Below are 144,179 nucleotides of genomic sequence, written 5' to 3'. Positions count from 1 at the left end.
TGAGGTTCTACATAGCATTTCCCCTTAGATGCTGCTTTTATGGGTGCAGGAATGTTGTTTTTTTATACTGAAGAATATTCATACAATTAATCTCTTACCTGCATTTTGAAATGATGCATTCTCAGGAGTCACAATGAGTTCCTTCATTTTCCCACCTATTCTGCATTCATGTGACAAAATGGTGGTCACACGAATGGGCCCCCCATAGCGTAAGTCAGCAAGCTGTCATTCTGCCCCCCCCCCAAAAAACCCTCCAATTTGTTCCTAGTATTTTTAAGATGTCACTTTTTAACATTTAGGGTTGTGCCTTAGGGGCCTTTTTGTCACACTAAAAATGGGCAAAAAAAAATTGCTGTGCGATTGCTCTTCCACCTCAAAATCGGAACTGGTGCCAGCTTTTTGCCAACTTGTCCAAACAGCAGATTTGGGTGGCATAGATTGGAAAAATAGACTCATGGACAGCAGGCCTTCCACGAAACAAGCCTGATACGAAGCACACTCCTGAACTGAACCAAGCTGAGCCCATCCGTACTCAGAATGCAAGCTACGTTGACATATAATTCTTCTTCAAGGATCAGAGGAAGAAAATGAGAATTATAATTTTCCTCCCATCTTTCAGAACTATTTACTCCTTTCCGTCGCTCAAAAAATGTGCCGAATTGAAATGATATATTTAAGTTCATCCTCTGCATTCATTCAATATTAAATTGCCTATTAAAGTAGAAGCGGCTTAATGAGGCTGACCTCATTTCCCCTCTTCTCAATCACTAAAGGGAAAACTATTCAGTGTCAATCAGTGAGTATTCTCTGAACTAGATTAAGAATTAGGTGCTGTTTGTGACAACAAAAAAAGGCGTTCTCTCCATGTTCTGGTTAGCATTTTAAACGCATAAGCGGATAGTTAAATAGAAGGGAGGGAGAGCTGTTATACATTAAAGTCCTACCTCAACGCCCCTCAGTAAACACCAGTATGGGTATTGCAACACTTCTGAAAGCTGCACTGGCTTTAGCTTTGATGTCGCTCCAGGGACAGTAAGTTCCACTATCAGCAGGAAACTGAGAGTGTCTTTTTAATGTGCTCCTCGTTCTGTTGCCAGGGACATGGAGGTATAACATGCTGTGGGAATTCTCAAAGCTCCCTTCTCCTTGTGGATTGTTTGGGGACCTGCTGTCCCGTCCACCCCCCCCCCCACATCTGCTCCATCTATAAGTGGGGAGCCATTGACTCACAGATCATGTATTCTAGATGATAATGCCCAAGATCACTTGCCTTGTTTGTTGTATTTTTGGCTTCATAGGACGCACCTAGTTTTTAGAGGAGGAAAACAAGGAGGGGGGGGGGATTCTGAATCAAATGTTGTACTAAACTACCGTATTTTTCGCTCTATAACACGCACCTGACCATAACACGCACATCGTTTTTAGAGGAGGAAAACAAGGGAAAAAACATTCTGAATGAAACAGTGGATGTATCATTTTTGTGCTTCATGCTGTGGCCACAGACATGTGATCTGATGGTGAATTTGGGGTGACCCAATGCAAAAATCCTGAGAATCCCTGTGGATCCATGCTTTGTAACCACATTTTTGCACCATTGCAGCCAACAGTGGGTGTGTGATTTTTGGGGGGCAGGCTGTAGCCATGGACATGCTATGTGCTCTGATGGTGAATTTGGGCTGACCCAATGCAAAGATCCTGAGGATCCATGTGGATCCATGTTTTGTAACCACGTTTTTGCACCATTGCAGCCCCAGGCAACAGTGGGTGCGTGCTTTTGGGGGGGCAGGCTGTAGCCATGGACATGCTATGTGATCTGATGGTGAATTTGGGGTGACCCAATGCAAAGATCCTGAGGATCCATGTGGATCCATGCTTTTTAACCACATTTTAAGTGGGGAGGGAAGGAAAAACACAGAACGGACAAGGAGCACGAGAGGGGTGTGCAGAGAAGCAGCTGGCTAAGAATGCAGGAGAGGGGTATAATGGGAGGGAGGAAAGGAAGGCAAAAGTTTTCCCTCACCTACCCACCCAAGCCAGCCATCTCTCTCTCTCTCTCTCTCTCTCTCTCTCTCTCTCTCTCTCTCTCTCCCTCCTGCATGTTTTCAGCAGCACCGGAGCACAGAGACGACACTCTGCTTTCCCCTCTGCTTGCCTGGAGGGGAGGGGCTTTCCCTGCTCTTTGTTCTGTTTGAGCAAACACAGCAAGGAAATAGAGGTGGGTGGGCAGTAAGACCCTGAGGCAGAATGCAGGAAAGCAGCCGCTTCTTCTTTTCAGGTTTCCCTTCTCTGAGACGCGCGATTTGATTTTTGCCTGATTTTTTTTGCCTCCCCTCACGCCATTTGGCTCCAGGGGCCACACATTCACTCAATAACACGCACAGACATTTCCCCTTCCTTTTTAGGAGAAAAAATCTGCGTGTTATAGAGGGAAAAATACGGTATTTAATAAACTGCCAGTATATCAGCATAATATTCCAACCATGTAAAGTGAACAGCAGTCAACAGTGGTGTTAAAAACCATCATCACTGTCATTAACAAATGAAGAAACTTTATCCCCTAGTAAGGGGGGCAGGCAGTGGAAATATATGAACTTCCCACACTGAGTCCCTTAGATCTAAGGACTGTATGGTTTGGCCCTACACAATTATTTTAATAAAGCCAAAAGAAGTGGGACTTTCTTCCTTTTTGTTCATTGCAGAGAGCTCTGGGGGCTTTCATATGAGGAAGAAATCTGATTCAATTCCCATTTAAAGTCAAACCTACCTAATTCACACCTTCGTACATGACACAAGGACCAAACCACAGCTGCCCTTCAAATTTCAGACTTCTGCAAAGAAAGGCACCACATAAGAAGCTGCCTTGTTCTGAGTCAGACCATCAAGGTCAATATTTTCTACCCTGACTGGTAGTCAGAGTCTTGAACCGGGAACCTTCTGCATAAAAAGCAAGTTCCCTACCAGTGAACTGCAGACATTTCCCCACAGCTAGTAGCTGCTGATACAGTGGGCCTCACTGACAGTGTGATCCTCTATGTATAATTTGCCTGATGGTCCTTCGCAAGCCATCTAAACCAATGGCTATCACCCTCTCCTGGCAAGATGGTGCACTGAACAACTTCCAAGTTCTAGTAGTATACGGAACAGAGTAACTTCCCCACACTGTGCATAATTTTGTAAACCTCTGCCATGTTCTCCCTTGACTCATATTCCCTCCCCCCTCCTGCTTTTTAATAAAGGAATAATTGCCTCGCTGCAAGTGGTCCACAAACTGCCCTCCTTCCACTCCTGGGCAGAAGGACCAGGAGGGCAGGACTCCCCAAATGCAGAGATCTAAGTTACTCTTCAAAGGGTGTGTGTGAGGGGATTATTAAACTATTAAGTCCAGAGTCTAAAATTATCTAACTGTACCACTGATCGTGGCACCAAGCACGCTGCCTCTGCAATGATGCCGCAAGTCAAACACTTGGCATTATCCGGTCTTGTTTATGTCTCATTTGCTGAAGGGATTGATAGATTTAGCACTTCACTGGAGAAATGCATCTGAGGGTAAATAATTGATCGTAATTTTGCCCTGGTTTTGTCTAATGAAGATGTCACTGTTTGGCTGGTGCATTGGCTTTCTGTTAGAAGCAGAGCATCAGTTGATATTAAACTTTGCAGTAACCTTCTTGGAATGGATTTCTGACTCTGGGATTCATTTAATAAACCCATTAATCATTAGCTGTTCCAAGAAACCTGACAAGCTTTAGAAAAGAAATCAGAAGCCTCTTAGGCCTGGATACACTTGAGCACATCGTCAACAGCAGCAGTACAGAAATGACTCTGTATTCAGAGAGAAGCTGTCAGTCTCCTGTAGGAACAGAGAAACAGACAGAAGGATGGCAATCTCTCCCCCCCCCTTCCTGTTGTGCCCCACTGTCTGCCTCTCAAAATATCAATCACTGAGTGAATCACCAACATCCTAGTTAGTTAATGCATTATTTTTGTCCTGATCTTGTTGAAAAATTCAGCCAGATGCTCTGATGTGTCAGCTCTCTCCCCAGAGGATTCGCAGAACTTTGTCATAGTGAGCATCTCGACCAAGACAAAAACAATTGTTTCAGCCTCCTCTAGTGCACCTACGGCAAAGTGCTAAGATTTATTGTCCACCCCGGGGAGAAAGCTGGTCAAATAAAAATGTCCATTCAAGGTGCTGCAAGAGCCCACAGTATTCTTTAAAGCCCGTTGAGAATGATAAAGATTGCCCCTTCCAAGATGCTCTCTTCCTACTTTACTGACTGGGAGGGGCTGACATTCTGTCCCTTAATTTGTCTAATCTACTACTGGCTGAAGTACATTAGATTAAGGTAGTCATACATTACAAGCCTGTGCTTCTCACTTTGAGAATTCTTATGGAGTCTTGTCTCTAATATGATTGTTAGGGGAGGGGTAGTTCCTCTGGTAGGGGACACATTGTGCTCCTTCCACAGTAGTTTGTACATCTTTTGTGCCCAACCTGCATACAGCTCTCACCTGTGGTTACTAGAAGCTCTCAGCATGCAACAGCGACACACACTGGGAGCAGCTTTGACTGGCCAGCTCAACCAGGTGAGGGTAGCCAATGGGTGAGTTAGGGACATCCCCTGCAAGCAAAGATGCTCCAGTGGATTGATTGGACAAGACCAATAGTGATCCAATGGTCAAGAAGATGGTTTCTGCACGTGCTGAAGAGGGAAATGAGGAGCGTATGGGATTTGTCAAACTGGGAAGGTAGCCCATCTAGGGAAGGAAAACTAATCCTAAACTTCCACTGCTTTGTGGAACATCTTTGTGAGAAGAAAAGGCTAAGGAGTAAACCCTACACAAATCCAGAGTGGAGTCCCTAAGGCAGTTGGGTGGTGCCTCGTACACTGTAAAGGTGGTGTCTCCCCTTCACAGTAACACTCCAGCACAGTCAGCTTGGTATTTACAGTGTTTATTACATATGTACAAGAAACAGCTACAGTTCAGAATTACACATCTGAACCCGTTGAGTCAGATTCGGAGAGTGGCTTCCTTCAATTCCCGCACAAACAAAGTAGGCGTGCGAATCGCGCATCTTTGATTCTTATGTTTCATTTCCCTCCTTGTCTGTGCTGATGTGAAATCCCCTCCCTTCCAGAGTCTGAGCTCCCTTCCCGAGCCTCTGGGCGGTTGAAGGGCTCTGCAGCATCCCTGAGCCCTTCCTTCTCCTGGCTAATCTCCACCCTCTCTTCCGCTTCTTCTGTCTCTGGGCGGTTGAAGGGCTCCACAGCATCCCCAAGCCCCTGCTCCACCTCTTCTGTCACTTGCTCCTCCGGGTTCCATCAACTCCTGCAGCCAAGCTGGTGCCGAACATATTGCTCTGGTTTCCTTTGGACCACATCAGAGAGGCCAAGAGAGGGTTCTTGTCATCTGAGCAACTCAGGATGTCCATACACAGTGCTCAGGATTGTGCCCTGGGCAGTGCTATTTCTCTAGAAAAAGAGGTGGTGGAACTGACCATGAACACCTCCCTCGTTCTCTTAGAATGGCAATGGTGACCACCTGAGAGGTGCCAGAACCGAGTTCCAGTGAGTTCCAGCTGGAAAAAAAGCCCTGGCCCTGAGGATATCACTTCGATGCTGCTAACGCAGTGATTTGACTTCACCCCCGGAGGTGCACTCCATTGTCTCTCAAGACATGTTAGTTTACTCCAGTTCCCATCAGCCGCAGCCAACATGACCCATGGTCCTGGATGATGAGAGTTGCATCCCAGCAGCAACTGTGGGGCACCATACTGGCTACCCCTTTTCTACTAGGTCCACTGAGGCTTTGATTCCTTGACTTGGAATGGTACTAACCAGGAAACTAGCAGTGCTTTTCTTGGGGGATGGAGTCCAACACATTTGCTTTAAATTCTGGAGGCTGGAGATTGGGCCACCCTTAGAAGATGGCACGTGATGATGGCCATATCTCAACAAGAAACTCCCCGCAACATTGCAGCTCCTCTGGACGCATCTGCACTTTTCCACTCTCAAATTCAGGTTCTCTCTCTCATATTCTATGAGGCTATGTTGATACGAGGGCAAATTATGCAAACAGAAATGGTTCCCACTAAACTCTGGGTCAGACTAGATGGAATGCAAGATGCTTAAAGGCATCCCATTACCTGTCCCATATAAACAGATGGATGTCGCTGACTCCTATGGGGAAAACTTAAATGTAGTTCTTAAATCCTTAGCTATAATATGGACTAAACCTGAACCCAACCCTTGCCATTGGATGATCCAGTCTCCACAGATGGAGCCCTTGCAGAGTGCAGATGTATTCAATACATCTTTGTGAAAACAGGAGAATTTTGCATTTATAATATTTATATTTTTAGCCCATCCTATGCAAATACATACCAACTATCCCCAGCCCTGGGTTTTTTAAAATGCTTTGTTGAATGAATGCATCTTATTCCCAAAAATGTTTTTTCACAGGCATATTTTCGGTGGACTTTGGAGTCTTCTTCACGTGTTCTTTAATGCACCAGTTTAGTGCTGTGCCAAAATCTGCCCTGCCAAGTTTCTTCCTCTGTGAAAGAGACTTCCACTTTTCGACCTCATTTTCAGAACTCTTTGGGGGGTTTTGAGCTTTATCTTTGTGAGGTAGCCAAGACTGGTGTGTTTATTTTCCTTTCCAGTAAGCATTTCTTCAGCTCTCTACAGCCTCCCCAGCTGCCCACACTTCCTGACCTGAAAAACCCCATAGGAACAACTGCCTCATAATGTCTTCCCCTGGGCTTTAATTGGAGCATGAGCACCTGGGGAGGCTGCAGACCACATGCCATCAGCGAGATGATTTGCAGCATGAAAGGACACTTGTGGGCACCCCTCAGCCACTTCAAAAGCAAGGTAAAGAGGACAACAACACACAAAAAACCCTACACCCCAGCCATGATAATTTCTCTGGATTTTTCTCTCCCCAGTGATATTTTCCAAAATGCAGTTTACCTTCTCATTAATTGATGGAGATTTGGCCAAGAAAGACAGAAGCAAGCAGTGAAGCAGCAAAGGCAGTTGCACCTTGTCAAGAGACAAGGCAGATCTCTGCGAAATGTGTTGAAAGGCTGTCCGTGGTGCAAAAGGCTATTGAGAAAATGTAGTGAGGGCTGTATGAGGAGGGTGCTGGCTTCAAACAGTGACTCACTTCATATGCTACCCATTTCCCCCCTCAAAAAAAAAAAAAAAGAAGAAGAAGAAGAAGAAGAAGAAGAAGAAGAAGAAGAAGAAGAAAAGAAAGAAGCTACATTAACGCTGTTGGAGACCGGGGACAATTTTTCAAGGCTTTAACATCATTCAAGGTGACACCTGTCACTGCTCCTCAGCATCATAATGAATTCAAGAAATAAATTTAAAGTATCATCTTTGGCTGACTTTTGCACGGCTGCCTTCGGATGGCGACGCAGCCTCCCCCTCCCCTGCCATTTAATCAGATGGAAACCAGATGGCGGCCCCAGATAAAAATATGGAAATGTTAAAGGAAGGGGGGGAGCAGACGCCTGCACTATGCCCTTGTTTCACCCTTCCTCTGTTTCTTCCACTGTTGTCTTGAGAGATACAAGGTAGAAACCTGTTTGTTACCACAATTCATCCTGGGCTCCAGAAACAAAACAAACTAGCCCATTTCACGTTTCCTATGGCTGGTTCACACAACCAGTTCTGGAGTTTGTTTGTTTGTTTGTTTTAAAAAGTGTTTGGGACAGGAAGATGGAATATCTGCCTGAATTTATTGTACAGAAATGAAGTCAATATTAAGTGCTTGGCCTTGCACACAGATCCCAAGTCATTGTGCCACTGTTTCACAAGTGATTACGGTGGTGTAGCAAATAACCCCTAATGACAACTCCCAATGGCTTCCTGTAGTTACTAAATAGCACCAGAGATAAAATAGTCCCCTCCAGCACCCCATAACATAGCTGACAGGAGGCCAAAAGCCAGTGTCTCAATACAGTACTAATCTCTAGACCCAATCCTGCAGGTAGGATTGGAACCACTGGAATACAGCGCCCCAAGTTCCTCATTCCCCAGAGCCAGTCAAGGAGGATACCATGGTGAATGATTTCAAACACTAATGAGAGATCAAGAAGCAGGAGCAAGACAGCACTACATCTGTCCCACAAAGGTCATCCATCAGGATAACCAAGGCTGACTCAGTTACGTGGGGGAACAATAGCCAGAGTTGTGTGAGAGAGCTGGAAGCTGGAGATGGAGACATGCCTTGCTCCGTGCTGGATCAAAATATTTTGGGGTGTTAATGCTGTGAGGCCCTCCATCCTATGCTCAGGTTGCATATATGTGTAAATAAAACCATATATCCTAAAGACACCGCAGTCTCCACTGACATTCATTCCAAGGAAACTGAACCCTGGGCAAAGCGTTTGGAACCCCCGGAGAATCTCACCACTCAGAGAATGGGGTAGCATGTAACAGTTTTCTCCTTTGTTTCAGGAATGGACATATACATACAACCAGCAAGTCCGCTTCCAGAAGCTATGCTTATCAATACAAACCCTCTTTCCAGGTTCACAGGTGGTACTCTTACCTTGCAAAGAAGGGGATGGCAAGCAGGTGAGGCCATTTCCCCCACAAAAAGACTGAAATCTTTCTCTCTTCCAGTGTACTTTACTAGCAGTGATATGAAGTTTTTTTCTCACATCATCCTACCAAAGTATCCTGTATAGGAAAGTCAGCCACCCAAAATAATCCATTCACCATATTGTCTAGACAACCTAACTGTGGCAAAGGAACACAATGCCTGTGAAAGGAACACATGGTGATTGAGACCTGCTCACCGGGACATTATCAGAAATCATTTGGTCTTGCTTGTTAGTCTTGAATCTTGGAGCAAATGAATTGGTGAGACCATCCAAAACCAAACCGAGGGGCCAAATATTGGCCATATAGACATGTTGAGATATGAACTGGATGTGTGGAATCAAGGAGCAATTGATATACCTTTATAAAATTATGCATGGCATGGAGAACGTAGATAGAGAAAAGTCTTTCTGCCTCTCTCATAACACTAGAACTCATTAACACACAATGAAGTTGAATGTTGGAAGAGTCAGGACTGATAAAATAAACTTTGGATCTCCCTCAGGAAGTAGTGATGGCCACAAACTTGGATAGCTTTAAAAAGGGATTAGACAAGTTCATGGAGATAAGTGACAACTAGCCATGTTGGTTATGCTCTGCCACCAGAGTCAGAAATAGTATGCTTCTAAATACCAGTATTTGGAAACCATAGGAGGGAGTATTCAGAGTAGAACCCGGGAAATTGATGAGCATAACTAAGTTATGTCCATTACTTTCAATAGGTCTAACCTAACTTAGGTATAACCTAGCTGAATATCAGTCATATAGCTGATGCACTACAGTTGTGGAAACCAAAAATAGATAGAGGGAGTGCTAGCCATTATTATTATTACTTCACAGACCATAGATAAGTGTTTTTCCAATCTTGGGGTCCCAGATGTTGTTTGACTACAGCCCCCATAGCCCCTACCTATTGACTAAAGTAGCTGGGGATGATGGGAGCTGTAGTCCAACAGCATCTGTGAACCCAGCTTTGAGGAACATTGCCATATATCTTTAACTACTGTAGCTCAGTGGGGGCAAGGCATACTGAATTTAATCTCTTTGCCTTTCTCCTTTCTCTTCCAAAAGCGATGGAACAAAGTTGGTTCTCACATTGAGCACATGGCCACACGTTACTGCCTGGACACTGAAATGGTGGGGGACACCAACGAGAACATGAGGGAGGTCGTCATTAACCCTTGTGAGAGCACGGCAATGAGCCAGCGATGGGAGATGGTGATGTCCTGACCACGTCTGCTGACAACGCTAGCAAGCTCAGCCAAGAGGACCTTTGTTGAGAACAGCCAAGGCTGCTGTCCAAGCTTGGGGGTGGGGTGGGGCTTGCCTTCTAGCGTGGGGCAAAAGCCAAAGAATAAGGACATACAGCTGTGCCTAGGTTGAAGAAAGCACACAAGTGCTGGCTCTGAGAGCCATAGCAGAAATTCAAGCCAGGTGGGACTACACATACATACAGATAAGAACACAACTGCTTAATCTGGAAACATTGTTCAATGACCCTCATCTGTTAGTTGTAGCAGAAGTCGCTCCTCTCATTTTTGAGAAGGGAACCTGCTGAAATCAGTAAAGGCGGTAATTTATTGTCCTCATTGATAAGGTGGTGGGAAAGCCTTGGGAAATAATAAGTGGGAGAGCAGCTTCTAGCAGCTGAAGGACAGGGAGGAGGAAAACCAGGCCTTATGGGAGCAGAGAAATGGATATGCTGGGATACAGCAGAAAAGGCTAACTAATCTTGCACTTTTGATTGATGTAACTGAGCACAACTTTGGAAGCGTGCTGGAGTAAGCTATATTGCACATTATAATTTGTATTTGATTCACGCACTTGTTGTGTGCTAGATATTGTATATGCCTGGAATGAGAAAGTGTGTGTGTGTGTGTGTGTGTGTGTGTGTGTGTGTAGGGGTTTTGGGGAGTGAGAGAGAGAGAGAGATGGATGATATCTGGGAGCTGAGGTCAAATCTAATATGTGTGTAGAAGAGAGGAACTGTTTACACTACTCTGTCGCTGCACAAGGCTTACTCGAGGGTTTGGGTAGACCAAGAAACCACCAGTTTCTCCCTTCACTGGCAATGGCTGGAGAGAGACATGGTGCATTCTTACTTTGCACAGGGTCTCACATGCAGCATGTAACTGGTTCCCCGTATTCACACACTTGTGGGAGAGCACAATCCTTGACTGCACATGGGACAGGATGAGGCATAAAAGAGATGCTCTCTTCCTCCAATTTTCCCATTTGCTCCATATGCATTTAGTGGTTCTCGTTGACAGCTTCTGAGCTTTGGAAAGTGGCCTGCTTTGCCAAGCTGTAGCACTGGCTGTTCTGCTTTCCTGTTGAATTCCACATCATGCAGCAACTATGCCACTGAGACCAAACACTTGTGGTGACGATGGCTGTTTCTCAGAGCCTTGAGGAGGACAAGAGAAATCTAGCATTACCTATGGGCACAGTATGTGATATTGTATCACCCCACTGTGGTCTCTATTCTTTTGTTGAAAATCAACCAAGCCCTGCAAAAGTGTTGGTCTAGAGACCGTACTGGGGCCAAAATGGTTGGGGGAATTTACTATAGTTCACCCATGCACAAGCCATGATAGCCACAGGTTCTAGAGTGACTGGACTGGAGTATGGGTTTGAACAGTCTGGATTAGGTAAGCAACACTCCAAGTCCTTATTGAAATGCAGAGTTGGACCTCTGGGACAACAAACCTGTATTCACAGACCAGTTATGAACTGGATTCTCGTCACTACTGGCAATGCTAGCATCATCATGCCACCTTCGACTCTGAACAGTAGGATCCATCTTATATGCGTATAGTGAGAGACTTGAGTCATGCTTCTGTATGAGAGGGCTGTTTAACACTGTACTTTTTCCCATCTCAGGGGGTCTTGGATGAGCCTAAAATCACCTACTGGTCCTCTGTAATTGTAATTTGTCTCTCCACTGTTTAAAAACCTTGGAATAGGGGAAATTTTCACATGCATCATAAAAGTAATATTTTGCTATTTGAAGACCAACGTCTCGTGTTTTTTCTCTTATGAAAATGCAATAGCTCATGCAGGTGTCTTGCACTGGTAAAAGGGTGAAGAGCGTGCAGCTCTTCTTCAGATACTTTTCTGCAACTTCACTTATAATGAGCAGCCTTGCCATCCTCTAGCACTGTTCTGTGCCCCCTCCCCCAAATCTCAGAAATGGTGGTGTGAAACAGCTTTTTGGAACACCACGAAGATGCTTTAGATGCTGGCTGTTTTGTTTTATTTAAGAGTAGCAATTTTTCACACAAAAACAGCTAGTTAAACATGACCAGCAGGTGTTATGTTTACGACATACATATTATGTAAATCACACACATCTAAATATTCATGTTAGCGCTGGCCTCCTGCCTTCAAATATATTTCTGACAGGATCCTTAGTACAGTTCAGGCTCCTGAAACAAGCCATCCACAAACTTTAACGGAAGGGTAAAGGCTAATGCTACCTTTAAAGAGAGCTTGGGTAGATAAATTACTTTAATGATATAGGCTCAGACGTAATGCAGTTTTGCCGAAGGGAAATGCGCTTGGAATTATGGACCCGAAGCATATGTGACCAAATGAGGGGGATAGTAGAAGGGGGAAAAACACAACACAACTCATATGTTGCAATGTCTCACTATATATATATACGAAAGCAAATATATATATATATATATATATATATTCCCATCTACAATTTAGGGCAAGACTTCAGAACTGAAATAGACTTTACAGAATTATTTATACAGACATTCTTCACTATTTCTAAGGCTCAAGGTGAATTACAATTACATTTTCAAAAAATCAATCAGTTTAAATTAAATAACATTGTATTTATCATCTGAATCTTCTGCCCATCCTCTAAGGACCTCAAGGAAATGGCAATGGGCTTATTCATCCATCCATCCATCCATCCATCCATCCATCCATCCATCTATCTCCTCACTCCAGGGGTGGGGATCCTTTCACTGCCAAGGACCACATCCTGTTATAGACACCCAGGGACCACAGGCCTGTGGTGGGCATGGCCAGAGGCAAAACTGGGTGGAACAACAAGTGTAGATTCTACAATGCACACTCACACATCCCTATCTTTCTGTGATGGCCTGGGATTCGGACTCGGATGCTGAACCTGAGGGATTCCAGCCTGAACAGGTTTCCCCGCCTCCAGAACCAGCTGAGCCGGGGCTGGGGCATGAGCCTGAAGAGTCCTCACCTGTGCTGGATCCTCAGGTGCAGGCTCCAGCTGAGTCTGCTCTGGCTCCTGAGGTGATGGAGGACCCATTGCCTGCAGGTGCTCCACTCTCAGCCCTGTCAGAGGAAGCTGAGGTTGCCTCTGGGTCCAGTAACCCTCCTCCAGTCTCTCCTGAGCTGCAGAGGCTCAGGGCAGAGAGGCGGAGGGAACTAAGTTCCTGCAGGAGGAGTGCTCACCTCCACGCCAGGAGAGGCGAGTCACCAGAGGATAGGGGATGACCTATGCCTTGGGGCAGATAAAAGCCGGCCAGCCCCAGTCCTAAGTTGTGGGAGCAACATTGTTGGTTGCTAGTTCGAGCCTGAACCCTGTCCTGCGTTCTTGCCTGCGCTTCTGACCCGCCCTGGCTCCCTGCTTGGAAGCCTGTTCCTGACTTCACCCGACACCCTGCCCTGCACCCAGCTTCAGCTACTACAGACTACCTCCTTATTGCACCTTTGACCACGGACCAGACTTGGACCTCGCCTCTCGGGTAACCCATGGGACCAGCACACTTTCCTTCATCTAGACAATCAAGAAGAAGTACCATAGTTCAAGGGCACATTCCAGTCCATCAATAGGACTCAGGGGAGGTGGGGTGGGGAGAGTCCAGACAGATAGGCAGAGAGGCTTTGAAGTTAACAATTGGCCCCTGGCCTTGAGGTTTCCCACCCCTGCCTTACAACACCCCTGGATGGTCAGGTAAGCTGAAAGAGACCAGCTGAAGGTCTCTCAGGGAGATTCGGGGCAGGGGGTGAGTGCGTGGGAAAGGTTGAACATGAGATAATTTGACTCCCTGATGCGAATAACCCTCCAGGTATGTCAGCCTCCAGGTCCCTTCCATCCCAGCCAGCACATATAACAGAGATGAGGGGAAGGAAGAGAACCACATTTCTTTAGATCGGCCTTTGTTTCACGCAAATTCAAGAGGATATTGACACACTCTGGGTGGAAAGGAAATACTGAAGCATGGAAGCATTAGCATTATGTGACATATCATAGGTTGAAACATGAATAGCTTCTGAACAGAAACTTACATTTCCTTTAAACATCCCTGTGGTGGCCATCACCAGAGAAAAACAAGCTACTTAGTCAGGATAATATCCGTTTGGGAGAATGGCCAGCATGATTTGTGGCTGTTTATTATATACACTCAAAGCGAAACCTTGATCCGAACGCCAGCTTTATGCATTCCTTCTATGCAGAGGCCGTACATCCCAACCACTTACCACATTTGCAATGGATCTTTAGCTTGAAAGATCAAAGCCATTGTAACCCAAAATTGATTTTCCTCTACAAGAGTCGTCCGAAGCAAAAACCAATTTGGCTTGTATAAAGTGCATTCAGCGCAAGGAGATATACCTGGTATCACCTTTTGAAGCTGTTTTTTTGCCCTACCATGAATAACAAGTGGCACAATAAGGGGGAAATTCTTACAGCCGATCTGATCTCTACCCATCCATGAGATAACACTGAAACTCAATGAGCTTATTTGCTCCAGTTCAAGACTTGGGTGTCGTATTTCATAGCCAAGTGGTGTAACCCAGGGTTGTGCTGAGTGAAGAATCTCATCCTCAGACTGTGTTTAAAATCAGTCTCATAACTAATATCCATTGGTAAACTTCTCCTTTATGAATTAGCCCGATCCTTCTGACGGTCTCATATTAATAGCCACTATGAAACCCTGCAGCCATAAATTCTGTGGGCTGCATAAGTGTTTTGTGATGAACAACTGTCTTCAAAGTGCTGGATTCACTGCCATTCACTTCACCAGATGACTCTGAGTTCTCAAGTTTGGGCTTGTAACATACCCAGAGGTTCCCTTGAATGATTGTATACCTCGGATCATGAAAAGGCTGGAGAAAAATACTCTGTTCCCAGAAAAGATGTTATTTCTGGTGTATTGGGTGTACCAGACAATGGATTTTAATGAGCAGCATGTAGAACATGACTTTTATAGCCAACTTGAGCTGGGGGGGTGCATTTAAACCTGACAACCAATCTCTTGCAAGCAGCTAGAGCTATAATTAGATTTTAAGATAATTAGATTCCCCCCCCCCACACACACACTCCCAATAGTAACAAAGAAAGCAGGGAGTTAGAGGACTATAGTTTTAGCAGCTTTGGATAAGGACAATTTCTGACATAACTGGTAAATATCAGTCACTTTGAGAGGTGGGAAGTTCCATGGGTAACTGGGACCTTATGCCAAGAGGGGTAAGGAATGCCCCACCAGCACAAAGATTCATGACTAGAGCAAGGCAGACAGTTTGGTGTAGTTTTTAGTGTATTGGACTAAAACATGGCAAACCACTTTCAAATCCCCACTCAGCCTGCTATAGTGAGATGCATGACATTTCTATTAAGATCATAGTGTTTTGCCTAAATTTGCATCTTTATCTATAAATTAGCATGTGGATGTTTTATGCAAATGTGCATCCTTTTGGGATGGCCCACTTCCTCTTTTTGGGTGATGTATACGTGGCCACCATAACGCAGGTTGACATGACCCAGTTGAGGAAGGAGAGTGTTGGCTGTGTTGGCTGGAAGCAAAAGGTTTACTTGGATCTTCCTACTGGGTCCCTTGGGGGCAAGAGTGAACAGGAAAGTAAGGAAAACATTTGTGGGAAAGGGCATAGCTCAGTGGCAGACGGCCTGCTTTGCAGGTTCAATCCTCAGCATCTCCAGGGCTGGCTGGGAGAGTCTCTGTACCTGAAATCCTGGAGATCTACTGCCAGCCAGTGTAGGTACTACTGAGTTAGATGGACCCAATGGTTTGACCCAGTATGAAGAAGCTCCCTCTGTCCTTATTTGCCTCTGAAAACAGTTGTGTGGTCCTCCCAATAATACAGCACCACATTCCTTCCCATGTGAGCCACCAGTTAACTAATAAGGAGAGCCATAACTAAATAAATAAAGTGGCCAATATTTTCTGATGGTTTTGGAAATAAACACACCAGCAGGAGGGAAGCTGGCTTTGGATGCCTAATTCATGTTGTCTTTATAATCCTAGCTATAGTTTCAGCAGCGCTAGAAGATGAATTACCCACTCTAACCAACACACCGATCAACATGGGGTTTATTAGAACCAAGCTATCATTTAACAATGTCAGGAGCATATTTATTATTAAGCAGAATGCTCCACAGTCTAAATGGAAAGTCATTACTTCTCCTCAGATGTTGAACAACGCTGTGTGTTTATGCAGTCAAGCGGCCAAGATGGTGCCGCAAGAACACAAATCCTGGGCCTCTCCTTTGCTAGAGTGCTGGGCTCTTATGCTAGGCTCTGTCAGAGGCAAATAAAAATTCGGCGCTACATTATTTTAAAACATAACCATATGCACAACAGTGAGCAAAGTTGTACTTTGTTTTCTAATTATTTTGGGTTTAAAATACACCAGGGATCCGTAGAGTAGAATTCCTAATATTTAAATACACCCACATAGAGGAAACAAATATAGCAATCAAAAGCACATAATAAATACAAGCCTCTCACATTGCAAATTTTGATCCCTATTGTTTTCTGAAGGAAAATGAAGTCTTCTTTGGCGATCACTTGTAGCCGAGTAAGGTTGTCTTCCATGAACACGGTTTTAACAGTGAGTCTGCAAGTGACTGTGGAGACCAGTTCTGGATCCACATGTCCTTCCACAGTGGGGACATAGATTTCTGGGCGGGAGTTGATCACAATGAGGGTTTTCCAAACATGCCTTCCTCTTAGCGTGTTTCTCCCTTTAGTCCTGAGTTCGATCATCTTCAAAACCCAAGACACCTTTGGTAAAGGCTGTTCTCCAATTGGAGCGCTCGTAGGCCAGTGCTTCCCAGTTGTCAATGTTTATACCATATATTTTTAGATTTGCCTTGAGAGGGTCTTTAAACCTCTTTTATTGACCACCAGCATTGCACTTTCCATTTTTAAGTAACAACAGAAAAGACAGAAAGCCTCAGCTCCGGCTGGGGGCAAGAGAGGCCATCAATGTCCCAAAGGATGACCTGAAAGCAAGGTGTATGAAGTCCATTCCTTCACAGTGGTCAAGTGTGTCTGTGAATGATTGACCTAATTGGGAATGTTTATAATCAGGTGCCATGAGCTTTAAAGCAGGTATTGTTGGACTCCTATCAGCCTCAGCCAGCTTTTTTCACAGCTGCTGCACATTGGGTCAACGTCTTCATTGAGCTGTCCACTGTAACCCTGAGGTCTTATCACTGGTCAGTTGCCACCAGTTCAGACCGTTTGGACATATATGTGCATATGTGAAAAGTTATCAGATATCAGCTGGGAGCTGCAGGGCAGGCACTGACTGGAAAGGAGGCAGTTTTTCTACTCCAAAATCGTAGCAGATGCAAAGTGTATTGAAAGCAGGCTGAAGTATAACCATCCCGATAACATCAACATGAGCACAAATCATGAATGCACAATCAAAAGGACTTCTGGAGGGGCCCCATGTGCCATTAAGCGACACACTAGCCCAGGAAAGAGAGCGAACAAGAACGGAAATCACCACTGAACCAACAAAAATACTACCACCATCAGTCTTCATTCCACCGAGCAGAGATGGTGCTAGCAAGTGCAAGCTCACCAGTTCGAATGGCTGAATGACCTCGGGCTGACAAGATTCATGAGCGCTCTGATGAAATGGGCAGTCGGCGCTGGCTTTTGACTCTTACATTTCCCTTCCCCGGATGATCTATGGAGCTTGGTCATGCCATCACTCCTACCTACCTTTACGAGCAAGATGCCAGGGGATGTTTTGAATTATGGCTGGCTGGTTTTCAAGCAGTATCTGAAGGTAACAGGGAGAGCTAAGGGCATTTGGCACAGCCGGAACATCTAAAGAGAATAGTTTTTTAACGCAACCTTGCAGATAGAGCCAACGCACATGGATGGGAGGCACAGCTGGTGTGTTGGCTGATCAGCAATGATCAGACCTGCAGTCCAACAACATCTGGAGGGCCACAGGTTTCCCCATCTCTCTGTTTGTGCAGTCACACAGATACACACACTCTATCCCAGCAGCCAGCAGTGGAGCAAGGTGGGTGCAGTGGGGGTGGCCCACCCCGGTGTCATCCCTGAGGGGGGGGTGTGACATCAGCACAGGCCACCCCCCGGGATGCTCCCCACCACTGGCACCCCCCCGGGACGTGTGCCACCACTATCCCCACCTCTGCCCATCCCTATGGGTGCCACACAGCACACCCTGTCCCTATGGGTGTGGCACGGCACGGCACAGCACACCCCACCCTAGCCCCTATAGGCGCTGCGCGGCATGGTGTGCCCCACCCCTATGGGCATGGGTTCACCCCGCCCCTGGGTGCACTGCCCCAGGTGCCCAAGAGGCTGCCCAAGAGAGCCAGTGTGGTGTAGTGGTTAAGAGCAGTAGTCTCGTAATCTGGTGAACCAGGTTCACGTCTCCGGTCCTCCACATGCAGCTGCTGGGTGACCTTGGGCCAGTCACACTTCTCTGAAGTCTCTCAGTCCCACTCACCTCACAGAGTGTTTGTTGTGGGGGAGGAAGGGAAAGGAGAATGTTAGCCGTATTGAGACTCCTTTGGGTAGTGATAAAGCATGATATCAAATCCAAACTATTACTACTACTACTACTACTCTTCTTCTTCTTCTTCTTCTTCTTCTTCTTCTTCTTCTTCTTCTTCTTCTTCTTCTTCCACCACTGCCAGCAGCTGCCATCTTGTGGCTACCTTCCTCCACATTGCCACTTTTCTTGAACACCCTAAGCCTTGTCACACACTTCCACTTGCCTGGCTGCTTTCCCCTGGGAGAACCCACTGTTTACAGCTGAATCAGATCAAACATCATTTTTTCTGCAGATTGATGTTTCTTCTGATTCAGTGGTAAACAGTGGATTTTCCCGGGAAAAGTGGCAGAATGAACAAAAAACCCTGCTTGGACCCCATACCTAAGAAGCATGGGACAAATGGAAAACGTCTCAGACCATGTTTTCTAGGAAGTGTGGACAAGTCACAAGTTCTCGTGAAAGATGAGTCCTGGGACAGTTACTCTACCACCATGAGGCTTGGCTGTTTTTTGAGCTTCCTAATGTCTCTGGACATCTGGATTGTCAGTAAGAAAGAGTTCTAGCACAGGAAGGACGGAAGAGCAAAGGAAGTACAGGATCAAAGGCTACCTTTGGCCACCTCATGAGAAGAGAAGACTCCCTGGAAAAGACCCTGATGTTGAGAACGATTGAGGGCACAAGGGGAAGGGGATGACAGAGGATGAGATGGTTGGACAGCGTTCTTGAAGCTACCAACATGAGTTTGACCAAACTGCGGGAGGCAGTGGAAGACAGGAGTGCCTGGTGTGCTCTGGTCCATGGGATCACGAAGAGTCGGACACGACTAAACAACTAAACAATGACAAGGCCATCCTCAAAGGTAGTTCCTCAGAAAAAACCCATGTCTCAACATGCTAAAACCTAGCAAAGTTTTGGGTGCCAGGCCATAGCCAGCCTCACCAAATAGTGAGAGACATGAGTTTCTGGAGCCAGAGCTTGAGGTACAAACCACAGGCCACACAGAGCTGGGGACAGTTTTGACCTGGTAGCTTTTATATCATCATCATTATCACCACCACCATCAAATTTGTAATCACTGCCCTTCACCAGCAGGTGTCTAGGCAGAATTAAAAATAAAAAAGTTGTAACATACTACAGTGACGAGAACCTGCTCGCTATCAGTAAGAATCAGTCTCACGCAGAGATGGGTTGAAGAATTCTTGCTGCTGCAGCAGCGGCTGCAGTCAACATTTTATTGTGTGAACTCAAAAAGATACAAATACAGGGAAAGCAACTTTTTCTCAGGCAGCAGATAAGGACAATGCCATGCCATCACACCAGGCCACGTAGTCGATCAGGCTATGTTACGTGGGCCAATCATTTGGGACAGCATGAGCTGTCCACGCATTGATCATGCTCCAAGCGGGCCTCCTGCTATGAAATCACCTTGCAACAATAAGAACTTTGCTCATGCTCTTATGTACAAGCAATCATTTTCCCACACTACAGTCACAGGGGTAGGTGTCAAGGGCCAGAGGTGCATCTTCAGCATTCACTGATAGCTGCAGGAGGCAGTGGAAGACAGGAGTGCCTGGCGTGCTCTGGTCCATGGGGTCACGAAGAGTTGGACACAACTAAACAACAACAACAACTTTTTGCCTCCAGTTTATTAGCCTGTTACATCACTGCAGGAAACCAGAGGGAATGTCAGCTCTGCCTCTGCCTCTCAAGGCAGTCTGTTCTACTGCCGAACAGCTTTTGCCACCAGGAAGTTTTCCCAACATTTAGCTCAGAGCTGTCATTTCCATTCTTCGATAGCCCGGCCATTTCTACCACTTCCTTTGGGCATTCTGAAATCAACCAACACAAGCATTGACAAGCCCCCACTCTTAATACCCTTTTGTTCTCACAACAACCCTGCAAGGTAGATCACCACTGTACACCTGCAAAATGAAGACAGAAAGACAGTGATTTGCCTAAGTACATACCAAAAATCAAAATCAAGCAATAATAAAAATTCCACTGCAGAGGTGGAACCAGGTATATCCAATGCCAGGTGTTGGCCCACATTGGGTCTTGTTTCTCAGAGTTTCAGGGATCGTAGAATCATAGAGTTGAAAGTGACCCCTGAAGTAGCCCAACCCCTTGGACGATGCAGGATGCAACAACCCTCCACCTCCTTAGGGGTGAACAGCTCTTACCATTTAGAAAGTCTGCCCAAACGTTTAAACAAAATCTACTTCGCTGCACTTTTCACCCCCATTTAATTGGAGTCCTGCTTTCTGAAGCAACGTACAGATGACAATGCTCAGCATGGCTTCAAAGCGACGCAAGAGGGCCAGATATGTGGGACTTGAAACGCCAGGAGAACTGCAGCCTGATACTTTGCTCGTGCTGCTCTTTCCCAACCTGCACCCTTTGCTTATTCTCAGGGATGCTTCATAAAATTATTGCCCATAGTCCCCACCCACCCACTTGAAGTGAACAGTAGGACACCAGCCTGAACAGGCTTCCCTGAAAGATGTTCTCCTCTTGCTGTGGACTGCGACTCACATCATCTCCAGCCATCGTGGCCAATGGCTGGAAATGACAGGAGCTGTAATCCAAAACATCTGGAGGGCACCAGCTTTGGAGAAGGGAGAGAAACAGGCAGGCAGGGAGGGAGGCTGCTGCGGAGCATTCTGCATCTCATGATCCTACATTGCTCTTCATTTTGTTGGCTCTACACACATGCAGTGTAAAGACGTCAGAAGCATCCATATCTTCCAGTACATATGCACCAGTGGGGAGGTGGATCTCTCATGGAGGAACATCACAGAAACAAACAAAAAGTTGGAAGGTACCCTGAGGATCATCTGATCCAACCCCCCTGAAATGCAGGAATAAGTGATTTAATCTAAACAAAAAAAATTCCTTCCAGTAGCACCTTAAAGACCAACTAAGTTAGTTCTTGGTATGAGCTTTCGTGTGCATGCACACTTCTTTGTGTGCATGCACACGAAAGCTCATACCAAGAACTAACTTAGTTGGTCTTTAAGGTGCTACTGGAAGGAATTTTTTTTGTTTTGACTATGGCAGACCAACACGGCTACCTATCTGTAACTGATTTAATCTAGGCATGCATTTCAAGCAGTTGCTTTTCTGAGCAGGAATTGCATAAAGTGTAAAGCAGCCCTCATTTTTTCACTAAATCACAGGAACATAGGAAACTGCTTTATACAGTGGTACCTTGGGTTAAGGACTTAATTCATTCTGGAGGTCCGTTCTTAACCTGAAACTGTTCTTAACCTGAGGTACCACTTTAGCTAATGGGGCCTCCTGCTGCCGCCGCGCCGGCTTCTCATCCTGAAGCAAAGTTCTTAACCTGAAGCCCTATTTCTGGGTTAGTGGAGTCTGTAACCTGAAGTGTCTGTAACCCGAGGTACCACTGTATGGAGAATTGTCTCCACCTCTTTAGTGCGGCTTGCACTGACTGTCAGTGTCTCAGACAGCGACTCTTTCCCAGCCCTACCTTGAGATGCCAGGAATTGAACCTGTGACCTCCTCTTGCAAGGCAGATGCTCTGTCCCTGAGCTACGGCCCTTGCCTGCTCTTCTCCATGTGTTTCCTTCTTATCTCTAGTAGCCTGTTTCACTACCACCCGTGAGCAATTGCTTCCACAATGCTCCCTGGCTTCCCAAGGCTGATCAGAGGCTATCTCAACAGAAGGAACTGTGGTCCAGGCATGATCGACACCTCTTGCACTGTGACAGCTTGGAGTTGAGCCATGCATAATCTTTGCATTAATTATGTCATTACAGTTTAATTGTAGCAATTAACATGCGCTTCACTTTCTCAGAAACCATCACTGTCATTACATAGATTTCCTGTTTAAGTAAACACGATCATTCATGTTGGAAACCCACCACTCAGCATTGGCAAGGCATACCCAGTCCCTGGAAACACACTCTGCCCTGCAGAATGAACATTGATGCTCTGAACAACAGGCTGCCACATTGGCCATTGTCATGCAGCCAGCCATTCATGGGTGGGCTTTTCATACAGCAGTTATTGCTCTAAGGCTTCAATTCTAAGGGAAGGGATTCCTTGGTGGTACAGCATCTGCCTTGCATGCAACAGGCCCCCGGGTTCAATCCATTGCATCTGCAGGTATGGCTGCACACATCCCTTCTCTGGAACCCTGAAGAGTTGCTGCTGCTCAATGTTGTCATTACAGAGCTAGATGGAGCAATGGTCGGATGCAGTATAAGGCAGACCCCCCCCCCCAGTGTCCTTATGGGGTCTTTAAAAAGTTAAGGTAAAGGACTCCTGACAGTTAAGTCCAATCTCAGATGACTCTGGGGTTGCAGCGCTCATCTCGCTTTACAGGCCAAGGGAGCCGGCGTTTGTCCACAGACAGTTTTTCCGGGTCATGTGGCCAGCATGACTAAGCCGCTTCTGGCGAACCAGAGCAGTGCACGGAAACACCGTTTACCTTCCCGCCAGAGTGGTACCTATTTATCTACTTGCACTTTGACATGCTTTCGAACTGCTAGGTTGGCAGGAGCTGGGACCGAACAACAGGAGCTCATCCCATCATGGGGATTCGAACCGCCGACCTTCTGATCAGCCAGCCCAAGAGGCTCAGTGGTTTAGACCACAGCGCCACCTGCATTCTGTGTACTAGGATGTAAATCCCATGGAACTAAGCCAGGCTTCCTTTTGATTCGTTTTATAAACTGTACCCCAGTCAAAGCTATCAAAATGGTGTACAATATGATAAAAGTACCATATAGTAATCATCAACTAGGGGAGAAATTCGTGTCTGATGAGTTACAGCCTTGAAGGACAATGCAAGGAGAGCCATCATTTGTGTGATCCTATTAGCAGTTCATCATCAGAAATGGACCTAATTTGGACTTCTAAACTAGCCTGCTTATATTGCCCATAGTGCCCCCCCAGCTCCCAATATTCCGCCCAACTCTTCCAAAATTGTGCCGCACTTTACAAGCCTGCAAGTGTCACATGCAATCTTTTTGTCCTTGGCACCTGAAGGGTAACTGGGGTCAAGGAGATCAATTCTAAGCAATGCCATTGTCTCAAAAAGGTCTTCTCTGTAGTGGCACCCCAGCTATGGGACTCATTTCCTTCTGGAACACAGTTGGTGCTGGTTCGGGTGAGATTCTGATGCCACATAAAGATATATCTCTCTTGCCCATATATTGCTGACCATTAGAGCTTGAGCTGGTCTGATTATTGTTGCATTCATTCTGGTTGTTAAGAGTGGGCTGTTGTCTATTTTTCTTGTGTCATTATATGCATTGTGCATTATATGCATACTGCTATGGGATGTATCCTGCTATGGGATTGCTATTGCAATGAAGAGCAGGTGATAAATATTTCAAATTTTAAATAATCAGGGGAATTAGAATATTTATTTAGCAGATGTTAGGTGGACTTTAGCTGACACAACTGAAGAGTTAAAACTGATCATTCAAGGTACAGATTCTAAAATTGTTGTTGATGTTTAGTCGTTTAGTCGTGTCTGACTCTTCGTGACCCCATGGACCAGAGCACGCCAGGCACTCCTGTCTTCCACTGCCTCCCGCAGTTTGGTCAGACTCATGTTTGTGGCTTCAAGAACACTATCCAAACATCTCGTCCTCTGTCGTCCCCTTCTCCTTGTGCCCTCAATCTTTCCCAACATCAGGGTCTTTTCCAGGGAGTCTTCTCTTCTCATGAGGTGGCCAAAGTACTGGAGCCTCAGCTTCACGATCTCTCCTTCCAGTGAGCACTCAGGGCTGATTTCCTTAAGAATGGATGCATTTGATCTTCTTGCAGTCCATGGGACGCTCAAGATTCTAAAATAAACATGCGTAAAAACACATTGGAGGGGTGCTGTTGGCACAATGCTATAAAGGGAAATTATCTTACTGATTTTTCTTAAAAGTAGCCGTAAGCTTCAAGTAAACATATATGACCACTTGACCACTTAGACCTGCAGGACTGGGACTTTACAAGTTCCACAGAATGTTTATGCATTCGCATTTTATCTGATCACCTCCCAGCTTAAACTACAAGAAGGAGTTATCTTTCTGATATTTATTGGTCTATGAACTCTATAAGTGGTGGGGAAAGGATAGGTGCATAGCAAAAGTTTGTGCAAAGGAGATCACAGTCACTGGATCTAGCCAGGAGGAACATTAACTGGTCATGCATTGACACCAACTAATGCCTGGAGAGCTAGTTGCTGTTAAAAGCACAGCAACAGGGAAAAGAGAAAAAGTTGGAAATAGTACAATACAATAGTGAAAAATTATATATATATATATCTGTTTTGCTAACTGTTTAAAGTGCAGTTTGAGCCTTTCCCGCATCCCATTCGGAACCCCTGTTGCCATTTCCCTCTACTGCATCCATCAGGCATAAAACCACAGCATTTATCTAGCTGCGGGAGATCATTATCTGGTGGCAATCTTCTTTATACCATTGCCATTATCTCTTAAATAAGGGTCAGTCATCCAGCTGCCTGGAGATGCTCTCTGTCTGCCTAGAAAGTAGCGTCGTTGATTTAAAGTCAAGGACTCTTCCTCTCATTTGCAAACATTTTTTTAATTGCGGTTTGCAGATTATGGCGCCACAAACATTTAGGCTGGAGGTTGCTTTCTGCTGGCAATTGTCCCGCTGAGAATTCTTCTTATTACAATTGTCGAATTCATTAGAAGCGTGCTTCCATAAACACACATTCAGTCAACATCGCTGCCAATCAACCGTTTGTCCTGATGATGTCATTGCAGTTCGACAGACGGCATTTCAGAGCATTGTCATGCACCGCGGGGAAGGACTTGCCCCTCTGCTTTGAAAGCGGTTCCTAAGAAAAGCAGCAATTACAGAACTTAAGTTGTCGCGTTAAGTCACCCAGTGATGAACATTTATGCCACACATTACCCGCTTTATAACCGCCATTGTTCTGTGACAGTGGTTACCCGCTGTACAGATAATTGCAGAACAAACTCCATATTCCAGTTGACACCCTTTCTAATTACATCTCACCTTCATTAGGCTATTAAAGTGATAGATGCTAGCAATTACATTGAACCCCAGTGAAAACACTCCATCTGTGACTTGCCCTGACTACAACATGAGTTATACGCCCAGGAGACCTGCAGAGCTCTGCCAACGCAAGAAGAAAAGGAACAAACAACCCAGATGCTCTGCTGATGAAATGGTTGATGGCTCTAAATTTCATTGCTGGGGTCAAACACTGTTGCTTCTCTGGACTCGCAAGCAGAAGAGTCTTTTCTTTTTAATTAACCCTGAATGGGAAGTGGATCAGAAGTATACCTGAGAGGAACACCTGTCAAATGAGGTTTGAACATTGAGCTCATAAGCATGTTTCCTTTTTTCTCAGACTCTGAAACAACAGGCCATTCAGCCGTGAAGGACTGGGCAATGACATTACTGAGGCTGTCTTGGGAGTGATTCACACAGTTACCACTCGCTTCTTCACACAAGCATCTAGGTTCCATTCTTGGTTAGACACATCCCTGTAATGGAACCACGTGTGAGATTCAGCCATACATGACTTAGGGGTGGAGGAGAACATTGATTCTGTTTGCATTCAAAGGTGAATCAAGCTGGTTAACACCTTCTGAAACAACATGAGAACTGAAACACAACATCCTTCAAAATGCATACCTCTCCAAACTTTGCAGTACGGTTCTCCAGCTGAGTGATGTGTAAAGTGAGCATATATAAATGCATATATTACTGGGGGGGGAAACTGCTGGGGATTATCTTAAAGGCTGTAGCCAACAACCTTCCTTTGTAAAGGCAATTAGCTTTCAAAACATTTAAGGAAACAGGTCGAAACTCCTTCTAGAAAGATGACATTTCTTTCTCCATCTGCTCCAGTCTCTTGAAGATGACATCACACAGCTGTGTTTGTGAAAAGAGAAGCAGCCTGTACTTTTGAGGGAGGCATGATACAAGTTGAGGGCCAGAGAATAAACATGTCTGAAAGAACTGGAGGTGTCTGTTGAGGTGTGAGGCTGTGAGCCTCCTCCTATGCTTAAGCTGTAGATTCATCAATAGATGCAAATGTTACAAAATGCCACAATCCTCCAGTGACCTCATTTCAAAGGAAACCAACCCAGGGTAAGTGCTGTGCCCTTGAAATGTCTCACTGCTCAGAGAACTGGGGTACATTTAACAATATCTGCAACCATCTTGCACCAAGCCAGGTTCAAGGTTCTTGTAGTAATTTACAAAAGCCTGAACAACTCAGGGATTGCCTGAACTCTTATATGCCAGCCCAGACACTGAGAGTATCTGCAGGAGCATCTCTGGTTGTTGCCTGAATTGGTGAGGCTCATTTGACAAGAAGAAATCAAGCCTTTAGTGTCATCGGCTCAGTCCTGTGGAACACTCTGCCACTAGAGATTCAGCAGGCGCCTTCTGTGCTGAAAACTTTTCCATTTCATCAGGCCTATGCAGGAAATTAAGAATACATCCTTCAATAGTGGCTAATTGATGTCTCTTTTTAAAAAAGAATATTTTATTGGGTTAGAAAAGCACATACATCAGACTACTCAACACTGGTTGGTTATAACGTTAAAATGTGTTATAAAAATGTGACACCAGAGGGAGCTGTAGAGCATCAATCTATCTTCAATGGGAAATTGCATTTAGAGCTATACAGTAGTACCTCGGTTTTCGAACCTAATCCATTCTGGAAGACCATTCGAGTTCTGAAACGCTTGAAAACCGAAAACTCAACAGTCGACAGCTAGGCCTCAGGATCTTGCACTCAGTGGAAGCCACATGGCATGTTCGACTTCCGAGGCGTGTTCGAAAACTGAAGCATTTACTTCCGGGATTACAGCATAAACCAAAATGTTCATCAACGGAGACGTTCGAAAAACAAGGTATCACTGTATTACTTTTTTAAAGCATTTTTGCAGACTAGTGTAGAGCCAGCCATTGTCTCTATTTTCAGATCCTAAAGTCCCTTTTGCAGATCACATATATTTAATGTGAGATTTTAATGCTGTTAAACTTTTCATTGTTTTTATTGTACCGTTTTTACGTTTCATTGCTGTAAATTGTTTTGATATTCTTTATGGCCCAGCAGTATATAAATATTTTTATAAATAAATAAACACTACGATAACCATATTAGCCTATGCTGTACTCTACATTGTTCTGTCTGACCCTCATTCAATTGACACATATGGTGGTGTGAACGAGCCGCACGCCAGGGATAAAGCCAGGTGGCTAAGATTGAGAGTTAGAAGAAAGGGCCGAGGGTCCAGCCTTGCATCTTTGACCAATGTAAGATCCCAAACTCAATATGTTAACAAAAAAATTCCTCGCCACAGTTTGCTAGGTGGGGAGGTGCCTTGTGCCTGATAAGATAGTTTCTTGCCAACCACATTACTCAGGAATATGGTGCATGAGAACTCCTGTCCTAATGTACTAATGAAGGAAGGGAGCAGATGCTGAGAGATGGCTGATAGCCCAGCTGAGAATAAGAAAGGCCCTATTCTTAGCTACAAAGGCATTATATCAGCTGCCTGCCTAATGCACAAACAACTGACAAATTGAGCTTAAAGACCATAACTCAGGGCAATCAGCAGGAGCACATTAGAAAAAGTGCTTTTGCCAACAATTTCCCTTGAAAGAGAACATTAAGGCAACCAGGAAGGCCCTGGCTTCAGTCAAATTCTTTGCCCTATCTCGCTCCTTTCTCTCTGTTTTATATCACATGTTGAGACCAGTTGGTGGTTTGGCTTTTTGCCTCCAGCTAATAGAGACAGAAAGATAAGAATCTGAGGAGTATTGTGAGCATGCGGAAACATTCAGCCTACTTCCGCATGACACACGTAACAGATCCACTTGCTTCTTAGCTTTGCTCTAAAACCACAGGTTGACAAGGAGGCGATGACTTCACCAGGAAGAAACCTAGGGGCCCCTCCAGACTGGTGGTTGGTTGGTCTGTTTTGTGGGAGTGGGCGTATTCTGCAACATGTCATTGATGCATCTCAGTGGTGGATTTATATTTGACCACTCTTATATCATTCTGGTTTATTAATTGTTCTGTAATGCTTCGCCAGTTTTACCACATTGTTGCCATCAGGAGGGACACTCTTGTGGTACAACACAACAAAAACAGGACAGAAGACAACAACATGGAACAAAGCTATTTCAGCATAAAGCTATAGGGCAGCCTTTCTCAACCTGTGGGTCCCCAGATGTTGTTGGACTACAACTCCCATCATCCCTGAGCTCTGGTCTTGATAACTAGGGATGATGGGAGTTGTAGTCCAACAACATCTGGGGACCCACAGGTTGAGAAAGGCTGCTATGGTGTATACACTGTTTGGAAACAAAGTGATATGAACATCTCTATTTTTTTGCAGGTACAAACTGAGTTCCGGCGAGTTCCAGCTGAAGAAAAGCCCTGCTCTTCCCCAAGCTGCTTTTACTTATAGGGAGGGAAAATACAGTGGTACCTCGGGTTAAGTAAATTCGTTCCAGAGGTCCGTTCTTAACCTGAAACTGTTCTTAACCTGAAGCACCTCTTTAGCTAATGGGGCCTCCTCCTGCTGCTGTGCTGCCGGAGCCCGATTTCAGTTCTTATCCTGAAGCAAAGTTCTTAACCTGAAGCACTATTTCTGGGTTAGCGGAGTGTGTAACCTGAAGCATATGTAACCTGAAGCGTACGTAACCCGAGGTACCACTGTAGATAGGAACTTTACCACTTGCCAATGCATAGAATACATGGTTAGTTTTTAGGATAGCCTTTTCTCAATGACCTCTAAAACAAGGTCCAGTTGTGTCATGTCTGGATGTAGCAGGAGAGAAGTAATAGGATGGAACACCTTTTTGCTTCTCCTGTGGTAATAGTGCCAGGTGAATAATTTATAACAAGAAGCTTTTCTGAGGGAATTCACCCTTCCTTCAGGCATGTTGGCATGTTGACCCTCTTCTCGTTCAAGCATGTCAGTCTTTATGTGCATTTGACTTGTTCTCCTATCTGCATTCATCAGGATGTTGTATGTGTGTTTTAAAATGACACTGTAACCTCGTTGAGGATCACATACCATGAAAAGCTCTCAGTGTTAGGCACGGCCAAGTGCCAGAGGGAGTGCTGATAAGGAAAAGTCAGTAGCAAAGCCAATATTTCAGGGGAAGATATGGCTATTGATGACTACTACCCTGATGTTCTAGCTACGCTGTCAGAGGCAATATGCTGGGAGTTGCAAGGGAGGAGAGTGCTGTCGCACTCAGGTCTTGCTTGTGGCATTTGGTGGGCCATGATGAGAAGAGAAGAAGAAGAGTTTTGGATTTGATATCCCGCTTTATCACTACCCGAAGGAGTCTCAAAGCGGCCAACATTCTCCTTTCCCTTCCTCCCCCACAACAAACACTCTGTGAGGTGAGTGGGGCTGAGAGACTTCAGAGAAGTGTGACTAGCCCAGGGTCACCCAGCAGCTGCATGTGGAGGAGCGGAGATGTGAACCCGGTTCACCAGATTACGAGTCTACCGCTCTTAACCACTACACCACACTGGCTGGTGGACTAGATGGGTCTTTGGCCTGATCCAGCAGGCTTCTCTGTAGCTCTTATTCTGTAAGAACAGGCCAGCTTAGAATGGAACAAACACCAACCCCATTTATTGGGGTGGGGCAAAGATCCCTCAACCCCTAGCACAGAGGTTTTCAACCTTTTTGAGTCTACAGCTTCTTTGATCAACCACATGTTTTTCTGTGGCATCGCTGTGGCGCTCAGGAGCCCCGTTACATCACCCCTTGCCTGCAGAGCTGGCAGCCTCTCACCCTTTTTTGAACACTCTCCCTTGTGGAGTGTTCCCTCAGTCTCCTCTGCCTGGTCTCTGAGCTGCCCCACCCCCACCTCAAATAGAGGTGCCTCCTCACACTGCCCCACAGGGGCCTGGGACTTGTCTGTCCATTCCCAACAGCAAGGGCTGGATGACTGCCTGCCTAGGCTCCCTCGCCTGCTCACTCTGAGGCCATTTCAGCTCCTGGCAGCCAGCACCCCCTGGCCAGCCCAGAGGCACCATTTGCCCGGGGAGCTTGTAGCCAGAGGCTGCTGCAACAAACAGCCATGCAGGTCTTGGGGAGGCAGAGATGCATGAAGGCATCAGAGGAGGGGGGAAGGAAAGAGCAACAGTCTAGTGCTGCCTGTGGCATCCCCGACCACCATTGAAGGCACCCCAGGGTGCCACAACACATTGGTTGAGAACCACTGCCCTAGGAGTTGGCTCCTATGTACAGAATTGATTATTAGGTCCGAAATACATAATTTGTGGGGCTGAAGCAATTGAATATGCTCTTTGGCATCAATTTTAATGTCCCATTTATAAGGAACCAAGTTCCAAATACCTAGATTAGTTTTGTCTGGAACAGGCTATTGGTCCAATAAACAAAATAGAAAGGAAAACCAATAGCTATTTAGGTGGCATTGCGTAGACCTGAACAACCTGCATATCTCAAACTGTGGAAGACCAGGAAAGGATGGCATGGAATAAACTACTTTGATAGTCTCCTGTTCTGTTAAAGCATCCTGAATATGGTCACTCCCAGAAACAGGTAATTTTTTGGATGGAGTATGGATACTCTTCTGTTTCTGCAATGGTAAAGAAAAATCCACTCAGTATAAAAGCCATTTAGGGCTGCCTGTCTCAGGTAAATTCATCGTTGTCTTCATAGCTCAGAGTTAATAAGAAGAGTCTTTGTGCTTTGCTAGCGGGCTGTAAGGAAATCAGAAAGCTCTGCCGGAGAGGAGGAAGGTCATTCTTTGTTCCTGGAAGAATCTGATCCATCTCAGGCTGCTGTGTTTCTTCTTCAATACCTTTTCCCGTCACTCATTAAAACATGCATTGGGGAAAACACATTACAGCTTGACTCTCTGGTTAATGGCTCCAGGAGCTCAGGTTCAGTGCAATGTAACAAATGTAGTAAATTACATTCAGGAAGGGAAGCAAATAAGGTTTTAAGTGTCTTTTCGATTGCCACATGTGGAATGGGAAAGGGGAGGAATAGTCTCCTCGTATCACTGGAGGGGAAGTCCCTGCAGTACAAAGGTGCAAATCCTGTTTCTTCCTCTAAAAATGACAAGCTTAATATTAAAATCAGGATGCCTGTTTCTCAAGGTAAACTGCAAGACATGCTCTTTTATAAAGTATGACACAAAAAGAAAATGAGACTAGGCACTTTGGAGTGAGGGTAGGAGAAGGAAGAACACTTCCTGCCCTCACTCTGACATTTTCTGGGTTGGAAGTTGCATTTACATTAAAGGATAATTTCAGCCAGCAGCAATGGGAACATAATCAACACTGTTGGGAAGTTCATCCATTTTTGTGCACCCCAAAATTGCTGTCTCCAACTTCCTGGCCAATGATTAATGTCAGGGCAGCTACTTTGGTTCAGTACCAGTTCCTAACATCTCGATTCCACTTCAGAAGTAAGACCTGATAGACTCAAGCTATAAACCCACAGAATAAATTCAGATGACAAGAACTTTGGAAGTATTCCTACTTATCAGGCAGAGGCCATTTCCTCTCCCCCCGACCCACTTTTCTGCTCTAGACCACTCCCTTCTGAACCTGTTTTTCAATGGATTATATTAAACATTTATCATCCTTCCTCAAACTAATAAAAATGTTACACACTGTCTCAGGGGAACCACAAAACCATTTAGCTACAGAGGCTTCCTGTTTCCTTCATATTGTTTTTGTAAGAAGATCCTTGTTAACCCTATTTACCTGGATGATGGCACAGCATCATTTAGTCAGGCGCATTCTTCTTGGTCAATTATCAGCCCCTGCTTCCCCTTTCAAAACTTGGCTCCCTTAGATGTTTTCTATTGTTGCTGTTGTTGTTGTTGCTGTTGCTGTTACTCTCTTACCCTTTACGCTAAGGTCCCAGGACAGGTTACAGCATATGGCAATTTAAAATACAGTTCAGAACAGTTTAAAAATTACAATAAAAATATGATCACAAAAAACAGGGTGGATACTGAAAATATGCCTCTAGGGTATCAAAGACCAGGGTGAACTGAGCAGGGGACAAACCCACTGGTCCCACTATCCATGTCCTCATGTGCAACAGACACATCTGTTTCACCCATCTGTTTGATTGTGTTTGGCTGAACGTGTTTAGACATGTCCTCGTGATCAGAAACCCAGATAAGTTATGAAGCCTGGGAGGGGAGAGGTTGGGACCTGACCATGTCCTACTACTCTTCTACACCCTCGTACCTATGGGACCGCCTCTTCTGGTATGCCCAGCAGAGGACCTTAAGGTCCATAAATAGCAACACTCTAGAGGTCCCGGTCCCTAAGGAAGTCAGATTAGCCTCAACCAGAGCCAGGGCCTTTTCAACACTGGCTCCGGCCTGGTGGAACGCTCTGCCTCATGAGACCAGGGCCCTGCAGGATCTGATTTCTTTCCACAGGGCCTGTAAGAAAGAGTTGTTCTGCCTGGCCTTTGGCTTGGAACCAGCTTGATCCCCTCCCTCTCTTTCCTTTTCCTTCTGTGATGGAACCCCTATTTGGGGACTTCCCTGACTTTTCTGGCCCACGTAGGACCAGTCTGGATAGTTGGCCTTGGTGAAGATTTGACGTTTTCTCCCCCCAAAGAGTTTCCACTGAAATGAGGCTGCATTTTAGGTAGTATTTTAATCCTGTTTTTAAGCTGTATTTTAATCAATTGTTTTTATACCTGATGGCGGGGTATAAATAAAATTAAGTAAGTAAGTGTCAGGGAACTGCCATTGGAGCCAGAGGCAGAGGGAAGGCTCCAGAGAGATGCCGGAGAGGGTCCCAGCAGGCAGAGAGGCAGCCCATCTGCTGGGGAAGGAAATCAGCGTAACACCAGTGTAACACCAGTGGAGAAGGGGGGCAGATGGGGGAATCAGAGAGGAGGCTCCAGGACTCTTCACCGGAGACCAGCAGAGAGAGCACGGGTGCTCCGCTGCCCACACCCTCCCTGCGCAGAAGACTTCCGCGCAGGGAGAGTAGGAGGAGACTTGGCGTCAAAGAACTTATTTGCTGGAAGAAGTTCAAGAAACGCCCACTGACAGATTCTGCCAGCGACTGAAACAGCCACGAAGTGAAAGGCAGTCCAGACAGAAAGGGTTCACCCAGGTAACCTAGCCAGGAGTGGCGGCAACTTACACATGAGCAACCCCTATAACCATTACAGTAAGTAAATAAATAAATAAATAAATACACACTTTTTGCCCTCATGGATTCAGGCTGAAGCCCTGAATGGGGTGCTTGTTTGCTCCTATGGGGAGGTTGTGTTGTCATTTCCATTCTCCTAGATACGGAAAAGCAGGATAGTGACATGAGATCCTATTGGCATAGGAATATAAGAAGCTGCCTTATATTAAGTGAAACCATTGGTCCATCCAACTCGGTATTGTCTGCACCCAGGCAAGCTAGATCCAGCCGACAAGCCAGATCATTATCTCTTCTACTCCTGTTGGCTGTGCCTACCTACCTGTCAACCACTTGACAGCAGAATGACATCAGGCAACTCTGTTTTTGTATAGCGCTGTGCATGGAGTGCTGGAGTAACTGGACAAGAGTTCAAGAGTATCCTTCATATATTCATCCTTCATGAGCATAAATCACCCTATGGATGAGCTAATTGCAGGTGCAAGGTCTGTCAAAACAGTTGCTATGATAACAGCCCAATGCCTTAACTATATATGTGATTAATGCATGCCGGCTCAATAGTGTGAATTGGTATGAGTCAGAGTCTGTTACTTGTCCAGCATTATGTCTTGAATTGCTTGAGTTTGTTTGGAGCAATGCAGGTATCTGTATATATCTTGTATGTATCTGTATCTGGAAAAGCCTACAAAATGTGTATACATACAGAAGTGTTTTACTGAGACTTATCTTCTGCAACAGTAAACTATTAGCTGCTTCCATGTGGTGTCTAGTACTGGCAGAAACTTCCACTGTGCTTGTATCTCACCTGAGAGTCCCAACATGGAAGCCTTGGCAATCACTGGGGCTTTGATGCACAACACTATGCAAAGCCCCAGGATAAGCTGATTGCAAAGTGCTGTGCATATCTCCAATCAGACACTTTGCACCCTGACAGAGTCCCTTCATCCCATCATCAAGGGAAAAGTTGCTGGTATTTCAGCATGCTGTCAAACATACTTGTTCCCCAGGTGTCATCTTTTGAATTAAATGCTCTTCCTAAAAGCATTCATGCATTAAGGACCTTATGGCAGGTTCCACTAAGCGAGTAGACAGTAAACAAATCTGGGAGAATAATAGAACACATTTCTTGCAGATTTTTGATGGGTTGCTCCTGCTTTCTGATGATGCCTGACTATTTGAGCTGAACCTTCACAGATGCTAATGGAATGCAAATTGCGTGTTTGCAAAAAAGCAGAGGTTTAGCCACATACTTGATTGCAAGGTAAGGAAATTGCGCTGGCAGGTCAGTTGTGTAAATTGCATCTTTGGATGTACTTGCACTAGCAAGTGATCACTTGCAAGAACTAATGGCTAGATATACTCTCACTATTTTAGCAGCCGTGGGTGGGCAAGACTGGTTGAATTCCATGCTACAGCTAGAAGATCCAGACATTCCCTTTCTGAAAAAAAAGTTGTGTGGATGGTTCAGGAGTAGCCTCTTTGCCTTTTGGAAAAATAGATTTTTGAGCAATTGAGTTGAAATGGATGATGTCCAGATAGCATCTAGTATGGAATGCAAATTTCAACTCTCTGTGCTATATATACAGTAAAACCTCCGGCTACCCTAACATCAGTCATCCCACACTGCAAGCTGTCTGAATTTATAGTGTGCATTCTGCACAGCCTACATATCAGTTTTAAGACCATTTAAACTATGCTTTTGATTATCTGAATATATGATCATTAGTGTGGAACCTCCCTTCACCCAGTCTATTTGGATAATAAGACTTCAAAGTGAAATGCAGAAAATGCAGTTGCTAATTCATCTAGCAAACATAGGGTTGCCATATGTCCAGAATTTCTTGGACATAGCTGGAATAAGGCAGTCAGAAGCAGTGACAGGGCGGAAATCACTGGGATGTCCAGGAAAATCCAGATGTATGGCAATCCATGTTGGAAAGGTAGATTTTGCCTAATTTCCTTAAAAATAGTAAAAATAGCTCGAAAATTTCTCTTTTTTTGAGATTTTGAAGGAAAAAAAAGCTGAAAACATTAGATAAAACTAGAAAAAAGCTCAACAAGATTTTCACCTTTTGAAATATGGCAACCCTAAGCAAACACAAACATGGATTTAGAAATTTTTATTCTTGTGTTCACAATTAACTGTGTTATTCAGTATTGCGAGTAATTAATTTGAGGAAAGAGGGATTTTTTTCTCTGCGGGCAGGGGGAGTTCGATAATGTTGCAATCTGTATTTAAGCCACCAAAAGAGTATTTGTAGAATCAATTATTTCTTGCCAGCTATCACAACACAAACCTTGGTGTTAACAGAGCTGAGTTAAGTTGCAGGCCTTTGTGTCAACAACTATAGTCTGAAAGTTTTTGTGAAAGTTGAAAGTATAAAAGACTGTTTTCTTGTCTTCTCACCCAAAGTTTTGCTGGTGTAATATTAGTATACAGTGAGAGAAAAGTCAAACTCAGTGACATGAATGCATCCACCACCATTTAGTTGCCATTAATAGTTTGATGAGGTTGACAGTCAGCTGGGATATGAAAACAGATGACATGACGAATCCTCAAAGGGCTCTATTTCACACACCAGATTGTCACTGCAGTTTCAAAGGCATCCATTACTGGCTGCTCAAATGTGTTGTGCGCCTTCCTTATGCATAGTTAAACAGCTGTCACATTGCAACCTAGAGGTTGCGAAAGTTAATTGTGAGTGTAAATTATATTTTTAAAAAGTCAGTCTGCACTTGGAATAAACAAGGTAGCAGGAGTGTGCCTGCACCAACTCTCAACTCCTTTCATTTCTTTTCTATATGCTTCCAAATTCAGGGAGTTTACAGAGACTCATCAACGGTTTTTCCTGCAGGGAGTTCGACCATACTATCAGCCTGATGAAGACCAACATTCTGGGTCAGGACATTGCCAGCACTTCACACATCAGTATTGGTGATCCCATGCTTGAGGTGGTAGAGGATTTTGTCTACCTGAGTTCCACCATAACCAGCAACCTGTCTGTCAACGCAAAGTTGGACAAGCATATTGGCAAGGCAGCTATGGGAGAATGTGATACCGATGTCCAATACCAAGGTCTACCAGGTTTGCGTCTTGAAGACACTGCTTTATGGAAGTGAGTTGTGGGCAAATTACAATCACCAGAAGAAATGCCTCAATGCCTTCCACATGCACTATGTTTGGGCGATTTTGGGTATCGCATGGCAAGACAGAGTTCCAAACAAAGGTGTGGTCTGCCAAGTCCATATTTGTATGTTTGCACTGCTGTCTCAGTGATGTCTACATGAACTTGGCCAGGTCGACAGAATGGAAGATGGTAGAATCCCCAAAGATGTGCTCTACAGGGAGCTATCTTCAGGCATCAGGCCCATTGGCAGACCAACTCTGCGATACAAAGATGTCTTTCTCAATCACCCATTTGCAAATCAAGCCCCTGTCTAGAAGCACTCTTGCATGTCTTTTGGTCTCTGCCTTATGCTAGCTCAGTGGCTTCCTGCTCCCTTTGCTTGCTTGTTTAGTCGTTTAGTCGTGTCCGACTCTTCGTGACCCCATGGACCAGAGCACGCCAGGCACCCCTGTCTTCCACTGCTTCCTGCAGTTTGGCCAGACTCCTGCTCCCTTTAGTTCCTCCCAGGCTTCTTCTGCCATTCCATTCCTCCCTCATCCCTGGAACCAACTCTCACCCTGTTTGGAAGGCACACAAGCCTCATACATTTTCTTACAAGTCTCTCCTGAGCATCTATATCTTCACTCCTATTCAGCACTCAACATACAATGGCCATTAACACATAATATGTAGTAGCCCACACCTGAGCCTCTCGTGTAAGGAAGGAAGGAAATCTGGGTTGCAGTAGTGGGTATATGAACTCGGAGATGCTATTCAAAGATTCTGAAACCCCAAAAGCTGTTTTGGTTCCAGAGCCTCCAGTGGATATTTTCTTACTGAGATCAGCATGCAGTGCACTTGGGAGAAACCATCTTTCATTCCAAAAAATCCCTTTGCAATGATGCAACATCATGATGTAGAATTGTTCCCCTGCGGCATTTTGTTACATTAAGGGCCCCCTGTCTGCTGCGAGTAGCTAAGCTGCCACTTCAAGCAGAGTTTACTTTAACATTTTAAATGAAAAATACCCAACCTTGATTGTCATTTATTAAAATAAGAACTAAGGGCAGGATCCAACCAACAAGTCCCATCAGCAGAAGCCCATGCAAGGATTTCTCCTTGAGCAATGGGGCTCCCCCCACCCCACCCTCCTCGTGCCCCCTGAAATTCACTTAGGTAGGTTGGGAGAGCCCCCAGAACAACATGTAGGGGGAGGAGATGGGGACCGTTGTGACTTGCAAGCTGAAATGCTTGCCTGGAGGGAATGATTGACATAGTGAGTGCAATATTCAATCCCTCCGTGTGGAATACCCATGAAAGTTGTTTGAAGCCCTTCACCCTAGTCCAATAAATAAAAATTTGGGGTGGGGGTAGGGAGATGTTTCTGCACATAAACACACAATGCTAAATAAAGTCAGGTTAGTATCATCATGACCTCCTGCTCTCTAGTTTGGTTGGGATCATATCACAGGCAGAAGATTTCTTATTGCCTGAAGGCCCATGAGGACCAGCTTGCTTCAGCTAAGCAACTCTGGATTTGGTCAGTGTCTGGACAGGTGACCACCTGGAAGCCATATGCATACTGCCTTGGTTTCATGATGGAAGAAAGGCAGAGCATAAGTGAGAGTAAGAATGAATGAATGAATGAATGAATGAATGAATCAGAGAAGGAACTGTGTGTTGGATGGCAGTGCACAGAAGCAAGCAAAGAGCATATTGCAACATTTGAGGAAGGGGTGGGCTTCAGGACATATTTTGGCCCTCCAAAAGTTCCCCCTTCACCCCCAAACTCACACTGTGAGAGGCAGCCCTAGTACTTTTAAACCACCATGTAAACGGACACATCTGTATGGACCATCTATGGAGATGCTGACAATCACAAAATGGAGTCATGCTGTACTAAGTGAATCCCCTGCCAGGCTGCTGATGGGGCTTTCTAATCAACTTTGCAATGAATATTTCTTAAATCATGTTAATCCACCGTTTAAGCAGAGATATCGGTTCCAGACAATGAATCACAGCACCTGGAGGGGAATATACCTGCCATTTCCCCAGAGAGCCAGTGATTAACAGAGCGCACATGCTGTCAAGATGAGCTGGCAGCAGCTCTGGTGTTTATCACCTCAGAGCTCCTTGCTTGGAATGAAGGAGGCCTGGCTTTCACACTCCTGGTGCAATCAGCTTTTATTTATGTTGCATCCGCGTGAAACAGCTCTTTGCAGGAGTGTGGGGGAGAAACACCTGGTTTAACCCTGGGGGCCCAAATCTGCTTTTCAGATATAGGCCCCCCTAGAACCAAGCAAACGCTTAATAGACACTGCATTGTTGAGGAAGAATCCAGCTCACCAAAGGTAATTCACATGTAATAAATTTGAGCTTGGGGAAAGGTTGGCATATTTATTGCCAGTTGACACTCCTATGCCTTTCATGGAAGGGAGGAATTAAACAGAAGCAACTACTCTAAGCAGAGCGCTGCAGCAATGCTGGGAGATGCACTGCCAAAATGCTGCTTCTCTCTTAAGGCACAGGTGTTCTGTCCCTTGATGCACCTGGAAGCCTTAACAGGATGGTTTCTGGTCAACTTGGAAGACTAAGGAAGTTGCTTATACTAGTTCAAGCCAAGCACTTTCTACTCTGATTGGTTATTGTGAACCGCCCAGAGATCATATGATGAAGGGTGGTAAGTTAATAATAATAATAATAATAATAATTATAATTATAATTATTGGTGGATATCACCAGCTGTCCAATTCCTTCCTTCTTTCTTAATATAAGGTCATGACAGGAATTGAACCAGGGACCTTCTACTTGCAAGACATATGCGTGCTGTTTATTTATTAACTTACATTTGTATTGTTATCTCATATTTCCTCCCAGGAGCTCAATGAGGCATGCATTTTATCCTCACATCAATTTTTGAGGTAGGTTAGGCTGGAAGACTGTGACTGGTTCAAGGTGCCCCAGTGAGCACTGGTCTCCTAGGTCCTAGTCTTTTTGTTTCTTTGTCAGAACTGTCAGGAGTTCATCCTACACTCAAGTAGGACCCTGGCAGAGACACATGCCCGACTGGCATGTTCCCTCCCTCCTGGTCGATCGTTCGGGAGTTTCAAATTCTTTCTTCAGCCCGAACATCACAGCAACCGATGCCAACCGACACTGGCACACTTAGGGATCCGCAGAGTTTGCACAATTTGTGCGTGACAGACCTCAGCAACTCAGCATTTTGGCTAATCTACTTTATTTACATATAAACACACATGGAGCACTGTAACATGACTCCCTCTCTCTCTAGCATCAGACAGCAAAGAAAAACAAAACAAAGGACAATAATCCTACGTCACGGAACACAGTAACACAAACATCCTGTTTCTGTCACTTCCCACTCTGTGGAGTCAAAACATATACCGCCATGTGAAAGACAACAATCCTATGACTGCAATCATAGATCAGGAATTCTAACATGAACATGTCTATTTATGAAGTGTATTTGGCGGAATCGGGGGGTTGTTTCTTGTGGGTTCTTTTGTCCAATGACATGATAAATCCATTGTTTAGTGTACAGATTCATAAATATTTCTTCATTTCCTGGTAGAGCTTTGAGAGAACCATGAAAACGAATATGAAACAAAGCCTGGTATTTGCTAACAACATCTTAAACTCACAAAATATTGTGAGTGGTGAAACATTAACCACCACAGGATAGGAGGGGCGAGCTACCTGTGGAAATCAGGTAAGATAACACCTGAGAGAAGCAGGAAGTTGTATACTGTTGGTCCCAGGCTTGGCTCTGACTTCATGTTCACTCTGGCAGGTGTTTACTTAAGGGGGTGCAGCATGCCTGCTGAAATACAAATCAATATAAGAAAGCTGAAGTCATCTTGTTGGATTTAGCTAGCAAATATTCATTTGACAGGGTTTTATAGGGGGGGAAAACCAGTTTGCCCTTCTGCCTCTGAAGAGATAACAGCATAAAAAATCGGAAGCACGGATACTGGAAGATCACCTTCACAGAAGCACTGGAAGTGTTTGGCTTTGAAAGAGGACAGGCCGTTGGGAACTGTGCTGCCTGGAGAGACTTTGAGTACAGAAAAGGAGAAGAAGCAATGACTTGTTGGGATCTAGATGGGGCTAGCCTGCTGTAAAGAACCTTCCCATGTAATGGTAAGTTTTCAGAAGTAACTGGGCATTGCTGAAGAAATGGGAAGGGATACAACCCTCTGTGTGTGCATGTAGAGGAGGGAAAGCAATAGGGAATGTTGGACAGTCTGGTACTTCCATCTATCTAGCTTCCCTTTCAAACAGCATAAGAAGAGAAGAGGAGCCTGTTCTCACAGTGGCCAATCACCACTTTTCCTAGGACATGTGTTAGGCTAACTGGCCTGTAATTTCCAGGGTGCCCATTGGATCCCTTAAAAATAAAATAAAATTGGTGTTGCATTTGCTACTTTCCAGTCTTCAGGTATGGAAGCTGGTGTGAGACAAGTTACCTACTTTCGAGTTATTTGAAAGCTCTTGTGCGGATGCCAGCTGGACCTGGCAATTTGTCGGTTTTTACTTTGTTTATTAGGCCTAGAATTTTATCTCTCGTCACCACTATCTGCTTCAGTTCCTCAGACCCACCTCCTGCAGAGGTTGGTTCAGGCACTGAGATCTGCCCCGCATCTTCTATTGTGAAAATGGATGCAAAGAATTAATTCAGTTTCTCCACAATCTCCTTACCCTTCTTTAGTATTCTTTTGATTTCGTTGTCATCCGAGGGTTCAAACATCCTCCTTGATGGTCTCCTGCTACTAATATACTTAAATAACTTTTGGTTGTTAGTTTTAATGTTTTGAACAATGTGCTTCTCGAAATCTTTTTTTCAGCATCACTTATTGTCTGCTTGCACTTCTTTTTTTGCCGAACTTTGTGTGTGGGGGGGGGCGGGGAGTTTGTTTTGTTTGTTCTCTTCAGTTTTTTTGAAGGAAGCCCCTGCTCATGAACAACCCTGGCATTCTCTTGGTACTCATGGTCCCTTTTCTGTCTGATCTGTGTTATACACTCCTTTTGAGTTTCTAATGTGGTTTTAAACAATTTCTAAGAATTTCAACATCCTTCTTACCTCATTTTGAGGAAGTTTCCTCTTTTGAAACCAAATGGGACAGTATTGAATTTTCTTGGCATTTGCTTGCAAAAATATGAACATTAGTCAATACTGCATACAAAAAAATGTGTTTGGGGAAATTTGTACAACAATGCTGAAAGATTTTCATGAAGATGCTTTGATTTTTTTAAAAAATTGCAAATTGCTACAGAAATGTGTACAGCTGAATTTGAGATTTTAAAAAAATGAGAAATAGGCAGAACTGAATTTGACAGATTCCTCCTTCCCTAGTGGGCATATGGAGATATCTGAGAAAGTCCTGTGTTTGCCATCCGCAAATGGCTTCTATGGGGACATAATATAACACACAACGGCTATATAACACACAATGTGTGACGGGGTGTGTAAAGCATCTAAAAAAGCAGGAAAAGAGACAGGACCAGTGTTTTTTTTTTCTGGGGATAGAAACGGGAGAAGAAACTAATTATTATTATTTTTTTAAAAAAATAGTTTATTCTGTAGCACAGTGAATTATCAGTTCTGTTGCTACCCCTGATGGTGGCCTCATAGAAGATACTGGAAGTTACATGATGTCGGCGGATACTGTGTTGGACACCTCTATTATAAAAATAAAAAGCACTGGAGGCCCAAATGAAATAACGTTCTAAGACAATTATTGGATCTTTCAGTTAAATGCTGTGAGGAAAGGTAACTGTTTTGCATATGAAATGGAGCAAGCAACATCTAATGAATAAAAATCAGGAGAAAATCCCTTCTAAATTAATAGGATTAAAACCATGAACTGCTGAAGTGGGGTGCATTGCAGCAAGGCAGCCACATCTTTTGCTTGATCTTGATCTTCTGAGGCATTAATGAAGTGGTAATTGTAGGAGCAGTGGGTTATTTACAGCTTTCACCAAATAATAGATAATTAGGTGAAATAGCATAGCCTTAACAAACAAAATAGACATTAAAACTGCAAATTAGAACTAAGATTGTTTTTAAAACAGGGTGTGACAGAACCAAAGTACAAAAATGTTGCATCAAGCTTTAATGAACATCTCTCCAGGATTATTTAGAACATATAACTTATATGAACTTCCTTACTAACTGTGCTAAACAAGCACCTGAAGAGTCCAATAATAACCATGCTTATTGGAGATGTTCAGTTAATTTGAATGGGCATTAATTCAAGTAATTATGCTTAGGAATTATAACTTAAATTGAAGCAGAACTGCTTTCTCCTTAAGTTTGTTTTTTAAGTCAATGGGCTATGGCTGTAATCCTGTATCTTGGGGGCTGCCAACCCAGTGCCCACAAAGGCCTCCATTGGTGCCCCCAGTCAGAGTATGAGTTTCTTTCTTCTCTTTTCTTTTTAAGTAAGTCTCTAGCTGCCCTAGAAATAAAGTTATGAGGCAAAATGTACAGGTATCCTTCTGATCCTTTTCTGTGAACTGAGTCAGCCTGGCTACTTCAGCCTGTCAGTGAAATCAGATATGTGATTGAAAAGTGACTTATTTGGGCACCAGGCAATAGGAATCCCACAGGTACTAAATAGGTGCTGTTTTCTTCTCTTGTTTGGTGCATTTTTCCTGCTTGTGTCTTGTTTTCTAGTAGTCCTTGGCATCTCCATAGTTTGCCCTTTTTTTACCCTATGAACCAGGGTGCATCTTTCCTTTGGTAGGTTTGTCTGAGGTCAGGTACTCCCTAGAAGTTATTTTCTGCAAATATTACTACACACTAAGTGCAGGTGCATTACAAGGTGTTGCGGGCAGGGTGGGGCAGGGGAGAGAATTCGGTTCCTTGACAGTGGATCAATAGGAACTGTTCAAGGGAGGACTCAGAGATGTATTTTTTATTGAAAAATCTAGAATTTAAATTTAAAAATTCCTCCCTGCTTTGGCCCTACTTAAATCCAGTGTGTCTATAAGCCAATACAGTGATACCTCGGGTTAAGAACTTAATTCATTCTGGAGGTCCGTTCTTAACCTGAAACTGTTCTTAACCTGAGGTACCACTTTAGCTAGTGGAGCCTCCTGCTGCTGCCACTGCCCGATTTCTGTTCTCATCCTGAAGCAAAGCTCTTAATCTGAGGTACTATTTCTGGGTTAGCGAAGTCTGTAACCTGAAGCGTCTGTAACTGAAGCGTCTGTAACCTGAAGCGTCTGTAACGCAAGGTACCACTGTATAATAGTGGTATTATAACAGTGGTATTTCTTCCATCCTCTAGGCAGCTTTTATTTTCCACCTCAGTGAAATTATTTTGCAAAGCATTGTAATTTCTCTCTTTCTGTCTCTGCCTTCTCATCAACTTTTCACTCTCTTCCTTTTGAAACCAAAGCCTAGCCCATTAACAGGCTGGAGATAAACTTATTGTATGCCACTTTTCCTGCAAGGAATGTATAAGGGCATTCATGATTCTCCTCTTCCCCATACTTCCTTCACAACATTCCATTGTAGAAGGTTAGGCAGAGAGACCGTCATTGGTCCAAAGTCACCCAGGAATTTCAACCCTTGTTTGCTAGGTCATAGTCCACTTAATACCATTTCAGCTTATTCTACAACAGGCCATTTGTGGGAATAGTGTACCCCCACCCTCTCTGTGTGTGTGTGTGGGGGGGGGAGCCTATTAGTTCCCTTGTTAACAATTCTATGTGGCACCTTTAAGACTAATCAGTTTAGGGTGCAAACTTACACATGCTTACCAGGATCATGAAGTAATTCCCATGAAATTCATTGGGACCTACTTCTGAGTGAACTTGGGTAGGATGGTACAATTACTGTGGCATCAATCTGCCCCTGCCCATATAATGTTATGTCAAACTAAACACAATTCAGTGTGTTTGTTAGTTGTTTGCAGTTATTGCAAGACATTTGTTTTTCAGTCACAATTTTAATATCAGCCCTTAATGGAGCTGTCTCCAAAGATTCTTTCATCGCTTTTAGCTCTGATGATAGTTACAGAACTTAAGTGTCTGCTCCGTCGTTGTCCTTCAGCCGCCTTTGATTTCTGCCCAGCAGAGTTTTTGCATCAAACTCTCCAGTTTATAATTGCGATTTCCAGATGTCTTCTGAAATTTATCTGCTGCTCTCCACAGGATTTCCTAGCCATACAGATCCGCTGACTTGCACTTTGGGTTGCAATAAACAAACAAACATTTTTACAACTGGGCATCTCTTTTCATTTATTTCGGCTATAATAGCTTTTTTTTAGGATTGGCTACAGTTTTGTTAGAGTAATATAGACGAGGCTAGGGTGAGCAGCTAGGAACGGGAATGGGGGAGGGGAGGACCACTTCAATATACAATTTGAAGAACCATCAGAAGAATTTTGTCAAAGTGATGGAAAGGGGATTGAGCTGTATAACTATAATTATAGAAACAAGTTCTCAGTCTTTGTTTGCTGTACATTTCCACTGCCACGTCGAAAATGAACTGAACAATCCATTGGATATATGGTTCCCTGGTACCTGCAAAAACTGCTATAGCAGAATGAAAAGGCTGTGGGGAGGGAGGGATGGCATATGGGTGATGATGGGCTCAGTTGTGCGTGTCTGCACATACATATACACGTAAGGTGCTCTGGTTCACACTCACGCTATTCAGTACAAAAGATGGATGTTAAAAGCAATCACCTACAAATAGGAGTGTTGCCTAGTTTGCAACTTGGGGATTCTACCTTATTCCCCCGTTGTGTTTTGAGTCATAGGGAAAGGAGTATATGACAGGACTAGGGGTGAGGAAACAGATGGGAATTGCCTCCTCTGCCAATTCAGCTGCAGATCTCAAAGTGGGATGCTCCAAGAGGCCATAGCTCCATGGGAGAGCATCTGTTTTGTACGCAGACGGTCCCAGGTTCAAACCCTGGCATCTTCAGGTAAGGGTGGGGGAGACCTCTGCCTGAAAGCCTGGAGAGTCACTGCCAGTCAGTGTAGACAATACTGAGCTAGGCAAGAGTCAACCTGGATAGCTCAGTTGGTTAGAGCATGGTGCTGATAACAGCAAGGTTGCAAGTTTGATCTCCGCACTGGGCAGCTGCATATTCCTTCTGTTGCCAGAGGTTGGACTCGATGATCCTTAAGGTCCCTTCCAACTGTAAAATTCTAGCATCCTATGACTCAGTCTAAGACAGGTGCCTATGATCTTATCAAGCCTTCCTGCAGGTTGCAACCCATGAGTGACTGTGCTCATTGCATACTGAGGCAAAGGGTGTGTTGATGTATTTAGATATATATTCATTTTTTTTATATATTACCTTTTTTCCTTTCCCCCCTCATCTCTTGAAATAATTTTTATTTGATTTTACAAATGTAGAATTATAACATTACCAAATGTTGTTTAGTCGTGTCTGACTCTTCGTGACCCCATGGACCAGAGCACGCCAGGCACTCCTGTCTTCCACTGCCTCCCGCAGTTTGGTCAAACTCATGCTGGTAGCTTTGAGAACACTGTCCAACCATTACCAAATACATACCCATATTTAGAGATTTCTCCAAATCTCTAGACTTCCCACCTTCCTCTCCACGGATCCTATTATCCACCTTTTCACCTTTTATTTCATCATCCAAGTTTTACATCTCTCCATTTTGTTCATAGTAATTTTTACATTACAAGTGTTATTGCTATCCTGCTAATGTTTTCACCTGCTTACAGTGGTCTCTCAAGTAAATTGTAGATTTCCCCCATTCTTGGTCTTCCTGGTTCCTGAGCTTTCCGGTCAGTTTTGCCATTTTGGCATAGTAGTTTGCCATTCTTCTCTGATATGGACTTTGTCCTCTTTCTATCTCTGGATATCTTACCTTTTTTCCACTGTGGCACCCAGGGCTGTGCACATGTGGTCCCCAGGCTGTCTCCTATCTAATCACTGACCAGGCCTTCTTAGTTTTTGCAAGGTGGTGGCCTCCTGTGTCCTCAGACTATGCCTGAGCACTCAGGCTTCAACTTTTGTATGACTTTATAGGATTCCCTGTGTGATAACAGACAGCAGAAGCACTGAGCATGTTGAAATGTGCAAAGTTGCCCTATGCTACCGCCGCTGATCTGTACATAACACAATATAATCTCTCCTGTTTGTGTTCTCCAAATTTACTTTGGCATCTTAAAACGATTAGTTCATTATCTAATCTGACACACACCCATTTGAACAATATGTTGACATGTGCAGTGTTCAAATATTCCTTATCTGGCAGCATAGATGGTGGACTTTCTTAACCAACTCCTTTATTCAGGTAACACTGCACAAGATTAATTTTGCATATGTTATAGCAATTGTTCTGATCTCAGACATGATTTTGTGTGTGTGTGTTTGTGTGTGGGCTCTGACAACCAGTTCCCTGGCACACACCAAGCGCTGGTTTTAAGATGCTGTAATTTCCATGGTGAAAACCCTTTTATCAGTTCCAGTATTATGAGCTCTGCTGAAATTTTGAGGTAACCCTTGTTGCTCATTGGATCTCTTCAGACCATCTACTTCTACTTATTCTTCAACACAGGGCTTTTTTTTCAGCTGGAGCTCAGGTGGGAGCCTGAGTGGTAAGATAAGGCACAGCAAAGGCACTGTGTGCTAGTAGCAAAATCCCACTGAGCTAAATTTCATAGTTCATCTGGTTAGCCACTGCGAGAACAGGATGCTGGACTAGACGTTGCCTTTGGTCTGATCCAGTGGGGCTCTTCTTATGTTTGTTGCCTTCTCGGTTTCTGTTGACAGGTGGCCACCTTAAAACAAGACACTCAATTATACATATAAAATATATAATTCAGAAAGGGGCAGTGCAGTAGACAATGGGAAAGAACCTATGCCTATGACCCAAGGGAAGTGGTGGCAATTCTGGGCTAGGCAGACAAATCTAAGTCAGCTTCCAATGAACCTAAGTCATAGCTGTCAACGTTTCGCTTTTTTTAAGGGAAATTCCCTTATTCCGAATAGGATTCCTCGCAAGAAAAGGGAAAGGTTGACAGCTATGACCTAAGTGCAAGTAGCACAAGAGAACGTATTGCTCTGATGTTCAAGCACACACTTTGCGGAGCATATCTCTCCCGCTAGCAGTGAATTTTAATCATGCATAACAACTGCTTTTACATTTGTCCGTGTACATACCCAGACACCATTCTGATGAAGCTGACGAAGCTGTTCTGCGGAAGGGAGGAGAGCTAAGTGCCTTATTTTCTTCACTCCACTTGCTAAATTATTCCCAATGTGTTAAACAATGTAATTAAACACACACGCTCACATGATAAAAACACTTTGCTGTTCCCCATCAGCGCAGGGGGTGAGAGGGAGAGGGAGGGAGAGAGAAGAACGAACACATGTGTCAGTCCCAGCCTTCAAGCTCTGCTAGTTTTAATTTGAGTTGTGGAATTAGTAATCAGTTTTGCTGGAACACTGTTGCAGGAAATAGATCCTTGCATGTGGCGGGCTTGAGCACTGTTGCAAATGAGTATTTGTTAAGGGGAAACCATTCCCTTGTCATGTTATGCTACATTACGTAAGATTTATTTCCTTTGTGCAGAGAAATGGAAGCCAAAAAGGAACGCTCGCTCTTCGTGTCAGTAGAAGGTTATTTCTGAATTTCATCTGATTCCCTCTTTAAAAAGAAACAGTCTCTCTTAATTAAACAGCATGTGCAGAAATGCTCTTGGTTTATAGGGTTTGTTATTAAAATGAGAAGCAAGGCCAGGAGCTAGGAAAAGGGAGAAATTCAGTCCAGGCCACAGAATATGCAAACTGAAAATGTAGCCTTTCTTCAAAAATGTGCACAGCTTTGAACTTTGCAAACAAAAAAGAAAAGTGTACAAAAATGTATGTATTCTGGGAATGTGTGCATAAAAATGCACATATTTTGATGAAAAGACCAGAAAAATGCATCTTTTTAGGAAAAATTGCATACAGAAATGCGAACACCAGTAGAAATGTACACCAAAGCACTGACAATTCCTTTGTGAGGAGCCTTTGAAAAATCATAATCTGATGCTGAAATGCATGACTAACACACCTTTTGAATGGAAAAAAAGAGAAACTAGGAAGAATGGAAATAAGTAGCCCTCTAAAATTGGGGCGGTTAAGCAGTATGCACCTCTGCAGGCAGAGAGTTCCACAGCTGTGGCTAGAAATATGATGGGAGGATTTAAGACTGTGAGAAAGTATCACACGTCAATGTGAAAATGCAAACATGTTTCACAGTCAGTTATATTTTTATGTTTTTATATCCTTTTGTAATTACCATTTTACAACCCAAAGGTGCAGGAGCAGGGTATTACATTGTTCCATATACAAAGCAAACAAACAATAAAGAATAAGAGAAATAAATGGTAACACCCTAATCTAAATCAAGGCATCCATATTTCCCAAGATGGCGTAGATGGGCATCTAAGTTTGAAGCATAAGAAATAAAATCCCAATAAAATAAAATTTAGAACTGTGAAATAAAATTTAGAACTGTGTGCTCCGTGCTTGTCACGCATCCCAATGCCTTTCCCCTTATTGGCCAGAACATTAAAAAGATGGAGCTGGCTTGAGCCTTATGGAGCAATTGAACAGGATACTTAGCATAAGTTTCCTCTTACTGTCTCTACAGCTGAAATATCTGCAACCAGAGAAACCATCAAACTTTCCTCTCTTCCTCCTTCTGGGCTTGCATGCCAGCCTTTCCTCCAATGGCACACTACCATCAGGCCCTTCTCCAGTTGGCAAATTATTCTAGCTCAAAGGAGGAGCAGGAGGGTTCCTCTGAGCCGTATGGCAGTCCACACTCACACCAAGTGGGATCACACTCTCCTTTGTCTAATTCTTTTCAATGGGAGTTAAGCTCTATGGGAGGAACCTGGAATATACAAAGGCTCCACCGCTTTGTGTTTAATCAGTCCCTTTGATGTTGACAATCAGAATTACAGGATTGCGGTGTGACTGCAGTTGGCAAGAGGTGACCAGTGTGCTTATAAAATGTGAGGAAGGAACTGGAAAGCAAATGTTTTCATAAATCTCAGGCACACTTTTAATAATAGCCTCCTATATTGAATTTTGGGCCTTGGCTATCTCATAGATCAACACAATGTTCTGTGAAGTTACTGAAATCAGCAGTGTCAAGAGGGCTTTGTCTGGAAACTTGGGAGATTATCAGTGGAAATAACGAGGAACAGAGCCATGAGAGATTTTAATATGCCTTGAGACAGCAAGAGTGAGGAGCAGCTCAGTAGCTCAGTGAGCCTTTGTTAATTTTTTGCTCCGGGAAGGTTTAAATTTGGGGGCACAAATACATTGGTAACACTTGTGGAATTCCAGACATCTCCACATAACTTTCCAGATAATGAGGTTTCACTCACTGCCCTGTGGTTTGGGAATTCTACCTTCTTGGGCTCCAGTCCTCAGACATGGTGGTTAATGATATTCCTCACCATTATCATTTCTTCATTTCAGGAAAGGAATTGGAACCCAGCTCCTGAGATGTACTCGAGGAATCCTGAGCCAGATGTGCCAAAGTCAGAGAGAGCAGGAAATGTGACTTCCACTGTGAAATTTAAGAACCAGGACTTTGTTCAGTTGAGAGACCACTGCCTGAATCATGGTGTTCTTTTTCAAGATGAGACATTCCCCGTAAACCTCAGTTCCATCGGACCCTTGCCCTTTCTAAAGAAGCCATATATGCCGGTAATTGAGTGGCGGAGACCAACTGTGAGTAGCTACCAAGTGTTAGCAGACCTTGCAGCTTTTGTAAATTAGAGTGGAATAACCATCTATAGTTTCTGGAGTTCAAAGGCTTTATTCACGCAGGAACTATTTCCAGGATGAGCAGAGATGAAAAGAGAGAAATAGCAGACATCTTGTCTCAACAATAAACAGTAAACAAATTTTTGCTCAGTTTTTAGAGGTGACATTACCTTAGACAGAGAGCTACAAATAAGTGCTGGCTAGCTAGCTACACAAACAGTGCCCTCTGGTAGTTCAAAGTAATGCATGCCTCAATTATGAACTCAAGAGAAGGAAATATATTTGCCTTTCACCAACACCAAGTTTTACAGCATACGATTGGCTTCATGTTCCTAGTAAAGTAGTTTAACTCAACATTTAAGTGCAAGCTCTGGTGTGATTAGCCCTTGTCAAGCATTCTTTTAAAAAGTGGAGTGGAAAAAGAAGATTGTGTATGTTGTTTCTACTTCCAGCTGTGACAAATTCATTTGAAAGTTAGAACAGTACCTATGTGCATACAACAGTATGCACATTAGAATGTAAGAGCCGACCGGATCAGGCCAGTGGTCAGTCTAGTCCATCATCCTGTTCTCACAAAAGCCAATCAGATGCCTATGGGAAGTCCATAAGCAGGCTCTGAAAGCAACAGCGATCTCTTCTGTGGTTTCCAGTAGATGATATTCAGAAGAACACTGCTTCCAGCAGTAGAAGTAGAACATAGCCATAAGGGCTAATAGTAGCCTTAAAAGTAAAGGTAAAGGGACCCCTGACCATTAGGTCCAGTCGTGACCAACTCTGGGGTTGTGCGCTCATCTTGCTCTATAGGCCGAGGGAGCTGGCGTACAGCTTCTGGGTCATGTGGCCAGCATGACTAAGCCGCTTCTGGCGAACCAGAGCAGCGCACAGAAACGCCGTTTACCTTCCCGCCGGAGTGGTACCTATTTATCTACTTGCACTTTGACATGCTTTCGAACTGCTAGGTTGGCAGGAGCAGGGACTGAGCAATGGGAGCTCACCCCATCGCAGGGATTCGAACCGCCGACCTTCTGATCGGCAAGACCTAGGCTCTGTGGTTTAAGCCACAGCGCCACCCACGTCCCTTTAGTAGCCTTACCTTCCATGAATTTGTCTAATCCTCTACGTTGGTGGCTATCATAGAGTTCTGATCATGCAGACAGATCTATATTCGTGGACATGATAGACCCTGTTCCAATTTTCAAATGGAAATTTGAGGTCATATCATCATACATTGAAAGAATGCTAAAAAGGGGCTTTCATTAATTCTGAATCAGAAAGGGGCATTTCCTCCTCCTCCTCAGGTTGCCCAGTGTTCCTCTGAGGAGAGAATAAGAAGGAGGAGAGGGAAGAGGGAAGGAGAGGAAGACCCCTTGCCACCATGTCTCAGCACCGGTCACAGAAGATGAGGAGGGGGGAAGGGAAAATAATAAATACAGTGGAACCTCGGGTTATGTACTGTTCGCCTTACGAACGCTTTGAGTAACAAGCTCCTCTAACCCGGAAGTAGGTTTTCTGGGTAGCAAACTTTGCCCCGGGATGCGAGCGGAAGTCGTGCACTGGCAGTGCGGTGGCAGCAGAAAGCCCCTTTATGAAAGCGTGCCTCAGGTTAAGAACGGTTTTGGGTTAAGAACGGACCTCCAGAACGAATTAAGTTCGTAAACAGAAATACCACTGTACTGCTGAGCTATGGTCCTTCCTCTGTATGCATGTAAAGGCTTTATCCTCAGACAACATTGTGAGGTAGGTTACTATCGAGCTTCATGGATGAGTGGGGATTTGAGCCCTAGCCTCAAGAGTCCTAATCCACTGCTCTAACCAGTACACAACACTGATTAGACATGGAATACCTTCTCCCTCTCCTTAATCCAAGTTGTTGACATCACTGAAATGTGTGCTACTGAGGGCAGGGTGGGGATTTTTTTAAAAAGGGTGTAAGAGTCATTTCCCCTTTGTTTTATAGTGTAACTATGAGTGTGGGGTATGCTTGTTTTTTGAAGTTTAGTAACAGTCAAGGGACTATGTCACATTTCAAAGTCTATGCATGTAAATCTATACAAATTAGCAATATCTTGAAATTAATTTTAATTGCAAGCCCCAATAAGCAATTTAATGAGCCCACTTTTGTGAGACTAACACTTTTGCCCTATGGCTATATCTTTTCTCAGCTGCCCCCCCCCCCCCAATTTTGCCAGTCATTAATGGTTGGTTTAGCAAACTGACAGTAAAGAAAAATTGCACCTCAATCCAAGATGTCTCTGCTTGTTTTGCATCTTCTGAGTCATGCAGTATCTGGTTATTTAAGTGACAGATAACTCCCCCCCCCCCGCTGTCACCATTCCAGTTCCAATATAGCAGCTGAGGAGTGAAGCGGGCTTCAATTTTATCTCAGGCATCAACAAGAGAATTGCCAATTACGTTCAGAGTCTGGGATCTTTATAGCTGGTGGTAATGCATAAAGCAGAGAGAACACAGCTTGATTTGCAGATGCCAGGCAGTGCTGACAGCTAGAAACAACTTGTTTTGACTTGTAAAGTGAGCCAATTTGATAACGGGAGTCCCTGAAGGGGAACAGGGTTGGAGCACAAAACTGTCATCTTTGACGCCCTTCTTGAACCTGACATCCATGCCCTTTACCACTTGATGCAAATTACTGAATGCATTGTTGCTGAATTTACTGAAATCCCACTCTTTCTTTTTTAGAATGGCTTTTCTGAGGGGCTCTCAGAGCAATCCTAGCCAGGTGATGATGAGCAGTTCCACACTTATTAACTTCCATGGCTCTCCTTGAGCTTCTGGTCAGTCTTCATGGCAGGGGTGTGGAACAAGTGGTCCTCCAGATGTTGTTGGACTACAGCTCCCCTGATCCCACCCTAACCATTGGCCATGCTTACTCTGGATAATGGGAACTGGAGTCTGACAACATGTACAGGTTAGCCTCTTCTGCAGTATGGTTTGGGAATATAGGGCTAGGAGAGGTAGGGGTTGCCAGCTTTCTACTGGCTCCTACCCCTGCACTGTTAAATAACAGCTTGATCTGTTGATGTTAGCAGATGATAATATTGAAATTTATGCCATGGGAAGTTTCGCCTCTATATCTATAGATTAAATCACAGTTAAAGGTACAGGAGCAGCTTTCATTCTGATCAACCAGACACTCTGCCTGAAGCTCATCCAGTCCATTTGTCTCCCATTTGTGCCAGAAGAGCTTGCAAGCGAGGCCAACTCAAGCAATCTTTTGGTTATGCCTCTTAGTTAGGTTCTCAAAAGGAAGCAAGAGCAAAGTCTGTAGGTCTCTATGGATCTGGAGTCGAAGATCTTGCACATAAGCATGCACCATATACATTGGGGGATGAACCTGTGGCTCGCCAGATGTTGTTGGACCTATATCCAACAAGCCAGGGATGATGCAGCAATAAACAAATGACGACACATTCCCTGTCCCTGATGCACCATCCTTAAAAATGTAGCAGAGACCACCCAGATGTCTAAAAAAAACAAAAGAACAGGAACATGCACCATACCAGACAAAACAAAGAGATTTAACAATCATGCTCCAGTTGGTTCAGTCAAGTTTGCTGTGCTGCATATTGTAGGGAAAGGTTAACAAAATCACAAGAGATTTTCTGACAATCAAACCTAAGGGAGAAGTTTCTTCTTTCTTTGGATTATGCCTTAGGAAAGGAAAACTGGCTCCAGTGCAATGAGTCATGCCCTTTCCTAAAGGTCTTGTGCTACAGATGCGGAACTCGTGCAAATGGTAACTAATGTTGCTTCTCCTTGGCACACATCAATTACTGCCGAAATCTACATCTAATTCAATCAGTTGACTAGGCAGTGACACTTCTCTTATTAAGCAGTCACAGGCAGGAAATGCTGTTTCCATTTCATTAAGCTGATTGAATACAAGCAAACAAATGGACTTTTTTCCCCAGTAATACTGAGCGAGGGAGGACCTTAGGGTTCAAATCTCCAGCGACCTCCATAAAAACACATCCAGTCTACTTGCCAACACTGACAAGAGGAAAAGCAGCTTCCTGTGGTGTTGAGAAATAGCAACTTGGGGTGCCAAAGAGCTGTGAATCACGCAGAGTAGTTATTATTAGCCCAGTCTTCCGATTCCTTGCACAATGTTCTCAAGTGTAAGCACTGAGATCCCAGGGTGTGGCCTGAAGGCATAGGAGGCCACCACCTTGCTTAAAGGTTATGCCCAAGGCATGGATGGGGTGATCCCCTGGAAGGTATGTCACCTTGGATTCTAAGAGGGAAGAAAGGCAGCATAGAAATGTAATAACAGTAAAAGAAGAAGGATATTGACAAGCTGGAATGGGTGCAGAGGAGGGTAACCAAGATGATCATGGTTCTGGAAACCAAGGCTGTCACATGGAAGATGGAGCACAGCTGTTTTCTGCTGCTCTGGAAGGTAGGACCCAAACCCATGGATTCAAGTTACAAGAAAGGTGATTCAGACTAACTATGAGGAAGAACCTCTTCTGATTGTAAGAGGTGTTCAGCAGTGGAAAGAACCTCAGATGGTGGTTGGCAGGTCCTTCATTGGAGGTTTTTAAGCAGAGGTTGGACAGCCGTCTGCCAGGGATTCTTAAGCTGTGAGCCTTGCATTGCAGAGGGTTGGATGAGATGACTCTTTGGTTCCCTTCCAACTCTACAATTCTATTATTATTATTATTTAATCTAAAGAACAGAATAGGTATTGCCCAAGTGGAGTTTTCTGCCCTGTGCTATTTATAACACTAGGGCATAAATAGAAGAGTTTAGGCTGGTGCATATGGCTGTTCTACCTGTGGCAATTATTCCCCCTCTAGGAAGGACCATAGCCCAGTGGTAAGGCATTAAAATATTTTTTTCCTGAGGGTGAGGGGATGAGGATGAGGTTTGTTTGCTTTTTTAAAAAAAGCAGATTGACATTTGCCATGGCTGCTGTACATAAAGAATTTCCTGCCTTAGAAAACAGGGCTGGATAACCCCAGAAGTCTCTTTCAGTTCTAATAAACTGAGTTGTTGAGAGACATGCAAAGCACTACTTTTTCTGATATAGTGAAATGACCTTAAAACAGAACTTGGGCTTTTCTGATTCTCAGTTGCATCCTCCTCCTCCTAAATTGGGCTGTACATGTCGTTGTAGAAAAGAATATGGCCAAAAGCATGCCAGTCACAAAACACCTGGGCTACAGAATTTCCCTGGAATATGCAGCTCGCTGACATCTCTGTAGGGTGTTTGGTCTCAAATCAGTCTTTGCAGACAATCAGACCATGCATGCATCTAAATGTCTTCGAAGCTTTAAAGCCATAATTCAACATCAGTTTGTGTATACAGTATGAAAATGAAAAGAGTGACAAGTTATCAGTCAAACCTGTGAAGGAGACCACAAAATCAATGTGTGCAAGAAAAATGCATTAAGGAGTTGGTTCCCAAATTTCCTGATGTGTTTTGAACCTTCCTCAGAGAAAATGACACATCTAAATTAAAAGGAAAAAGAACAAGTTTCTGATTAAATTCAATCTCCTACAGGTTACATCAGAGGAAGAGAACTTTGTAAAAAACAACAACAATACATTCTTCTCTTGAGTTTACTGGTCACAAAGGAACTGTTGCTCTCCAGAGTTTCATTCAAAGTGGGTTGGGAAATTTGGAAGCTGGATTTTAATAAAATTTACTTGCCGCTCATTGGTCTTGACTTCTTGTTATTCTGTGCAGCCCTCTTTCTGGCTGCAATTTGCTATATCTAGCAACAGTAGTAATTACTTTGTTTTCTAAGCTTGGGATCACTCCCCATGTTACGGTTCATGGCAAAAAATAGAGGCGCAAAACTACAGGTGGACTTGCATTTTCACTTTCTGATGTGAATTCTAATATGCAAAAGCAGAATGTGAATTTAGGGATAGGGGAGAATGAGACTTTGTCTGCATTTTAGTGATGAAACTACCTGACTTGCACTACTCAGGCCAGTGCAAAATTATCCTTTGAAATCCACACTTTTCTGCATTTTATTACACAATTATTTAACCGAGTGTACAAAAATCTGCAAGAAAGTGTGCATAAAATGTGTATAACCAGCACTATCTTCCTAGAAAAGGAGGTGCTGGAACTCACCATGAACACCTCCCTCATTCTCTTAAAATGGCAATGGAGCCCACCTGAGAGGTGAAGGAATTGAGTTCCAGCAAGTTCTGGGTGGAAAAAAAGCACAGTATATAACATACAAAAAAGTGTCATTAGGGAAAGTCATTAGTAAAAACATGTATATTCATCAAAACTGAATCCAAAGTGTATATTGGAAAAATCTGCAGTAAAACGCTATCAAATTTTCTTTAATATAATATTCAAGAAAATTTGATGCCGTTATTTTAAAAAATGCAAAATTCTGCAGAAATGTGGAGAACTGAATTTAAGACTGGGAAAATGAGAAACCAAGAGAAACTGAAATGGACAGATTCATTCATCTCTGTGCTCACTTTCCACAGGAGCAATGGGTGAGCTCTTCCTCAATATGCTATGGTATATTTTTATAGAAGGGAAGCGCACATGCTCCCCTTTAGCACATTATGGTGAAAAGTGGAAGCATTTGTCCACATGTATATAGGCTTCGATCCTAAGTTAGCCACCTGGGAACAGATATTTGCAGACAGAGTGAAAATGTTTAGTATTTTTCATTTGAGCAAAGCAAATTCAGGCCATGCATAGGAGCTGCTACATTCCCACTGAAGTCTGCAGATCTAAATGCACCTACTAGAAACTAAAGCTGCAATTCTAATTCCATTTACATGGGAGTCAGTTCAATTGCATTCAACTGGAGTTATAGGGGAGCAGACATAGAGAGTAACATGAGTACAAGGATGGAGGTGTCAAGTAAAGTTCCTCAAACGGTATAAAGAAATGAACGTAATTAGCAGCTATTAATCAGCATTCTATTAAGTAACAGAAATGTGTGTTATTCTCTTTTAAAGGAGATCCTCTCATACCAGAGGCCGCTTTTGGTCGTGGATTCTGTGAGCAGATTTGATATTCTTCAAGGCCCTATAGGTAAGATCCAAATTCTACGTTAGCACTTGGGAGTTTGCAGGCCTGCAGACCAAGAGTGCACCTGTTACAATAGCCTAACAACATCTACTTATTTTATTGCAATGCTATAGAAAGCATTGTTTTCTGCATTAATTGTTTAAGGGGCTATCTGTGTCTTGAGATAGCCTGTTTCTACCTTATCTGTGGGGAGAACCATTTCTCTTATTTTTTTCATGGAAATGAGACATTCTCCAACAGTTCATTGCGGGGTGGAGCTCACTTTGAGCAGTGGCCAAAGCATAAGGCCCCCCCTCACCTGTTTTCGTTTGTTTGTTTGTTGTCTGTGAGGCTGTTTTGTTTGTTTTGCATCCTGCGCATGATGCAGACCTTGTATAGCTCTGGGGCATTGTGGGAGAAAAATGGCAGCCAACACCACCACCAAAACAATGGTTGAGACTGTTCAGAGAAAATACTGTAAAGTGACCTTTTTCGAGGGACAGGGATGAGAAAAAGAAAAATATCTGAAATGGTCTCGGAGAAATAAAAAGCCTGCTGAGAAATTTCAGCTCAGCTCTAATTATAACAGGCTTGTGAAGAGCAGAGGTTGAGAGGAGAGAAGTAAGTTGGGATGAGGGAACAGATAAAGTTAATGCAGTTGCCTTAAGAGAAAACAGGTGAGCCAGGGCCCTGCAAAGTGATGCTGACTGAGTCAGTGCAGAGACTGAAAGTAAGGGGTCATTTGGTCACTGTGATGGAAGAGAAAATTATTGCTACAGATGGAGGAGAGAAACTAGTGAGCAGAAAATGGAGAAAGTCTACATGAGAGATGACCTGGATATGCAAAAGGTTTTTAGCAGCCGATTCCGAAAAGAAAAGGCAATTTTTGTACAGGCTGCAAATGAAGGAGTGAGTGGAATGATTTAACAGCAGCCTGGATGTAGGAAGAAAATGAAAAAGAGTAGCCAAAGATGGCCCCACAGTTGTGCTCGGTGAAGGTAGGGGAGATAATAGGATTTTTCAACAGTGACAGAAAAGTGTGGCAGAGAGGGAAGGTCTGGATAAGAAGGCAGAGAGTTCAGTTTGACACATTGCTGAGATGCTCAGGCGGAAATGTCAGCGAGGGAGCTAGTGATTAAAAAAGATTGTCCAGAAGGGAATGAAAAATAAACCTGTGAATCATCAGGTGGTGATCTGCAGCCTGTCTGTGCTGGTTCCCTTATTTTACATGTATGGGAGAGTGATATCTGGCTCTTTTGTGCATAGGAAGAGATGGGGATGTGCTTCCTTTCCCTTCACTATATGTTTAATCAGTTTTAAATCCTATTTAAACATGCAGGCTGCAAACCTGGGTGGTTTGAAATTAAGCCACGCAGGGAAAGACACAGGCAGGGGCGTAGGAAGGGGGTGCGGTTGCGCGGTTGCACCGGGTGTCATCATTGAGGGGGTGACCAAATGGCACACCACAGGAGGCGGCACTTACCGTGGGGCCTTGCCTACAGTGCTCATGAGCCACACGTCTCTCCTGGAAGTGACGTGGTGACTCAGGGCCCTGCACTGCCCAAAATGGCAGTATGGGGCTTGCGTCCACCAGGCAGCTCGGTGTGGCACCCCCCTGGGCAGATCACCATGCTGCCCCCGTGCGCGGATCACCCCACCCCCGCTACTCCGGGTGCTGGAGCAGTTAGCTATGCCGCTAGACCCAGGAGTTTTTAGGCACTGCCAATTGGTTGATCAAACCCTTCTTTTTGGCAAGGAACCGTGTCCTTACTTGCCCCATGGTGGACTTCATCTATGACAACAGGCCTAGGGCAGGAGGACATGGCTTTGGGAAAACAGCCTCATGGACTAAATTAGGATATCTTCTGGGCCTAATTAGACCTGAATAGAACTCCTGTGAATAACATTTGAGGGAAATGTTTCTCAGTTAACAAATATAGACAACCATTTCAAGTTGTACAATTTATGTTCTAAACCAAGTAATTATGAACTTTGGAAAAATCAATGCCTGCTAGGAGAGGGTGTAGTAGATTGATTGTGGAATTAATTACAACCTCCGTCTTATCTTTTCCAAGGTGATTGTTGGGTTCTAGCAGCTCTTGGTTCTTTGACCTTACAACCAAGGTTCCTGGAAAACGTGATTCCAAGAGACCAAGGATTCCAACACAATTATGCAGGGATTTTTCATTTTCGGGTATGTAAAAGAGTATGTTGGTGTTGTGTCATTTTGTATTATGTTTTCAGATGAAACTCCAGAACCTAGAGCTGCTCGTGGTTAAAAGTAGTGTTTTATTTCATGCTTGCTACATTTTGCCTTAAAATATGGCTTTGCCATATACTGAAAAAATGTTGTTGTTTTTTTATCACTCCCACTCTCCATCAATTAATGAGGGAAAAGTTGCAGTAGAAAATTATCAGAGAAAGAGCAACAACAATGAAGTTCTGATAGGCTTGCTGCAGAATTTTAAATGAGCCTTCCCCACTTTCAAGATGGCTGAGCATTTTAGTGAATGCCCTTTTCTTTCATTCAACAAGACCTCTCCTGGTGGGCTTACCAGTAAGCACAGGAAAACAGAGTCTGCCTGCTTTGTGCCTGACAGCTATTTGTTATTCCTGCATTTCTTTAATGTGAAATCTTGTTACTTTTATTACAATCGGTGTTTTTTTAGGTGCAAAAGGAGTTCCTTCAAAAACAAAATCAGTGAGTGCAGCACTCTCAGGCAGTTGGTATCTGGCACCCTGTGCTAGGTAAAGCAAGACATCATGATGTAATGGTGGTCTTTTCAGATCAGGAAGACTGAGCAGCCAGGGAGGCTGCAGAGCAGTTGAGAAATGTTTGGTGCAGGTGTGGGAACCTTTAGCCCTCCAGATGTTGCTGAACTACAGCTCCCATCAGCCACAGTCAGCATGACCAATAGCCACGGATGGTGTGAATTGTAATTCCGCATCCTTTGGCGGGCCAAAGTTCCTCACACCTGGTTTAATGTAAATTAAAAGGCACACAGATGCACCACCTTTGACTACCTCACAATGATAAGGTGCATTCCATCTTGAACTCACCAAAATAATTATTAAATTCTAAAGCACCCTGTGAATGAGGCAGAACCACAACAACTTTTTTATTTGTACCCTGCCCATCTGACTGGGTTGCCCCAGCCACTCTGGGCAGCTTCTAACATATAGTAAGTAGCCTCTCTTGGGAGGAAATAAAAACTTTTGAGAAACCAGAGGTTTCAGCACAACACGACTTTGAATTACTCTCTCCAATAAAGGTTGAAAATAGACTCTGGAATTACTTCATGAAAAGCTTGTACGCATTATTTAAGAGCATTCCAGTCTTCCTATTAAGAAGCAGAATTTATTATGGTATTTGAAAATATTTCCCACTTCCCTCTTATCAGGAACTCAGTACACCTGCATCTACTTTTCTTCTGACAAGAAGATCAAGCTAAACCAAACAAAGACCAACCCAAACACTCCTACCCCTGAATCAAACATCTTTGTCCATAATGTTCTTAAATTATCTCTTCAAAGTTGCTGCTAGAGCAGCACAGCTTGATAATTAGTTTTTATGCAACTTGGTAAAGAATGCACCATTTCCTCCCACAAAGAGATAAAAAAGCCTATTTTCTATTTCAGTCATATTGCCAGCCATTTCTATATTACTTCAAAGGACTTTGAGAAATTGGAAAGCACTGATTTAACATCCCCATCCACAGAGATTAGTCATAAAGCACCTGATGTATTTTCATGCGTATCTTCGGCGGGTGGCAGTGAGGTGCAGACGGGGTCGCATTGCTCACCTGGCTTCCCAACCCTAAGTGTAGATGCAAGTTACTGAGAGGGAAAGAGGTAAGGTGCAGGGAACTCAACCTGGTGGAGACATGGCAGCAAGGTCAACAAAACGCCCCTGCTGTGCTAGCCCTTCTCACCTGGGGATGGGGAGGGAGAGAGATCTGGCCCACTAGACCAAAGAATTCCCCCAGCCCTGCCTTAGGGGCAAAGCCATTGCTTAGCTTGGTTTCATTGTTCTTGCTTGTAGTTCATTATGCCCGGCCAGGAGCTGAAAGAAGCCTAGCCTATCAAATTCTCAACCCCTCTTCCTCTGGGGTTTTGTGGAATTGTAGCAATTTTATTGGTTCACCCTTTTTATTAGATCACATGGCGTGCTTTTGAAAAAACAAGAAAGAATGATAGTGACAAGTTTTGCAATTAACAAATTAAACAAAATTGTGTAGCTCAAGGGATCCTAACAGCTTCACAGCATGGTTTTCCTTTCCTTTGTGCGAAACAGGAGAGCTTGAATTAATCACCAAATAAAAGGGGGATTTCTGCTTTATTGTGAACTTTACTCTTGATCCTTGGAAATCTTCCAATATCCAGATAAAATGGCTGCAATCTCTTGAAAGACGCCTTCTTGTTTGCACTTTAGCCCCACTGCTTTCTGCAGTGTTTGAACAAAGGTGCATTGCAGTTTCAACCTTAAACCTTCATAGTCAATAGGCCAGCAGCCTCGTGCTACTAGCTGTTTGGCATGAGCTTTTGACTGACGAAAGGGGAAAAAAGCCCTCCAGCATCAAAGAGCCTGGAAAGATGGTACTCCAAGTGTCTCCATGCATTTGTTCTCTGCCAATCAGCAACAATGATTAAAGGTAAAACAAATTGGATTGTTTTTCCTGGCTTGAAGCTGTGCTTTCACTTTGATGGTTCAGATAAATGCAAGTTGCATCCAAAACCTTTCTCGCTCTTGTTATGCAAAATTTAAACTTGGCTACCTTGATCACCGTTTCAAGCTGAAAAAATAATTTGGGAGGTATAGAACGTTGGAGAGACATCAAATGCTGCCTTTTGTTTCAAACTTCAACCACTCATTTTTGGTAGATGATTCTTGAGAATATTAAATCAAAAGAGCATACAGGCAAGAATAGAATTCTTACTATTCAATAGGGTTTCCCACTCCACATTTAAATCAGATACCCTAGGCAGTATGTCAGGCAGTGGGCACCCCTTAGATCAGGGCCCTTGGCCAGTGGCACCAGCCATAACTATATTCTTGCAAGCCACCCCAATCACCAATGGTGTGAGATTCCAGGAGTTCCAGGCATGTACCCAGAATCCGGCTTGCTTTGAATGAGGAACATAATAATAATAATAATAATAATAATAATAATAATAATTTATTATTTATACCCCGCCCATCTGGCTGGGCATCCCCAGCCACTCAGGGCAGCTTCCATAGAAACCAAAAATACACTAAAATATCACACGTTAAAAACTTCCCTGAACAGGGCTGCCTTAAGATGTCTTCTGAATGTCAGGTAGTTGTTTATCGCTTTGACATCTGCTGGAAGGGCGTTCCACAGGGCGGGCGCCACTACCGAGAAGGCCCTCTGCCTGGTTCCCTGTAGCTTTGCTGTTCCAGCTCCTGCCAACCTAGCAGTCTGAAAGCACACCAGTGCAAGCAGATAAAAGGCATTTCTATGTGCTCTGGCTTCCATCATGGTGTTCCATTGTGCCAGAGGTGGTTTAGTCATGCTGGCCACATCACCCGGAAAGCTGTCTGCAGACAAACACCTGCTCCCTCGACCTGAAAGCGAGATGTGTGTCGCAACCCTATAGTTGCCTTTGACTGGACCTAACCATCCAGGGGTCTTTTACCTATCCAGATCTACCTGGAGAAACTGGACACTGAATCGGTGACCGTTTGTCTTCATGTACTACCTACACATACTACCACTGAGCTATGGCCACTTTCTCCAAAATTACATTTTAACAGGGAGCAGAGGAAGGGAAAAGAAGATAATGCTACAAAACACTGAGTATAAGGAGTGGAAATTATTACTCAGCATCAACATTAATAACAGATGTGGATTCAAAACCAAAGCAACTCCAATGATCTACCCTGGGAAGCTTACAATCCCGTTTTTCTTTGTACTTCGGAAACAGCCCGGTACTAGAACCATGATTTTAGGATGAGTTGGATATTGTGGCAAATATTCACAAAACTGCATTTTATTCAGATGATCTCTGCTTAGGAGCATGGTGTTAAGCAAAGAAGGAATGAAGCATCTGACAGGATTGCCCCAGTATTCCTCATTTCCCTGTCATGTTGAAACATGGCCATGTTCTGTTCACCCTTGTTCCTTTCCTTGGAAGTTATAGCCACAACTGTGACAAATTTATCCCAGACACATCAATTTATATCTTGATACTGCAACTATGGTGATTTTGTCCCATGCTGTTAGCAAAGGCATGACACACTACATTAACCTGCTAATGATTGCAAAAATGGATCTTTTGGTTTGTCCCCAGCGAACTCTATCTTTGCTTTCTTTCTTGAAACACTTCAGCAAATTCATTCACATGAATTTGCTAGAAGCGCACCTGTACTATCCAGCTGCTTAAGTGGCCAACAGACTCCTTTCCAACAGATAGAGGATAGCTTGCTACAGCAATCTTATTTTACAGTAGATATCAATATTTCATGGGCTTTTGTTCTCTTTTTTCTTATTAAAAAAAACTGAACAGGAATATTGTCCCCCCCCCAATAATTTCAAAAAAGCAAAGGAAATCAGAAAGCAAATTATATGTAATCAGTAGTTAATTGCAATGGAAGATCAACAGAGAACTGGGTGGCAATTGACCTTATTGTGTGAAAATAGTTTGTCTCCAGCCTTCTCTGAGAACTTGTGTATTATTGGAACATTACAGCTAAGTAAATTATACCCGTGAGTTCAGATGCACAACATCCCTATGATGTCAGGGACTGTGCTGAGGAGGAGTGCACTGAAGATGAATGGTAGAAGCCGCTCCCTCCCCATGACCTTGAATCTTCCCAGGAGCAGGAGGACAGTAAAGATTTAAAACAGTGGCTTGTAGAGGGGCATAGTTCAGAAGGCAGAAGCTAGGAAATACTGGGTGGGGGACAGCTAGCAGAAGAAACACTGGAAGAGAGAGAATTAACAGATTCACAGTCTCTGGACAGCATTCCCCTTCTCCCACCCCCAAAGAGCTCAGAAATCATTAGAACAGACAGCGTAGAGGGTACAAGCTCAGATTACAAGACATAGGAGTGACGTAGATTAATAGGGACGGGAGGGTGTGTGAGCCTTAATTGGGAGCACCGCCATTCTAGGGAGCCGCTTTCTTTTGTCTCTTGCTGTGTTTATTAAAGAAACTAACTGGTAAGACTTTCATTTGATCTGCTTATTTACTGACACGACACGGGGGAGGAAGCCAATTTCCCGAAGCCTGACATACGAGGTGGCTTAGACTAAGAGAGGCTGCTTCCCCTTTCTCCTCAGCCTGTAGGAATTATTCCTGCTATGAGACAGTTGAGGGAAAGTGGAACCTGATGGAAGAGGTCTTGCAGCAGAGCAGATGGGGCAACCTTACTCCTTTCTGTCTCTAAGGAAGCATGGTTTTGCAGAACCAGTAAAAAAGGGGATACTTCCATTTTGTTTTCTTTCTATTAGTGCTTTATTCTTCCAGACAGATGTCATAATTCTGAATCTATCTGAGTAAAGAAATCTGGCAATTTCAAATACCTTGCCTCCTGCCACCTAGTTGGCAGAGGGACAGTCCCCTTAAGCTCATTTTTCCTTTTAATTTTCATTGCTTCTTACAAATCAATGAAATGCTCCACAAAAATAGTAATTTTAATTGCAATTAGAAGAGCTTATTGACAGGTGGAAAAAAACCCCAGTTTAAAGGATGAAAATGGTATGGCACTTTCAAAGCTTCACAAGCTCAAACAAGCATTCCAGTATTGAAAATAACATCACAATTTGTCAACTGCTTCTCTGTCCGTAGGAGGCTGAGAAACAGACTTTCTGAGCTGGTTGTGGTTCGTGTGGAGGCTGAACTGGATCCAAAGAGGCAGCTATAACACACCATTTGAGGCAAATGGCACATGGGGCATAAAGGGCCCCATGGAGGAAGGTTGCAATTCAGTGGCAGAACGGATGCTTTGCATAGAAAATGTCCCATGTTCAAGTCCTGCAATCTTCAGGTAGGGCTGAGAAAGAGCCCTGTCTGAGATTGTGAAGAGTCATTGCCAAGGGATGGAGAACCTGTGACTCTCCAGATGTTGGCCATGCTGACTGTGTTTGATGGGTGCTCAATAACATCTCAAGCACCAAATGTTTCCCATCCATAGACCAGGAGTAGCCAACAATGTGGCCTCCAAATATGGATTACAACTCCCGAGCCACCATAGCCAATGGTAGGTGAAGTGTAGGTGGGTTCCCACAAAGCAAGACACAGTGATAACAGCAAGAACCTTTACTGAACTAAGAGAACTGGACAGCAGGGGCAAAACAACTGCTTATATACATTTCTGAAGGCCTGGGCCACTCCTACTTCCAATGTGATTGGCTGTCTAAACTTCCAAGCTGCGAATCATGACTCAGAGTTTAAGGGCCAATGGCAGAGGCCGAAATCCTGAAATGTTCTGTGGTTGGATATCATGTATCGAATCAGAACACAGGGGCTCAGAATCTGTACTCCAGACTCAAGCTCAGGCAAACACAGACCACTCAATACATAACACCAGGGGTGATGGAGGTGCTAGTCCACAGGATCAGGAGAATACCAGGTTGACTACCTCTGAGGTAGACAATATTGAGTGGGAAGAACCAATGGTCTAGTAGAACACAGTTTACTGTGTACTTATTGGATTGGCATGTAGAGTTCTCAGTCAGAAAGCTTTCTTGTGCTGGGAAAGTGCTAGCTGTGGACACCCCACGCATGCTATAAGGGTAGCTTAAGTGTACGACACTTTTTTCTAGGATAATAAAATTAAATAATAAATTTATTTCTTATACCCTGCCCACCTGACGGGCTGCCCCAGTCACTCTGGGAGTCTTCCAACAAATATACAAATCAAACAAACAAAATCAAACATTAAACGTATGGGGAACCATTGGTCCTCTAGGTGCTGCTGAACTACAACTCCCATCAGCCTCAGCAAGCATAGTGAATGGCCAGGGATGATGAGAGTTGTAGTCCAGCAACATCTGAGGGACCAAAGGTTCTCCACACCTGGCCTAGAAGGAATTCATCTTCTTAATAAAAGAAGCTTAACCTTCTTCTATTTTTGTTTTTGTTTCATTCCCCAAGTTCTGGTACCTTGGAGACTGGTTGGATGTGGTGATAGATGACCGACTGCCTTTTCTCAATGGAGAATACTTATCCGTTCATCCCCGGAGCAGAAATGAATTCTGGCCGCCACTGCTTGAAAAAGCCTATGCCAAGTAAATACTCATAGAACCTTTCTCTCTTTCATGTTCTGTTTAATGATTGCAACCTCCCAGCGATGGATGCTTTAGGTAAAAGGAACCTGTCCCAATGTGCCATGCTTGAGGAGGATCACAGACAACTATTCTGTAGTTTGTATAAGTAACAAACACTTGCAAAGTATATCTGCAGTGGCAGAAGGTGTAGTCAAATGTTAGCTCCACATGTTGTTGGTGTAGTCTAGTGGTCTACATGTATATTGAGTTCAATGGGGTTTACCGTATTTTTCCCTCTATAACACGCGGTTTTTTTCTCCTAAAAAGGAAGGGGAAATGTCTGTGCGTGTTATAGAGCGAATGTGTGGTCCCTGGAGCCAAAAAATCAAATCACGGCGCTGCACGGAGAAGCGAAACCTGAAAAGAGGAAGTGGCTGCTTTCCTGCATTCTGCCTCAGGGTCTTACTGCCCACCCTCCTCTGTTTCGTTGCTATGTTTGCTGAAACGGAACAAAGAGCAGGGAAAGCCCCTCCCCTCCAGGCAAGCAGAGGGGAATTCCTCTCTGTGCTGCTGGGGGAGAGGGAGAGAGAGGGGGGAAGGGAGAGAGAGAGGGGGGAGGGGGAGGGAGAGAGGGGGGAAGGGAGAGAGAGAGGGGGAGGGGGAGGGAGAGGGGGGGAGGGAGAGAGGGGGAGGGAGGGTGGAAGGAAGGGAGGGAGGGAGGAAGAGAGAGAGAGAGAGAGAGAGAGAGAGAGAGAGAGATATGGCTGGCTTGGGTGGGGGGAAACTTTTGCCTTTCTTTCCTCCCTCCCGTTAAATCCCTCTCCTGCATTCTTAGCCAGCTGCTTCTCTGCACACCCCTCTCATGTCCCTTCTTTGTTTTTCCTTCGCTCCGCACTTAAAATGTGGTTACAAAGCATAGATTCACATGGATCCTCAGGATCTTTGCATTGGGTTACCCCAAATTCATCATCAGATCACATAGCTTGTCCATGGCTACAGCCTGCCCCCCCCCAAATCACGCACCCACTGTTGCCTGGGGCTGCAATGGTGCAAAAATGTGGTTACAAAGCATGGATCCACAGGGATTCTCAGGATCTTTGCATTGGGTCACCCCAAATTCACCATCAGATCACATAGCATGTCCATGGCTACCGCCTGCACCAAAAAAATCACACACCCACTGTTGCCTGGGGCTGCAATGGTGCAAAAACGTGGTTACAAAGCATGGATCCACAGGGATTCTCAGGATCTTTGCATTGGGTCACCCCAAATTCACCATCAGATCACATAGCATGTCCATGGCTACAGCCTGCACCAAAAAAATCACGCACCCACTGTTGCCTGGGGCTGCAATGGTGCAAAAACGTGGTTACAAAGCATGAATCCGCAGGAATTCTCAGGATTTTTGCATTGGGTCACCCCAAATTCACCATCAGATCACATGTCTGTGGCCACAGCATGAAGCCCAAAAATGATACATCCACTGTTTCATTCAGAATGTTTTTTCCCTTGTTTTCCTCCTCTAAAAACGATGTGCGTGTTATGGTCAGGTGCGTGTTATAGAGCGAAAAATACGGTAATTTCAGGTTATGTGAGCGTAAGACTATAGCCTTAGTTACTGGAATGGGGATGAAAAACTTTTCTTCTGGTTATATAACCACCTAATCCCTTTCTTGAAATCTATGCCTGTATTCCTTCCCCATCTCCTATCTTTGCCAACTCTGGTGCTCTCTGGAGGTTTTGGACTACAACTCCAATTAGCCCATCCCTGCAAAACAACAAAGCGGGGAGTGTGGCAGCAGCACAAAAGGTCAGGTAATGAGCTGGTCTTAAAGTGCTGATTTTGAGAGACCGAAGCATTCTTTAGAAAGAGTTGACTCAGGTACCACTTTGCTGAGCAGCGTTTTCATTCCAGATCACTATTTCATTAAGATGGCAAGAGATGCTGTTTATGAGATTTTCAGCAACAAGGTTTCCCCCTGTGTATACTGTAAATGCCTTTCTTGTCAGTCTAGGTTGAGAACATTATTTTAAAATACAATTAGCCATGGATTTCATTTTCTGAGTCTCTGTGTTACTCAGATAGTGTGCTTACTGTGAGTTTTAATGCCATGTACTCTTGTTATTTACAGTCACTTCCGATTTGTCTTTTTCCTTTCCTTTCCTTTTTCTTTCTTTTGTTCTTTTGTTCTTTTTTTGCATTCGCAATCAAAAGCCCAAGATAAGGCAACAAGGCTTGAAAGATGCCTTCTGGTAGCCAGTCTTGTTACTATCTGATGAACGCTCAATGACCTGAACAACAACAACAACAGGGAAAGGAATCTGAGATTAGTGTTCATGTTGTACATATATCTGCCGTGCTTAATTCCAAACGTTGCTTGTATGCTTTCTCATCTCTATCAGATCTCCTTGCAACAGTGGCAAATTGTTTTCAAAGTTAGAAGATTGCAAATGTGCCACCAGGGTGGTTGCTTCAGAATACGGCATGCAATGGGGAGTTTGTGTGCAAAATTTCAGTACAAAGCCTGCCTAGGGATGAATTCAAGATTAAAATGCAGAACAAAACACAAAAGTATCCCCAAACACAGTGTATCTTAGAACCATTTTTATGATGCTTTCTTTATCTTTCTTCATGCTTCATGAAATAGTGTTATATAACCATAGGACCAGGTACCCATTTTTCAGAATTGTTATTTTATAACAGTTAGAAAGAAAGAGATCAGTTTTTTATAGTTATCACAGATTATCTGTGTCACTTTCCTATGTGTCCATTCATAAATCCGTCCCATCCCAGTTTCTACATTTATCTGCTTTTTTAAAATTCTCATTTAAATGCACGTTTTAATGTACTTTCTCAAAAAATATACATCTGTAAATGTATTTTGTCTTATACACATTTTAGCTCAAAATATGCGTTTTGATGCTAAAGCATTGCAAAATTCAATTAAGTGTGAGATCTGAAGGATATCTATGTTCTGATTTGTACATTTGTCTGGGCAGTATAGATCAGGCCAACTAGTATCCTAATTCACAAATAAAGGATAATTTTGTTTAGTTTGCATTTTTAATAAGAGAACCAACCAAATTCTCAAATCTAGACAAAATCACAGATTAGAATATAATTTCCCTTTGAATTCCACTCAGTCTTGCAGTTATTGGCTCAAAAAGGAAACAGTACAATTTCTAATGGATTTCATCTTAAACTGTTTCAATACCATTTAAATTATGGATTTTCACGCATGTTTAAATGCTATAATCACAAAGTAATATGGAATGAGAATGGAAGGGATTTATAAATGAACAAATAGGAAATTGACAGCGACCAGTAATGGACTGATGTGTCAGTTCCTATCCTGATTTACACATAGTCCAGTGCAGGAATAGGGAACCTCACGCCTGGAGGCCAAATGCAGCCCTCCAGGTCTCTCTCTGTTTGGCCCTCAGGACTTTCCCCAGGCCACACCCCTCATTGGTTTACTGCACTTCAGGGGGTTGGACTAGATGACCCTTGGTTCCCCTTCCAACTCTACAATTTGATGGTCCTGCGTTGCACCCTGAGTGTTTTTGCCAGGCCGAAATCAAGACTAGAACTCTGATAATGTCAAATTCAAGCACTGGTTCTAAATTTGAGATTTCCATGGGAGCCAGCTCATAGGGCCAATATTGCCTCTGTGCAGAATAGTTTGAGCCATTCTTAATTGCTCAAATACCCATGATCCCATTGAGAATGTAATACATGTCCTGGTGTGGCCACAGATATACAGTCTGTCATTTAATTCTACTCAATATTGATCCAGAGCAGAACTCAGATGTATAGTTAGCAGAGTAAAAAACTTAAACACATTGCAGGATTCCCCAAAAACAGACCAGAGGTGATTATATTTCATACAGCAGAGCTTTACTGCGACTGAAGGCAAATGAGCATAATGGTCAGAAATCCAATACATTCAGGATTGGCACTGTCCATAAGAAATCCAGTTGCAGCAGACTTAACTTAGACTTACAATAACTTATAATAAGTCTACAACTTAATGCTAAGCATACTATGTACAGAACACTACACCAGAAGGAAGAGAGATAGAAAGTGAAAGTGAAACCCAGGCTCCTTCTGACCTTATTTTGATAGTCAGCATGACCTTGACAGAAGAGATAAGAAAACCAATTCAAGCCAGCTGTACTCAGCTTCTTTGAAAGTATAACCCAAACATCATGAACCTTCTGCTTGTTTCTTTCACACACAGAAGCTTCCAGAACCCTCTTGAATTTAGTAGAATAGGAGATCTCTACACATCAGATCAATGCTTTATGTACTAAGAAATGCAAACTGACACACCCATGGTGATCTGGTAGCTGAAGTGTTTCTGCAGCTGTGGGATGTGGTCCTGTGTGAGGGAATCCCTCTCACATTCTGCCGCTTCTTCCTTTCCACCAGCTGCAGGCAAGCTGCTCCCTTTGGCAGCTTCATATTCCCTTTGCCAACCAGGTTTTCTAATACGCCTGCATTAAATTGGCAATTTAAGGATAAATATTGCTTTGAACCAGAAATCTTCATCACAAAACAGTTATCTGTCATTCCTGTTTTCCTATAAAAAAATTGAAAATGTCAAAATTGTCCTTTTCCCATTTGCAGTTTTTAGATTACAACTCATTTACTGATGGGGAATATTTTTTCCAGCCGGTTTTAAACAGCCCCACTCACTAACCTTGCTGATGTACTTATTCACATGCTACAAAAAATGTTTTTTTTGGGGGGGGAGCCATCGCCGTATACTCCCTTCCCTCATGCCTTTGTGCCTTTAAATCACATGGTGTGAAATGTCCCTGTAAAAAATGTATCTTCTCCTTGCCTCATCTTCTCTATCCATCAAACCTAATCTTTCTTTTATGACCTTACAAATAAATAAAATGAAATAACCTTCTTTCCTCCCCAGCTGTCCAGGCCTGGCACAAGCACCCAGCATGATTGAAAAGAATGGGTCCCGGAGGGGGGGGGTGTAGTACTGCCAATTTTCTTTTCATTTAAAAACTTAAAAAAACAAAAAACTAGTGCAGTGAACCTGAGACTGCAACATCAGATCCTCCAAGTGTCCTTATCTTCCAGGGACGTTCGTGATTTAGAGAAGCTGTCCCAGTTTCTAATTTGATCCCAGAATGTCCCACTTGTCCTTAGGTCATCTCTATTTTCATTGGAGAAAAGTTGGAGGGTATGGTAGGATGCCCCTATTTTCATTGGGGAAATGTTGGAGGGTATGCAGTTATCCAATCCCATAGTCGTCTGAAGGCAATCCTGTATAGGGAAGGTCTTTTTAAAATGTTTTATTATGTCTTTATATATGTTGGAAGCTGCCCAGAGTGGCTGGGGCAACCCAGTGTGGTGTGTGGGGTATAAATAGTAAAATTATCATTATGGAATGGGGCGTCCCTATTGTCATCAGAGAAATGTTGGAGGGTATGCAACCGCTCACCTTCTTTTCCCCATCAGAATGCCTCTGGGTCCCAATACATGGGCATTCTGACCAGTCTTGACCATTTCCTCACCTCACTGTGCACCCAATGTTAAAAAACATTGGCAAGCTTAAAAGGGGGGCATGTTGGTCTTAGAGGACACCTTTCACAGGGCCTTCTTAAACCTGGTACTGGCCTAACCTAAAAGTCTTCTCTCTTCTTCCAGATTGCACGGTTCCTATCAGAAATTGCACATGGGCTACATTTCTGAGGCTTTAGTGGACTTCACAGGCGGGGTCCAGATATCTTTGGACCTTCCTCGCCCTTCCTCTTATCTGTATGAGGTAGTGAAGGCTGCTGCCAAGTCAGGTTGCCTCATGGGATGCGTCACTCCTCCAGTGGTAAGCTAGAAGTTTTGTTTTTTTCTAGGAACTGGAATATAAGAAGATGCAGGAAGAATCGGTCTCGTTCACCTCTTCCCCTCAAAATTGCATGCAAAATCCCTTTGCTTCGTTGGTTTATGGCCAGACATGTAATGCTTTCCCCTCAAGCAAAGTGTCATACAGCCATGCTAAGTAAATCTGGCAGCCAGGTAGTGTGTGCCACTCAATTTTCACCCCCATTTCTATGGTTCTGGAGGAGGGCTGGGGACACAGACTCACGGGCCTTCTCTGTTTAAATGCGCAGTGTCATGGGCTGCAACAGTTCTTACAAGACACGGTGCTCTTATTATTACAATTTATTACCCAAGGTCCCAGGGCAAGTTACAGCAATTAAAACACAATACTAAAAACAGCTTAGAACAACTTTAAATTGAAGAAATAAGGTAGGTGCTAAAAATAAACATCTCTCGAGTGTCAAAAGAGGTGTGTCTGAAAGCTATATTGAAAGTGCCCAGCGTACCACTCTGGGAGAGGAGTTCCACAACCTAGGAGTGCCACAGAGAATGCCCTTTCCTGGGCCACCCCAGCCCACCAGCTTCTGAGGGAGGTTGAACAAGCAAGAGGGTCCCTTTCTGCTGATCTGAGCACCCAGGGGGGGTCTGTAGGGAAGCAGGCGTTCTTTCAGGTAATTGGGGCCTGAGTTGTTAGGGATCTAGACACACCATTAAGAGACAGAGAAATAGGCATCCTCAAGTGTGAGCTACAATCCAGCCACATTTCCCCCCTGGATCTGCAGGACCCCTTTGGCCCCAGTAAAGTGTACCCATTAACCCCTGCCCATGCTTGGACCCTGCAAAACAAGAGCTCAGTAAACCTCTTGTTTTTTGCTGCCTTTGACAACAAAGCCGGGAGGTTGTCAAGCATCTGGCAACAAAAGACCATTGGTCTGCATTTAGCTGAGTATATGTCAATCACAAGTTGTGCAGGCTGTTGTGTAGCAGCAGCATCTCTAAAACAGTTGTGACTGAGCTCCTTCCGTTAAAGGAGATTCCATCGGGGCGGTCCTACCATTTGGCAGAGTGAGGCAAATGCTTCAGGTGGCAGATGCTGGGAGGGCTGTGGTTTGGAACATGACTGTTCCTCCTGGAGGACAGAGCTATATGTACCACAAAGCCTGCCTTGTACCCCACTAAACTAGCCTGATGCCCTCAAGTGCAGAGGAGGACATAGCGTTGAAAGAAATAAAAGAAAAGTCCACCGTCACCCCAGTCAACTTTTGAACATGGGAATGGGTGAGGGGAACCATCGTGTCCTTTGCCATCAGGTAGCAAAATGTATTTGGCTGGCCCTGGCCCTGGTTCTCCCCTCATCAAACAAACCACATCCATTGGATCAATTGAAAATATGCTTGCTAATGCTTTTAGAGAGGTTATAGCTGTCCTTTCTCCATTCAGAAAAATAACGTAAACGAGAAGAATGGAATTGTTCAAGGTCATGCCTACACTGTTGTGGAGACTGCAGAGGTGAGAGAGGAAACATTTATTTCTGTCCTTCTTAATTGTCTTCTTCCCACAGCCCTCTCTCCTAATTGGCAGCTGGCCCGCTGTTCTCCATCCCCATGTTCATAATTCATTGCTTTTAGGACCAGAAGGTAACATTCCGTTGATCTAATCTAGACCTCCATGCGTCACTGAGATCACATAATTTCATTCCTGCCTTCCTGACATGTCTGAAACCCGGTGGCTTTATGTAGAAGTAAAGAAATGATAAAGTTAGCAAGGTGACACAGCCAGTTCGTCATTTTTAAGGGAACTATCAAGAATGATGAAACACTGAGCCCATAATTAACACTCATTGGTTCAGCCAGTGATGTGGCAGAAGATAACCCACTTACCAGAAAAAGGCCTCAGGCAAGTTTTAAGAGGCCGAAACAAATTAAATGAACGGACACTTCTGTGGGCTGAATCCATGGAGTTAATTTAATTCTGAGGTATAAAGTATTGATGCAAGAGCACCACCCGATAGCATTAAACACAGTTTACCATTTCTGCAGATAATCCAATATCTTTAAAAAAGACATAATTTTTAAAAAGGAAATAGAAAATCCAGGTTAAATAAGGAAGGAAATACGGGGCAGTGTTTTAATACGGAAAGTGTAATGTGGCGTTTTGTACAAAACTGAAAGGCATGAGCAACCTCAAGTCCACAAAACACTTGCTGTGGGAAAGTGCCCTGTGAAAGAGACATTGCTCAGAATATGCTAAAGTGCAGGGTCAAGAGTTCACAGCTGGATGAAGAAGTCATTTTCTTCACCTGCGAGGTTTATCTTTCCCGAGCATACACCCTTCCCTTGCCCCAAATTTTAATATCATCTTCTGGGGAAGGAGATCAATTTAGCAGAAAGTAATAATCCAGCAATGGCAAAAGAAAGCAAAGGATTTACTGCAGTAAGTGGGTCTGCCTTCAAGGTGAGTGCAGTGCTCGTCCCCCAGAATCATCACTTATGATGCTCATATCAACAAGGACAAAAGAAATGGCCAAAGTGGACAATGACCTTTACTAATCCTCTGGCTTGCCTTCCTTCTGCAGCAGTAAGAATGCTCACTAACATGGTGTGTAGTTCTTCCGGGAACTACAACATTCTGCAAAAGGGAGAAGGGCTGTGTGATGGAATACCTATGCAGAGCTAAACTGGAGATCATTATTTTGAACAAGAGACCTTTGTGCGTTGTTAAGCATCTGCATTACTATACAGATACCTCTCTTTGCAGGGCCCTCGACTAAATGATCTGTGCCAGGCCCCTTCCTACACTTGTGGGCTTAACTGGGGGAGGGAGTGGTGGTAACTGGGGGGAGGGAGTGGTGGCTGGGTCAATCTCTGCGACGGGGTGAGCTCCCATTGCTCGGTCCCTGCTCCTGCCAACCTAGCAGTTTGAAAGCACCTCAAAGTGCAAGTAGATAAATAGGAACCACTCCAGCGGGAAGATAAACGACAGTTCCGTGCGCTGCACTGGTTCACCAGAAGTGGCTTGGTCATGCTGACCACATGACCCGGAAGCTGTATGCCGGCTTCCTCGGCCAATAAAGCGAGATGAGTGCCACAACCCCAGAGTTGTCCGCAACTGGACCAAACGGTCAGGGGTCCCTTTACCTTTAATGCCCTACAGGGGAAAACTTCAAGACCATTAAACTGAAAGCTCTTGGACCTGGTTGTCCAAAGGGCACAGTGGCTGTGGGCTTTGCTTGAGCCCTATCAGCTGCCCAAGTGATGGCACAGGACATTCCCTTGCAACTTTAGTACTCCTCACATCACCACACAAACACATACGCTGCCTACAATTGCTTATGAATGATATGTAGTTAATAGGTGCCATAATGCTCACACCCATTTGAGAAAGAACTGGGAATCAGGTGGTGTAAATGCTCCATAGAACAGGGATTCCAACTATTTCGGGCCTGGGGCCACCACAAAATCACCATTTCACAGGAGAAAACTGGGTAATGCTTAGATTCCCTCCCAAACAAAACAGGCAAGACACTCCACCCCAGAAATTCTACTAAAACACGAGTGAAAAAGAAGGCAATGTACAACTAACACACAGCTCTCCCAACCCTCAAAAAAGCCAGAAACCTTTCTATAAAAGAATTGATAGGGTGAGGGGGCTTTGGCAGGCACTGTGGGGGGTGATATGAAGAAGCCATGATGCACCACACTGGAGACCCCAAACATAGACTACTGTTTGGAAGGAGCACGAATCACACCAGTGGCATGCAGAGTGTTAAATAAAAGAGATAATTGCATTCATAGTGTTATGATTTAGCCTATTCTCTCTCTCTTTTTTTTTTTTTTGGAAATAATAAACACAAGGTTTTATTAGCAGATCCTGAGTCAATAAAAAGAAGGCATCAAACAAACTGGAAAGCTTGTTGGTAGTACCTGTTCTGCTAATATTGCAGGTCCCATTGTACTACAGTAGTAGTAGTAGTAGTAGTAGTAGTAGTAGTAGTAGTAGTAATACACTGTTCACCTGACTGGGTTGCCCCAAAACATCAAACATTAAGAGCAGCTTATTAGGAAGTAACCCCCAGTGGCATCTCCGGATCTACTTTTAAATAAACATATTTGAGATCAGGCTGTTAGAAATTTTAAAAGACCCTTCAGTTTCTAGCAATGGGGACCCAGTGTTGGCTGACATAGCAGTGATGCTTTTTTTTTTTTTAAATATATTTTATTAAGAGTTTTCTTGTTTTACAGTGTAAGTGTAATGCCTCGTGTATTTTTTTCCCCCCGTGTAACATTTTTACAAATCCATTTCATTTGTTGAGGCATTAGGAGGAGAAGAAAAAAGAAAAAAGAAGAAGAAGAAAGGAGGGTGGAAGGAGGGGAGATGGATGGGGTGGGGTGGGGTAGCGGTGTTTCTATTATGCTTAATGTATGTAGTTTGGTGTCAGCGTGCTTGTGTTGTTCACTTGTGTTCCTTTGGTGGTGAGAGAGGTTGGGGTTGGCCTAGGATGTGATTGTTTGTTTGTGATTGGCTGTGGTGATCTTTGTTTTCGTGTGTGAGTGAGGTGGGTGGGTGTTTTGGGTCAAGTTAGCCATATTGATTTGTATGCTGTTGGTGGATTATTGTCATTGTCCTGTTGGGCTGTGTATGTGATAAAGGGGAGCCATACCGGGGTGAAGGTGTCTTCTTCTGTTTGTCCCCGTGTCAGTTTCAGTTTGTTAGTTAATTTTTCTAGTAGGGCTGTTTCCCATACTATTTGGTACCATTGGTCCATGCTTACTCCTGACAGGTCTCTCCAGTGTCTGGTTATGGTGTTTCTGGCTGCTGAAAGTAGGTGGGTTATGAGTTCTTTGTGGAGTAAATGGGCATTGTTGTCTTGGAAGATGTTTAGTAGGGCCAATTCTGGGGTGAAGTCTAATACTTGCTTTGTTATTTTACATATTTCTTGTATGGCTGTTGTCCAGAATAGTTGGATTTTGGGACACTCCCACCACATGTGGAGGTATGTGCCTGTGGAGGTGCACCCTCTCCAGCATTTTGGTGAGGTTCCTGGGTGTATTAGCGCTAGTTTCCTTGGTGTTAGGTACCACCTGTAGGTGAGTTTCAGTGTGAGTTCTTTTCTTTTTGTTGATATGCATTTAAAGGGGGGTTTAGACCACATTCTGGTCCATTGAGTGGGGTTAATCTCATAGCCTATGTCATTCTCCCATTGTTTTTTGATTGCGTCTAGGGGATTTGCGGGATTTTGGAGTAGTATTTTGTATATTGCGGATACCGTCCCTTTACCATTTCCCTTTGTTGTTAGGAGGAGGTTTTCAAAGGTTGTCAGGGGCCTAGTTGCTGCTGATTTTACTGTTGGGTTGTTTAAGAGGGCATGTAGTTGGTGTTGTGTTAACCAGGGCATTTGGGTGTCTTCTAGTTTGTCTTGTATTTCTTGTGTTGACAAGGGTTTGTTATTTTTATAAAAGTCTATTAGGCGATATAAGCCTTTGGTTCGCCAGGCTTTTATCTGGAGGTTTTGTGCTGCATGGTGGAATAATGGGTGGTACGCCAGGGGGATTAGTGGGGATGGGGTTGGGGATAGTTTACCTATTTGTGTTTTCCATGCTTTGAGCATGGTCTGTGTGTACCTGTTAAGTGTTGTGGGAATTTTCTTTAGTTTGTTTGGGAGGAGTGGGTATGTTGTGGTGCAGGTGTTTTCAATTGTGTCCCTCTCTAGGTGTACCCATTGTTTTGTCTCATCTTCTAGTATATATGGGATTATATGGCGTATTTGGTTGGCATTGTAATATGCTTCTATGTTGGGGATTCCCCATCCTCCTTCTGAGGTGGGGAGGTGCAGGTATTTGGGGCTTATTCTTGGTTTTTTATGTGAGAAGATGAAAGAGTGTAGTTTTCTCTGCCAACTGCGGAGTTGGGTTGAGGGGATCCAGATTGGGAGGGTTTGGAATAGGTAGGTTAGTTTTGGGAGTGTGATCATTTTGATCATGGCTATTTTGTCTGAGAGAGTGAAATTCGTGTTATTCCATCTCTTTAGGTCTTTGTTAATTTGCCGCCACAGGGGCTTGTAGTTGTGGAGGTACAATTTGTTGAGGTTTCTGGTTATTTGTACCCCTAGGTATCTGAACTTGGTGTGGCAGAGTTTTATTTTGGTGACCTTCGTGAGCTCTTTTTGGGTGTGAGGAGGGGTGTTGAAGCACATAGCTTCTGACTTTGTAAAATTTACCTGTAGGCCCGACACCATTGCAAATTTGTTGAGTTCTCTGATTAGGGAGGTTGCTGTGCTTATGGGGTCTGGTGTTGTCACCATTAGGTCATCTGCAAAGAGCCCTAATTTATAGGTTCTGCCTTTTATTTCCACTCCCTTGATGTCTGTGGCTGCTCGGATGCGGATTGCTAAGGGTTCCAGAGCCAGGATAAATAAGAAGGGAGACAGTGGGCATCCTTGTTTCGTGCCTCTTTGGATAGCTATAGTATTAGAATCCATATTGTTAATTCTGCATTTTGCTGAGGCTTGGGAGTATATTTGTTTGAGGATTTGTAGGAAGTTGGGGCCAAATTTCATGTTAGTTAGTACTGCTAATATGTATTTCCACTCTAAGCAATCAAAGGCTTTGAGGATGTCTAGGGACATAATTGTCAATGGGAGTTTCGTTGCCTTGCTGTGTTCGATCAGGTTCAGTAGTTTCCTGATGGGGTCTGTTATATTGCGGCCAGGGACAAAGCCAGTCTGGTCTGGGGCTATTAACTTGTGTAGGAAGATTTTTAGGCGGTTGGCCAAGATTGATGTGAATATCTTGTAGTCTTGGTTTATTAATGAGATTGGGCGGTATGATTCTACTTTGAGGCTGTCTTTTAGTGGTTTTGGGATGGAGACTATTTTGGAGTGGGTCCAGGTTTTGGGGATGGGGCCCCCTTTTATGATGTCGTTGAATAGGCGGGTCATGTAGGGCATCAAGGGTTCCTTGAATTTCCTATAGAATTCTGCTGTGAAGCCGTCTGGGCCTGGCGCTTTGTGTGGTTTCAGGTTTTTGAGGACCACATCTATTTCCTCTGGGGTGATAGGGCTGTCCATGAATTCCTGTTCCTCATCAGTTAGGGTAGGCATGGTCAGTCCTGCTAGAAATGTTCTGATTTCCTTCTCTGGTGGGTTATGGGAGGTGTATAGGTTGGAGTAGAATTTTGCAAATTCTGAGGTTATTTCTTCAGGGGAGGATGTTATGCTGCCGTCTTTTTTGGTGATGCAGTGTATTCTTGTTTTGAGTGCTTTTTTCCTACATCTGTTTGCTAGTAATCTGGAGTTTTTCCCTCCATATTCATAGAAACGTTGTTTAGAATATAGAATGCTGATCATTGTTTTGTTAATTTCTAGGGAGTCTAGTTCTCTCCTTTTTTGTTCTATAAGTTTGAGGAGTTTTTTAGATCCTGTTTGTTTGTAGCGTGTTGAGAGGGCTGTGATGTCTTGTTCTATTTTGCTAATTTTTGAGGAGGTTTGTTTTTTAAGGAATGTTTTCTCTTTTATGCAAGCTCCTCTGGTGACCGCTTTCATTGTGTCCCATAGGAGGGGGGTTGTTATATTGTCTACATCGTTTTCCTTGAAGTAGTTTTGGAGGGTTTTTGTGAGACTCTCTCTAATTTGTTTGTTTGTAGTTAGGATGGGACTGAAGGACCATGATGGGGTGGTTTGTGTTCCTTCTCCTATTTTAACGATGACTTCTACTGGGGCGTGATCTGTGATTTTAATGTTACCGATGTTTGTTGATTCCACTGAGGGGATCAGACCCTGTGTGAGTAGAATGCTGTCCAGTCTGGACACTGTATCATGACGTCCCGATTGGAATGTATGGCTGATGTCTCCCGGGTTTTGCTCACTCCAAATGTCGTAGAGACCCCTGTTTTTTAGCATTTTTAGTAACTTGTAAGAGTTCCTAGTTGTTGGGGGTTTCCTTCGGAGGAAGGTTGCCCATGGGGTTGTAGGGTGGATGTCTTTCAGGGATATACCTTTCATATTTAGATTGAGGTCCCCTCCTAGGATTGCTTCCCCTTCAGAGAAGGAGAGGAATTTGTTTAGTGTCTTCTGGAAGAATTCTAGTTGTTTCGCGTTTGGGGCATATATGGAGCCAATTGTCAGTTTGATTTTACCATCTAGTGTCCCTTTAGCGAAAATGAATCTGCCTTTTTTGTCCCTGAGGACTGTTGTGGCAGTGAAGTTCAGGTCTCTACTGAGTATTATGGCTACACCGCGAGCTTTCCCTGAGCCTCGTGCGACCCACTGCTGACTGAAGCGGGGGTCGCTCAACAACAGCCTATTCTCTTTTTAATGTAAAAACCCTTATAATTATAATGACTTTGGTTAAACTATAAACTTTGGTGATAATGCATTAACCATTAACTATAAACTAGGAGCCAAACTGGTTCAGATAATATGCCCATGATTTATCTCAACAGAGATATGAAAACAAACACCTCATGATGCTCTTGGCTTACTCTAACCCAGGGATGGGAAATCTCCAGTCCCCAGGCTAAATGCAGCATTTGAAAGCTTCCCACTTAGCCCTTGAGGCCCTGTCTCCTTGTCTTGCCCCCTCCTCAACTTCCTTAGATAATTGTGCATTTGAGAGTCTGTTGGTTAGAGTCTTGCCAGCAAAATATCCAAGGCAAAATTACCTAAGGACTTGCACAAATGGTTGCATTTCCCCCCATGTGATCTATTTTGTGTCCAGGGGTTGCACAAGTTTTGCATGAACTGCATGAACTGGGCTATGCATGAAAACATCCTGCAGCCCATTCAAACCTGCAGCAAGAGCCAACAGGGCTGCATAAATGGCTGCAGGCTGTCTTTGTATCCTGAACATCCTCCATGCAATATCATCAGAAAACCAGGGAGTGGGGTGGGGAGAGCAGTCAGGCTGCATGTCTGATTTGGCCCTAAGGAAAAAGAAGAAGAATTGATTTCATGATTCTTGCTCCCAATAATTGAATGGTCTGAAATTTTAGCCTGTTTCTCCCCTATAAGACAACATTGGCACTGCATCATTTTATGGGGGGGAAATAGATGAGAGTTCAGTGACTTAAACCAGCTGTAAGATTTTGTGGCAACTTGAAAATGAAATGTATGGGAAAAGAGTAAAGTCTGAGTAGGAAAAGGCACATCAGGACTGAACAGACATTATTTAGTTGGCTGTTAGAGGCAGAGATACTTGTTAATATCTAGCTGAGAACAGAACCCAGAACTCAGTGATTACATTTCAAGGTGAGAACCTTCTAAGATTTATGGAAGCTTCTCGTGTTTCGAATTTATTTACAACTGGGAGCACAGAAAGCAGCATCTCCTAAAAGAAGCTACAATATAGTTTCTACATATTGATGCTGCTTCCTTCCTCCTATGTGGGCTATGTGAAGATCTTAATTTTCTGCTCGTGTCTGTAGGTTATAATTGGCTTTATTTGTGGCCTGAAGAAACCTGATTAGGAAGCTGAATGCTCATACCCAAAGCCAGTACAGTGGTACCTCTGGTTGCAAATGGGATCCATTCCAGAGGCCCGTTCGCAACATGAAAAAAGCGCAACCCGCAGCGGTGCATCTGCGCATGCACAGGTTGCGATTCGCTGCTTCTGCGCACGCGTGTGGTGTTATTTTGTGCGTCTGTGCATGCGTGAGCAGCGAAACCCGGAAGTAACTCTTTCCGGTACTTCCGGGTCGCCGCAGAAACCTGAAAGAACGTAACATGAAGCGGATGTAACCAGAGGTACCACTGTAAATGCTTTTGTGAACCTGACCAAACTCGCTGACTCCTGTTCCACGTGTATTAAAGTAGTGCTCCCATCCAGGGCATCATCAGAACATAAGAATTGCCTGCTGATTCAGGCCAATGGCCCATCTGGTCCAGCAGTGTATTCTCACAGTGGCCAGCCAGATGCCATGGGAAGACTGCAAGCGGCACCAGAGTGCAACAGCACTTGCCACACATTTGAGTTCTAGTAACTGGCATTCAGAGGCCTATTGCCTCTTGAGGCAGAACATAGCCATCATGGCAAGTAGTCATTAATAGCTTTATGCTCCGTGTTAACAAGCAGGTAACTTGCAGTTAAAGATGAATGAATCTGTCAGTTTTAGTTTATCTCAGTTTATCTTTAATCTTAGTGTCATTTCTCCTGATTTCGGCATCAGTTTGCAATTTAAAACAAACAAACAAACAAACAAAATTTACCATTATTTTGGTCGCATTTTACCTAATATACACATATTATTAGGAAGCCCAGCCAGATGGGCGGGGTATAAATAATAAATTATTATTATTATTAGTAGTAGTAGTAGTAGTAGTAGTAGTAGTAGTATTTGCCGTTTTCACCAATAAATTCTCTTAATATACACATTTTTGTATGCACATTTCTCCCAATATACAAACATTTAGTTGAAGTACTGCATCACAAAATTCAGAGAAGTGCAGATTTCTAAGCATAGTTGTGTTTCATTTCACATACTGTTTCCATAAGTGTGAATAAGGTAGTTTCAATCATGCTACAACAGTGTACAGGACTTATTTAGTGCTTAATAAGTGCTCCAGGACTTATTTTTATTTTGCTCCCATGTTTTACTAGGCAGTTTTTGTTTTGTGTATTGCAAAATAATGCATTTTCCACATAATTAAAAAAACAAGCTGCATTGCCTACCATCTTGTGCATAGTAAGGCTTATTATTGAAGGCAATGGGATTTAAGCAACTTCACTGTGTGGCCGTTCACATCCTTTGTTCCTTAGATGCAGACAAAGTTAGGAACTAAAGTGAGCCTCCCAAAATACAATAGAAGAAGCTTTTACACGTCTCTTTCCCCCACGAAACACCCCCAATATACAAGATGCCACTGTTGACTTTTTCTTTCTTCTTAATAGGTTCCCTATATGGGTATGAAGGAACGTTTAATTAGACTTTGGAATCCTTATGGCCATAAGGAGTGGATTGGAGCATGGAGCGATCGGTATGGTTTCAAAAGTTTTATTTCATTAGGGGCTGCTGCCCCTGCTACTTTTGCTCGCCAACCCCTCCCCGTTCGCCTTAAAGCGCATCCAAACTATGCACCTTCTTTCTTGCTGATTGCCCAGATTGTGACCCAGACAAGCCTCGGAGGAACAGGCAGGACAGACTGAGGCAGCTCCCCAGTGACTGTTCTGCTCTGCTACAGCTTCCTTCCTTGGCCAAAATGGCAGCATCCATGTGAGGTAGGCAGTAGCAGCAGAGCAAGATGGTTGCTGGATCTCACCTGAGTTATACTCCACCTGCTCGCTTGCCATCAAAAAGGACTTCATTGCTGCTGTTGCTACCACCACAGGCAGTGGCCAAGCTATTATTTTTTAAGATGAACAAGGGAGGGGGGGAGAAAAGCTGCCTCTGCTGGCTGCCATCAAAGCAATATTATTGTGCCTCTACTGCCCAAAACCATTTCAAAAATGTCAGCTCCCCGCTGCCAAATTCACTTTCCATTTTGGGGGACCCCATTGGCCCTAGTCAATACCTCCAAAGTTCATCTTCTGCAGTTTATGTTCTGGTCATAGGAACATAAGAAGCTGCTTTATCCTGAATTAAACCACCTGACTATCTCTCTCAGTATTGCCTACCCTAGCCAAAGCTCTCAAAAAATTCAGACAGGGTTCTCTCTCAGATCTACCTGGAGATGCCAGGGAACTTGTAACCTTCTGTATGCAAAATCAATCGCTGTTCAACTGAGCCATGGCCCTTCCCAACCGGCTCTCGTTTTGGGTATGCTATTTCCTTTTTCTTCTTTCCTCACACCTAAGAACAATTCCCTAGAATTACCCTAGGTGCAGTCTATGAAAATTAAGCACTTGTATTTCTCATTGATTCCACTACGAATGATTTAAGCATGAAATGGTTGAGATCAATAAGACTTAAAAGAAATTACCAGTGGTTGGGTGGTGTCCCATGATTTTGCCCTCACCCACCACCACAGAGCTAAAAATCTGGAAAATATGCTCCTGTACAGTATTCATAATCCTTTATTTTTCATTTTTTTCTCTTTGTTGAATTTGCAAATGAAAACTGAAAAACAAGAGCAGTATATGTGCAACAGTATACTAGTTGCTTTACGATTTTATATAGCCATCTTCTTTTCCTCTGGGCTTCTAAAATAATCTTTCCTGAAAAGTGTTCTTTAGTATCTACATGCTGGTGTGACTGAAGCTGAGCTAAGAAGTATAGTATAGTATAGTATAGTATAGTATAGTATAGTATAGTATAGTTAGTATAGTATATTATAGTAATTTCCCAGGTTTTGCAAAGTTTAATTTTAATCTCAATACAGTTGAAATTTGGGTGGAGCAGGCTTAAACTGCATGGATCAATACAATTCTTGAGTTCTGCTTGGTTAATGCTATGCATACAACACAATTATCACTTAATTATAAAACTGCAGCTTGAGAATTAACACAGCTGGATAGCTATTGCAATGTCTGTGTGGTGGTATTGCTGAGAGGTAATATCAGCAGCTAAAGATGCAAAGAATTATTTCTTTATTAAAGTACATCCAGGGTCAGCCGTACCATTAGGCATAGTCAGATGGTCACCTCAGGCAGCTGATTTCGGGTATCCTGAAAAGTCAGTACATTCTGAGTTATTTATTATTGTTGCATTTTTGTTCTCGCAGAGGGAGAGAGGTGCTTGTAGGAATTTCTGCCTTAGGCACCAAAATGATTTGGCAGGTCTTGGCTACTGTGCACCTTGACTTAGGGGCAGTGTGTGTGTGTGTGTGTGTGTGTGTGTGTGTGAGAGAGAGAGAGAGAGAGAGAGAGAGAGAGAGAGAGAGAGAGAGAGCACTTGCACCTGAGTGTGTGTACACGTGGTGTGTGCTGCTTTGACTTTCGGAGCAAAATGCCAAAGTGCCATCCAGGCCTATTGAAACCAACAGAAACTGTTTCATTCTCTTCATTGTATGGCATTCTAAGCACCAGAACAAAAAAGTTGCATGATCAGGACATAAGAATGAAGTGTGCAGCTTCTTACTCCTGGCAATTTGTTCAGTGCCCATTCATGGCTGAATGTTAAGCTTTGGGGGAAGAACTAAGCATTGAAAGAAACGAGTTACAGATAGGTAGCCGTGTTGGTCTGCCATAGTCAAAACAAAAAAACAAAACAAAAAAAAAAAATTCCTTCCAGTAGCACCTTAAAGACCAAGTAAGTTAGTTCTTGGTATGAGCTTTCATGTGCATGCACACGTCTTCAGATACACGAATTTTTTTTTGTTTTGACTATGGCAGACCAACACGGCTACCTATCTGTAACTGGAACTATGGAAGGCACCACATTGAGCCGCATGAAACGAAAGAAACGAGTGATGCTTCTGAAATTCACCCCATCCGAATTTCCTCCTTGGAATTTGTATTTCTGGTCTTCTTTCCAAAGTAGAAGTGATGCATATGTACTCATCCATCACTCTCTCTTTCTTTTTTTAATTTCTGAATTTTATATTGAGCTCTGTTCATACACTGCAGCTTTCAGCTACATGACTGTTTTTTGGGCAGTGTTTTATCAATCCGTTCATGCATAGCGGAACCAGGGGTGGGAGACAAGCTAATGAATTTATTCCCCCCTCCCCCATTAGATTTTCCCTGCCCCCAGTACTGATACACATATGCACATTGATAAAATGCTGCCCCAAAGCAATCACAATATCATACATATGGTAATGTACATATTGCAGTCTTCATGTGATTGAGCATTTCTATCAAGCTTCTCTTTTTTTTGGTAGCATTTTATCAGTGCATCAGATTCAGATTTGTTTACTGTATTTTAGCAGCCTGCCATCAAGCAGCTTCGGTGCATTCAGAACATTCAAAGTAATCTGTGCCAAATTTTAATCCAAAATAGAATCACACATTTGAAAAGAACAGCAAATGCATGACACACAGCAAACCAATGCAAGTCTGTCAATCTAATTTGCTTAGACCTGGGAGACCAGAGTTCAAATCTTCACTCTGCTATTAAGGTCTTCACCTAACTTACCTGTTTGTGAGGATTAAATGGAGTGGCAGAGAGAAGCATGTTGGGGATCTGAGGTGAGACCAGGGCCGTCTTTACCCGGGGGTGCAAGGGGTGCAGGACACCCGGGTGCTGAATTCTGGGGGGCGTCAGGCGCCCGCTGCTGAAGCTACCTAAGCTCTTAACTATCTCCTGTTATGAAATAATAAATAATTTTGATCAAGCTAGAAAAACAAAACACTGTACATATATACAGTGGTACCTCTGGTTACATACTTAATTTGTTCCGGAGGTCTGTTTTTAACCTGAAACTGTTCTTAACCTGAGGTACCACTTTAGCTAATGGGGCCTCCTGCCGCTGCGCGATTTCTGTTCTCATCCTGAAGCAAAGTTCTTAACCCGAGGTACTATTTTTGGGTTAGGGGAGTCTGTAACCTGAAGCGTATGTAACCCGAAGTACCACTGTACCTAAGTATTACCAAAATGTATACTTACTGTTTCACTAAAGGACTTCCGACTTTGTGGGCTCATTTACCAAAGACGTGCCACGCTGGTACTGGCGCTTGTCATTCACAATGGCAGCGCCTGTCAGACTCAGCGATGGCGTTTGTCATTCTCAACAGCGCCGTGCACGCGAAATTAACTCTTACATCAAATTATTATGTTACGTATTGTATTGAGCTACTATGTGGCAGTGGGATCAGCAGCACCTTTGACACAACTGATGTTTCTTCTAAGTAGGTGCCTAAACAATACTTAGAAGTTTAAGTGTGGTGGTGTTAATTTGGGGGCTAAACTAAATTTGGGGGCGCTGGGCAGATCTTTGCACCCCGGCGGTGCATATGCTAAAGACAGCGCTGGGTGACACACCCACGCAGTGGAAGTTGACCCCAGTTTCAGTCACCACACGGAGGCAGCTTAAGGTCCAAAATGGTTTACTGCTATAGAAGATTAGGCTTCAGTAATACAGATCCAGACATTTATAATTTGCATACAGCTTGTTGGCTTTTGCCAGTCACACTTTTTGAAGCAACGTGTGAACCAAAACACAACAATCTTTTTGCAATTTGCACTTCTCTAAATTTTGCGCTACAGTTCTCCAATCAAGTAATGTGCCAAAAAAATAATAATAATGTGCCTGTTAGGAAAACGTGTGCATAAAAAGGCACATCTTGGTGAAAATAGCAAAAAGGATGCATTGCATTAGGGAGAATTGAATACACAAAAAATGTGTATATTAGGAGAAAAATGCCTTAAAAGGATGGCAAGTTCTTGTGAAGTTTTCTTTTTAAAAAATAAAAATAAAAAAAATGAACTGATTCAATCGCAAACTGAAAGATTGCGAACTGTTCTTTAGTAAGATGTGTTTTAGACCACAGGAGCCTGCTTCTTGGAATTTTAAAGCAGGACTGTAGTAACGTTTTCTCATAAACTTAGTCACCATGTAGTTAAGACAGCTGGGGAAATGTAGTAAGCTTTAACTAGAGGGCTTGTGGGGTTTAGGTGAGCCGATGTAGGACTTAGCAATGGTTAAGCTGTTTATTCTTTAGCTGTTTATTGTTTAGAGCAATGTTTAAAAGTTAAGCTGCATATTCATATTCTATTTTGTTTTCCATGTAACCCTTATTTGTCTACGTGCTCTTGATTTCTATTATGCTCGTATGTGGGTGTGGAGAGCTCAGTTGGTTAGAATGTGCTGATAACGCCAAGGCTGCAGGTTCGATCCCTGTATGGGACAGCTGCATATTCCTGCATTGCAGGGGGTTGGACTAAATGAACCTCAGGGTCCCTTCCAACTCTTTGGTTCTATGATTCTGTGTTTCATAAACCGAAATGTGTTCACTGCTCTTCTGCTGGTGTATTTACAATGAACCTTTCCAAAGGGATTCCAGCTTGTCAGGCCCTGCTTGGTCACACCCATGTCACTCATTTGGGCAAATTAGGAACCTAATTTTTAATTTCATATGGCCTTGTCCTCTTTTATAGTTCCATGGAATGGGATCGAGTCCCGAAGCAATACAAGAAATCTCTGTATGAAGACAAGGATAACGGCGAGTTCTGGTATTTTCACAATTTGTCTTTCTGTGATTCTCTGTGCTCTAGATTTAAGGCCCCCAAGCTATAATAATCTCCATATGTTGCCATCTGGGCTTCTTCGGGAGAAAGTGTAGGATAAAAATTGAATTAATAATAAATAATCTTCTTGCAGTGAGCCACTCTTATTTTCAGGGTCCTGCTACACTTATATTAAAGATGAGAGGCTGTATTCAACTCAATAAATATCTGTGTGGAACAAGGACTTTGCCCTTCCTCCCACAGCACATGACCCATGCCATCCCCAAAAATGCTCCAGAGAGCCAGGGGAAACCTTAGAACAGATTGCAGATTGGGGAGGAGAGGAAGGAAAGTACAACTGCACATGCAGAAGTTGTTCTGCTCTTGCAAAGTTCTATTTAGCGATAGGTTGATGAATGCAACCCCAGACTACAATCGGTAAAGTTTTTTTCTAAGAAAAGGACCCTCAATCTATAGGCTGTTCACCACAAGCAACTGCCAACTGTTTTTGCCATTCATTTTCTAGCACCATGCAAATTCCACTTCTCCATTTCAAAAATATTTCAAGTCCTCAGGGCTGCAAAACCAGGATTGAAAATGTATGTGTAGTTGTTGTACAATGTAGAAGTATGCAAAGCCTGCCTGAAAATTCATTTTCTCTTCCGTCAGGATGTCATATGAAGATTTCCAAGAACATTTTTTATTTTTGCATGTTTGCAATAATGTGCCAACCTTCCTAGACTTTGGAGTGCAGAGGAGCAACATGTGGTCTGTGCAAACGCATGTCGACAGATGGGTGCAAGGGCTCTCCCCAGAAGGTAAAAATAAGTATCCTTCCTTAATTATTTCCCTATTCTTTTTTCAAACAGTACGTTTCAAAATAGTAATTTCTTATCTGGACCTGAACTGAAAAAGTAAAATTTTAAACATAGCAATGTATTATATTTCCATATTGCACCAATATTTAATTAACACAGGCTTGATTATAAAGACGTAGCACAATATTACATGCTCATAGTGGGTGGTAACATATAAATCTTGAATTTTACACTCTGGAGACAGACATCTGTAGATGACAATTGCCTATGACCTCTGTCCTTCTATAATCATGAGGTCCATCAAGCCTCAGCAGAACACTTGATCTGGCAATAAACCTAGTTTGTTTAATTGAGTTTTTGATCCATGCTTGTGAAATTAACTAACTGCAGTTCCCAAGGTTCTGCTACAATTTCCTCTTCCACATTGGATTCCCAAATAATGTTCAGTGTTGGAGGGCAGTTGCTGTTCAGCAACAGAACCTACAGCTTCAATCCCAGACCTTGTTTTCTTTGCGAGATCTCAAATCTGAAATATACACATCGCATAAGAATTGTGCACAGAATTAGGCATGCTTAAGCCCACTGAGATCAACCTCCTATGCTATTATTTACATATTCCTATCCTTTTTCTGCTTAGTTGTCCCAGTACTTAATTTGGTGGGGATCTAGTATCTCCAGCCACTTTCTGTAAGCAGTGCCAACTGTTTATTTACGGATGTCCTGGTTATATGGCCAGGGGTGTAGCAAGGAGGCTGCAGTAGGTGCAGCCCACCCCTGGTGTCACCACTGAAAGAGGTGACAGAATGATGGGCAGCACTCACCGCAGGGCCTGTAGTGCGCCTGAGCCACGCATCTCTCCTGGGAGTGATGCGGTGGCTTGAGCGTCCACAGGCTCCGCGCCTGCCCCCAAACGTCCGCCTGTTGCCTCCCCCTCAGCAGTAGGGCGGCTGAGTGGGAGGAGGCAGGCAGACGCCTTGGAGACCCAGCAATGCCCCTGTGGGCAGCTGGCCCCACCCCTGGGTGCAGGGCACATGCGCCACCCCAGGCGCCCAACTGGTTTGCTCCGCTGCTGTATATGGCAAGTCTGGAGACTGACCACATTTTGAATTGTATTTGATGATAGCCCATGGATTCTCTTCAAGTTTTGCTTTAGGATATTTGGAATAACTCTATGTGGCTTATTTCCATGAAAGTGAATTTAGGATTGCAGCCTGAGCATGTTGTTTATGCATTGTGCGAAAGGGTTTCTATCTGAAGTCTAGATTCGTTAAACTTGTTATTATTCACCATATGAAAACAAAAATTAAAATACAGCATGTGAAAACATACAAACAGCAAATGTCTTCACAATTTATATAACATAACAGCCATTTCTAAAATTGGTGTATGCATTCTGTTGTGGAATCTGAACCATTTTCTCTCTTCTTCAGAAAGACCACACTTTAATCAGTACAGCTAATTTGCACATAATCATAACCATGGAAACTTTACACTTCTCTTCAATCAGTGTTGCTTTAGAATTTCCTCAGTTCTTTGCTAACATAATTTTATGGCTTGCTAAGAAATTCCTGTTTTCTCACCAAGTATATATATATTTTTATGTTCATGCTTTACAACCTTTATATACTATTTTCAGTCTTGTAAGAAATACATTGGGGCTTATATTTTATCCATAACGTATTTTATTTTGTACTGTTGTGCTTCTTTAAAATTAAAAAATAAAGTTCTACTACTTGTGGTGTAAAGCATAAGATGTTTTCATTTTTCTTACGTGCAGTTCCTCCTCTATCCAGAAATTTATCATTGTTTTATGCCGCCACCAGATTTGCAAGAATCCAGCAACTAGTTATTTTTATATAGTAATTGTATAGAATTTAGTCTAAGTTGTTTTTGTGCAAGTGGAATAGACGTTCAATTTCACAATAAGACTTTGCTTCTCTCCCTGCCCCACAGAGCCCCCTACTGCTTCAAAATATGCTGTGGGGCAGTTGGGGGTCCTTCAGAGGAGATCTTGCAAGCACATGTGGCTGCAGGGTGGGGAGGAGTGGAAGAGAATTCTGCGCAAGCTTGTGGCGTAATCTGCTAGGGGCCATTTCTGGTTTCTCTCACACCTTTCTGTCAATCCGTTGTCTTATCCTACCCATTCTTCCCCTTTGTCACCTGCATGAATTAGGCCAAAAGATGCAGATTGCCTCCACCTGATAGATAAGGATTGCAGCCTGCAACAATGCTACTGCTTCAGAAATCTCTGTTTAGCAGGGATCTCTGGCTGTATGCAGAGAATGTATTGCCTTACTGTATTTGGTAGAACTGAGGATCAGGGCTTCTTATAAAGTAACCACTAATTGAATGTCTAAGGGACGCGGGTGGCACTGTGGTCTAAACCATTGGGCCTCTTGGGCTTGCCGATCAGAAGGTCGGGGGTTTGAATCCCCGTGACGGGGTGAGCTCCTGTCACTTGGTCCCTGCTCCTGCCAACCTAGCAGTTCAAAAGCACACCAAAAATGCAAGTAGATAAATAGGTACCACTCTGGTGGGAAGGTGTTTCTGTGCACTGCTCTGGTTTCGGTGTACCTTTGCACCAGAAGCGGCTTAGTTGTGCTGACCACATGACCCGGAAAAACTGTCTGCAGACAAACACCGGCTCCCTCGGCTAGTAAAGCGAGATGAGTGCTGCAACCCCAGAGTCGTCTGCATCTGGACTTAACTGTCAGGGGTCCTTTACCTTTTTAAATTGAATGTCTCGCTTCCTGCAACAGGGCAGGTTAAGTGCCTGCTAGAGACATTGACAGGCTGAAGGAATTGCCTTTCCCACAGGACCACGATCCTATGAAGGCATGCATGCAGCAGGCAGATGTAAAAGGAAGCGATAAAGGAGGGACGTCTCACTTGATCCACACTACTTTGCTGCATGTGTCTGATAACAGAAATCATTGTTTTTCTCAACAGGTGCCTTTTCCAGAAATCCTCAGTATTTAATCCAGGTGCAGGAGCCGGACATGAAAAATTCCAATGTTGTGGTATCACTGACACAGAAACTTGTAAATGATACAAGGAGTCCACAACCTCCAGAACCTCCAGGCATTCGTTTCGTAATACTCAAGGTAAGTAGCACCAGACAAGAACTGGTGTTCTGCTCATGCTTGAGCCTGGCCATCTGTATAAATTGTTCTACCCTCATGTGCTGGATTCAGCCGAAAACCAGCCATGTTTTGTCTCAAGATGGCTGGGAAATTCCAGGTTGCAATGGCAGGGAAAGAGATGAACATTGCTGCCTCCTACCCAGTGCCCTAAACTATCCTTCCTCCCAAATGACGAGTGCCACATCATAGCTGTCAACCTTTCCTTTTTTTAAAGGGAGATTCCCTTATTCCGAATAGGATTTATCACAAGAAAAGGGAAAAGTTGACAGCTATGCACCACACGCCCAGCTCTGCCCACATCTCTTTGCTTTCCCCCCTTGAGAATAGCTTTGCCTTTTCCCAATTATTTTCAAGTGATAGCTTTAGCACTGTCTCTGAAATGTAACGAAACCTATTTTTGCATTTCTGGGTCCTTCAGAGGCTGGAACGAGAACTGTTTTGTTGGCTCTGTCTCTCCCATTCAACACCCACTGCAGAACTCCTGGATATTTTGGCAGGAGATGAAGATAAGATTAGCCTCATTTACTCTGCATTAATTAATCTAGAATAACCACCACCACCACACCCCCAGCTTCCATCCTTAGAATAACTCGTATGGATTCAAGCCACTGCACAATGTGTAGTGACTTACTTACGTAGTTTGGATTTGGTTCAAACATGCTATAGAAAAGAAATTACCTAAATTAATCAATATAGGATTTGTTTCGGGGGGGGGGGTTTAGGATGGTAGTTTTGGTGTGAAATATACCATTATTTATATTTCTGAGATCTTAACACACCACACACACACACACACACCAAAAATTATGGTGCCATTGATCTACTCCCCTTTTCCCTTAGCTACAGACATCCTATCTCTTTCCGTTCCCTTCTGCAGCCATGAAAAGCTTCATTATATACTTGAGTTTTAAAGAATTCAGAAGTAATAATGTATACCATTGCCTCGGGAGAGGAGTTTTCTTGAAGTAGTGCTCACACTACACATTTCAAGCACATTTATACCACTTTAGCAGTCATGGTTTGCCCCCTAGAATCCTGGGAAATGAAGTTACTCCTCATAGAACTACAATTCCCAGCACTCCTAATGGTCTACAGTTCCAAGGATTCTTTGGGGGAAGCCATGGCTGCTGAAATAGTGCTTTAAATACATAGTGTGGATGAAGCTTCAGGTTAGGTAATTTCTCTCCCTACAAATAAAGATGCTTACACAGCCTCAGGTGGGCACTTCATTCCACTCTTAAGAATGTTAATTCAGGAATATACTGCTCTTGAGTGCAGCTTGAAAGACAGAGCAGAATCTTTCCTTAGCCATTTGGCTGGAGGTTCTGATTTCGTTGGTTTGACAAAAGTTGAAAATTGTAAAGTGGAGTTGCAAGTGGAACCTGTGGCACATTCTAGAATAAAAGACCTCAGAAAGTGACACACAAAGTGTAACATTGAACAGCCCCTAAAAGCACCACAAAACAAAATTTAAAACATTTTAAAGCATCGGTAGGCAAACTAAGGCCCAGGGGCCCGGATCCGGCCCAATCACCTTCTAAATCTGGCCTGCGGACGGTCTGGGAATCAGCATGTTTTGACATGAGTAGAATGTGTCCTTTTATTTAAAATGCTCCTCTGGGTTATTTGTGAGGCCTGCCTGGTGTTTTTACATGACTAGAATGAGTGCTTTTATTTAGAATGCATCTCTGGGTTATTTGTGGGGCATAGGAATGCATTCATTTATTTATTTTCAAAATATAGTCTGCCCCCCCCTCACAAGGTCTGCTGAAAAAAAATGGCTGACCCCTGTTTTAAAGCATTCAAAACTGTTATAAACACAGCATATAGCCAGCATGTAGACAATCAACAGCCTGGTTTATGAACGTTTGAAGTCCTGAAAACCATAGGGCTCTTGCTTCCCAGTGTCCTGGTTTTGACTAAAATGGTGCCTGAACTCACCACCTGAGTTTGCTAATAGGAGTAAAATGTGTCCACCTTTCTTGAATTGACCAAAAGGGCAGCACATTGGAATTAAGTAGATTGACCTAGTCTAATCTACAAGGTACTTGACCCCACACCACAAGAACGAACAGCACAGACATTAGGAAGAATGTGTAAAGCATAGAGGAAAGTAATAACCCAATCTTGTAGGGAATGGCTGAGCAACCAGGCCAGAATTTCCCAACCAGTCAGAAGCTCAACTGGCTGGAACTTTCCAGTAGTTGAATATGTGCATTCTCAGAGTTGCACAGTTGCTGTTAATTAAGCAGGCCGCCATATTGACCTTGAGCTACTAGTCACTGCCAGATAACACAGTTGCACTCAATCCATGTTCTCATTCTCATTACTAAGAGCCAGAAACCAATTTTCTCTGCTGCCCGGAGGCCTGCAGAAATCAAACTTTGGTCAAGGCAGAAGCAGAAGAAAGGCTTTTCTTGACACTCCCTGTTTCCAATATTTTAAAGAGCCAGTAAGCATAATCAATAGGGATGTTCTAATTTATTTTGTCTGTAATACTAGGCCTCATTGACCACTGGTGGGGCTTGCTTCCAAATAAGCATCCCTAGACTCAGGATGTTTGGGGGGGGGGGAAATGCAACCAATCCAAAACATGCCTATAATGGTGGGTTAGAAGCATGAGACATTGAACTACACATTTCCACAAAGCTGGACTTTAAAAGACAGTTAAAGGCATGTTTTCCTCACACGTCTCGTTGGGATTACACTAAAGTAGCCTGTTTGTAGCTTTTCTTTGAGATCATATTAGATATCAGTCTCTGGGAGTGCTCTTGGGGTGTCTTTTTTCGGAATAATTATGTCTCTCCTGTTGTGCATCTCTAGCCAGTGGCATAGCGTGGGGGGTGCAGGGGGGGCCGGCCACACCGGGCACAACATCTGGGGGTTAGGGTTAGGGGGCGCAAATCCACGGGTTAGGGGGCGTAAATTACTTGCCTTGCCCCGGGTGCTGACAACCCACGCTACACCACTGTCTCTAGCATCTCCTACTTTTCATTGTCAGTATTTATTTTCACTTAGAAAATGCTAATCTTGCCTTCAGGCAGTTGCACTCTCAACTGGATTTACTGAGGCCTAATCTATGCAAGTAGTTTCCAGGGGTGGTACCCCATGAGGCAATTCTGTTAGTGAAAGGACTGTTAGTGAAAGAACCATGGCTGCACCATGGAACTTCTCCTCCTCCTTCTTCTCCCTGTACTCCCCCCCAGATCTGTTCTGGAAGTTCCCTTAACCCTAAGTAGCAGATTTGGGGAGGAAATGTGGGGCACACATGGAGAGGAGAGGGAGCAGCTTGCCATTGTTCCTGCTCCAGTGTTCAGTCTACCCTCCAGACACAGCCCATGAGGGTCACGGATCAATACAGGTTCTTTGTGAACAACTCAGTTTCATTCCTACTTATAGCCTGCTTTGAAAGTAGCCCCTTGCAGTGTCTGATAAGGGGCTTCCAAAATGTGAGGAGACCTTGGAAGTATCCTCTGCCATAAGAAGAGGGGCTTGGACAAGAAAGGTTGAGGAGAGTCTCCAGCACACAGAAATGAGTTCAAGAACCCAAGAGGTAGCTTAAGATCTCTGCGCAAAAGTCCTTGTCCATCTGTCTTGGAGGCTTTAGTTGAGAATTCCTGCATTGCCGGGGGTTGGACTAGATGACCCTCGGGGTACCTTCCAACTCTACAATTCTATAATCCTTAGGTGAGGTGTTAGCACAGCCGCCTGTAATTTTCTAGGTTTGTATATTAAACACGTCTGCTTGATGCTAGTCATGGGGAGGAAACAGCAAGAACCAGCACAGAGTAAACAGGAAATGTTATCTGATCCAAGAGAGGTATAATTAGCACTAAAATAATTAATTGAGTAATCAATTTCGTTAACTTATTCATTAAGCACAGATTAAAAATGTGGGGTTTTAATTAGATTTTAACTGGACTATCCCCGAGAAGGATATTTAGTGCTAATAGCATTCTTGTAAATGTTCCATGTCTGGGGGTCTCAGGAGCATTTTACCGTAGATTTAGTTTCTCCCCCCGAATCATAGTAAGAGCCCCTGCTGCCTTAGAGTTCACTCTTACCAAAGAGGCAAGTGCTATGTTATGAGAACACATGACCCGGTTGATGTGCCCAATCTGGCTAGAATCAATGTGGGTGGACAGGGGGAAACAGCAAAACAATACCCCTCCCTTCCCACAGACACATTTAAAAGGAAGCCACTATAGAGGAGGTCCGTTCTCATGTTGCTACCCTCCGGACTTCTCATGGAGGAGGGGCACATAGAAGGACCTCAAATAACTTGCTCCGACCACAACGCAGTAAAGATGGTGATGAAACTAACAACAACTGGTACCTTTAGATGGAGGATGAATGACACCTTATTTAGAGATGAACGAGTTTGCAAAAAGGCTCAGAAGACTTTAAAGGACTATTTTGAAATTAACATGAGGACCAATATAGAAAAAAGAATTATCTGGGACGCAAGCAAAGCGGTGATGAGAGGATTCTTGATACAACAGAATGCAATCAAAAAGAAAAGCCAGAACGAAAAAAGAGAGAAAATTTTGGAAAAAATAAAAGAAGGGGAAAAGAAATTGAGATCAAAGCCAAAATCACAGGACATTCTGAAAGAAATTAAATTATATCAGACACAATATATGGAGCTGATGAACCAAGAAATAGAATGGAAAATTAAGCAAATGAGACAGAAGACGTTTGAATCGGCTGATAAATGTGGTAAATTGCTGGCTTGGCAGATAAAGAAGAGACAAAAATTAAATATTGTTACAAAGTTAGAAGTGGAGGGAAAGATTATTTATAAACCAACAGAAATCAGGGATTGCTTCCAGAAATATTTTAGACAACTGTATAAACAAGGTCCTCAAAGCGATACGGATATAGAACAGTTTTTAGAGAAAAATGGACTGAAAAAGATCTCTCAGGAAAGTAAAAGGACTTTGAACCAGAAAATAACAGAGCAAGAAATAGAAGGTGCCATCCAAAATATGGCACTGGGCAAATCTCCAGGACCGGACGGATTGACTTCTAAATATTATAAGATCTTGAAAGAATGGCTCATACAACCTTTGAAAGAAGTTTGTAACGAAATTTTGGAGGGAAAGAAGGCACCAGATACGTGGAAAGAGGCTTTTATCACTCTTATACCAAAGACTGAGACAGAAAAGACTCAACTCAAAAACTACCGCCCAATCTCCTTATTAAATGTGGATTACAAAATTTTTGCTGATATTTTAGCGAAAAGACTGAAAGTAGTTTTGATGGAGGAGATACATAGGGACCAAGCAGGCTTTCTTCCGAGAAGACATTTGTCAGATAACGTAAGAAATATAGTTGATATATTGGAAAAATTGGAAGTGAACACTAACACTAAAGCTGTTTTGATATTTGTGGACGCTGAGAAAGCCTTTGATAATATTTCATGGAGTTTTATGACAAAAAACCTTCGGGGGATGGGGGTAGGCCAAGAGTTCGAAAATGGTATAAGTGCGATATACTCTGAACAAAAAGCAAAACTAATTGTGAATAATGTGGTTACAGAAGAAATTCCTATTGAAAAAGGGACACGTCAGGGATGCCCAATCTCTCCATTACTTTTTATATCGGTCCTGGAGGTCCTGTTGAACATGATCAGAAAGGACCAGCTGGTTAAAGGAATACAGGTCGGAGCCAAACAATATAAACTGAGAGCCTTTGCAGATGATTTAGTACTTACATTGCAAGAGCCGGAATCTAGTACCAAAAGAGTATTAGAACTAATTCAAGAGTTTGGTCAAGTAGCAGGATTTAAATTAAATAAGTTTAAAACGAAGGTTTTGGAGAAAAATTTAACAACATTGGAGAAAGTAAAGTTTCAGAGTGAGACAGGGTTAACGGTGGTTAAGAAAGTGAAATATTTGGGGATAAATATGTCATCTAAAAATCTGAATTTATTTAAAGATAATTATGAGAAAACCTGGGCGGAAGTAAAAAAAGACTTAGAAATTTGGTCAAATATGAAGCTTTCCTTGTTGGGTCGAATTTCAGTTATAAAAATGAATGTATTGCCTAGAATGTTGTTTTTGTTCCAAACATTGCAAATAGTGGATAAGATGGATTGTTTTAAGAAATGGCAGAAAGATATTTCTAAGTTTGTCTGGCAGGGCAAGAAGCCTAGAATAAAATTTAAGATATTAACTGATTCGAAAGAAAGGGGCGGATTTGCCCTGCCAGACCTTAAATTGTATTATGAATCAGCAGCTTTTTGCTGGTTGAAAGAATGGCTACTTCTAGAAAATTCTGATGTTTTGGATTTAGAAGGTTATGACAATCTTTTTGGATGGCATGCATACCTGTGGTACGACAAGGTAAAAGTTCACAAAGGTTTTAAAAATCATATTGTCAGAAAAGCATTATTTAATGTCTGGATTAGATATAAAGATTTGTTGGAAAGTAAAACGCCAAGGTGGTTGTCGCCAATGGAGGCAAAAGCTATTAAAAAACTAAACATGGAGGTTAACTGGCCGAGATATTGGGAAATTTTGGAACAAGAAGGAGACAGACTGAAACTGCAAAGCTTTGAGAAGTTAAAAGGGAAAGTGAGAGATTGGCTGCATTACTATCAGATAATGGAAGTTTTTAAACTAGACAGGAAAGTTGGCTTCCAGGTGGAAAAATCAAAACTAGAAACTGAATTGCTAGAACCTAGTATTAAGAACTTGTCAAAAATGTATAACTTGTTGTTGAAATGGAATACACAAGATGAAATGGTTAAATCTGCAATGATTAAATGGGCGCAGGATATTGGTCATGACATAATGTTTGCTGACTGGGAAAAGTTATGGACCACCGGGATGAAATTTACGGCATGTAGTGCCTTGAGAGAAAATATTATGAAAATGATTTATAGGTGGTACATAACCCCAGTCAAGCTTGCAAAAATTTATCATTCGCCCGAGAACAAATGTTGGAAGTGTAAAGAAAGGGAGGGAACATTCTTCCACCTTTGGTGGACGTGCCCAAGGATTAAGGCTTTCTGGGAACTGATCTATAATGAACTGAAAAAAGTACTTAGGTACACTTTCCCTAAGAAACCAGAGGCCTTTCTCCTGGGCATAGTCGGCCAATTGGTTGTAAAGAAGGATAGAACCTTTTTTATGTATGCCACAACAGCAGCAAGAATTCTTATAGCAAAGTACTGGAAGACACCAGATTTACCCACCGTGGAAGAGTGGCAGATGAAAGTGATGGACTACATGGGCTTGGCAGAGATGACGAGCAGAATTCGAGACCAGGGAAGAGCAACGGCGGAAGAAGATTGGAAAAAATTTAAAGACTATTTAAAGAAATATTCTAAAATCAGTGAATGCTAGATTGATGTTGAATGAGAAAAAATAGGGGTTAATAGCGATAATGGTTAAGTGGAAGAATCTGAACAACTTGTATAATCAATTTGAAAAAAAAGGGAGGGATTTGCTAATTAACTATTCGACATGAGAATGCAGAAAGGGGAGGTACGAGGAAGTCGGGAGAGTAAGGACCATGAAATTAAGAGCCTGAAATTATACGTGTTGTATGTTTTCTTTATTGTCTTGTCTTTTTTGTTATAGATGGAAAACTAAATAAAAATTATTTTGAAAAAAAAATAGAAGGACCTCAAATAATGAGCGCTGAGTCTGGGACGGTTTATATGGGGAGAGGCTGTCCTTCAGATGGTCCTTCACCAGCCCTTTCTGTCCACTGGGATTCTCCTCAGGCCACCTGCCCTCTTTAAGCACTTTTGTGTCCCTGTCTGATGCCTCTTTCTTGCCTGGAAGGAGAATGGAGAGGTGTGTGGCATGTCTGTGAGTAGAAACCTCTGACCTTCTTGCATGGCTGGATATAACTCCCTGCAAGAAGGTAAGACTTGCATCCATTGCTCTGCCCTCTTATCATCTGGCCTAGCCCTTGTTTGTGGCTCCCAGAAGATTCCCCGCAAGAGGTTGCATCCCTTGTGCTGAAAAGCTTTCTCCACCCCTTCTTGTACATAATGCATACAATGTTTTTGGTAGCACAATGGCCAGTATATGTGAGAATAAGACTCCTTTAAGAACTGGGCTGGAAGGAGTGGTAATAATAATAATAATTTATTATTTATACCCCACCCATACCTAGCCACTCTGGGCAGCTCCCAATTGAGTGTTAAAAACAATACAGCATTAAATATTAAAAACTTCCCCAAATAGGGCTGCCTTCAGATGTCTTTTAAAAATAGGGTAGCTGCTTATTTCCTTGACATCTGATGGGAGGGTGTTCCACAGGGCGGGTGCCACTACCGAGAAGGCCCTCTGTCTGGTTCCCTGTAACCTCACTTCTTGCAAGGAGGGAACCGCCAGAAGGCGCTCAGCGCTGGATCTCAGTGTCAGGGCTGAACGATGGGGGTGGAGATGCTCCTTCAGGTGTACAGGACCGAGACCATTTAGGAATTTAAAGGTCAGCACCAACACTTTCAATTGTACTCGGAAACGTACTGGGAGCCAATGCAGATTTCGCAGGACCGGTGTTATATGGTCCTGGAGGCCACTCCTAGTCACCAGTCTAGCTGCTGCATTCTGGATTAGTCCCAAACTAATGGCATGATGTGACTGCTGTAAAGATCGCCTTTCTCCACAATGTTATGGATGACAATAACACAATGGATGACATTGGACACTGTGTCCAATGAATAATTATTTCACATTTCATCCTAGACAAAGATCTTGATCTTTCCAATTGTCTAAAAGATCTAAGACATGGCAGATTTGGTTAGTGGGGGAAGTACAAAGGTGTGGTGATGCATGTACTGTCAGTTGCTCGGTGCAGGGGACTTGGAGAAAAGATTTTCTGTTTGTAGCAATGATTCCTCAGCCTGTATGACAAAGACATGGGACGATTGCTTGAAAACATTGTTATAAACATCATTATAAAGGCACTCTGAATGTCTCAATGACAAAAGAAATTCTTAAATATAAATGACTCCATTAAGTCCAAAAGAAGTGTCTTCATTTAGGTTTGCTGAAGTTTTAATCCATCGTGCCTCGAAGTCCAAATGCCTGCCATGCTCCCTTAAAAAAAAAAAAAGGCTCCCCCCACTTTCTCTTTGCAAGACAGCAGTTTATATTCTCCCCCACCCTTTCCAAAGGCATGGCTCATAAATTATTGTGCCACACTGTGAAACCACTCTAAATGGGATTTATACACTCCAGTGTATTTGTAAGAATATGTTTAGTAAGGGTTTTTATTATGCTGTCTTTATGTGTCATCACAATAATAGCTGTTGCATTTTATTTATTGCTCCAGCTTGATGAAAATATTGGAACAGCAACAAATGTGACAGGATACGACATTTTCTTATGAGAATGGATATCAGGTTCATAGTCTGTGCCAGAGCTGTAGCAAGCATATGGTCATGGAATCTGTTTGTGTGGGTTCCATATATGGAGGTTCACCAAAGGTTTCCTGAGTTCAGCAATGGAAGAAGAATTCAGGTTGCTTCTCATGTTAATGCAAATCTGCCTAATTCACACTTCCAAAAGCAATGCACACCTAAAAACGTAGCCACACTTTGAAATCCACGCTTGTCTGAATTTTGCAGTGAAATTCACCACCCCAATCCTCTCCCCAACAAGTACAAAAAATACACATATTAGGGGAAAGTATGCATTGTGGATTAACAAACCCAAATTAGAAAAAATGGCTTGCGGAATTGTGAATTTCTGGAGGAATGCCCATCAAAATTATGGTACATTTCTGAGGACTTAAAAAAAAACAACCAAGTACACAAAGGGATATTGAAATGTGGCCAACTGAATTTAAACTGGAAAAATGAGAAACTGAGAGAAATCAAGACTGAATCATCCATCCCTAGTTGAGTGTTTTCCCTATGGGACCATGAATTCAGTTCACCAGCACTCCTGCTGTTTACTTTTGGAGGAAGAGCAACTAAGTTAGGTGCCTCTTGCAGAAGATTAGAAAAACAGAGTTGAAATTCCTTCCAGTAGCACCTTAAAGACCAACTAAGTTAGTTCTTGGTATGAGCTTTCGTGTGCATGCACACTTCTTCAGATACACTGAAACAGAAGTTACCAGACCCTTCTATATAGTGAGAAGGTGGGGAGGGGTATTACTCAGAAGGGTGGTGGGAATGGGTGATTGGCAGATAGCTGTGATGAGCCTGTTGACGACTCTTAACGACTGCAATAGGTCTTACAGGAAAAAGCAAGGGGTGAGAAGGTGAAAAATGGCTTTGTCATGTAACTTCTGTTTCAGTGTATCTGAAGAAGTGTGCATGCACACGAAAGCTCATACCAAGAACTAACTTAGTTGGTCTTTAAGGTGCTACTGGAAGGAATTTTTTTTGTTTTGACTATGGCAGACCAACCTATCTGTACCTTGAAGATCATCTAGTGTAGTTCTGTGCCAACGCAGGAAATCCTCTCTGGTTCAATATCTTTGATAAGAGGCCATCCAAACTCCATTTAAAATCCTCCCCTTTCTGAGGCAGTTTGTTCTTCTGTCTAACAGTTTGTACTATCATCAGCAAGTTGTTATCCCTTCTCTAACTCGTTTCTACCCTTGATTGACCTGCATAATGTATTTTAAAAATTAGAGGATGACATTCTGTGATAGTTTCTCCAGAATTCCTGCCTGCTCATTTCTTCTCACGTTATATTGCTTCTCAGGACAGAACCACCGTTTACAACAAGGGATTCATAAAACAACGAGATGTCACTAGGATATTTCAGTTGAGACCTGGGACCTACATCATTATTCCAGAAATATCACAAGGAGGGCAAGAGTCAGAGTTCATTCTACGAATCTTTCTAAAGAACCAAAACAACTACAGGTATGTAGACAGGCATTCAGACTTGTTCTTGTCATAAGCCAGCATCTCTTTATCAATGTTTTCTTATATTCCATTCCTCAGTTTATGGGTGATCACTTTCACCATGCATGCAGATATGTCCCCGAAACTGAGCTCATTAACAGTATCTATTGTTTAAAGGACTCTTGTCTTATTTTTTATGGGGGTAGTGAGTATAAGTCGGCTTATACTCGGGTATATACAGTAACCATGGGTTTAATTTGTAGGTCTACCTGTGCTGCATTCTGGCATGGTAAGTTAACTATGCACCATACAACACAATTTCCAGACTACTCCAGCCTTCTTTTCCCATAGAAAAAAGTATCTCTGCTGCAGGCCTGCCAGGGAACCTGAATTCAGTATTCAGTGTTTAACTAGCAACATAGACATCTTGTTCTATCCTAATGCAGTCCTCTCTTTTTCTTCTTCTTTTTGTTTATTAGGGCACCAAATACTGAGCTGAGTCCAGTGGTAACAGAGGTATGTAGGTGTAGAAAGTGGTGTTGCCTTTAAATGTGAAGCAGTGACATACGCTGTGTGCCTTCTACTTATTGGAAGCCTGGATCCAGAACTGAATTGACTCAATCTGGCCCAGTTTGGATAGTTCAGTTCAAGACAGCCCTAGATCAACCTGCCATGGGTTGGCCCATTTAGACCTCACCAGGGCAATCAAAAGGTCAGCTGGCAGGAGAGGCAGGTAGCCTGTGCAGGGTTTGCTTCAGCCTTGGGAGACCAGGGTTCAAATCACCACTCAGCTGTGAAGCTCATGGGGTGACCTTGGGCCTGTCACCATCTCTTAGCCTCAGGGCTGTTGTGAGGATAAAGCGAGGAGGAGGAGAGGTATGAAACCACCTTGAGCTATAATAGTAATTATTATTATTATTATTATTATTATTATTATTATTATTATTATTATTATTAATTACTTATACTCCACCCATCTGACTGATATTCCCAATGGAATATTAAAACACGATAAAACATCAAACATTAAAAATTTCCGTAAACATAGCTGTCTTCAGATGTTTTTTAAAAGTCAGATACAGTGGTACCTCCGGTTACATACACTTCAGGTTACATACGCTTCAGGTTACAGAGTCCGCTAACCCAGAAATATTACCTTGGGTTAAGAACTTTGCTTCAGGATGAGAACAGAAATCGTGCAGCAGCGGCTCAGCGGCAACAGGAGGCCCCATTAGCTAAAGTGGTGCTTCAGTTTAGGAACAGTTTCAGGTTAAGAACAGAACGAATTAAGTTCTTAACCCGAGGTACCACTGTAGCTGTTTATTTTCTTGACAACTGATGGGAGGGCGTTCCACAGGGCAGGTGCCACTACTGTGAAGGCCCTCTGCCTGGTTCCCTGTAATCTCACTTCTCGCAGTGAGGGAACTGCCAGAAGGCCCTCGGAGCTGTACCTCAGTGTCCAGACTGAATGACTGGGGTGGAGACGCTTCTTCAGGTATACAGGGCCAAGGCCGTTTAGGACTTTAAAGGTCAGCACCAACACTTCAAATAGTGCTCAGAAACATACTGGGAGCCAATGAAGGTCTTCAAAGGTAGCCCCATGTAGGGCATATTGAGTAGTCCAAGCAGGAGATGACTAGAGTATGTACCACTCTGGCGAGACAGTCTGCGGGCCGGTAGGGTTTCAGCCTGCGTACCAGATGGAGCTGACAGACAGCTGCCCTGGACACAGAATTGACCTGCACCTCCATGGGCAGCTGTGAGTCCAGAATGACTCCCAGGCTGTGCATCTGGTCCTGAAGGGAAGGTGGGACATAAATGTAATAATAAATAGAATTCTTCTGTCTGCAGGGGTCTCTTTGCCAGCATGTTCCACAAAGCAAAGCAGCACCCAATAGGACTGACTGTTCCCCCTCCAACCTCCATTCCACATGTTTAATTAATTTAGGAGTTTAATTTAAACCCCTAATTAAACATATGGTGGGGGGGAGGGCACAGCATTTTCTGTTTCCCCTGCTCCCTCCAAATGGCATATTTCATAAGGGTTTTAAACCCTGACAAAGCATGCAGTTGTGTGGGGGGAGGGGAATGGAGCACCCCTTCTTCCCCTACCTCCATCCTGACCTTGAGTTTAATTGTGGTTTAAAAACATTAGGTAAGGGCCCCAAGTTCATTTTGGTCCAGTTGGCCCTTGGGTGGATCAGGGTCTATGTGAAGCATCAGATCAGGCCCTGGGTTGTGAGCGTCTAACTCAGGCAAAGGCAAATTCTGGCCCTCCAGATGTTTGGGACTACAATCCCCATCATCCCTGACCACTGATCCTGTTAGCTAGGGATGGTGGGAATTGTAGTCCCAAACATCTGGAGGGCCGGAGTTTGCCTATGCCTGGGCTAACTGAAATCTTCACCATTTACTCTGCTACAACTAATGGGCCATCAGGAGTGCCATCTTGGCCCTGTGACCGTGGGTGCCCAAGGCCATGGGTGCCATGTCCTGGTAGCAGAATATGTGGGTTCCTTCATGGGTGCTCAGGCACCCAGGACCCCAGGGAGTTGGCACCTATGTGGGCCATACTGTCATACCTTCCAACATGTACCAGAGGCAAATCGGGGCGTGTGTCTTTCGAGGCTGTGATCTCGCAGGAGTCAGGTGACACAGCCCCCCCAAATGGGATGTCCCGATTAAATCAGGACAGTTGAAGGGTATGTACTGTATACCAGGAAAACAGATTCTATGGCCCTGCAGATGTTGGTAAACTATACCTCCAATCATCTTCGACCATTTACCATCTGGAGGGCCACAAACATCTGGAGGGCCACAGGCTGAATGCTATGTATTTGAAGGCCCATCTGTGATACTCAATATCTAAGAAGAAAATATAACACTCTTAGCATTGTTGGGGTTGCTCTGAAAAACACAGTGTCTGGATCTTGCTAATGTCAAGGGACCTGCTCCAAATTTGTGTCAATTATATTCAAATCTTTTTTTCCTCATCTTTGGAAGCATTTACACCCCCCTGAGAGAAAAATAGGTTAAAGAGCTGATTTAAGATCAACAGAAGAAAGTTCAAACTATGATTTGGTAGCAGAGAGAAGGTAGCTCTGCTTTACAGAGAGAATTCGCACCAGAAGTGGAGCAAGACTCTTCCAAAGAGCAGAATGTAGCAAAAGACAAGGATATGATGGCTGTGTTTGGACAATCATATCTTGGCTTAGAGAGCTGGGGTATAAGTGAGCCTTTTGGGTGTGCATGAAGTCCCTTCACCTCTTTCCTTCATGCAAACCAAGAAGTCTTCAGTTAAATGTAGTGTCCCATTTCATCCAAACCATGGAACCATAGAACAATGGTTAACAGCTTTGGAACAAGGCGGAATATTAAGTCATGGCCACAGTTCTTTAAACTCTGAAGTATTTAATAAGTCAATACATGATCCTCTGAACATGGCCTTTGCATCCCTTTGATTTCTGAGGGAGAAACATGCTCAGATTCCTTCAGTTGAAATCACAGGGTCTCATGTTCTTAACTTTGGGTACATCATGCCTATAATTTAGCTATTGAGGGCACCTCAGGGAACCATACCACCAAAATTGTTCTCATTGCCTTACAGCTCCCTTATCTGTCTTGAAGCAAAGCAAAATGACCCTCAAAGGATGATCACTTAAACTGTTTTCAGGTTCTCGCCGTACTAATTCTTAGTTGAATGTGCAAATCTCTATAACGGGCTGTTTAAGATAAAAAATTTGAATTCCTTTTGCAGCACAATCCTATGTACTCAGAAGTAGGTTCCAATAAGGAAGCTGGAACTTACCGCCAGGTCAGTGGGTATAAAATTGTAATCTAAAGCGTCTAAAGATGGGATGAAATGTGGCACAACAAATACAGGGGAGGGTGTTGTGAACTGGGCATGTGGAAAGACAGTCACAAACATGGCTACTAAGCAATCACATGTCTGTTCACAATGTGCTGAACTCTCAGCGAGTCCACTCAACTCATGTTCTCAACATGCCAATTAACTTATTTACATTGGTTAAACTGGATGATTAATCTAATTTAGGTGAAGCAAAGGAAACTACCATATACTGCATCAAGCAACTGGCTCCATCTGGGCATCTTTGTGTACGGAGATGGCACCAAAATGTCCCACTCCACCAAGCCCCCAAATTGCAATGAACCACCACTGGAAGTCCTCAGCCATCCCCATGGCCTGGCTTCAAAGCCCCTTATACTCCCATTTTATGAGCACAATGGGGAGGAAGGGGAACCTACACAACATGGCACCCACACAACTGCTTGGCAGGATGGCTGCGGAGAACACACAGTCCTTCTAGGATGAGGGTTCAGGACAACCCGAGGAAGGGGAAAGACTCTTCTGCCCAGGGCATGCAGCAAGGGAAACAAAAAAAACACATTGGCAGCAGCAGCAGCCTCCAGTGGCTTGCTGACTTTGCCATTGTGGTGCCCTGCAGATGCTTTGGACTACAATTCCCATCAGCCTTACCCAGCATGGCCAAAGGGAGTTGTGGTCCAAAATGTCTGAAAGATACTAGATTGGTGAAGGCTGGCACAGGCTGGGAAGCAGGAGTGTCTCACTGTCAATGGGGGCATGGCCTTGAAGGGGCACAGGATATAGCATAAGTATGCCCCTCCCCTGTACCACCCATAAAATGTCCAAAACTGTGCTGAGTCAATATGCCAGTGAGGTGTTGAACCGGTGTTGTGTGTGTGTTTGTGTGTGGTAACAGCATTTGTCTCGTGCTCCACAAACATGGCAGAGCTTCCATCAAAACCTACTTCCCCTCAACCAGTGGAAAGCATTCTGCCCTAAGTCTCCCAGCTTTGATAGTTCCCAATCTTATCCTTTTTGTCTCATTTCATCGTTTGTTTTGCTCCATAAACCTGGCACATTCTGCCAGTGAAAGACTGCCAATTGTAGTCATCCTTGGGCTTTCGTTTCTGAAGCCTTGCTGTTGCGCAAAACCTTCATAAAATAACACCAATTTCTCTTTCTCTGCTCCCTGCCTGATTAATACTACAGAGCAACCTTCTCTGTCCTCTGCCCACGCCAGAGCTTGCACATGCAAATTATTTGTGGTTAATCTGAGTTTAGATATAGGAAGGATGTATTTACATTTGCCAGAATTAACATGGGGCCACAGGGGGGAATTTAGTGAATTCAGATAATAAAGGAGGGATAATTGACAATCCGAGAACAGAGTTCTGTTGTATCACATTTCTTCCCGCTTTCGTACTTTTGAGGAGGTGACTGAATCTCCTTTTGTGCAAATGTTGCTAACTCTAAATTGCCTGAAACATCTGTGGGTCATTTGAATAAAAATAAGATGCTGTCTCATGCCGACTGATTTTTGTGACTGATTTTGTACGCACACACTTCCCTTTGATCCAGGTTGTGCCCAAGTGGAATCAAGACAACTCCTATGAAAACATCTTCCTAAGATATGCTAATCAGGTACGTTGAATGGGGAAGGGGGAAAAATTGTCTGCATCAACATGGCATGTAGAATTGGGAAATAAAAGTCTCCCATCTTGCTCTTTATTCAGCTTTAGCAAATGCAGATCTCAGGTGGGTTTCTCAAAACTCTATTGATTTGCCAGCTGCTGTAACAAATAGGGCAAGGAACCCGGCTAAAACATAATAGATGGCTGGGGGCTGATTGCTTGAGGGGAGAAAGGTGTTCCTTAAACAAGCAATTAGCAGTAACCCTTGGCTACAAATATATGTGGGTATGTATATCATATTTTACTGTGATCAGAATTACTTCCAGTTTGCACTTGCTGTGTTTGGAAAGCAGACATCAGTCAATGTTTGGGTAATTGATTCCCATTCTTTCTGAGCTGAGCTGCATGTGTTCACAGGAGATGCTCTTAATGGCTTAATAAACTGTTATAAAGGACTCCTTGACTTAGTCAAGAGAAAAATTTGCTGCCAAAAGCCTCTGCACAATAGACCTCTCACAGCTAATAGTTATATCAATGCATAAAAGGTGAAAATGACACTGCCTGCTGCGAATACTGCGCAAGGTTTGTCTCCGGGAGCAGCGAGGGCAACGAAGGAAGTTTCTCCATGGTTCGTGAGTCAAGCAACTCCAAGCTGCAGGGGCAATAGGCAAGATTCTCAGCTCTTTTTACGCCATGGTGTTATGGCAGCATTGCAAAGGCACAACTCCATGCGATCTCATCTGCGGATACCAAAAGAACAGTGCAAAGCATTATATTTTCTTAGAACAGGGATGGGGAATCTGCGGCCTCTCATAGCTTGTATTGATCTCTCAGTGTCCCAGTATGGCCAATATTATTTACTTTGTATTATTTATTAGATTTCTATACCGTCCTTTGTCGAAAGATCTCAGGGCAGTCCACAAGATAAATAGGCAATAGGCAAATGGGAGTTGTACTCCAATGAACATCTTGATCGCCACAATCCCAGAAGCTGCCTGCAGCTAGTGCAAAATGTGACAGCTTAATTGTTCTCTTTGGGCTGGTATATTGCCATCGTATTACGGCACTTCTGAAAAGAATTTCACTGGTATCCCATTAGTTACTGGACTAGGTTCAGGTTGCTGGTATTGGTGTACAAAGCCCTGTACAGCTTAGTGTTAGGACACCTAAAAGATTGCTTCGTTCCCTACATTCTGCAAGGGAGTACATTCTGCAGAGACCATCCTACACAATACTGGAATCAGGCCCTTAGTGTGCTGGCAACCCACCCTTTGGAACTCTTTCCTGTTGTATATCAGACAGGCAAGTGCTTTCTCTCTTGTCTTTGGGGCACTTGCCATTTCTCTTTCAACAAACCTAAAACATTGAAAATATTTGGTATCTGTCTTGGATTTGAATCCATTTTGTGTCTGTTGTTTAAAATAGTTTTTTTAAAAAAATGCAACTGTTTTAAATAGGTTGTTCTATTGTAACTTGCTTTCATGGGATGCCTCCTGGGAAGTCATTCATAAATGAAATAAATAATAAGAATACTTCCCACCTCCACCCCACTCCCCAAATCTCAGAAGCTGCTGGGAATTATCTAAGAATAAAAAATTAAAGCAGAATCAAGCCATTTTTGTAGAGGTAATGTAAGTGCTCAGCAGCCTTGGGAGTAAAGAATCACTGCCAAGAATGGGTCAGGTTGCCCAGAAAAACCTCTCAGTTCTATATCTATGAAGAAACAGTTTGTTGTTGTTGTTTTAAAAAATATACAACTTTTGGAACATTTGTAAGCCCTTCTCATATGTTCTTTCTTAGGCCTCCTACTTGGATGCCTCACAGCTGCAAGGAATTCTGAATGAAATAGTCCAGAAAGGTAAAGTTCATTGCTGGTAGCCAACTAATTTCTTCAAGTTCTTTTTTCTTCTGTCTTGTATCCTGAACAGTTGCTAAAACACACACAAAGAGGGACATATTTTGAATGTGCGGGAATGTGAATGTGCATATTTTGAAGTCGCATTCAAATCGTCGCATTCAGGCATTCGTTTGTAATTGGGTTAAAAACTGTGGTGTCGAATGTGCATAGTGTAGGATAACTTGCAAACATTCTCCGTTTGGAGGGAGAAGGAGGCCTTTGGAGAGGCAGTAGTCCAAACACACTTGTTCTTCAATCAACCTTTTCTTTTTCTTTTTTACACACAGGAATAACCATAGACACATAATTTTCTTAATAAACGATAAAACATAAATTGGTCTTAACAGTAAAGACCCAACCTCCCGTCTATTCCATATTTCAATTTCACATTACTTATTGCCAATACACACTTTTATCATAATTAAACTTTTTCTTAGTATATCTTAATTCTTATATATTCCTTGCAACTATTACTGAAGTTCCTCGAATGCTGCAACAGAGTTTAAATCAACCTTAAACACTCCAAGGCCCAGTCCTTTTCCAATTGCCCCTCTGGTATATTTTGCAAAATGTGACTTGTGAAACAGCATGCAGTAGTGGCACTTTGACTCCAAATTCCACGGGTTACAAGTGGACTGTTTCATGCCTGCCTCCTCCCCTAACCTCCTTATTCTTTGTCCCTGTTGCTTTCTGATTTATCCGTTTATAGATCTAATGGCCAGTCGGGGAAGCGGAGATGGATTCAGCTTCGATTCGTGCAGGAGCCTTTTAGCTCTGATGGATGTATCTTTTCAACAAATGCAATAAACCTTCCTTACGCTGCCCTTCCCTGCTTTGAGTTATGGCTGTGCTTTCCACTGCAGGAGCCCCGCAAGTAAATATTTGCCATGAGATCTGCCCACTGCATATGCAGGGAATCTATAAGTGGCCAAACTCTTCCCTCTAAGGTCCCCTTTTTGATTAAATGTCAGGTAGGAAAGACAAGATCAAAACAACCCTCTCCTGAAACACCTGAAATGTTGCCTACTTCTGTAAATCACTTCCTATCAGAACCTAGATACAGTCCAATCTTCCATCCAAGAAGACTTTATGTTGCGTAGAAAAGCCTAACTATCTGACTACATTTCATGCCCAGACTTGTTTCGATGTCTAGGAGAAAGGGAAGGCAAATGTGATAGAATTTATGCTCACGCCAAAGATTCCCTTTTGTTCTACATTTCCAATGTTGTCTTGTTAACAGTAAAATCGCTGCGTGAACTATCTAAATAGAAGACGCAGGTAACACAGGATGAATAATAGCTATAGTTCACCAGATTGTCAATACCACCACAACCATCTCCTGAAAAACCAAACAAAAAACTATGAAGCGTGTTTCTCTTTTACATTTGCCTGACTTTGAATAAGTTGCCTATTAGAACTGGTCACCATAGCTGCCTATTTCCTTTTGGGGCGAGGAGTATGCAATAAAGCACATTGTTAATCTAGTGTGGGCTCTCACAGCCAAAGTACCAGTTCAAATATCAGGTACGACAGCCCTTTCCAGACTGTTGCATTTCTACGTATGAATCAGAAGAAGGGAACTTGCATGCTTGAACATTCTCCCATGTTAAAAAAAGCAACAACCTGCAAATGGAAAGCAAACATGCCAGACAGAATCTAGTCCAGTCTTTTCCTGATGTGCTAGATTTCTGAGTGCAATGAGGAATTCATCATACTTTTGGTGTGCATTTCTTCTAATAAGCACATTTTCCCCATATTTGCCTAATATATTGCAATTTTGTATATGTATTTTTGTATTCATATTTCGGCTGGAGAACTGCATTGCAAAATTTGGACAGATGTGCATTCCAAAGTAAGGGCAAAATTCAATTCACATATTGTTTTGAAAAGTGCTAATTAGATACTTTTGCATTAACAAACAGAACCTAATTTCTCCTCCATCCCTAGACAATGACGGAAGTCTTTTCTGTGGAACCTGAGAGGAGTTTGGGGGGAAAGAAATCCAAATAATCAAGGGACTGTGCCCTTTTTGTGTTTCTAAATTTGTGGTTTTCAATTTCCCATTTCTATCTCTTGGGTTATGACAAGGCCCAAAGGGCATTATTGCAGTGTTTGAAAGATGCTCTGTTCCAAAGTAATTGCAACAATTATTTATTTCTGTAAATCATGTTTAATATTCAACTATCATTCATGTCCAGGTCCCTTAATATTTTGAACACTTGATGCATAGAGAACTAAAGATTGCCTTTAAACAAACTTGTTTGAATCTGCGTCCCTTGATAGACCAGACTTGGAATGCTAGGGTTTGTTTATGTATTTAATTAGCAGTGGAAGATCTTACACCTTTTTTAATGGCGTGTGAAATATATATGGAGATACAAGCTAAATATATGTTCTCATTATTGTTAAAATTTAGAAGGAGATTCAACCATAGGAAATGAATGTATTTACTGCCTAAGCAAAGCAGGTGTTTCACATTCAGGAAACAAAATTTATTGTAGCAACTTTTTTTAAAAAAATTGCTTGTTCTAGATTTTGTCAGCAAAAACAATACAGAATCGTGTGGCACCTTGAAGACTAACAAACGTAATCTGGTATAAGCTTTTGTGGAACATGTTCCACCTCATCAGTTACATGAAGTTTTATCCTGAGTTATAGGGGAGTATACATGATTTGGGGGTTTGCAAAAGGTGAATCCAGAATAGTCTCTGTGCAAAATAATAGACAAAAGAATTGACACCATCTGACTTCAGAAATGACAATATTCCAAAGCAAATCGGGGAACAAAGGCTTCTAAAATATTTTTTAAGTGACTTTAAAGTAGCCATTCTGAAGCAAAGGAACCTCAAACTTCAAATGAAATCATTGTGTGAATTACAATGAATCATTTATGTGAATTGGCTTACCAATGCCAGGATACCTGTGTCATCAAAAACTGTTTTGTGAACTACCACAAAATTTAGGTACAGTGGTACCTCGGTTTAAGAACAGTTCTGTTTACGAACGAGTCGTTTTACGAACTCCGCAAAACCGGAAGTAGCGTTCCTCGGTCTAAAAACAGAATCCGAACGGTGGAAGGGCACTGGTGGCGGGAGGCCTCATGAGGGAAAGTGCATCTTGGTTTAAGAACGGTTTTGGTTTAAGAACGGACTTTAGGAACAGGTTAAGTTTGTAAACCGAGATACCACTGTACTTTTCTGCATTTGTTTTCCCTCTAACCTCAATTTTTACACCCTGCAAAGAACAAAACATTAGAGTATATACCTATAACTCAGGATAGCACTTTATACATCGGATGAAGTGGGACTGTAGTTTCTTAGTCTTTGCGGTTTTTGAAATTTAATGGATTTTAGTAATGATGTACTTGTGACATTTCTCAGCAAATTGAGCATGTCAGACAGGTTCTAATACTGCCTTTTCCTGATGTGTCCTATGTCTTTGAGGGGGGGAGGATTTCTCCTTTTTTAATACAGTGGAAGCTCGGGTTGCGAGTGTGATCTGTGCGGGAGGCACGTTTGCAACCCGCAGTGTCCGCAACCTGCAGAGCCGTGTGTGCACACAAGCAGGTTGCGATTCGGCGCTTCTGCGCATGTGCAAAGCGCAATTTAGTGCTTCTGCGCATGCGTGAGCACCGAAACCCAGAAGTAACCCTTTCCGGTACTTCTGGATTTTGTCGCATCTGTATCCCGAAAATGTGTAACCTGAAGCGTCTGTAATCCAAGGTATGACTGTAGAGGAAGCCATCAAATATGACACACACACACACACACACACACACACACACACACACTGATTTGGTATCATCTGATTTGGTACAATTCCGAAAGTGCACTACAGCACCATATTTCTGCTCAAGCCAGGCAAAACATAAAGCTTAGAGAGGCAAATCATAGATACTAATGTTTTGATCGTTTCCCCACTCTGGGCTACCAGTCAGTGCGCAAGTTGATCTGTTAACATGCAACACAATCAAAATGTATTTAAAACTTGACCACATCTACAGGCCAGTAATAATGGAAGACTCACGTTGCAAGAGTTTGGAAAGCTTTGGCGAAATCTCTATAAGTATAAGGTATGACTGAACTGTGTGAATCCAAACTCTCCGCTGCTTCCCTCTTCTTTCTTCTGGCCTTTTCCTGTTTTCTTCCTTTTCGTACTTTTTAAATAGTTAATGATCTCATTTTCCCAAGAAGAGAGGTTTTCACCCTATAATAACGTGAAACCCTCACTGCACTGTGCCATGCTGTTCTAAATGGATTTATAAACAATTTTTTATAGTTCTGACCTTATCAAACTTTACATACAACTGAGTTGCCTCTAGTACTGAGCTTCACTTATGCCCAAACTACTTATGTACTGTTGGGTTTCTTTTATTTTTTAAAATGCCCAAATCACTATGTGTAATATACAAAATTATATTATAAAACAACAACACATATTTATAAAAGAGCCAAGGTCCATGTTGTACTATATTTGTGCAACATAGTTTTATAGTAGTATATATGAGCATTTTGTATGTATCTGTTTATGAGCTGGTTACTCTTGTGAATTTTGTATATGCATATAGAATCTGTGTATGATGCATAAAGGTAAAGGTAAAGGGACCCCTGACCATTAGGTCCAGTCGTGGCCGACTCTGGGGTTGCAGCGCTCATCTCGCTTTATTGGCCGAGGTAGCTGGCATACATGTGGCCAGCATGACTAAGCCGCTTCTGGTGAACCAGAGCAGCACACAGAAACGCTGTTTACCTTCCTGCCGGAGCGGTACCTATTTATCTACTTGCACTTTGAGTTGTTTTCGAACTGCTAGGTTGACAGGAGCAGGGACCGAGCAACGGGAGCTCACCCCGTCGCAGGGATTTGAACCGCCAACCTTCTGATCGGCAAGTCCTAGGCTCTGTGGTTTAACCCACAGCGCCACCCGTGTCCCTTTGCATAATGCATACATGTGTAATATTATACATGAGATATTGTGTGTAATAATGGATATAATATGTGAGATTTTCTCATAGCTTTAACTGAAGAGGAGCAGGCAGAAACTCACATCTGATAAGGATTAATAAATAAATAAATGAGATGGGAATGGGGGGGGGACACCCTATAAGCTCAACATGAAGATTTTCAGAAAATTTCATCCCTAGCTATGATAATTCATATGGCAGTGACTGAATCGATATGCTAACCATGTCCTAAAATATTATCTTGGTTTTAAATATTTTCCAGGACATTTTTGAAACAGAAGATGAAAATAATTCTGGATTCCTATATATTTCCAATTTGAGAAGAGTAACAGAGCAAGAAGGTATGCTGACAAACTCTGAATGTATTTTCAGTTAAGGCCAATTTAAGTTTTGAAATCTGTTACATCTTTGTGGAAACGTTTCTGAAACAGAAGTTTAGCAGGTGAAGCTTTTCTCCTGATATGGAGATTAGGAATGGAAAAAGTTTCACCTACAAGCCTTGGAAGTCACAAGCCTTGGAAGAGACAAGAATGGAGAAGATAGGCTAGAGAGCTTACTATCACGAATTCCAATTCTGGCGCCTTCTGCAGAATGTTGAAGATTGTTTCTTTCATGAAGAAACCATTGAGAAGCATCCATTGAGTTCGCAATGACATCTGCTGAACAATCCTGGAATTGCACCCAAGCCTCCAACCTTAACCCTTAGCTTCCCCAGTTCCTGATGTTTTGCAGCAGAGTCCTTTGGTGGGTAGATTTATATATGCCAGGGTTACCAGACGTCCCCGTTTCCTGGGGACAGTCCCTGGATTTGCGAATAAGTCCCCGGACAAATTCCATCCCCGGAATGTCCCCAGATTTCATCTAATGTCCCCAGGAAATGCAGCAGCGGCAGTCTCAGCAGCCCAGAGCTCTGGCTGGCTTCAGGAGCTGCTTGGAAGTCCCCATATGATGGTGGTGCAGGGGCTCTAAGATGCAGCTTCCAGGCTGCCTCCACCTTCCCTGACCCCAGCAACTAAGATGTGAAGGGAGGCTTCACGCTGCCTATCGGAGCTTGCTTGCAAGCAGAAGGGGGCAGGGATCTCTCAGTTAGGCAACAGGAAGCCTCCCTTCCCAGCTGAGGGATCCCCGCCCCCTCCTGCTTGCATGCAAGTAGGAATGGGATTGGGGCTGCTCCGATGGGAAGGGAAGCATTGCGTTGCCTGAGAGATCCCTGCCCCCTCCTGCTTGCACGCAAGTAGCAGTTGGGATGGGGCTGCTCCGAAAGGCAGTGTGGAGCTTCGCTTCCCAACTGAGGGATCTCCGCCCTCTCCTGCTTGCACACAAGTAGGAATGGGATTGGGGCTGCTGCGATGGGAAGGGAGGCATCGCGCTGCCCGAGCCTCACCACCGCTGCTGCTCTTGGCCCTCCTCCACCTTCCATGCCTGACCCACTGCGCACTGCTTCCCCACCACCACCGAAGAACCAACAACTCAGGGGCTGCCCAGGCTCATGGAGAAAGGAGATAGAAGCCTGGGAGGAGGGGGAAACGTGGCAGTTGAGGTCAAGGCGGCAGCCGCCCCTCTGCCACCGCCATCACTGCAGCATCAACGTCCCGAACATAGTACAGTGGTACCTCGGGTTAAGTGCTTAATTCTTTCTGGAGGTCCATTCTTAACCTGAAACTGTTCTTAACCTGAAGCACCACTTTAGTTAATGGGGCCTCCCGCTGCCGCCGCGCCGCCGGAGCACAATTTCTGTTCTCATCCTGAAGCAAAGTTCTTAACCTGAAGCACTATTTCTGGGTTAGTGGAGTCTGCAACCTGAAGCATATGTAACCTGAAGCGTCTGTAACCCAAGGTACCACTGTAATTAATTAATTAATTAATTAAAGTGCCCCCAGATTCATTGGAAAAAACCTGGTAACCTTAATATATGCAATCCATCACACTGCACAGAGGAAGCTACGATCCAATAACGCTGCCTTAGTGACGAGCATTTAGATTTTTAGATAGCTGCTTAAGCTGCATTATGCCCTTAACATGTTAATTCTTTTTCCCCTCCCCTGGGTGGGGAGTGAAAAAGAAAGTGTGATCAAATGACAGACACAAACTTAAGTGAGATTGCTCAGAAGGAGAAAGGAGAGGAGAGGAGAGGGGGAGTTAGGTGGCCTCTAGAGACTGCTATGATTCCTGGTGCGCAATTGGAGTGGGGGCAGATGCTCTCAATGCCGCTATCTGGAATTTATCACTAATGTGCCGCATAAAGGAAGGTGCGAGGAAGGTATGGTGATAATAAAGGCAATAAAGTGTAACACAGGGAGGAAAATTGCATGCTGTGCAGTCCTTGAAGGCAAACAGCAAACAGTACAGGCACTGAACAGAAGAAAGGGAGGCGTGTGTGTCTTTGTAAGTAGTATGAATATAAATATGGCAAAGTCAGCTTCTTTTGCCCCAAGAGCAGAATTCGGGGGAAAGCATAGCCATCTTTAAGATGTGCTGCTTCTTCCTGCACATTACAAGTCAGTAGATTCTAGGTTCCTTTGGAGAGGTTCCTTCAACCCTATAAATCCTGCATCTAATTACTGATTTGTCGAAGTCAAATGAATTGCAAACGTTTGTTTCCGGGCCAAGGATTATATCATTCATTTCACTCTCTTCCCCTTTGCCTTCTAAGCAGACAGGAGAGAAAATACTAAGCAGCAGTTTAGCACCCCAGGGATTCCTGTTGCCATTGTGAGCCCTCCTAAGGTCCTGTTCCTTCAGCCAGGGACCCACATGACTGCCCCGTGCCATGAGTTTAGTGTTTGAGTTGCCTAAGGCTGCATCCTATTCCTGGTTACCTGGAAATCAGTGAGGCAGAGAAGACATTCCTGCAAGTGTGCTGTAAAGCCGTGACTCTTGTTCACCCACACAATGCTCTTTCCAGATTCTGGGCTGTTTTATAAACTTTTTTCTTATATATATATATATAAAGGAAGTGGCCCTGATTGGAATGTTTGAGGAAGTTGACAGCACTCCATTGGTGAACATTACTGGACAATGTTTTCTTTTTAAATATATTATAATCTCTTCCCTTGCCTACTCCTGTTGCTGTTTGCAGGTCTGTTCATCGATGACACAACCCTCCAGCTGATGACCGTGCGATACGGTGACTCCTTGATGAGGATAAACTTTCCTGATTTTGTGTGCTGCATGGTTCGTCTTAAGACCATGGCAAGTAAGTTACACACATCGGATGTTCGTAAAAACATTTCCTTAGTTGCTAATACATTTTAAGGATTTTCACTTGATGCAGTAGTTTGGCATCCATTGTTGGAGAAGTGACTCACTGACTGAATGTTCTGAGAATCAGAAAGTGCACTTTGGCCTATAGGCTTCCACCATCTCTGACCATCAGACCATCAGCCTGGGGCTGAGGGCAGGTGGAGTCCAACAACAATTGGAATGTAGATTTAAATAGACCAATGACAAAAAATTATTATTGTTGTAAAATAGAGCATAATTCGAACAATGGAATACTCCATCCAATCCAACCCCATTCCCTAAAACATGTTGTGAAGTATAAGCTCTTTTTATTTGTGTGAACGTGTGTGTGTTTTGAGGAACTGCTTCACGGTGTGTTGGTTTGCCTGCCTGCCTGCCTGCCTGCCTGCCTGCCTGCCTGAAATAGATAGGCAAAGCACCTGAATGTCTGACTTCAAATCAGCTATTTCTATTATTTTATTTATTTTTAAAGTAGGAATAAATCCAAGGATGGAAACATCCAATGCAGAGAGTGACCTTCACACATTTGTTTTCTAGCTTTGACCCAGCTCTAGGCATGCATAAACAATATGTTAAGTGTGACATTTGTGTAAGGATGTTGATGAGATGTGCATTTGATTGCACATCCAGTTCAAAGGGACACAGCACAAATGAATGCACATCTGAAAAGCGCATCTGTCATATGCCAACAATTTCAAATAAAGGAAGTATCATGTATGCCTTCTTATACACCTGGAGCTTCTTGGCTGGTTTGCAATTACCAAACACAAAACTTAACTTTCCTTCCTTCAAAATTGGTCTCTTCCAATAAAGAGGCAAAATAAGGGGAGATGGTGACATGAAGACATATGAAAGCTGCACGAAGACCTATATTAAAGGTTCTCTTAGTCTGAAGTGTGAGGTTGGAAGGTGCCTAGGGAAACTCACATGGACAATTTTCATATTGCTAAAGAAACAAGCTACTGTCTGGAAAGCGGCTTGTCTCTCTGGAAAGGGAACATGCAGGAGCAAAGCAAATGCTCAAGCTGTGTGAGTGATCTTTGCCCATTGACTGGATCTTACCAGATACCTCTGGAAATCCAATGAGAAAAATCTCCAAGCTTTATTGGCAGAAACGTTTAAAAATAAGAAATCAAACTGCAGGACACTGTTCATTTTCTCTTTTTTTTCTTTTAAAAAGTTTTATTAAAACTTTTCACATTGCAATTAACCCCACCCCCCGAATCTAAGCAAAAAGCAGTAGAAAAGAGAAAAGAAGAAAAAGAAAAGTGCTAGAAGAGTACAGGGTCCTCTCTCACAGATATAGCCTAACTTTTATCCCATACAGAGAAAGATGCACCCTCTAATCACTCACCTGGGAACATTTGCCTCTTCCCCTCAGCCTCTCACCCTGGGAGATTTCCCCTTCCCTGCCAGGACACAGGACATTTCCAAGATAGAAGATGCTAAAATTTAATACAATCCCAACTTAAATTATACACGTTTGATAAAAGCATCTTGCATTGTCAGCGGAGGAATAAAACATAACAATTCAAAGTGTTGGTGTTGACCTTTAAAGCCCTAAACGGCCTCGGTCCAGTATACCTACAGGAGCGTCTCCACCTCCCATCGTTCTGCCCGGACACTGAGGTCCAGTGCCGAGGGCCTTCTGGTGGTTCCCTCACTGTGAGAAGCCAAGTTACAGGGAACCAGGCAGAGGGCCTTCTCGGCAGTGGCACCCACCCTGTGGAACGCCCTCCCACCAGATGTCAAAGAGAAAAATAACTACCAAACTTTTAGAAGACATCTAAAGGCAGCCCTGTTTAGGGAAGCTTTTAATGTTTAATAGGTTATTGTATTTTAGTGTTTTGTTGGAAGCCGCCCAGAGTGGCCGGGGAAACCCAGCCAGATGGGCGGGGTATAAATAATAAATTATTATTATTATTATTATTATTATTATTATTATTACTTATTTAAAAGTTATTGGAAGAGAAATCACAATTCCAAGAATAAGAACCTGTGGGGAGTTGGGGGTGGGGAAAATCCACTGATAATCTTTCTATTTTTATTTTACTGAAAGTTTAAAAACATATTATGCATTTTTTCAAACACTTGAAAGCGCTGCCAGTGGGATTTACTCAGGAGATGATTACTGATAAATGGAAATAAAGGGCAGCACATCGATAATACGTACTGAGGACAGATAGTTAAATAAATAAAGAGGTTCGTTAGACCATTACTCATGTTCCCTGGAAATCCACAGTGATAACACCTAAATCAAAAGCATCTCCCCCTTTATAACTTGCTGTAAAATGGAGGTGGAGATTAAATTGCAGTTAAGACCATACCATTAATGTACCATTTTACTCTGAGAATACTAGGTCTCCTAAGCCTGCAGTTTAGCTAGAGGCAGGAAGAGGATGCTTACTATATTACTGCAAAGGCTGAATGTCCCTTCATGAGTCCATCTTCCGTATCGCCTTCTAGCTCACTGTGACTAGTAGAAAGCCACAAACAAGGCCAGCTGCTCCTTTCTCTATGCTCCCCACCCCCTTTCTCACAAAGGATGTTGCAAGCAGAATTTGTTTCTGCAGCGTGCATAAGTGGACATTACTTTACACAAAACGCTAGCAAAGAGAGCATGTGGCATTCATACACAGCAGTGCTTTGTTTTGTTTTTTTGAGATACTGGGTACTTTGCACAACATGCGCATTTGTCTACCTCCTTTGACACAGTGGCCCGGTTCAGACATCGGTTTAAACGATGATTTATTGAAACGAAATCAAAATCAAGCCATGGTTTCGGATCCTAGCTTTCTTCAATAAGCCATAATTTAAACTAATGACACATCCTGGTTTGGACATAACAGCAAACTCTGCTTTTGTAAAAAACAACAACCAGGTGAATGTTTCCATTCTCCTCCTCGTGGGTAAACTTGAGAAAGGGGGAGGGGACACACACAAGCCCAATGCTGGTATGAATCCCAGTTCTGGGTAGTGAGAGTGCTGGTGCACTCTGGGTCCTGATTGTAAGCTTCTCATGGGCTTCTGGCTGCCACTGCAGGAGCAAAATGCTGGACTAGATGTGCAATTCAGTAGGCTCTTCTTATGCTTTCATGGCTTGCCAAGACTCATTTGCCACTAAACTATGATTTAGCATCATGCATGAACTTGGCCAATGTCTCTGAGAAACAGCTGTCCTCTTAGGCGGTTTCTGTTCATTTCGGTGGTGCCTGAACACTCCTGTGGCTCCATTAGGTCGGAGTCCAGGGCCCAACTCCAGGGCCCTACAGCCAGCCACTGTCCCTCTCCCCACAAAAAGCAAGTACCTGAAGAGACAGATGGTGGAGGCAGGCATGACGGGAGGCTCCATAGCACAGCGGGCCCACCTAAATGAGAAAGAGAGAAATAATGTCTGAGAGAGACAGGGCTGGATTAACCATTAAGCAAAATAAGCATGGACCATATGGTGTAGCTGAAAAAAAGGCTCCCACAATAACAGACTTTCCAAGTGTCCCTATTTTCCAGAGACAGTCCCGGTTTTACAGAAGCTGTCCCAGTTTCTGATTTGATCCCGGAATGTCCCGCTTTTCCTTAGGACACCCCTGTTTTCATCGGAGAAGTGTTGGGAGGGTATGGAGTTATGCAACTGCATAACCAAGGATATAAGTAATTATACAACCTTTAGAAGACATCTGAAGGCAGCCCTAGATAGGCAAGTTTTTAAAATGTTTTATTATGGTTTTATATATGCTATAAGCCACCACTTTTCCCCCTATAGTTTTACAAACTATTCTATTTTCTTGCAAATTGAAGTTTTGTTTTGTTCTCTCTAGAGGCATTTCACAATTTATCTGCAGATGGGAGAGGAATCTATTTCACTGAAGATCAGGCAAGTGGTGCTTAATTCCATTTTCTTCTTTTCCGTTATTGTTCGTAGTAGCTTGTTTTTATCCTTGGAAACCAAATGCCTTTCCTTCTCAAATGAGATTGAAACAGGTTTATTAAAAAAAGGGGGGAGAAAAAAAGAGAGCATGAAACACAAAACCTAAACTGGAATAGGCATTCATAGCAGATTTTGAATGCATATTTCATTGTGTCTGGAGGTATGGATTCACATTTCAGGATTTGCCAATTTAGAAAGAACTATTCATATCAGCAAGTCCATTAAATGAAGGCAAAAGGGGGCTTAGCAACAGATTTTTATTCTCTCTTTGGTACTTAATACTTCAGAATTGAGGTTTTTCAAATGCAGAACATGATGCTTTGATGAGGTTGCTCAAGAGTGGAATTCTCACTCCAAAGTATCTTCAGTAATACCTCTAGATATCTCTGTACGTTTATACTTTAAGGAACAAATGAGAGAGATTTAATGTATTTTTAATCTCTGTTAGAAGCCACCCAGAGTGGCTGGGGAAACCCAGCCACATGGGCTGGGTACAAATACTAAAATAATAAAAGAAGTAGAAGTAGAAGTAGAAGTAGAAGTAGAAGTAGAAGTAGAAGTAGAAGTAGAAGAAAGATTTAAAATAAATAAAAAATCACCATATCTGGTGAATTCAGCATTGAGGGAGAAAATTGCATTTTCAGTGTGAATGTTGCATCTTACAAGCCACCAAAGATGTTCTACAAAGACATGTCAATGCAATTCACTGTCAATAAACAAACAAAAGCCCCCAAATCTTTGACTAACGGTGGCCAGTGTGGTGGGGCAGAGTTTACCTTCCAACGCCAGCCACTGTGACTTTCCTGGATGGGGCTAGGATGGGTCAGGGTGGAAACGAGTTGAGGTTGTGTGGATGCACCAACAGAAGCACTGGATTGGCTCTGCCAGGATATTCACACAACTCCAACCTTAGCACTGCCCTGCTCTCACAGCTGGGGAGGGGAGGCTTAAACCTCACCTTAACAATCAGAAAGAAGGTCTGGCTCATTAAACAGCAAAATAAAACTGAAAAGGTCACGCCCAACAGACTTAAATAGATGTGTTAATCCATTTAGAACACCGTCTACTGACATTTTAGCTGTCTAAAGAATAGCGCTGAAGAATCATAAATCACACACTGTTTATTTAGATCCAGATTATTCTATGGTTCTTTATATGTGGTGGAAATATTATTTTGACATAGGTTTTGTTTATAGACTTATCTGTTTTAGTTATTGCATTACAGAGTTTTTATATTCTGGATTTTTGTTTCTTCCCATCTTTTTTACTATAAGGTTCAGCTCCATTTTTATATAATAAAATTGTATTAACACATTTATGGGCAGCACAGATACTAGTTTTTGTGTATGCATAGTCTGATTATTAATCTTATTTAAGTCTGTTAACTTCCTTTTGTTCATTTGTTTGTTTTACGTTAAAGCTCTCCTCCTCAGCACCGATGCCTTTTATTTATTTTGTGTTTCAAAAACTCACAATGCAATTGCTAATCACATTGCCATTATTGTAATATATATTTAGGCTCACTGACCTGGTACAGGCAACTTCTAGTCTCCCCTGTAGCAGCCGGTCCAGTCCGCAAGCGCATGTGATTACAGTGCTAGACATGACTATTTTGAGTGTGGAGGAAAACCATCTCAAGCGTGGCAAGGAGGGGAAAATGTGCATCATTAAGGTTTCAATGACAGCCTCAGGAAAGTCACAGGCTATTGAACTAACGTTGGGCGCTGGCTCAGCAGTCTCTATGCCACCTGATTCAATCTACTTTCATTACTTAAGAAATGCACCATTTACTGAACTACAGTTGGGCTGTTACTTGGGAAAACGGGTTCCTGTGTGCAACTACCTGCTTCACATGTAACGTTTGGTACGTGCTGTATACCTGCAGAGTTTCACGTTGCCCCTAAATGCCCTCTTAACCTTGGCAGAGATTTATTTCCTACAATTAACCTCAAGGGTGTTAAGAAGCACTTTGGTTCCCCTCAATCACAAAATTGTTGTGTTTAGTCATTTAGTTGTGTCCGACTCTTTGTGACCCCATGGACCAGAGCACGCCAGGCACTCCTGTCTTCCATTGCCTCCCGCAGTCTGGTCAAACTCATGCTGGTAGCTTCGAGAACACTATCCAACCATCTCATCCTCTGTCGTCCCCTTCTCCTTGTGCCCTCCATCTTTCCCAACATCAGGGTCTTTTCCAGGGAGTCTTCTCTTCCCATGAGGTGGCCAAAGTCTTGGAACCTCAGCTTCACGATCTGTCCTTCCAGTGAGCACCCAGGGCTGATTTCCTTAAGAATGGGTCGGTTTGATCTTCTTGCAGTCCATGGGACTAGTCATTTTTTTTTAAAAAAAACACAACATTTTAATTTTCATTGAATTTTTTTAATGCAACAAAACGAGCATCCAGAGCAACTGTATACAGAGTCTGAGTTTCATGGCCCTATAATAGCAATACTCATAAGACTGAAACATTGAGAATGGATGCTTTTCAATGGGACTTAAACAAGAGTAAGGTCACAGCCACACCATTGGTGAAATGTCATGTAGCACTAAGAAGATGGTTTCACCAGAACATGCACATTTCTGCTTGCCAGAGAAAACACTCTCCCAATTCTGGGGGTTCTCCTGATCCTACAGATGATTTGTGAGGTGTACATGGTGGAAGAGGGGAAGGGGAGAAGAGGAAACCCTAGAGATCCACAGGTTCCCCATCCCTGCTGTGTGATATTTGACAATACATGTGAATTTGTCCACAAAGTTAAAATGCAACATGTGACAGCTCATTGTCTATTGCTGCCACCATTTCAGGAACCTTGTCCAAAAAAAGGTCCCCCGCTAGCTGCATAATAATAGACAGTGGTCTCCATTTGGTATTGCTACCTATAATTTCTTAATGCCTGTTTTTGATAGACCTGCTTGAGCAGCAATTAGTGTCTCTTAACAGAGGGAAATACAATATTGCCTTTAATCAACAGAGCTTGAAGCACTGTTGGTGCGAGATGTGGTCGTCTAGAATTATTACAGGAAATCAAGTCAGCAGTTATGAGGGGGGAAATCAGATAATGGCAGAAAAGTAAGACTGAAGAAGGAAATGGTCTCACAAATAACAGGACTGAGGGGAACAGTTTCCACCACCACTTTTGAAAAATCAATTTCTGCTTTAGAATAAAAATATGTTGACATTTTATGCAGCCCTATTTTTCTTGCTACATTTTACTGTGAATTTATAAATGCATTGATTTCCCCCTCTCTTTTTTCCTTCCCTTTCTCCTAGTGGATGACGATGACAATGTACTGCTAAGCAAGTGACAAGGCTCTATAAATGCTGGTAAGCATTTAAGAAAATGCTGTTATATATAAAGTTTCCCTTCCAAAACCTCTTTCTCAAAGGCTTTAGTATCAAACAGTGTATTGGGGAAGTACACTTTTTGCAGAATTCAATCTGTTAAATAAGAAGTCCTAGCATGGAAAGTGCATTTCCTGATGGCCTCTGCTCACTTTATTTGGTTGGCTGTTCAAAATGCATGCTACAAGTTGCTGAAAATATAAATCGCCACCTTCACCACATCCTCCACCAACAAGAAGCTCACTTAATATGGAGACCCGTTATGTTCTTACCACTTTGACGGAAGCCCCAGATCAGAGGCCAGGGTTGTTGCCACCATTTCCCCTTCCCGGACAAGGTGCCATCCCAGTACACTTGGAGCGAGGGCGAGTCACGTAGAATATGCACATGTAAATAAGTTGCCATTGTTGTAGACAATTAAGGTGAAGAGCATTCATAGCAAGATTCTAGTCTATGATGGGAGTCAAATGGGTGGATGGAAGGAAATCTGCTGCATAGGCCATTCTCAACAGATTCCTCCACGATCCCTACTCAGCAGTGCTACTTGATTCAAGTTGCCACCCTGTGCACACTTACCCAGGAATAAGTGCTACTGAATGAAATGGAATACATATATTTCCAAACAAAACATGCCTGGGATTGTGCTACCCACCGTTAATGAACCCTCTCCATAATGCGGCCTGATCCTTTCACTGAGAATGAAAATCAGGAGGGACTCTTGTGTACACTTCAGGTGTTTATATGTTGTTCTTTTTCTTTTTCAAGCTGAAGAGGTGTGAAGAATGACAAATGAAGAATGCCAAGTGAAGTGGCCGTGTTGTCACTGCAGCCTCTCTACGATGGCGGGGTGGCAGAGGGAGGAGCCACTGTTGAAACTATGGAGCACATCCAAATGTAGTACAGCGGTTAAACTGCTGGAATCAACCAGCTGATGAGGGACGTAGTTTTCCTGCTCTTTTTTAAAATAAAGTTTTTCTATTGGTTTTATACATTTTAACTTTAACCATTTCAAACATTAAAATAAAAGGTTCTTTCGAACCTTCGGACCTCCTTCCCCCCCTCCATGGGTTCCATATTTAAAATAAAAATTTCTGCATCTTTTACCATAATCCATCTGTTATATATCTATTGTTACCATAATTAATTCCACATTACAAATGTCATTACATCCTGCCAATGATTTTAACTGTTTGCAGTGGTCTTTTCAATAAATTAGGAATTTACTCCAATCTTTTGAAAATACTTGATCTTCCTGGTTTCTGATCTTCCCCGTTAGTTTCACCATCTCTGCATACTCCCATCAGTTTTGTCTGCCATTCTTCTCTTGTTGGCACTTCTCTTTCCTTCCATCTCTGGTGTTTTCCTGCTCTTTGCTGGGATGGGGCAGGGTGGCTTCAAGCTCAGGGCATTGTGGGTACTCTGGCAAAGCCAATCAGGTGCTCTTTGGGATGTGCCCAGGAAGCCTTGGCCTCGCTGCCACCCTGTCCCACACCCTGAAGCCGTTTTCATCCCATTAGGAGTTACACTCCTACTGCATAGCTTCAAGAGTCAATTTTCTTGTTTTCCTCTTCTCTGCCCTCCCCATTCCTTTGTTGCTTGTGTGTCATGTCTTTAAGATTGTAAGCCTGGGGGCAGGGGTTCTCTCTCCTTTTTATATTGATCTGTAGGCTGCTCTGGGAACCCTTTAGTTTAAAGGTGTGTGTGTGTTTGTGTACACCTGCACATGCATGCATACAGTAAGAGGTGGTTGGTTTTTTAATACTTCATAACCTGCTGCATTGCATACCAGCTAATCGGTGCAGAATGCAGTTCCACAGGCTGCCTGTGTAATTTGCACTCAATAATCCATGGCGAGCTTACTTTGAAAGCAAATAAACAGAAAATTCTATAGCATTTCATTAAAATTCCATTAAAGCAGCAATGCATAGACATTTGCGGAGATTCACCTGGTTCCAACATTTAACAACTCAGTTTGTGATTTTGGGGCTTTGGCTGCACATCCCTCTGCTCCCTCTTTTGCTGCAGAAGGAAACAGGTGGGCTGTTATGGGTCACAAAGTGGAGACTGAAAACATGCATGGCGATGTGGTACATCCCTCTGTCTCCACCCTGTTACATCAAGGCACTCTTGTGCCTTAAACCCTATCCAGTTCTAGGGAATTGCTGGTGGGGCGAGTGCTGTTGCACTCAGGTGCTGCTTGTGGGCTTCCCATACACACCTGGGTGGCCACTGTGAGAACAGGGTGCCAGATGGGCCTTTGGCCTGATGCAACAAGCTCTGCTTATGTTCTTATCCCAGCGGAGTGGACATGCCTCTAACAGTGACAGCACCAAAGTGCAGAAATTGAGGGTCCTTAAATGGTACCCGGAACTGATTATAAGGTAAGCTCAAGTAGCAACAGAGCTCAGAATCAGCTTCTGGGCACCACAAGCTGCTCCTTTCTCCTAATTGTGAGAAGGAAGAGGTGCTCCCAGAAGACACTGAGCAAGGCCTCTCTCCCACCCCGCAAGACTTGGGACGTTGCAACAGCAGCATCACAGTATAAAGCTAAGATGAAATCCCCAACCCAAATTTAGTGGCTGGGTTTGGGCTCTGTGCGACACGTGTCTCACACTCCATTCTACAGCGTAGTTTTGGTGTCCTCTACAGCATGGCGATGGGACGCGGGTGGCGCTGTGGTCTAAACCACAGAGCCTAGGGCTTGCCGATCAGAAGGTCGGCGGTTCGAATCCCCGTGACAGGGTGAGCTCCCGTTGCTCGGTCCCAGCTCCTGCCAACCTAGCAGTTCGAAAGCACGTCAAAGTGCAAGTAGATAAATAGGTACCACTCCAGTGGAAAGGTAAATGGCGTTTCCGTGTGCTGCTCTGGTTCGCCAGAAACGGCTTAGTTATGCTGGCCACATGACCTGGAAGCTGTACGCCGGCTCCCTCGGCCTGTAGAGCGAGATGAGCGCCCCAACCCCAGAATCATCTGCAACTGGACCTAATGGTCAGGGGTCCCTTTACCTTTACCTTTACAGCATGGCGGCAGTGGAACTGCACTGGTCACGCCACCCTAAAATCGCCTTTGATTCAACACAACATTACAGGCAGAGGATGTGCAGGTGGGAAGGGGCTCCTCCTTAGTTTTCCAAGGGTGTGCAAATTCTTTGGAAGTTTTCAGGGAAATTCGCTTTGTTTCTTTGTGCCCAAGTGGTGTAGAAAAAATAATAAATCACCACTACTTTCTGCCCAAGAGTTCACACACAGAGAAAAAAACCTTTCTACAAATTCCACTGCTCCCTAAAGTTTCAGAGGCTCAGAACCATATCACCAAGTTCTTATCTACTTGAGCCATTCCCTGTGACCCAGTTATAAATTGGGCTGTCCAAGCTGCAATTCAGTAGAATGGAGATGTTGTAGGAGGCAGTTGTTGATACAGTGCTTTTACCCTTTCTTATTTCTGTATTTCTGTGGTGGGCTAGCTAGAAAGTAACATAGCTAGGGGTCGTATATTCCAGTTGAGGTCAGTGGCACTGCTCACATGCATATCGCTTAATATCTGCGGTAAAGCTATTCCAGGTTCTGGCCCCTACATGTGAATTTGGATTTCTTTTCCCATTACAGACCTGAGATTGCGTATTGCAATTTCTCAGTGGCAGGAGCTAATAATTCATTAGAGCCAGGCTGAGCATGGCCGCCTGTGTGCAGAATAAGACAATTGGCAGTGCACTTGATTTATACCTCCAGCTTAGCTAATTAAGCAATAATTCAAGGGGAATCCATCATTGTGACAGCTTTGTTGATCAACCATCCCCAAGCAAAGTCAAAGGTGTTCAGTAGCTTGGGGAGGAAAACCCAGGTCAATAATGAAAGCTGCTAAGATGGGAGTGTAGAACATACCAATGATTGTGTGTGTGTTTAAAAAAACAATGGATAGAAGTTTAATGCTTTCATTTATATAAGCACGTCTTCCTATACGCATAAAAAATGTAAGGCTGTTGTCACACTGCAGTTTGTGTGGCTGCCAATAGGTGGCCCTGCCAACTGCAGTATTTCAACAGAACAACAGGTGAGTGAGCAAGCACTCTCTGAATCCCCCCCTCTTTTAAAGGGGGTTGGAGTGAACTGGGGGGGGGATGGGGAGGGGAGGGGAGGTTTGGGTGAGCTATGAGAGGCTAGGTGAGTGGGATAAAGGGAAGAGGGATTGGCCAGGTGTGAGGGAAGGTGGTGAGTAGGCAGGGTTGGTGAACAGGGACGGCAGTCCCTAGTGCAGGCTTCCTCCACCTCGGCCCTCCAGATGTTTTTGGCCTACAACTCCCATGATCCCTAGCAAGCAGGACTAGTGGCCAGGGATGCTGGGAATTGTAGTCTCAAAACATCTGGAGGGCCCAGGTGGAGGAAGCCTGCCCTAGTGCATCCATATATGTACGGAAACACAGCCTGCTTCTTACATTTATATACCTTTCCTCCATGGAGCATAATGTGGCCTGTGTGGCTGTTTTCCGCTCCATTTTATCCTCAGAAGAACTCCGTGAGGTAGGCTAGGCTGAGAGGCAGTGGTTGGCCCAAGGTCTCCCAGTGAGTTTCATGGTGGAGCAGGGATTTGAACCCTGGTCTCCCTGCCCCTAAGTCCAACACTCTAACCACTACACCACATTGGCTGTCTACAGCAACAGAGTAAGGATATATTTTCATGGGAGCGCCTTGCCGGAATGGGTGTAGAGAAGCAGCCATAACACTGCAGATTTCACGTGCTGTTTGCCTTTTACACGTAGTCTGAAATCCTGTTCAATGAATGTCTGGAAGGTGAACAGTATTGCACCTAATATCCCAATCCACAACTGCATTCATTCACTACCACTTTATACACAGAAGCTGCGCGTGTACAAACAGTATATGCATAAGCTGGTCAGGGATGCCAGTTTTTACAAGATCCAAGACCACACATACAGGGCTGCACAGCTTGTAGGCTTCATGCACAGAACCATTCAGTGCACAGAGGTCAGAGGCCAGGACACCAGCAAAATCCTATTTTCCTCTCCCTGTATTCATGGCGTCACACTGTGCAAAACAGGGTTTTGTTTACAGTGGTACCTTGGGTTAAGTATTTAATTCGTTCTGGAGGTCTGTTCTTAACCTGAAATTGTTCTTAACCTGAAGCACCACTTTAGCTAATGGGGCCTCCTGCTGCCACTGCCCCACCGCTGCAAGATTTCTGTTCTTATCCTGAAGCAAAGTTCTGGGTTAGCGGAGTCTGTAACCTGAAGCGTATGTAACCTGAATCCTATGTAACCTGAGGTACCACTGTACTTCCAAACAGTCAGCAGCAATTATCATTGTAGCCCTGTTTTGCAAAGCTCTGTGGACCTTTGTGAGAGTTCATGCATCTTATATTCGCATGTGTATTTTCTGACCTTGCCAAAGGCACCTCACTTTTTTTAAAAAAAATAAAAACACACAAAACGGGGAAGTGAGGCAAACACCTCTCTCTCTCTCTCTCTCTCTCTCTCTCTCTCTCTCTCTCTCTCTCTCTCTCTCTCAGTTACCCGGTGCTTGTGTGGTGTGACAGTGACATCTAGTGAATTTTCTGCCAACCACAGTTGTTGCTTGCTGATTTTCCAGTCAAAAACAGCCTTTGCTATTTTTGGAACGCCAGGATTGGATGGAGCAGTGGACTGGCACTGTGGAGCCGCCTGGACTCACCCCACCCTGTCAGCTGCACCTGCCTAAAAACAGTGAGAACTAAAACTATGCTGAGTACCATATTAACCCATCAATTCTGAGACCAGGTGTCCCATTAATCTTGCAGTTTGCAGGTGTCTCCAAGGCTCTGTTTTCATAGTAGGCCTCATTATGTTGGTGCTACGTGCCCTTTTACAGTGACATGGTCACATTTTACACAGGCAAAGGATGCCCATCTACAGCCTAGTGAATCACAATGAAGCTTACCTCGGAGCGTGTCGTGCTTCCAGAGATCCTTGTAGTGGCTCCACCATGGACAGAACTGACACCAAATTCAAATTGTGGAAGCATTTCCTGGCCTCTCTATTGTTTGGGGTTTCAAGACCTGAAAGGGATAAAGTTCCCATCACCGTATTTAAATCAACCTGTGGTGTTGGAGTCAAACAACATCAGCAGGGCCACAGGTTTGCCAGCTCTGTCAAAGGGATGACAATAAAAGTTTGGAACAAGAGAAGGGGGGGGGGAGTGAAGTAACACAAAACCCAAGTAATGGTATACCCACCCTATGATTTCTAGTTGTGTTTTGAAGTGAACATTCCCAGCATTCTCTTTGAGGCATCCATCAAGCCCACTGTGAACTCTACACAATTGTTTTACTCATGGTTCATGGTGAGCTACTGCTGCTTAATGTAACCCAATGTCCCATCTGTGAAATGTTGGTGGGAATCTCCTGGCAGCTTATAATGAATAATATTTTTTTATTTATACCCCACCCTTCCTGGTTCAAAAACCGGGCTCAGGGCAGCTAACAACAAATTTAAAACACTTAATTATAAAAGCAGCATAAAATACAGTAAAAAACACACGAATAACAATAAAATTCAAAAATCAAAAATCAATTTAGGGGAAATAAGCATTAGATAATCCCCAGGGCTAGCTGGCTGAATTGGTCCTACTTGGGCCAGGGGAGAATTAGCTGTGGGGTCTCAGAGTGGGTGATCTTCATAAAAGGAGAGAGGGAAGGAAGAGAAGGGAAATAAAATCAGGCAGAATTCAAATTAAAGGCCAGGCAGAATAGCTCTGTCTTACAGGTCCGACAGAAGGAGGTTAAATCCTGAAGGCCCTAGTCTCATGGGACAGAGCATTCCACCAGGTCAGAGCCATCACTGAAAAGGCCCTGACCCTGGGGGAGGATCATCTGACTTCCTTAGGGCCCAGGACCTCTAAACTATAGTTATTCATGGACCTTGAGGTTCTCTGTGGGGCATACCAGGAAAGGCGGTCCCATAGATATGAGGGCCCTTAGCAGATAAGATGTCACTAAAGCAGTTTAAACTAATCCATCCAAATACGCTCATTACAAGTGCACATAAGAGACCAAGCCCAGGCCATAGCTTTATGTGGCAGGTGCTGGTTAGGTATCACAGAATTGTATTTTGTTTTTGTTTTTGTTTTTTAATAAATATTTATTAAGGTTTTACATAATAAAACAGATATCACAATCAAAAAGAAAAAGTAAAGAATCAGACAATCAAAAATAACATGAGCCAAAAATGACAAAAAACAGAAAAAAATATTCCTTGCTTACAAGACAAAAAACAGAAAAAAAATATTCCTTGCTTACTGTCTTTATAACCCTCTTTCCTGACTTCCTCACATCTCCCTTTTCTGTGTTCCCCTTTACACAATCAAATTCAGCAATTTCCTACCCTCTTTCCAATCTTATACCCTATTATACATTTCAACCTATTATGCCTTTGGTTTCTTTACCTTTTAATACCATTTATCACATGTTCTTTATAACTTAATCCCTTGTATCATTTGTTTAGTCTCGACATAATACTCTGGTCTTACCCCTTTTTTCTCAAATCATTTTTACATATTTCTTTTTACCATGTCACTGATGCCATATTATCTTTATATCCAACATCATTTTAACATTCAAACATTTTACAATGTTTTTGGAGATATTCTTTGAACTTCTTCCAGTCCTCTTCCACCGACTCTTTTCCCCGGTCTCGGATTCTGCCAGTCATTTCTGCCAATTCCATGTAGTCGATCACTTGCATCTGCCATTCTTCCAAGGTGGGCAAATCTTGTGTCTTCCAATACTTTGCGATGAGGTATCACAGAACTGTAGAAGAGTCGGAAAGGACCTTGAGGGTCATCAAGCCCAACCCCCTGCAGCGCAGAAATACACAGCTGTCCCTTACGGGAATCGAACCTGCAACTTTGGCATTATCAGCACCATGCTCTAACAGACTGAGCTATGCAGAGGGAAGAAAGGGAAGCGGGAAAGGTGTTTGCACACACTCTGACAACACTGCTTCTTAATTCATCCTGGCATATGAGCACATCCACTTTGCCCAAAGCCAGCTCCATCTGGCACCTCCTACCTCTGAACTGTGGAGGCTGGTCATTGTAAGAACAACAGTTTAAGAATTGAGGCCCGAGTGTGATTCCCTCCCCACATTTCACTCCCTGTCCTCTTTCCCACGTGTGTCATGTTTTTCTTAGATTGTAAGCCCGTGGGCAAGGACTTGCTTGCTCAGGGGCGGCCTAAGACATTCTGGTACCTGGGGCAAATCACAAAATGGTGTGGAGACCCATCCACCCCCGGGAAGAAGATCTACACCAGGAAGAAAAGGGGGGAAATAAAGATCAACTTCTAGAACAGGGGATGGGAGGAGACGAGCAGGGCCTCCTGTTGTCAGGCTCAGGGAATCAGATCCCTCCCATGGTGGCAGCCCAGAATCAGAGAAAGGATAAAAGTTCTTAACAAGCAATTTATTCAATAATTTGCAGAGAATGACAAAGGAATGCAGGCTTTCTAATAATGGTGTTGTTCCAAGTAAAATCCCACCCCCCTACGTCTCTGTTATTCAACGTCACTCCTGCCTTGGTTAATCTGAGCCTTGGGAGGGGGTGGTCAGGAATGCTTTCCATGGACACAGAGTCTGTCAGCTGTCTCTCCCCTGGTGCTTCTCCTTCTTCCTGCTGTTCCCCTTCCAGCATTTCCCAGCTTCTGCCCTCTGCTGCCTCTGAACTATGCCCTTCTGCAAACCACTGTTCTAAATCTATACTGTCCTCCTCTCCTTGGGAAGGTGCAGGAGAAGGGGGGGCAGCTACCACCATTCCTGGCTGCTGTGGACGTAGCATTTCGGGGACATTGCCAAGGAGGTGGCAGATTGGCCTCCAAGGAGTGTACTGCAGCTGCTGTTGGCCCCATGGCAGTAGGTGATGCAATCTTTGGAGGCCGGATCCCGCCTTTGGAGACGGTTGCCTCACCATGCGTCATCGGTGGGGACAGACTTAGCCTTGATTTAATGGACTGTATGTCAGCCCTTCTGGGAGCCTACTTGGATAAAAAGTGGGGTACAAGTACTCCAAATAAACATATTAAATAAATAAATTTGAGTACTACAGAATAAATAATTGATAAACAAGCAGCCCCAGGTGCCAACTCTCTTGGGCCCTAGGTGCCCGAGCAGCCACACAATTCCCCATGAAGGGGCAGGGCACCTACAAATTTCAGTGGCAGGGCAATACATGATGCATGGCATCCATGGCCCCAGGCCCACAAAGTGGAGCAAAATATCTTAAGAGCAGCTTGACTCTCCTTGCATTCAGTTTACCAGTGAGGTGTCCAGTCAGATGATGGGGGACTGGCATACCTGGGGATTCCCTCTCTGTATAAATTAGGGTTCATCGGTCTACTGCTGAAGCTACAGCTTCTGGAGCAATCCTATATCCAGAATTAGTATCCAAGTATTTCAACAGCCTGATATATATTTTCAAAATTGTTTTGTTATTCTTATTCTTCGTCAAACTACAGAAACGGCATTCTAATAGTGGAGCCAATATGGCCAGGACCAAGCTCTCTCCTAAATCCTGTTGTCAAGATGCCAGCTGTAGAGAAAAGGCAAGGAAGGGGTGATGTGATAGAAATTAATAAAATTATGGAACCTGCTTCCACGGAAGGCAGCGATGGCTACCAAACTGGATTGCTTTAAAAGATGGACAGGGCTATGGGTGGCTACTAGCCATGATGGCTAGGCTCTGTCTCCACAGTCAGAGGCAGCAATGCTTCTGAAATCCAGTTGCTGGAAACCACAGGAGAGGGGAGAGGCCTTGGCCCAGTATCCCTGAAGGAGCATCTTCACCCCCATCATTCAGCCTGGGCACTGAGGTCCAGCTCTGAGGGCCTTCTGGCAGTTCCCTCACTGGGAGAAGTGAGGTTATAGGGAACCAGCAGATGGCCTTCTTGGTAATGGTGTTAGGATATTTCCGTTCCACCTTAAAAAGGGAGCAGGTTGTTGTGTCACAGCCTGTGTATTTCCTGTTCACAGGAAGTTTCTGTTTGTGAATAGCTTTTGTTCTCTCTCTGTGCCTGGACATCGAAGCAGGCAGTCATGTTTTTTCTTTGTTCTGACCAACGCTGAATAAAGTTGTAAATAATGCTCTCCTGAGTGCATCTTTCATTGTGCGAACTCTGCTGATAGAGCATGCACGAGCCCTGGAATGTGGCAAGCTATTTCTGAGGCTCGTGTCACTAATTGACTGATACTGTATCTACGGGAGATCAATGGATCGTCCGGAATCGATGTGGGGGCATGATGGCCTTTGTCTCCCTGGCAGTATCCCAACAAATGGCACCTGCCCTGTGGAAGGCCCTCCCATCAGGTGTCAAAGAAATAAACAACTACCTGACTTTTAGAAAACATCTGAAGGCAGCCCTGCTTTGGGACGTTTTTAATGTTTGATGTTTTATCGTGTTTTAATATTCTGTTGGGAGCCGCCCAGAGTGGCTGGGGAGGCCTGGGAAGATGTGCGGGGTATAAGTAATAAATTCTTCTTCTTCTTCTTCTTCTTCTTCTTCTTCTTCTTCTTCTTCTTCTTCTCCTCAAATCCTGCTTACTGGTTTCCCACAGGTATCCGGTTGGCCACTGTGAGAACAGGATAGTGGACCAGATGGGCTGTTGGCCTCATCCAGCAGGCTCTTATGTTCTTTTCAAAAGCCCTGAAAGAGATTTCCTTGGAGATGCAACCAGACTCAACACAGTAAAATCTATAATTCCCTTGTAAAGTAGGTATGTCCTGCAGATGGCAGCCTAGAGCTGGGGAATGATTACCGGCAACCCGTTATACTTTAGGCAAAGGATGAAAGCTAAGGCGCCCTATCCTGACCTGATCTTGTTCAACGCTTCCTTTTCCATGAAGTCATGACTATACCTTTAAAGCATGTTGAAAGCACCTTCTTTGCTTCAAATAATTCTGGGCATTGAAAGCTATCAAGGGTTGCTGGGAAATGTAACTCTGTGGGAGTAAATTCCAGGGCCCAGAATTCTTTGAGGAGAAGAATGTCATGGATACTTTAAGTTGAGATTTGAGCATTTGAATCATAGAACTGTAGATCTGGAAGGGACCACGGGGGTCATGGAGTTCAACCCCTGCAAATGTGCTTCAAAAGTGTAGTGTATATGTAGCCTGTATCTGCAAGTTCCAGCGCTGGTTGGTGCCCATTGGAAGGGAGCAAATGACAGAAATCACCAAATGATTCAAGTTTTGCTCTCATTTCCCCCCTGGCTAAGTTCTACAAAGGGCAACACTTAGAATAAAGGAGGAAGCATGGGCGTAGCCAGGGGGGGCATGGGGCAACTGCCCCCAACAATTAATAAAAATCAATAAAAATACTTAACTAACTGAGGTTCGCGCCCCCCCCCCCCACAAAAGCCTGCCCCTCCAGTAACAAAAATCTTGGCTATGCCCATGCCCATGCCCCAGTGGACTGGTGATTACTGCCTTGGAGCACAGTGCTGGGTTTTTGTTTCCTTCTTTCTTTGTTCATTTCACAGTTCTGACCACCCTCCAGCTGTTCACACCAGCGCAGTTTTAATAGTGCCATATTATTTTTTGTTTGTGAGCACCCCAGGTGGTGTTGATGGGATGCAGATGTCTTCAAACTTTGGCTATGTCCTCTTTTCCAGCATGCATCCTCTTTTCTGTGGGTATGTAAAATGAGAGTCATCATAGTGATCCATAGTTAAAGGTAAAGGGATCCCTGACCATTAGGTCCAGTCGTAGCAGACTCTGGGGTTGCAGCGCTCATCTCGCTTTATTGGCTGAGGGAGCTGGCGTACAGCTTCCGGGTCATGTGGCCAGCATGACTAAGCCGCTTCTGGCAAACCAGAGCAGCGCACGGAAACGCCGTTTACCTTACCGCCTATTAATTTACTTGCACTTTGATGTGCTTTCGAACTGCTAGGTTGGCAGGAGCAGGGACCAAGCAACGGAAGCTCACCCCATTGCGGGGATTCGAACCACCAACTTTCTGATCGGCAAGTCCTAGGCTCAGTGGTTTAACCCACAGCGCCACCCACATTCAGATCCATAGTTAAAAGTCAGCAAATGTGTCCTCTTTTTTGCTCTTCCAAACACGGCACCCCTGCTAATAAGGAAAGGCTGGAGGACTTCAGTTGGTGTGAAGTCGGTTTGAGAAACAACCTGTGGAACAGTACCATCAAGGCACGGAATACATATGCATTTTGGGCAACGTCATGTGAACACAGACTAAGAATCCGACATTGGAAATGCAGTGAGTGAGCCATAAATGGTACTGTGAACTAAGCAAGCTATTTGATATCTAAAATAAAAAATAAGTGAACTAGGCAACAGGTTGTGTTGATTCCAGCTGTCACGTGAAATGGGGAACAACCCTAAGAACAATTCGCCATTCATTTCAGCTCTAAGACACATTTCAGAAATTGTGTATTCAACCCACATGCAACAAACACTTATTAATGTACGGGAAGGTGATGCTTCAGGAAAGGCAAATGACAAAAGATTTCAAAGCCATCCAGCAGCATCTGAATGATTACACTGTGTTTAATGGGCATTTATATTTATATTTAGCATCACTTTCAAAACAAGTCTGGGAATGCTTCTATGATTCTCCTCCTTGGAAAGTCTCACTGGAATTTGGAGGTTAAATTACCTGGCCTTGTTTATGTAGTGCAACTTGTGCATTAAGGCAGCCTCTCCCAAACTGGGGCTCTCCAGGTTTGGAGTTTGGGATTACAAATTCCATCAGCCCTGGTCAGTGTGTAGCAGCTAGGAATGATGGAAGTCGTAGTCCAAAATTTCTGGAGAGCACTGGTTAGGAATTCTCCATTATTCCATTATTTAGTACAGTGGTACCTTAGGTTAAGTACTTAATTCGTTCCGGAGGTCCGTACTTAACCTGAAACTATTCTTAACCTCCTGCTGCTGCCGCGCTGCCAGAGCACGATTTCTGTTCTCATCCTGAAGCAAAGTGCTTAACCTGAAGCACTATTTCTGGGTTAACAGAGTCTGTAACCTGAAGCATATGTAACCTGAAGTGTATGTAACCCGAGGTACCACTGTACTGGGTCCTGTACAGAGCACAGCACATATAGCATAGTTTGCTGCAGTTTTCAGTTCCTTTGGGTTCATTTACATCTCTTTTCCCTCTAAGGGCATTTCTGGACTGTTGCTATTTTCTAGTGGGGTTCAATCACATACCAGCAAATTCAGGTTGCACATATGGAAGCTTTATGCAACAAACCTGCTTCCTGAAAACATCGGCCTTCAATGCAATGAAGAAAGTGGCAGGAAGATGCACTGAAAAGTGTGGGACAGGGATAGAAGAGAAATCAGGCTACATGCAAATTGGAAACCATCAAATTTGCACTTTCCAGAACAATAGGTGAACCAAACAGCCATCCTTTGAAATTTGCACTTATCTGAACTTTGTGACATAGTTCTCCAACCAATGTATATTTGGAGAAGTGTGCATAAAAATGAACGTATCAATGGAAATAGCACACAGAAATGCATCGCATATGGGGAAACAACTTGCAAAAATGTGTACATTAGCCAAAACTGCATATAAAAGTGTATTTATTCAGAGAAATTCACACAAAAACACTGGTGAATTTTCATGAGCTTCTTTAAAAAAGAAAAAAAATAGTAAATTGCTGCAAAATATGGAGAACTGAATTTAAGATAGGAAAAATGAGAAACCCAGAGAACCAAAATATAATTAATAATAATAATAATAATAATAATAATAATAATAATAATATATTATTTGTACCCCACCCATCTGGCTGGGCCTACCCAGCCACTCTGGACAGCCTCCAACAAAGATTAACAACACATTAAAAAGTCAAAATTGACAAATCTTTCCTAGCATGGGATAATATTTACTTGAGACAACTTCTTCTAACCTCACCCTAAATTAATCAGGATGAACATTTCTTCTGGAAATGCCCTAATTTATTCCGTGCATGTGAGCCATGATAAAACACATAAGGTGATATTCCAGTGAGTCCTGTTACTGCAAGGATTTCTGCTTGCACAATAGGACTTTCCCCTGCTCACCTTCCCCTGCACAATTCCTGCGCCCTCCCCAAATCTGCTCTAGGGGGTTGGGAGCACCCCTAGAACCGATCTGGGAAGTGCACAAGGAGAGGAGAGGAGAGGAGAGGAGAGGAGAGAGAGAGAGAGAGAGAGAGAGAGAGAGAGAGAGAGAGAGAGGTTTCTGTTGTACCAGCAGAGAATTCTCTGTGCTGGCAGAATGATTGCTTTAGCACCCCATGGGATCTGATCACCCATGAAAAGGCAAAGTTGATGGAATTGTACATATGAATACATAAAGAATTTTTTGTGTAGTATGTTACCAGTACAGTTGTACGCACTTATGAAACATGGGGCTTATCATTTTTAGAAGGCACTTAGGGTGCAATCCTATACATATCTACTCAGAAGGAAGCAGTTTTGACTTTTTGCAAGTTCAATAGAACTTAGGTCATTTCTAGGCAACCTGCCTATTGAGCATTCATCCTGATTTGTTTACGGGGAGGTTAGACGATGTCACACCAAATGTTATCCCACACTGTCTTGTGCATTCTCCCATCACTTACCTTATCACCAGAAGTCCAGTCTTGGGGAAAAGCAGTTTTGTTGCGCAGAAGCTTCCAATCAACTTTCTTTGCACAACCGGAACTTCCTGATAAACATTTGAACCCCCACCTGAAAACAGTGGCAGTCTGGAAGCACCACCTAGATTATGGCAGCCTTTGGACTTTAAGTTGGTATGCAGCTTCAACCGTTGCCATGCCAAGTCGCTGAATCGTTAAATCTCAAAGTGACAACTACCTGTACATTGAAACTTAAATGTATTGAGTCCTTTAAGGTTGTTAAAAACATACCTTCCTTAACTCACATTAGATTCCTTCCTCTTCCTTTCCCCCACTATATGCTGCTTGAATTCACACTAATCTAGACTGCTTATTTTTCCCTCTGCAGATATAATTATCTAATTATAACCTGATTAACCTGCCTAATCACAGTTGCTTTCTCCAGGGGATCATGACATTGTGAGCTTATGGAGATACACAACTACATTCAATAGTTAGTTGAATAAGACCACCTGCTTGAGTTGTATCACTTCTATTATGTAAAAGATCTGATGGGTGCCTTTTGCATTGCTTAATCACTGTGTTTATTTATTATTATGTAAAATCCACAGTTAAATGTTAATAACAAATACATAAATATCTCTGCTGATTTGAGAATGTTTGTGAAGATCCTAAGCAGCAGAGAAAAGCCATGAATTAGTTTGTATGTGGTACCTTGTTCAGGAAATTATCGTGCTCAGAGTGAATGATACAGTCTTTAGGAATGTAGTTCATTTGAATTGTTTGGCAACTGCAGGCTCTCCTTTTCCCTTGAACAGACCCACTTTACAAGATGCATACGACTGGGTGCTAACAGACATTTTAGGTCATCGTATATGGATACATCTGGGGATACAGGAATAACTTGATATTTACAAAGTCCATTATGAACTGATCTGCTCCCTCTTTCCCAGACTGAAGCGCAGATGAGAATCCAATTTATCCATAGTCTTTCATGCTTCCATGTTACATCCTTGGCTCAATAATCATATCCAAATAATTCATTTAATTTTACTTAACAAATTTTACAACCTCTGTGCAGTTTCTGAAAACATTTAGATTCTCGATAAAAACAAATATTGTTAAAAATATTCAAAGGGTTATTAAAATCAGAAGCAGCTACATAAAACACTTGTAACTTCTACATGTCTGGATAGGTTTGTCTAACCAGAAATGTTTGTACAGTGAAGGCACTTGCTGGATGGCAATAGGCAGGGAGTTCCAAAGTTTAGGTGCTACAACACTAAAGAGTCAATATCTCACAAGTGCAGGGCAAATAATATGTGGCACCTGTATTAGTCTCAGGTCCACAGATGTAAAGGATTGAGTGTGCAAATGTTTGGGGTCAAGTGAACTGGCTCCCAAGCTGTTAAGGGCTTTATAGCAAACATATTGACCTTGGCTTGGTAATAAGGTTAGAAAAATATTTTTTAAAAAAATGCCTATTTAAATACTATTTCAAGGAGGATTTTCACGCAGAAGTGAAGCAAACAGATCAGCAGTTTCTGCAGATAAGGAAAAGAGATCTGCACAAAAATAAAAATCCAACAAAAGAAGAAGTGAAGCTTGGCCTTTTTTGAAACCATTTTTGGTCCATTTCTCTCACCCTTCTTCAGAAGGAATTGAGCTCAGCTGACCACAAAGGAGAAATCATGACTCTATGAGTTGAATGGAAGATTGCACCATGTTTCTATTCCAACAACTGATTTCAAATGAAAAGGGCTGGTCAGTTGCCCTGGAATTACCCAAAGCTTTGGCTCTCTCTACCACTGGACCTGTGGCAAACGGTCTTTCTTCAGGGATCTAGGGAGGTTTTAAAGGGACTTATTTTCTGGCTGGTTTCTTGTGATTTTTCATAATTGTTATTTTTATTGGCCAGATTACTGTTATGATTACTATTGCTGTGTGTGAGTATGTCTTATTGGTTCTTATTTTTGTGTAAAAAAAGGTTTTACCTTTTCTATTGGTTTTTATTTTTGTGTAAAAATAGTTTTCCTTTTATATTGTTGATGTCCTCTTTTTGTGTTGTTGGTAGCTGCAAGCCATCTAGGATGGGTAAGGTCCAGAAAGGCATCCCAGATATATTTCAAAACAAAATGAACAATTTGAAGGACAAACATGTATTGATAAAGCTTGTGTTGAAAAATGGGTCAACATACCAAATGCAAGGGATCAGCTACCTGCACAAAACAACAAGCAGAAAACCAACCAAGATATATGAACCCAGGATGCCCATCAAGCATAGGAACAATTGGTGGGGCGACAGGTACAATTTTTTTTACAAGCAATAATATTACTTAATTATTTTATGTTGGTGTGTTAGCATCTACTCTTGGGTTTTCATTTCTTTCTGCAGCAGAGTTACTTTTACAGAAAGGTTTTCCTGCATCTTTTACTTCTTTACAGCAGCAGCACCCCAGCTCTTAGTGAAATCCCCATTACAGGAATAAACAACCTTTGGTTCTGTTTTTCAGTGTATTTTATTATTTACAAACCTTTACACTGGTCAAAAACAAAGAACACAACAGAATCTTTTTCACTTTTAGCCATCCTAATGCTGACTCATTCCCATGCTCATTTACACTGACCCAGACTTAGTTGATCACATGCCCTAATAAAGGCACCTGCTGCTGGGGAAATTTTCCGTTGTCTAGCGACTTCTTCAGGAACATTTTCAAATTTCTTCTAGAATATCCCAACATTTTATACACTGCTTGCAGGCCAAAATGGCTTCTAAGCTGTTTACAAATATCAAATCATCAATGTGTCATCAAAAGACACACTAATGCAATCCCATCATTCCAACATTAAAAGCACCCAGGATTAAAATATACAATAAAACAAGTCTATTAAAAAGAATAACAATTAAAAGAGCTAAAAGAGCAAAAGAAGGCTGATCGCCGAAGAATTGATGCTTTTGAATGATGGTCTGGAGGAGACTCTTGAGAGTCCCATGGACTGCAAGAAGATCAACCCCATCCATTCTGAAGGAAATCAGCCCTGAGTGCTCACTGGAAGGACAGATCCTGAAGCTGAGGCTCCAATACTTTGGCCACCTCATGAGAAGAGAAGGGAAAGACAGAGGACGAGATGGTTGGACAGTGTTCTCGAAGCTACGAACATGAGTTTGACCAAACTGCGGGAGGCAGTGGAAGACAGGAGAGCCTGGTGTGCTCTGGTCCATGGAGTCATGAAGAGTTGGACACGACTAAACAACAACAACAAAAGAGCAATTACAGCAGTCTTGGGAAAAAGTGACCAGCAACTCTGCAGCTGGCAGAACTGAGGCATTCATCTGTAAGGCAGACACTACAAAATGGTGACCCTGTGAGAATAGGAC

At 43.3% G+C, this 144,179-nt stretch overlaps 2 protein-coding genes and 1 long non-coding RNA gene across 5 annotated transcripts in view; 2 read left to right on the top strand and 1 right to left on the bottom strand.

Annotated features, from left to right (window-relative positions):
* GALNT14 (polypeptide N-acetylgalactosaminyltransferase 14) overlaps nucleotides 1-11,633 on the top strand; it is a 243,070-nt gene extending 231,437 nt beyond the window's left edge. Inside the window, exons 14-15 of the mRNA XM_083732509.1 lie at nucleotides 8,475-8,594; nucleotides 9,693-11,633. Of these exons, the coding sequence (XP_083588635.1) occupies nucleotides 8,475-8,594; nucleotides 9,693-9,851 (279 nt within the window). The 3' untranslated portion in view covers nucleotides 9,852-11,633. The remainder of the gene's footprint in view (nucleotides 1-8,474; nucleotides 8,595-9,692) is intronic.
* A 28,791-nt stretch (nucleotides 11,634-40,424) lies between these two features.
* On the top strand, nucleotides 40,425-127,182 carry CAPN13 (calpain 13). 3 transcript variants are annotated; one of them, XM_083732362.1, is made up of 23 exons: nucleotides 40,425-40,835; nucleotides 50,171-50,425; nucleotides 57,422-57,497; nucleotides 59,549-59,667; nucleotides 66,594-66,727; nucleotides 72,378-72,552; nucleotides 73,989-74,057; nucleotides 83,432-83,517; nucleotides 88,518-88,592; nucleotides 89,256-89,404; nucleotides 92,354-92,508; nucleotides 103,227-103,390; nucleotides 103,852-103,888; nucleotides 107,130-107,186; nucleotides 108,777-108,839; nucleotides 110,630-110,687; nucleotides 111,436-111,509; nucleotides 114,730-114,798; nucleotides 115,950-116,028; nucleotides 118,767-118,883; nucleotides 122,746-122,801; nucleotides 126,124-126,177; nucleotides 126,961-127,182. In XM_083732362.1, exons 1-22 carry the CDS (start codon nucleotides 40,797-40,799, stop codon nucleotides 126,148-126,150), a joined length of 2,133 nt encoding a protein of 710 aa, XP_083588488.1. In that variant the 5' UTR covers nucleotides 40,425-40,796; the 3' UTR covers nucleotides 126,151-126,177; nucleotides 126,961-127,182. The 3 variants fall into 3 exon arrangements, 2 of the variants coding, with proteins under 2 accessions (XP_083588488.1, XP_083588489.1); XM_083732363.1 differs by lacking the exon at nucleotides 50,171-50,425 and having other exon boundaries at nucleotides 40,456-40,835; XR_014562514.1 differs by lacking the exons at nucleotides 114,730-114,798; nucleotides 115,950-116,028; nucleotides 118,767-118,883; ... (1 more) ...; nucleotides 126,124-126,177; nucleotides 126,961-127,182 and adding an exon at nucleotides 112,925-113,795 and having other exon boundaries at nucleotides 40,438-40,835; nucleotides 111,436-111,697.
* Nucleotides 127,183-127,304: 122 nt separating this feature from the next.
* On the bottom strand, nucleotides 127,305-137,136 carry LOC310841685. The gene is made up of 3 exons (XR_014562690.1): nucleotides 137,091-137,136; nucleotides 132,126-132,243; nucleotides 127,305-128,214 (listed from the first exon to the last, which is right to left on the bottom strand). It is a non-coding gene; the product is annotated as an uncharacterized lncRNA (long non-coding RNA).
* Between the last annotated feature and the right edge of the window lie 7,043 nt (nucleotides 137,137-144,179).

The sequence above is a fragment of the Podarcis gaigeae genome (genome assembly GCF_964106915.1).
Source record: "Podarcis gaigeae genome assembly, chromosome: 3".
Classification (NCBI taxonomy): Eukaryota; Metazoa; Chordata; class Lepidosauria; order Squamata; family Lacertidae; genus Podarcis; species Podarcis gaigeae.
This window is presented reverse-complemented; position numbering and strand designations above follow the sequence as displayed.

Excerpts from the sequence above, each read along its gene's own strand:
- CAPN13 (XM_083732362.1), top strand. The coding sequence starts at position 40,797 with ATGGGGCTAGCCTGCTGTAAAGAACCTTCCCATGTAATG. Across the intron at positions 40,836-50,170 it reads AAGAACCTTCCCATGTAATG|GAAAGGAATTGGAACCCAGC; the intron begins GTAAGTTTTCAG and ends TCTTCATTTCAG. Across the intron at positions 103,391-103,851 it reads AAGAACCAAAACAACTACAG|GGCACCAAATACTGAGCTGA; the intron begins GTATGTAGACAG and ends TTTGTTTATTAG.